The sequence below is a fragment of the Aotus nancymaae genome, unplaced genomic scaffold (genome assembly GCF_030222135.1).
Source record: "Aotus nancymaae isolate 86718 unplaced genomic scaffold, 86718_ANA_hifiasm-v0.15.2.pri h1tg000006l, whole genome shotgun sequence".
Classification (NCBI taxonomy): Eukaryota; Metazoa; Chordata; class Mammalia; order Primates; family Aotidae; genus Aotus; species Aotus nancymaae.
In genome coordinates this window covers 6,460,687-6,563,957 of record NW_026988417.1, presented here as the reverse complement: position 1 = coordinate 6,563,957, position 103,271 = coordinate 6,460,687, and the positions used below count along the sequence as shown (strand labels likewise).

General features: G+C 42.3%; 1 protein-coding gene across 3 annotated transcripts; it reads left to right on the top strand.

Moving 5' to 3' along the window:
* The first annotated feature begins 8,569 nt into the window (after nucleotides 1–8,569).
* On the top strand, nucleotides 8,570–102,809 carry KIAA0232 (KIAA0232 ortholog). Of its 3 annotated transcripts, XM_012434979.2 has the most exons (10): nucleotides 8,573–8,645; nucleotides 41,863–42,362; nucleotides 61,487–61,624; nucleotides 76,807–76,873; nucleotides 78,020–78,101; nucleotides 80,439–83,721; nucleotides 85,429–85,500; nucleotides 91,546–91,654; nucleotides 96,618–96,715; nucleotides 100,090–102,809. In XM_012434979.2, the coding sequence occupies exons 2-10, from the start codon at nucleotides 42,132–42,134 to the stop codon at nucleotides 100,267–100,269; spliced, it is 4,260 nt and encodes a 1,419-aa protein (XP_012290402.2). In that variant the 5' UTR covers nucleotides 8,573–8,645; nucleotides 41,863–42,131; the 3' UTR covers nucleotides 100,270–102,809. The 3 variants fall into 3 exon arrangements, with proteins under 3 accessions (XP_012290404.2, XP_012290402.2, XP_064221657.1); XM_012434981.3 differs by lacking the exon at nucleotides 96,618–96,715 and having other exon boundaries at nucleotides 8,570–8,645; nucleotides 100,090–100,190; XM_064365587.1 differs by lacking the exons at nucleotides 8,573–8,645; nucleotides 85,429–85,500.
* Nucleotides 102,810–103,271: the final 462 nt, after the last annotated feature.

Genomic DNA, 103,271 nt, shown 5'->3' with positions numbered 1-103,271 from the left:
AGGATGGGAGAGGGGAGGTGAGGGGAGGGGAGAGGGGAGGGGAGGGGAGGGGAGAGGAGAGGGTAGAGGAGGGGAGAGGGGAGGGGAGAGGAGGGGAGAGGGGAGGGGTGGGGAGGGGAGAGGAGAGGGGAGAGGAGGGGAGAGGGGAGAGGGGAGAGGGGAGGGTAGAGGAGGGGAGAGGGGAGGGGAAGGGAGAGAGGAGGGGAGGGGAGGGGAGAGGAGAGGGGAGAAGAGGGGAGAGGGGAGAGAGGAGGGGAGGGGAGGGGAGAGGAGAGGGGAGAAGAGGGGAGAGGGGAGAGGGGAGAGAGGAGGGGAGGGGAGAGGAGAGGGGAGGGGAGAGGAGCGGAGAGATGAACCATAACAACAATATGCCTAATAGTCAAAAGGCGGAAGCAATTGGTGTCCATTGACGGATGAATGTATAAACAAAATGCGGTCTATCCTGCAATGGAATATTATTCAGCTTTGACAAGGAAGGAAAGCCTGGCATATGCTGCAACATGGATGATCTCTGAGGACATTGTGCTAAGTGACACAAGCCCGTCACAAAAGGACAAAGACTGCGTGATTCCGCTTACACAAGGTCCTTAGAGGAGTCAAATTCATAGAAACAGAAAGTAGAACAGTGGTGGCCAGGGACGGGGGAGGGGATGGGGAGTTAATGTTTTTGCCAGGGACAGGGGAGGGGATGGGGAGTTAATGTTTGACAGGGATAGAGTTTCGGTTTTGCAAGATGAAAGTCCTGGAGATGGACAGCGGTGATGGCCGCACAACGATGTGACTGTACCTGACACTGGACTGTACACTTAGAAATGGTAGAGATGGTAAATTTTATGTTATGTGTATTTCACCACAATTAACAATTTAAAAGAAATGAACAACTTGGCAGGGCAAAGTGGCACACGCCCGTAATACGAGCACTTTGGGAGGCCAAGGTGGGTGGATCATTTGAGGTCAGGAGTTTAAGAACAGCCTGTTGAACGTGGTGAAACCCCGTCTCTACAAAATATACAGAAATTAGCCATGTGTGGTGGCACGTGCTTGTGATTCCAGCTACTTGGGAGGCTGAGGCAGGAGAATTGCTTGAACCTGGGTAGCAGAGGTTGCAGTGAGCCAAGATCTGACTCCATTTCAAAAAGAAAAGGAACGAACCAACTTGCCCAGGTCCCGCTTCTGGGACGTATGAAAAGCAGAATTTAGACCCAAGTCTGAGTGACTGCCCAACATGAAACCCCTTGCCTTCTATCTATTGGATAGGTAAAGTTTAGCAGAAGAGAGTGGCTTCAGGAAAGAAAATACTTTACCAAGGGAAGACAAGAGGAGACAGAAAGAGATGAGAGATCAGTAGTCATGAAGACAGGAGAATGGGTGTCAGGCTGCTTCTGCTGTGTGACTTTGGCACACCACTCACCCTCTCTGGGCTTTGGGTCTCCCTTCTTCTATAAAGGTTATGTTGGGAGGGCATCCAGGGCATTTCAGCTCTAAGGTCTAGGGTGGGGTGAGATGGGATGCCCAGGTATGTTGTGAGAGCTCCAATAGGCATGAGTACTCACCCCACCCCAGGATCCCTGGAGAGCCCACAGTCGAACGGTAGGGATAAGTCACAGACAAACAGCAATTGGCGAATCTACCACGTACCAAGCTCTGTCCTAGCTAGGCTCCTGCTCTGGGGCTGCCATCCTGTCGGGGAGGAAAGGCAATAGACAAGTAAGCAAACAGAAATAGATCGAAAATAGAGAAACAAAGATGGGTAACAAGGTGCAGGTGCTCAGGGGTGGGGCAGCAAGAGCTCCTGGTGGAGGAGAAGGCTGTACCCTGATTAGGGCCCCCCAGAAGGCACCCTGGAAGAGGTGGCATCTGGTTCCCCAAGGCTTTACTGAGCACAGGTGCTGGAGATAGAGAATTCGTCATTGTGGGGAAGACAGACACGGCAGCAGACACATCACAGCGCAGCCCAGGACTCGCCACCACAGGAGTCTGTGTAAGCCATGGGGCAGGAGAGACGGAGACAGCGGGGCATCTCATGGGAGATCTTCCTGTTGAAAAGAACATATGAGCGGGGTTTTGGAGGATGAGTAAGTTTCTCAGAGCCAGGAAGTGTGCTCCAGGCTTGGGGAATAGCAAGTGTGAAGGCATGAGGGTGTGCGGTAGAGCTTGGGACGACAGGGCTTTGGAGCTGGCTGACAGGTGTCTGTGCTAGTTGACTCTGGATGAAGTGGTTAGCTTCTCTGAAGGTCAGTTTCCCAATTTTCTCAATGAAGGAGAGTACTAATGCCACCTGGTGAAAGGTGTTATTTTTTGTGAGTACTTTTGAGTGTTAAGTGGTGTAGGGACTCTTTCTTTTTTTGAGACGGAGTCTTGCTCTGTCGCCCAGGCTGGAGTGCAGTGGCATGATCTCGGCTCACTGCAACCTCCACCTCCCAGGTTCAAGTGATTCTCCTGCCTCAGCCTCCTGAGTAGCTGGGATTATAGGCGCCCACCACACGCCCAGCTAATTTTTTTGTATTTTAGTAGAGACAGGTTTTCAGTGTGTTAGCCAGGATGGTCTCGACCTCCTGACCTCATGATCTGCCCACCTGGGCCTCACAAAGTGCTGGGATTATAGGCATGAACCACCGTGGCCAGACTGGTGTAGGGACTCTCGTTCCTCCCCGGTTCTGCATTGCTGGACACGGAGGTGGGGAGTGAAGGGGAACGGGCTCCCACGTGTCCTGGGAATGGCCCTCCGCTGTAAGTTGGCTGCCCACCGCTCTTAGTAGAGAATCCCCCTCTGGGACCTCAGTACTCCACAGGGAGCCCACCAGTCCCAAACCTCTAACCATCTCAACCCAATCCATCAAAAGCGCCCCGTCCTGAATGTCATATTTTGAGGGACCTTCCATTTGTGAATTTGGTGGCCAAGGATGAATGAAATTCCTACCCAAGGCTAGAGACCTCGAAGGGCTGCTGTGTTACAGAGATCCCAAACCCTGGTGGTGGCAAAGCTGCCTCTCGTCAGGAGAGGTGAGGCAGGTAGACGTTCCTGCCACCAGGGTCTCCCAGTGTGAGCTGAAGGGGCCTCAGTGATCTGCCACCCTGTCCAACTTTTCCGTGCAAGAAATGGAGGCTCTGAGAAGCAAATTGCCTGCCTTTGACCTGGTGCTTGCTCTAGGCAGGCTCCATGCCAGGAGCTTTCCCTGAGGGGTCTTCTCATAGTCACTTCTTTCTGGAAGACGCCAGCTTCCTGCCATTGTCATCAGACTATGAAATAATTATGGCATGCCAACATAAACATAATATCCATTTTAATAGCTGTCATTTACATCCGTTTCCCCCATAAACACTATAGCATCATCAGCTTTACTAGCAATCCTGTGTTTTAGGAATGACCCAAATAGGGCTGTAAATCTTCAGCCCTGTCTGATCTTTACTTATTCATTCAGCATATATGAATTTTGAGTGCCTGCTCTGTGGGAGGCCCTGTTCTAGGGACTGAGGCAGCAGTGAACAAAGTAGACACAGCCCTGCCTGTCTTCCTCGAACTTACAGTTAGAAGCGGGAGAAACGCCATAGGTAAATAAATATACAACGAAGTGTGTGATGATCAGTGCTAAGAAGAAAAAAATCAGGTGGGCATGGGGTGCATACCAGCAATTCCAGCGCTTTGGGAGGCCAAAGTGGAAGGACTGCTTGAGGCCAGGAGTTCAAGAGTACCCTGGGCAACGGAGGGAGACCACGCTCCCGGCGCCTCCAACCCCCCACTTTTAAAAATCCTCTAAAAGGATTTTTAAAAATTAGCTGGGTGTGGTGGCACACTTAGAGTCCCAGCTACTCTGGAGGCTGAGGCAGGAAGATTACTTGAACCCAGGAATATAAGGCTTCAGTGAGCTATGATTGTACCACTGCACTCCAACCTGGGTGACAGAGTGAGGCCCTGCCAAAGAAAAAGAGAGAGAGAGAGACTAAGGAAAAAAAGCATAAAGGAAGGAAGGAAGGAAGGGAGGGAGGGAAGGGAGGGAGGGAAGGAAAGAGTGGGGAGGAGGGAAGGGGAGGGGGAGGAAGGGGAAAGGAGGGAGGGGGAGAGGGAGGAAGGGGAAGGGGGAAGGGAGGGAGGGAGGGGGAAGGAGGGAAGGGGAGGGAAGAAGGGGGAGAGAGGGAGGGAAGAAGGGGGAGAGAAGGAGGGATGGGGAGGGAAGGAGGGAGGAGGAGGGAGAAAGGGGGAGGGAAGGAGGGAGGAGGAGGGAGAAAGGGGGAGGGGAGGAGGGAGAAAGGGGGAGGGAAGGAGGGAGGAGGAGGGAGAAAGGGGGAGGGAAGGAGGGAGGAGGAGGGAGAAAGGGGAAGGGAGGGAGGAAGGTGGAGGGAGGGAGGAAGGCAGAGGGAGGGAGGGAGGGAAAAAAGGAAGGAAAAAAAAGGTGACACAGAGAGGGTGGGTGTTGTGCTATTTTATTACCACAGAAGATTTTTAAGTATAGTCAGTTGAATGTTGGCTGACAAAACATACGTCCATATATTAATTTAAAAAACCACTCCCAGCTGGGTACAGTGGCTCACACCTATAAATAAATCATCATTCCCAACTCCTTCACATGCTAATTGTCCAGATGCAGGGTCCTTCTGGGTGATGCAGAGGAAGCCTCGTGAACGGGTTGTGTGGTTCTAATGATGGCAGTACGTCAGAGGCTGGGAGGGAGGTCTGGTCCGGGTCTGGCCTTCAGGCTCAGTGGAGGGAAGCCTTCTTTGCTTGGGTGAATCCCACAAGGGACGGGGATTCACCAAACATGGATCAACAAATGAGCGTTCACTGCTGGAGGGTGCTCCCGTTGTGTCTCGGAGAGAGGCATTAACTTGTTCAAGGTTTCACTGTGCCACGTGGCTCCGCTGGACTCACACCTCGGTCTGTCTGAGCTCAGAGTCTGACTGCAAGGCGGTTTCTGAAACAAATTCACCAGGTCAGTGCACGAGGACTCTAGCTCAGGCAGCCAGGGAGAGGGCGGTGTTGTGAAACAGAGCGATGAGGGAAAGGGCACCTGTGCCGGAAGGCAGTGAGTCAGCCACGAACATGTGGGGGGCTGAGGCGGGCCCCACCAGCAAGGCAGACAAGCCCAGGAGGCAGTTCTGGGCCTCAGAGAAAGGGCTGGGGAGAAAGATTAGGTGTCCTTCCATTTTCATGCTACTCAATGGCTGCTGGAGTGGGAGAAACTGCCCTAGTAATATGCAGAGTGATAAGAAAGGAAGAAATGGGAGGGACAGAGGAAGAGGGGATCTGGAGATGAGGCAGTCAGAGCTAAGTAGGGGGGCTTCAAGGAGGGATGGTCACAGGTGCTGGTGTTTATTGAGTGTTAACCGTGTGCCAGGTACCCTCAGCGTGAGGCAGACACTGTTATTACTATGCCCACTTTACAGATGAGGAAACTGAGAGGCTAAGGAATTTACCCACGTCAGTGAGCTAAGACGTGGTAGATTCTGGGTTCCACCCAGTGGCCCAGCCAGTGTGCTTAATCACTATGCTACCCTACTTCTGGGATGGAAGGTTGCTGATGACACTGTTGACTTCACCCATGGCTTGGGTGGAGGGATAGAAGTGAGGAACAAGTTTGGAACACCGACGACAAGACTTGACATTGAATGGCATCGTAGAGTCTGCAGGAGACCACACCTGTGACCTGGTCTGCCCTGCAATGGACGGGCAAGCAGTCATCTCTCTGTCCTTCAATGCACTAGGAAGCCGAAGCCCTCGGAAGGGAATGGCTCAAGGTCACACCATGAGGCTGTGCCAGAGGCTTGAACTCAACTCTTTAGGCCTGGAATGGTGTTTACTCCCCCGAAGAGGAACGGAGAGCCACTGAGAGGAGAGACTGTCCAGATGCGGGTGCCGGCCTGGGGCGATTCAGAGAGAGGGCCATGACATGGGCCACCCTGACAGCATCTGAGCTGTGATGCCCAGTTAGCATCCCGAGTGAGGGTCTTGGTCCCATGGGGAGGCAAATGGTTTTATCTTGGCCTCACTCATTTAAAAGTCATCTCATGATGGGTGTTAATGATACTGTATGGCCCGTAGCATGCACAGGGCTGGAACGAAATCCTGGCACTGCCTCTTAGTAGCAGGTGGCCGGGGCAAGCTGTCTAATGTCTCCAGAGAAGATTTGGCTTATCTGACTGCAAACTAGGGACCGTCTCTCCCCTGCCTGGTATTGTGGGAGTTAAGGACAATGTGAGTAAAGCACTTGGCATGCACCTGCGGGTCAGTAAACAGGAGCTGGCATTGTTCGTGTCAGGTGACAGGTGAGGGTTTGCACATCTTTTATCGAAGTGTAGCTTCATTGAAATTTTGTTTCTAAATCTCTCTCTCACACACACATGCACGCACGGACGCACACACGCACAGAACAGAGGAGACTTTTGAAATCTTCCTGCCCAAGGACCTTGTGCAGATGGTGAAACTGAGGCCCAGAGATGGAGATTATACACCCAAGATCACAGAGTCAAAGGGGCCTGGTCCCTGCCTGCCGTCAGTCTGAGTGCTGCATGACATCACAAATCGTCCCGGACCCAGCTTCATCCCTGCTGTTCACTAAGCAGGCACTTTACACAATCACTGCCCCACATGGCAGCCACCAGAATCCTTGCTGGCATCAAACATCCAAGTCAGAGGGCACTCAGAGTAGTCAGCTTCCTCCGGCATTGCCTCACCTGGTTGTAGGGGTTAAAAAGCCATGGTAGGTGCTCCTGAGACTGGAGAAATACAATGAATGATCTCAGACTTACACAGGAGACCACAATGGGTTCTTCTTAGAAAATGCTGAAGGGGGAGCCCACTGCCTCCACACCATCCACACCAGCCCTGCCTTAACACAGGAGTCCTCTGGCCTCATTTGCATTCCCTAGGGATCTTAGCCCACAAGAGGGAGAAAGCTACTGTTCTCCTGAGTTTAAGTTGGCTGATCTCTACCCAAGAGCTTTAAGGAAGGTCATGGGGAGCATGGCACACTGCAGGGGGTGAGGGGCTCATGCAGAAGAGCCCTGTTCCTGATTGCTTAAGGGAAGGTGGGATTGTTTTCTCCCTGACATCCACTCTGACTACATCACAGATGATTGTTCAGTCCTTCCCTACAACCTGGCAGGCCTCATGCTGGGCTCTGGGCATACGAAAACAAACACCACAGGCAAGATGCCTACTTTTGTGAGACACAGGTCTTGAGTGAGGAGGCTGAGATGAATGAGGACACAAACATACAAACAAGATAATCTCAGCTACTGCTCAGAGCTGTGAATAAAGAAACAAAACAGAGCAGCGGTATCACGACTGGGAAAGCTGGCTACTCCACACTGGCATCCAGAAGATGTCTCTGGGCAGGTGACATTGCAGCTGGGCCTTTAACAAGAAGGCACCAGCCACGTGGAGGTCTGGGGAGGGAGTTCCTCAAAGAAATCAGCAGATGCAAAGGCCCTAAGGCTGGAGTCAGCTGAGACTTCTAGGACTCCTGTCAAAAGAATTTGGAGGCCAGGGGGCTATTTTGTTAAGTAAATAAAGTAAACAAGACCCTTTCTTTCCCTAATTTGTCATCTTTCCCCACCAGCTCCAAATCCTATTAATCCTAGATAATTCCCACTTAATTTTAACACCTCTTCTTCTAAGAAGCCTTCGGGTTCTACTAGTTCATGGTAGAACTAGTATAAAAACTGGTCTGTGGTAAAATAATAATAATAAAAAAAGTCAATAAACGCTGTGTGTGTGTGTGTGTGTCAGTCACTATGCAGGTGCCAACTGTGTTTCTTTTCTTCCAAGACTGTGATATACTGTTACCACTTTTCAAAAAAATTTTACTGTTAATACTCTTTTGTAAAATATGATGTAGATGACAGATATGTCACAAATGTAGCAGAAATCAAAAGCTGACCGTGGCTTTGCAAATCCCGAATACTTTGGTCTGTGAAATCCCAGACGCTGCGGGCACCTACAAACTAGGCTCTGAAGCTCTATTCCCCTCCCCTCCTTTACTCCCAGATGGCCCTAGATTTCCCACACCCTTTCCATTCTCCTCCCTGTTTTTAGAGTTTGAATTCCAAGAGCACAAGGACTGTCCGTTCCTGGCACTGAGCCAGGCCCACAACAAGCACTCAGAAGATACTGGCTGAACCAACACATTGTGATTTATGATGAGATATACTCACCTGAGAGAATGCTGAAAATAAAATCAGGAGCAAACTGGTGAAGGGAGACAGCAGTGTACAGGAAACGAGCCTGTATGTCAGAGCCAGGAGCCTGGGTTCACATCGTGTGTCCTGCAACAGGTGGTGTAGCCGGGTCAGAAGGCCCTGCCCGCTCTGTAGCAGTCAGACTTGGGTGAAACCACTTTCTCTGAGCCTCAGCTTCCTTACCAGTTAAATGGGGATGGCAAAGCTCTGTCCCACGCTTCTTGTAAAGAACAAAAGACATGTTTGCAGAAAAACACTCTGCAGATAGTATGTAAGTGACACTTCTTCAGTCTGTCCTTCCAGCCCCTCCTGCATGGAGTATCCAGCCAACTCAGCAGATGACCTCTTTCCAGTTTCAGTTTCTGCTTCTCCCACAAGCCCGTAAGCTGGTGCAGGAAATTCTCCTACAGGTTCTGAACAGAAAAGCAAAGTGCCTGGCACCCACTCCATAAATGAACAAATGACCCCAGGTAAGTCAATCCTCCTACCGGACCTGTTTCCTCTAAGTAATCTCCCTTCCTTTTCCAGATCCGTGATACTTATTAGCTTTTTTAGAACAGGCCTAGGAGTCACATTTAGGGAAGGTGGGTGGGTGTGAAGAGACTTTGATTAAAAGGTTAAGCACATTTTTGGTTTCCACTTTCGAATCTTCCAGAATTTATTTTTGCCTACTTAATTAAAAAAAGAGCCATGTCACGTTTCTTTAGCTTGTTTTCTGGGTTCCTTAACAACAACAACAAAACATTAAAGTCTTTATTTTAAACCGCCTACTCCAGCTATCCCAGGACGCGGCGAGGAGGGGGCGCAGACAGGTGGCGCGCGTGCCCGGGAAGGCGGGGGCTGCACCGCGCCGCGGGCGGGGCCGTGCACGCCGAGCCCCACTTCCCCAGCCCCACTTCCGCAGCGCGGGCCGGGGGCGGGGCGCGGCTGCGGAGGTCGGGGGCTTCTGCCGAGGGCAGTCCCACGTGCCCCTCCGCGGAAGGCGTCTCTCCTCCGATGCCCAGCACACGGGTGGGCTCCCGCTCCCTGCCTGCCCTCTCACCTCACAGCGGCTTCCGCCGCCCTCGCCGGGCTGCACTGCGCGCCCCGGGCCCTAGACCCCCGCCCCCCAGGCCCCAGCACCGGCCTGTCCCCCGGCGCCCTCAGCCTGTGGCCCACCGCCCGCGCGCGCCCGCGGCCCAGCCGGAGGGAGGGGCAGGGGCGGGGCCCGGCCGGCGCTGATGTAATCCCGGCACCCGGGCGGAAGGATATGGAGCGCGCCCCTGGTTGGCAGGGCGCTGAGGCCAGTTGCCGGGTAACGGAGCGGAGCAGCTCCCGGCGCGCAGCCTCCCGCCCTCCGCCGAGTGGCGCTGGGGCCGCCGCCGCCGCTTTACGTAAGGCGCAGGCCAGGGCCGCCCGGCGCTCGGCAGCCGCCCGCAGCCCCTCGGAGCCAGAGGAGAGGCGCCCCCGCCGGCCGCCGCGCCGCCCGGCAGCCTCGGCAGGTACTGCGAGCAGGCGGCGGGGAGGGAGGGCGCGGGGCGGCCCCTCGGCCGGGTGGGCGCCGGCCTGGGCAGTCCGGCCGCTGGCCGCCGGCCGCCGTGGGGCTCCGGGGCCAGCCTGAGGGAGGCCGGGCCGCCGCCGATGGCTTCGGGGCCAGACCGAGGGAGACCGGACCGCCGCCGGGGGCTCCGGGGCCAGACCGAGGGAGGCCGGGCCGCCGCCGATGGCTCCGGGGCCAGACCGAGGGAGGCCGGGCCGCCGCCGATGGCTCCGGGGCCAGACCGAGGGAGACCGGGCCGCCGCCGATGGCTCCGGGGCCAGGCCGAGTGAGGCCGGGCCGCCGCTGATGGCTCCGGGGCCAGACGAGGGATGCCAGGCCTCCTCAGACCCTGGTGGCGCCCGGACGTGCGGGTGAGCTGCGGGCCCTGGACCCCCGCCTAGACCCCAGGACGCCGGACCCCGGCTTGCCGCTCGTGCGCCCGGGTGGGCAGCGGACGATGAGTCCGCACAATGGGTTGCCGTCAGTCTCCTGCCTGGGGCAGGTGTCGCCGCGCCGGGGAGGCTCTTTTGGGGGAGGTGAGGCGGGGGTGCTTAGACGTGAGGCTGAGGCGCGGAGCCCCGAAAGCGGGCTCAGGAGGAAGGCTTCGACCGGCGGGAGGCGCCCGATGTCCCCGGCAGTGGGGTCAGGCCGGCAGGCTGGGCCGCTCTCTCGCGTCCCCTCCGTTCCCCTCTCCTCCAGCATTGTCCTTTTGGGGCCCGGGGAAGGGAAAACCGCGGGGCGGGGGAGGAGGGCCGCAGGCGGGCGGGGCCGGGAGGCCGGCTGAGTGACGGGCGCACCGGCCTATGGTGCCGAGCGCGGCGCGATGGGCGGGCCTGGAGGGCGGGGCCGGTGTGGCGCAAGGTTTGGCGAAGGTTACAGCTGGAGCTAGGAGTGACAGGCCCACAGTCACCCGCGCGCCGCCGGGCAGACCCCGGCGCAAGGGGCGCCTCGAGATGCTGCGGAGCGTCTTCCTGCTCCTTTCCAAGAATACGCCTCTCCAGCAGGCATTTCTAGAGCTCTCTGCTTTTTCCCGCTGGAGGAAAACCAGTTGGAAATGCTTCGTGTTGCCCTAGAATTCAGTTTGCATCTTGTGCGCACGTGACAGGACCTGCCGAGCTCTTGGTACAGACCCCTAAATCATGCAGAAATGTTTTGATTTCTTTTTTGCCACCTTTCTGTTTTTGTCCTATATAGGCAAGCTATAAAGACTTAACCCAGTTAAAAACAGGAAGATTCATTGGAGAGGAGGCATGCGATTCTTGGAAAAATTTATATAAATGTAGTTCTTGCTAATAATTACCTGAGTTGGATACTTTGACTTATTGCCCAAGTTCCTAAGAAGGGGTTTTACATTTCTGGGTCTTGTTTTTAAAACAGTGTTAGAAAGCTCGTGAGGGGGTAGGGACAAGCAGTTTTGATAATAGGCGATGCTGTGGGTAAAACTGTACAGGAATCCCCAAGATAGATTCCTCCTGTACAAAATAAGACCCATTCCAGAACACTTTGACCATTTCGTGGACTTCGAATTTAAAGGGGGGTCGGGGGAGTGGAATCTATCATTCTGCATTTTCAAGGTCATTTATTCTTCCATCAGTTATTTTGGATTGAACCATTCTTAAATAGGTCTCAGAGTCTCTCTGTCGTTTCCTTATGACAGAACCTATTTCTGAGATTGTGCCTTTGCATACCTGTAGAAGCTCCTTTCAATTAATACATCTTATAACTCAGATCCAATTGCTGTACTTGCTAAATAATGAATTTTTAATAATTTAAAAAGTAGTTTACTGCTTCCATTTTGGGTATAATGGTTTTTATGTAAGCCCGTTACATGAGTGAAATGCCAGTTTTAAACATTGAAGGGAGGGGAGAATATTCTTACTTAGTTCCATAGGAAGTAGAATTCAAAGTGCAGGTGCTTTTTTGTTTGCTGTGGAGAAAAAGTATAGGTCTTTGACATGACGTTAACATAAGTCAAATTTAACTATTTTATTTATTTATTTATTTTTTGAGACGGAGTTTCGCTCTCGTTACCCAGGCTGGAGTGCAATGGCGCGATCTCGGCTCACCGCAACCTCCGCCTCCTGGGTTCAGGCAATTCTCCTGCCTCAGCCTCCTGAGTAGCTGGGATTACAGGCACGCGCCGCCATGCCCAGCTAATTTTTTTGTATTAGTAGAGACAGGGTTTCATAATGTTGACCAGGTTGGTCTCGATCTCTCGACCTCGTGATCGACCCGCCTCGGCCTCCCAAAGTGCTGGGATTACAGGCTTGAGCCACCGCGCCCGGCCTAAATTTAACTATTTTAAAGATAATTAGCTTGTTGCACAAGTTGCAAATATTTAGGAAGATAGATTAATTTTTAACACTGCCAGTGGTAATACAGGGTAATGTAGCTAGCTCACTCTGTGCTTTATTGTATGGTAGCACTCTTCAAAAGAAATTAATTGTTCTTTATTTTTCATTATGTGGAAAAGTACTGAGCCTGGGCTTTGTCCTTGTTTTCGTAGCATTTGACTTGGCAGTTAATGGCTTGTTAGCTAGTTTCCTCATCTGTAAAATGGAAAGAATGATGACACCTGCTTCATAGAGTGTTTGGGATGATCACGTGAGAGAAGATGTGCAATAATAATAATTTCATCAAACCCTTTTAAAATACTCGACTAGTGTAATTGTTAAAACCTCAGATTGCTTGCTTGGCTTAAAGCTTTTAGCTTTGTCTTCAGGCTCTTCCCCACCCCTTTTTATCCATACTTTGCCTGGTTGCCAGAGTCCTTTTTCCTGAACACAGATCTTACCAGCCTCTGGCTCAGCAAGCTTCTAAGACTGCATGTGGTTTGGAGCTTAGAATTCAGAGATACCAGCATCACAATGCAGGCCCCTTGCAGTCTGGCCCCCAGTCATCTCTGTACTTTATCTTGTCATCTTTGTCCCCTTTCCACACGTCCAGCTAAATAAGACTGCTCTTAGTTCTCTCAACATCCCAAGCTATTTCAAACCTTTTTTGCTTATATTCTTTTCTCTGATTGGAATGTCCTGTCTCAGTCCCATTCCCTCCACTTCTTAAAAGTTCATATCAAATATTCTGTTCCCTTTGGAGTACTTTGGAAGTCTTTTTAAAATGAATTATTCCTTTCTGCAATCATAGTTCTCTATTTTTCCTTCATCATTATATCATACTGTATTATAAATTGTTCATAGTAAACTCTGACTGTGGTGTCTATGTCATCATTTTGTCCCAATACCTTGCTCAGGCGTTTAAACATAAAGTGCTTAAATGTTGGTTAAAGTCAAAGTCTGTAATCCACCTTATAGAATATGTTAATGTTATAAAGTATATTTATTTATTTTTTTCTGACCCTGGCTTTAAGTCTCCAAATAAAAATTTTTTTTTTTCTTTTTTAAAGACAGGGTCTTGCTCTGTCACCCAGGCTAGAGTGCAGTGGTGCTATCACAGCTACCTCCCAGGCTCAAGTGATCTTCCCACCTCAGCCCCCTGAGTAGCTGGGACCACAGGCATGCACCACCATGCCCAGCTACTTAAAACGATTTTTTTTTTTTTTTTTTTTTTGTAGAAACAGGGGTCTCCCTGTGTTGCCCAGGCTGATCTTGAACTCCTGGGCTCAAGCAGTCCTCCCACCTCAGCCTTCCAAAGTGCTGGGTTTACAAGTGTGAGCCACCACACAAGACCCAGATGAAGTATTTTTGATAAACATCAGTGCCAACCACAGCATTAGAAATGCAGTTTTACTATGTTGAATATAGTTACTATTTAGAATATTTCTTTACAGTTATTTTTGGCCTTTCACATAATCACATAGTAAGTGGTATTTTTATACAAAGTAAAAACTGTCATCTTTCCCATCTGTATCTAAACTTTTAGGGTCTAATGAAATAGATGCAGCACCTGCATTGCTGACTATAAATCATTGACCCATTTTTTGCGTAGAGGGAACCGGAGCACAAGTTTAAAAATATTCCTTATATTTGAAGTATAATTTAATTCCCAAGAGATTACATGTTTTTTCTTTAAGAGTTTTCTTTTTTGGAAATTTATTATATGCATCAAAAGCAATTGTTTTTGAGGGGGCTTCTTAGAAGAATGATAGAACTGGATTTGAAAGACTCAGGTTTGCTTCTTGTCTGTGGACAAGTTTGTTAAATCTCTCTTGGAAGTCATCAGTATTTGTGAACTGAGAGCAGTTACTCTTTTTGCTTTGTAGTACATTTAAAGTGGCTATACTTGGTATACTGCACATCCCTGCCCACATATAAGGTAATAAGATGTTTTGCTTTATAGCATTTTTGTCCCGCTCACTACCCAGCCTGGAAACTCTTAGAGACTTCCTTTGTTGACCAGATTTTTACCAAGTTTGCCTCCATGAGTCTTTTCCATCCGTCTTTTCCTCTTTTCTTTCATGTTTCCTCTGCCCCTCCCCTCCCTGAAGCTGTTACTCCTTTTGAAGATAGTTGCTGTAGTCCTCCAACTGGCCTCTTTTCGGGTCTCTCGTCCTTCTCTGTTCTGTTGCCAGGATTATTTAATATGCAAATCAAATCCTATCATGCCCCCTCTCCCAAGTATACATCAGAGGTTCTCAACTGTCATATCCCTGTTCCATCACACCTGAGGGATGTGACAGTTTTGGTGGTAAGATCATGGGCTTTCTCCTCTGAAGATTTTTACCTTGGAAGTACTACCACCCTCCTCCCCTGGTTGAGAATTAGTGTTAAAGAGTTAGGAAGTCACTCTAAGATCTTTGCTATCTGGCCTAGTTCTTACTTTTAGCTTGGTCTTTTACTGGATCTCTTCTTTTTTGTTTTTGTTTCTGTTTTTTTGAGACAGGGTCTTGCTCTGTCACTCATGCTGGAAGTGCAGTGGTGTCGTCTCAGCTCACTGGAACTTCCACCTCCCTTCCTCCTCCTGCCTTGGCCTCCTAAGTAGCTAGGACTACAGGCATGTACCACCATGCCTGGCTAATGTTTGTATTTTTTGTAGAGATGGAGTTTTGCTATGTTGCCTAGACTGGCATCAAACTCCTGGGCTCAAGCAATCTGTCCAGCTTGGCCTCCTAAAGTGTGGAGATTACAGGCATGAGCCACCTCGCCCAACCTACATCTCTTCTTGTCACCTTTTATTTCAACACAAGACCTCTGGCCACTTCCATTATTGGCAGACTACTCTGAAATATCCTTTCCACCTTTTTCTCCCTTTCAGAATCTTGGAGACTTGTCTTAAATGCTGCTACTTCTACTTCTGTAACCTGATTTTCACAATTAACTCTGCATTATTTTTCTTCTGCACAGTGCTAGCCTGATGTCTCCACTCATCTGTTTTTTCCTTATGACCTTTTAGTTTATATCCATGGAGGGCTTTCCTGGATTATAAGCTCCTTGAGAGAGAGAGAGAGGAAAATCTTAATCATTGCTAATTTCCTCTAGTGTGCGATATAGTCTTTTACAAATAGTACTCGTTTGTTAAATGTTTGACTGAATTAGCTTAGAATATATAGTCTCTGATTTCAGGAGAAAGGGGATAGAGTTGGAATGACTTTGTATGAGAATGTTGTATATCCACGTGACTCAGAACAGGCCCAGCATATAGTAAGTGGTCAGTAAGTGGCAGCTTTTTAGCTACTAAGTTGAACAGGTGGAGATAACACTAGTGGTTGGGTAACTTGGTTGATTGTATATGCTAGTTTATTTTGACAGTGTCCACATATTTATTTCTGGTGTGTGTGTAAAGAAAAAAATCATCTTATTTTCTTTCTTTCTTTTTCTTTTCTTTTTTTTGACAGAGTCTTGCTCTGTTGCCCAGCCTGGAGTGCAGTGGCGTGATCTCAGCTCACTGCAGCCTCCATGAGTTCAAGCGATTGTCCTGCCTCAGCCTCCCCAGTAGCTGGGATTGCAGACATGCACCAACATGCCCGGCTAATTTTTGTATTTTTTAGTAGAGACGGGGTTTCACCATGTTGGCCAGGCTGCTCTTGAACTTCTCACCTCATGATCTGCCCGCCTTGGCCTCCCAAAGTGCTGGGATTATAGGTGTGAGCCACTGCGCCCATCCACTCATCTCATTTTCACTTGTATCTACGTGCTTTTGTTAGTTTTGCAAGTAAGTTGGAGAGGACTTTTGCATAAACAGATTTGTGACGGTGGTCCTAAATTGTTCTGAAGACAGGCAAAGCTGTCTGTAGATGAGCAGGTTTCTTGCATATGGTTTAAGAAAGTCTGGAAAATTGGCCAGGCACTCTGGCTTATGCCTGTAATTCTAGCACTTTGGGAAGCTGAGGTGGGAGGATTGCTTGAGCCCAGGAGTTCGAGGTGTGCCTGGGAAAATGGTGAATCCTGTTTCTACAAAAAAATTTTAAACATTAGCCAGGTGTGGTGACACATGCCTGTAGTCCCAGCTACTTAGGAGGCTGAGGCAGGAGGATCTCTTGAGCCTAGGATATGGAGGCTGCAGTGAGCCGTGCTTGCACCACTGTACTCTAGCCTGGGTGACTGAGTGAGACCCTGTTTCCAAAAATATATATATATATATATGAGTGGAATAGAAATGGTCAAATTTTACACTATACAATATGTTATTTTCAGGAAAATGAATGTTTTCACTTTAATCTTGCATCTTGCTACTAGTATACATTAAGCAGTAGAAACCCCATGCTTGGTATTTGGAATGACTGTTGAAATTCTGTTTCTGACATCTTCCCCAAGTGCTTCCCTGTTGCTAGGCTTTCTCCATATCTCTCTGTCTCTTCTGCAGTGTTGCCCCTGGTTGAATAGGGAGAAGATAAGGAAAACCAGTTATAATTATTTCAAAATTGTTTGCCCAGTTTGGAGATTTTTTTCAAGCCCTTTCCTTTTTTTTACTTAAAATTTTTTTGGAATTAAAAAGGTTTTTTTTTTTTTTGAGACAGGGTCTCACTCTGTCACCCAGGCTGGAGTGCAGTGGCACGATTACAGCTCACTGCAGCCAGGACCTCCTGTGCTCAAGTGATCCTCCTGCCTCAGCCTTCTGAGCAGCTGGGACTGCAGGCTCATGCCACCACTGCTAGCTGATTTTTGTTATTTTTTTTGTAGAGACAGGGTTTTTCCATGTTGTCCAGGCTGATCTCAAACTCCTGGCCTCAAGCAATCCTCACACCTTGGCCTCTCAAAGTGCTGGGACTATGGGTATAAGCAAACATGCACAGCCAAGCCCTTTATTTTCTTAGATGTCTGATCAGTATGTTGCTTCTTGCTAGCATTTTCCCTGAATATTTTAATGGAGAGAAAGTTGAAATAGAGTAGACACATTTTTAATTATTTCTTTGGTTGTTTTCCTTGCCACTGCTTTTTTTCTCAGTAGATAATTGAGTCCTGATTGTATTTTTCTTAATCTTTTGCCAGTACCTGTCTGAAGGAGTTTCTTGTTTTTATATACTTTTTTATTTTTTTAAGGGAGTCTTGCTCTGTCACCCAGACTGGAGTCTAGTGGCACAATCTTGGCTCACTGCAACCTCTGCCTCCTGAGTTCAAGTGATTCTCGTGCCTCAGCCTCCTGAATACCTGGGACTGTAGATGTGCATCACCATGCCCGAATACTTTTTTACTCTTTTGTATTTTTAATAGAGAAAGGGTTTCATCATGTCACCCAGGCTGGTCTAGAACTCCTGAGCTCAGGCAGTCCAACCTTTGCCTCCCAAAGTGTTAGGATTACAGGTGTGAGCCACTGTGCCTGGCCTGTTTTTATATACTTTAAAGTTTAAATTAAATTTGTTAAAGTATATTTTGTATGATTTGCCAAAACATTGTTTGGAATATAAGTAGCTGTTATAAAGCCTTTTTTTTTTTTGAGACAGGGTCTCATTCTGTTGCCCAGACTGGAGTGTAGTGGCACAGTAATTGCTCGCTGTAGCCTTGACCTTCCAGGCTCAATTGATCCTCCCACCTCAGCCTCCTGAGTAACTGAGACTAGAGTTTTGTGCCACCACACCCAGCTAATTTTTAAATTTTTTGTAGAGATGCGATTTTACCACATTACCCAGGCTATTCTGGAACTCCTGAGCTCAAGTGATGCTCCTGCCTCTGCCTCCCCAAAATGCTGGGATTACAGGCATAAACAACTATGCCTGGAGTCAAGCTGATTTTTTTTGTTATACTTTAAGTTCTGGGGTACATGTGCAGAACTTGCAGGTTTGTTATATAGGTATACATGTGCCGTGATGGTTTGCTGCATCCATCATCACCCTGTCATCTACGTTAGATATTCCTCCTAAAGCTATCCCTCCCCTAGCCCCCCACCCCACCCGACAGGCCCTGGTGTGTGATATTCCCCTTTCTGTGTCTATGTGTTCTCATTGTTCAGCACCCACTTATGAGTGAGAACATGTGGTGTTGCCATTTTCTGTTCTTGTGTCAGTTTGCTGAAAATGATGGTCTCTAGCTTCATCCACGTCCCTGCAAAGGACGATAACTCATCCTTTTTATGGCTGCATAGTATTCCATGGTGTATATGTGCCACATTTCTTGATGTCTCTTTCTTCATCTCCCTTCCCACCCTGTACTCATCTTCCCTTGAAGACCACAGATAAATTTCTTAGATATCATAGGAAAAAATGATGCCTGTACATTAAAAAAAAATGGAATCATGGTAAAGAGTGTTTCTATGTCATTATTTAAACAAACACTGAACTTTGTATCTTGGAATGCTTTCTGTATCAGACATACAGATTGATATGGTCTGGCCCTATCCTCACCCAATTCTCATTCTGAATTCTCACACGTTGTGGGAGGGACCCGGTGGGAGGTAATTGAATCACAGGGGGCAGGTCTGTCCTGTGCCGTTCTTGTGGTAGTGAGTAAATCTCACTAGATTTGATGGTTTTATGAAGGGGAGTTTCCCTGCATAAGCTCTCCTCTTTTGACTGCCACCATCCATGTAAGCTGGGACTTTGCTCCTCCTTGCCTTCTGCCATGATTGTGAGGCCTCCCCAGCTTTGTGGAACTGTAAGTCAATTAAACCTCTTTCTTTTCTAAATTACCCAGTCTTGGATATGTCTTTATCAGCAGTGTGAAAATGAACTAGTACACAGTTCTACTTTAGGTACACATTTGCTTTACCATGTTCTTTTTTAAATGTGCCTTTTGTGAAGGTGCCAGATTTTATTTAACTAGTTGATAGGAAGAGTTTCCAGGTTTTTGTTATGTATAACACAGTGCTACAGTAAACATTTTTGTACATATGTCTTAGTGAACTTTCATGAGTAACCGCCTTATTCTCTGCAGCCTTAAAAAAATGAATGACTTTCGAACTACTCTGAATAATGATTTATCACGTTAAAAATTTTCTTGGTTGCTATATTAGTTTTAATACTTTCATTAAGGCTGGATGTTTTGTATTCTGATGTAGTCTTGTGATATAATTTCATACAATTAAGGAAGCACAGATTTTTAATATTGCACATAGAATATTAGGATCATAAAGTTTATAAAGGCAAAGGTTTGGCTTTATAAGCCTGTAACTGTATAGTTCCATGGGGCCCTTGCTTGGTTCGATCATCTGCTGTTGTAGTCTTGATATTCTTATTATTTTTGAACTCAGAACCCACATTATCATTCTGCACTGGGTGTCACAAATTATGTAGCCAGTCCTATAAAGACTTTATAAAAATTCATAGTAAGAACCCCTCATCCTCTCACCTCCTAACCCCATTCCCTGTGAGTGACTACCATCAATAGTTGATCCACTTGGGGACTTTTTATAATGTGTATATAAACAACATTGCATATTATGGTTGAGCTGTTAAAAAAAAAAAAACACTATTTATTTGAAATCCACACAGAGTCAATGTGTATTTTCTTGAAAACTTCATAATGGATCAGGAATGCTACAGACGTTAAGAATAAGAAAATAGAGGCTCTAAAAAACTTAGCCTTAAGAAGCTGGTACTGAACTGTAGTTTTAGATGTTGTATTGGTTTTTTTGTTTTTGAAAAAGTATACTTAACTTGAAGCTTCAGTGAAACAGCCTAAGTTTCAGTGTTAAGATAGCTGTCTCTGAGATTTCACCTTCTAAAATGAAGTAAAACCTTAAAACTCATCTTAGGTGGTCAGGAATGAAAATAAAGTTTATTCATCCATCAGGTTCAATTGAATAAGGGATTCACTAGGATTATTTGGTGCTTTCTGTACCTAAAAAGTGGTCAGAATTCTTGGTGAAGTAAAAGGGCTAAGAATTCTTAGAAGTAGCTACAGAAAATGGGTAAGGGGAGAGTGAGCTAACACTGGTTAACAGTTCTAATCTGTTTGGGCACTGCGTTTGGAACCTTAGGTAAACCATTTCATTTAAGCCTCATAACAACTCTGAGAGAGATGGGTTGATTGTTCTTTACAAATGAGGAAGCTACAACTCAAGAGACCCCAAAAAACTTGCCTGTGGTCACAGGTGATACATGGCAAAGCAGGAGCCCAGACTTCCATCCTTACAACCTAAAGTTCATGTTCTTTCCACTGCCCTACTCTACCTAGAGACTTATTCATTCTCAAAATGTTTGTTGACTGCCTCCAGTGGGCTAAGTACAGATGCCAGGAAGGATTAGACATGCGGGAAGTTCATTGGGGGAATAAACGTAGAGAGAGAGGAGGCAGGAGTAGTATATAGGAAAAGCCTTTTGACTTCTGCTCGGTCTGATTCCTGTGAAACGGGAGAAGAGAAGAAGGCTGGGTAGGAACAGCCTTAGATCACTGTAGAGTTCTGAGAAAGTCTTGACCAAGCTGATAGGGAATTCCCATGCTGAAGCCGTGCATCCTGCATCTGCAGAAAGACCCGAGTCTGTTATCCCTTTCCAATTAAAACATTAGTTGGGGGCAGCCTGATGGAAGCATGGCTTGGTGTCAGTGCTGTTGTGGCTCTGAATATGCAGCAACTTGAGGCTCTCAGCTTGATTTCCTGTAGCAGCTTCTCTTGAAGGGTGATCTGAGCAGGTCACCCTCACAGTGGCTGCACACTGTCCTGTCCTGGTGAGGGTGAGTAGAAAGACCAATAATAGAAATAAGCAAGTAGATGCATATGTGAAGTGAAAATTAGTGCTAAGGGGAAAAACAGAGCAGAAGATGGGGCATTGCATTGTATGTGGTGAACAGGGAAAGTCTCTGTTGACACTTGAGCAGAGACCTGAAGAGTAAGAGAGAAAGATGGGGAGATAGCTGAGGAGCAAGGCATTTCAAGGGGTAGGGGAGAGCAAGTGAAAGACTCTGGATCTGCATCCATGATGAAGTTAGACCTAGGAGGGTTTGCTGATGGACTGGATGTGTGGGATGTGAGAGGAGGAGCCATAGTGGTGTGGAGTTGCCCTTGACTGACACAGGGAAGGTCATGGCAAGGGTAATAGTGGTGAGAATTCAGGGTTGTGTTTTTTTGCTTTAGACATGTTTTAAATTTGAGTTGCCAGTTAGAAACCTCATTGTCTAGTAGCTTGATAGTGTTAGAATTCTGGAATTAAGGAGGAAGAAGCAGGGTAGAGGGAAGAAAGTGTGGAGCAGTCTCTGCATAGGTGGTATTTATAGTCATGGGACTAGAATAGGTAAGCCACGATTTTGCTGTTAAATAAGCCAGCCACAAGACACATGTGGCTTTTGAACTTTGCATGTGGCTAATCTGGATTGAGATGTGCTGTGTCAAATACATGCCAGATGTCAAAGACTTAATGTGAAAAATTAAAATGTAAAATATGTCATTAATCTTTTACCTTCATTATATTTGGAGTGGTATTATTTTGAGTGTATTGGGTTAAATCAAACATATTGTTAAAGTTAATTTCACCTGTTTCTTTTTTAATATGGCTTCTAGAAAAGTTATTTATTTTTGAGCTAGGGTATCACTCTGTCACCTAAGCTGGAGTGCAGTGGTGCATTCACAGCTTATTGCAGCCTTGATCTCCCAGGCTTAAGTAGTCCTCCCACTTCAGCCTCCTGAGTAGCTGGGACTATAGGTGCGCTGCTGCATCTGGCTGATTTACTTTTTTTGTAGAAACTGGGTCTCACTATATTGCCCAGGCTGAGCTCAAACTCCTGGTCTCATGCAGTCCGCCTGCCTTGGCCTCCCCGAGTGCCGGGATTACAGGAATGAGCCACTGCACTTGGCCTAGAAAATTTTAATTACATATGTGACTGGCGTTATTTTGCTCTTGGAGGCACTGATGGAGGAAGTGAATGGAAATAGAGAAGTCCAAGGACTGAGCCTGGAAAGCTGGGAAGAGGTGGAAGAGCCAGCAGAGGAGCCAGAGAGGGTGTGGACTAGGTGAGGAGAGGGTGGTGAGAGGTGTGGTTTGTGTGCAAGTGAGCTTCACTAAAATTTCTTTAGAACTTGAGTGAAAGGATAGTATCAGAAACTAGGTCGAATTAATATGTAACATGTGGAATTGATTATTCGTAGAAGTGAGCTAGTCCTGAGATGGTCTGTAGGATCGGAATCTTTCCCTATATTGTTCCTGTTCTTGTTCTTTTTTTTTTTTTTTTTTTTTTTGAGACAGAGTCTTGCTCTGTCACCCAGGCTGGAGTGCAGTGGCATGGTTTTAGCTCACTGTAGCTTCTGCCTCCTGGGTTCAAGAGATTCTTATGTCTCAGTCCCCCTAGTCACTGGGACTACAGATGTTTGCTACCACCCCTGGCTAGTTTTTGTGTTTTTAGTAGAGACAGGATTTTGCCATGTTGGCCAGGCTGGTCTCAAACTTCTAACCTCAGGTGATCTGCCTGCCTTGGCCTCCCAAAGTGCTGGGATTACAGGTGTGAGCCACCACACCATGCCCAGACATAGTGTTCTTTTTTTTTTCTTGGGACAGAGTTTTGCTTTTGTTGCCCAGACTGGAGTGCAATGGTGCGATCTCGGTTCACTGCAACCTCCGCCTCCCAGGCTCAAGCGATTCTCCTGCCTCAGCCTCCTGAGTAGCTGGGATTATAGGCATGCACCACCACGCCCAGCTAATTTTTTGTATTTTTAGTAGAGGTGGAGTTTCACCACATTGGTCAGGCTGGTCTTGCACTCCTGACCTCATGATCCACCCACCTCTGCCTCCCAGAGTGCTGGGATTACAGGCATGAGCCACTGCACCTGGCCTGTTCTTTTTTGTTGTTGTTTTTTTAAACAGAGTCTTGTTCTGTCATCCAGGCTGGAGGGCAGTGGTGCAATCTCTGCTCACTGCAACCTCCGCCTCCTGGGTTTAAGCAATTCTCCTGCCTCAGCCTCCTGAGTAGCTGGGATTATAGGCCCACACCGCCACACACAGCTAATTTTTGTATTTTTAGTAAAAACAGAGTTTCACCATCTTTGTCAGGCTGGTCTCAAACTTTTGACCTTGTGATTCACCTGCCTCGGCCTCCTAAAGTGCTGAGATTACAGGCATGAGCCACTGCACCTGGCCCATATTGTTCTTTTTAAGTGAGTTTCATGCCACCTGTTTAAAGAAAGCTCTAATATAACCTATCTGAGGAATTAATTATGATAGTAGAAAAGAAACCACACATTTATAAGATTTGACACAGTTAATGCAAGAAGGTAATTCTTATCGCCCTTAAAACTTTCTTTTATCTTGTAATCTTCACTTAGTAAAACTACCATAAGAATATCTTACCTTCCTTTTGCTATTTCTAAGCTCTTTAGGGTACCTTTGAGAATGTTCAGGTAGGCTTCTTGAGTGTACTTAGCTACCATGACTGGAGGGCTTTGTTTCTATTCTTGGTTTTCTGGTTTACATGTTGGTCACCTCGTTGTGTTAGTCATCATCCTTTGGCACTGCCTTCTGTCCTGATCGTCTCATAGAGTTGAGGAACAGACTGTGGGACATTAACTGACAGCAGTCAGTTGGAGAGCCATCCTCATGCAGCATATAGGCTTCTTTTTAATATGTTGGTAGCTATATCAGTGTAGTATCAGCAGATATTTTTTCTCTTTAGACATTATAGTTTTTTTCTCCATATTTTATTATTCCATTTCCCAAAGAACACACTTGTATATTTAAGAGCAGTGTTTCTAACAGTTTTTTCCCAAGCCATGTGATAGAAACTGTCATGGAAACTGAAACTCCTCTGGGAGTGGAACTTGCTTGGGCCTTGTCAGGGTGGGCAGAAGATGATGTCGAAAAGAATCAGGTGGCATCTGGCATTTTGCCATTGGCTAAAGTGGGGTCAGAGCTGGTTGCCATTTTCTGTCTTGAGGTTCATGCCTGTCATCTTCTCAGAATACCTCCAGGCCTGTAGGGACAGTGAACAGTAATGACCAAACTAAAAACTTTAAGAAGGATATGATAAACTGGGGAATGCAGTGAAAAAAGGTGGCTCACATCTGTAATCCCAGCACTTTGGGAGGCCAAGGCAGGAGGATCACTTGCAACCAGGAGTTTGAGACCAGCCTGGGCAACATAGCAAGATCTCATCTCTTAAAAACAAAAAACAAAAAACAAAAAACTTAGCTGGGTATAGTGGTGTATGCCTGTAGTCCTAGCTACTTGGGAGGCTGAGGCGGGAGGATTGCTTGAGTCCAGGAATTCTAGGCTACAGTGAGCCATGATTGCACCACTGTGCTCCAGCTAGCCTGGGTGACAAGAGCCAGACTGTGTCTCTACAAAAAAAGTAGAAAGAAAAAGAAAAATGTATGAAGGAAAGGCTACAATGTTAGATGAGGAGTGAATAGTATGATAGAAAGGGCACCAGCTTTGCAGGTAGGGCACATACATGGTGGCCATGGTTTTGACTCTTTGTGGGACCCTAAATACGTGTCTAAATTTCTTAATCCATGAAATGGGAGGTTTGGCTTAGCTCATGCTTTTTCATGTTGTGAAAGCAATGTTTGATGCTGAGTAGGTGCACAGATGTTGATTAAATGAGCAAGGAATAAAATAATTATAGAGAGCCTAGGTAATTAAGGCATGAGCCAGGGGTTAAGGTGAAGGGAAGATGGGAATTGGCCATCTCCTACTTCTCACCTGTACCACCTTCACCTGTGTAGCATAGTATTGGCTTCTACTACTTTGAGAAGTATTTGAACAACACTAGGCTAGATGATCCCTCTCTGAGCTTAAATATGTCATGCTTCTGATGCTGACACCAACCCATTTCTTTCTTCTCACTTAACGTGCTTTATTTTTGAGACAGGGTCTTGATGTTGCCCAGGCTGGAGTGTGGGGGCGTGATCACAGCTCACTGTACCCTTGACCTTCAGGGCTCAAATGAGCCTCCCACCTTAACCTCCTGAGTCTCTAGGACTACAAGCATGTGACATTATGCCCAGCTAATTTTTTATTTTTTGTAGAGATGGAGTCTTTATATGTTGTCCAGGCTGGTCTTGAACTCCTGGGCTCAAGCCATCCTCCTGCCTCAGCCTCCCAAAGTGCCAGGATTACAGGCATGAGCCACCATTCCCAGCTGCTGTATACTTTTTACTAAGATGAAAGTTGCACAAGAATAAATACAGTTTCGTCAGATGTAGGGGAGGAAGTCAGAGGTGCTGTGTTTGTTTCCTAGGGATGCTATAACAAGGTACCACAAACTTTAATGGATGGCTTATAACAACAGAAAGTTCTAGAGGTCAGAAGTCCAAAATCCAAGTGTTAGCAGGGTTAGTTCCTTCTGGAGGTTCTGAGGGAGAAGTTGGTCTATGCCCCTCTCTTAGCTTCTGGTGGTTATTGGCAATACTTGGTATTTTGGCTTGCAGGTCCATTACTGCAGTCTCTGCATCTGTCTTCACATGACATTCTCCCCTGCATTTCTCTGTCCAAATTTCTCTTTTATAAGGACATCAGATCATTGAATTAGAGTCTCTAATCCATTTTAGGTGGCTCCTAATCTAATACGACCTCATTTTAACTTGATTACATTTTCACAGACCCTATTTTCAAGTAAGATAATGTTCACAGGTAATGGAGTAAGGAACATATACTTTTTGAGGTACAGTTCAGTTCACAGCAGGTATTAAAGTTGGGGGTAAGCAATTGCTTTAAAATTGTGATTCATTTCCCTGAATTCATCTCTTTTCATTAGAGCTAGGTCTGTCAGAGGAATTGGGATATAACAAACAAAAAATTCGTATCTGCTAGAGTGTATCTACTTAGCCTCAAGTCAAAATGGTGGATGGCATAGCCTTAGACTATATAACTATTAGAAAGACTCTTATAGAGACTAAGAATTCTGTTTTTTTACACATATGGTCTTTGCTTTGAGATTAGTTGTTTGGCCTTTTTTTAAATTTTTTTATTCTGATGGAGCTTTTAGTTCCTTTATGAATGTCACAAGCTGGGTTCTCTGAGAAAGTGGGTGCTTTGGGAAGCAGATACAGACAATTCAGCATGCAGAATGTTGATTAGGGCTTGCCCAAAGGGTCCAGACTCAGGGGATGGAGAAGTTGAGCTACTTTGCAGGCCCAATTATAGCATAGTCTTGGCCAACCCCATTGGAATAGCCCTTTGGAGCCATCCTGGGTTGGGCTGGGTAGCCAGGCCTGTACACCTTCAGTTGGTCAGGATGACTTGCCGGGAAAAGGGCAAGATGTTGGTGAGGCAGTTTTCTGTGGCCACGGGAGGACTCGAAGGGCTGGCAGATCACTCCGAGTAGCTGGGGCTGCATGCCCTTCAGTTGAGGCTCTGGGTTGTACATCAGAGTGTGCCACAGCTGGACAATATTTTTCTTAGAAATTTTTTTTACTTCATTTGACTCATTGGTTGGCCTTCTGGAGAAGTATGGGGTAAGTCTCTTCTTCTTTCTCTGTGACTCTTCTCACCCCATTCCCCACCCACTCCCCTTACTGAATAATCATGTGTGTGATATGTGTGTGTGTCTGTGTACGAAGAGCGTTACAGTGCACAATTAACCTTTTGTTCTTGTGGAAGCTGACTCCAACCAGAATGCTTCATTTTCACCTTTTCCCAAAGGACATAAAGACAGAAAGGGGATTTTGCTGTAACTTAGAATACAGAGTGGTGATTCAGGTATAGAGCAAGGTGTGGTAGGTTGGTGGTGTAAGGAGCACAGAATAATGAAATTAATTGGTATGAGGTTCTCTCCAGGAAGGAAAGAATGACAGACGGTTGAAAGAAGGGTAATAATAAAAAATGAGTGCCTATAGCTGGGAGCAGTGGCTCATGCTTATAATCCCAACACTTTAGGTGGCTGAGATGGGAGGATCACTTGAGGCCAAGAGTTCAAGACCAGCCTGGGCAACATGCTGAGACTCCATCTCTACAAAAAAAAAAAAAAAAAAAAATTAGCCAGATGTGGTGGGTGCATGCCTGTAGTCCCAGCTACTGTGGAGGATGAGGTAGGAGGATCACTTGAGCCTAGGAGTTCTAGGCTGTAGATACCTATGATTGTACCACTGCACCTCCAGCCTGGATGACAGAAGAAGGTCTTATCTCTTGAAAAAAAATAAAAATGACTTTCTTACATAAATTGAAGCCCAGCTCCCTTAAGTTCAAATGGAAATATTCTGTGAGTAGTTGGAAATAGAGACTGAGAAGACAAGGAAGGAGAACGATTTGTAGGGGGTGACTCGTATCCGTTACACAAATCTTTGAGATTGTCCAACATGAATGCCTGACACGGAAGCATGAATGTTCAAGGGTCTGTAACACAGCTGTCAAGTTGTATAGTTACTGGTAGTTAGGTAATAGTTGGGAGAGTCTAGTAGTTATTTAGTTACTGGTAGTTAGAAAATGCTTGATTCATTTGAATAAGATTACCCTGATTAAAATTTCAAGTATAATAACTTCTTTCTTTCTAGAGTTGTCTAATTTCATATTCACTTAAAGAGAATACTTGTTACTAACCTCAAAATCCAGAATTTATAAAAAAGGAATAACCAATTTTATATTTAACATGAGTCATTTGGAAGTTGATTTTTATGTTTAATGTTTGGATTGTTAGCTATTTTTCTTCCATGTTTGTTTTTGCTTTTTAGAGCCATACAATGTATATTTTTACTGCCTGTTTTCTTCCTTTACATTTACCTTGTAACATAATATTTGTGACTTGAACATATCTGAAGTTTTAAGGAAATATCCTTATAGGGCTCTACAGATAGTCATTTTTGAGGGGAAAGGTTTTAATTAACATAAAATTCGTGTCCAAGATGTTTCACCATTGTTAAGTATGATACTTTGCTGAGTATTTAAAATGTATTTTTGAGAATGTTACTGTCTTTAAAGTATTTGTATTTGAGGTTTTGAGAAGTATATCTAGTGCTCGCTTCAGCAGCACATATACTAAAATTGGAATGAGAAATAAATCTATTTCATTAATTTAGGGAGAGTTCCATAAGATAGATAAACATTAATGCTAGCTTTGGCTTAAAAGCTAGTAGGAATTCTCAGTGTGTTTCCCAGATTCAAGGATGCCTCAAAGTATAATTAAATTTGGTAGCATTTCTAACGTTTTTAGCAACTGTGCCCAACACTTAGCAAATGTTCGTTAAATACAGATATTCCTGCTCTAGTTGGCCTTCCTCCACCAGCTCCTGGAGTGCTCCCTCTTGTTCTGGTCCATGAACACTAGTGTGCTATACAGTGCCATCTGCAGTTTTAGAGCCACCAATCAGTTGAGTTCATTGCCTAGTAGAAGCTCTGCCATTAACATCCCATTCTAAGACGACTGTCTTTTGGTCCACTAAAAACTGATTGCTTTGTAAAGTGTAAAGAAACCTAAGATCATCTTAATGATGGTAAGTACATCTTTGATATTAAATTGGCTGTGTAGGTAGTGTGCACCGATGTAGGCAGGGCGTGGTGGATTCTGCCCTTGTAACTGTTCCAGAGAATGCACTGAGAATGAAGACAACCAGCAAGTCCCTAAGTATAGTGGGAAATGGGAGAATGTGGAAGTTTCTGATACCATATAAAAGGGAATACTAATTGATTTACTGTATAGAATAGTGCAATTTGTACAAGTTATTTAAAGGAAAGAAAAGTAGAGGATATAATTAATTATCTTATTCCTAAATTACATCTTCAGTTTAATTTTTTAATCCTGGGAATTCAGTATGTAAAGACCTCAGGTCAAGTGATCTGTGCCTTTATATTAATAACTTGGACCTTGGGGAAAATTCTTCCTGATTAGAACGTCTCCTATATCCCGAGCTGTGTTCCAGGGAAGCAAAAGGGGTCAAGGAATGAATGAATGAATGTCGTCTACTACTTTGTTTCCTTCTTGGAGGTTCCAGATGCATATTAGCATATTAAAAGTTTCAAGATGTCCTGAAATAAACCTGCCCTTGTTTCAGTTTTGGTATTTCCCTAATTTATGCAGAATGAAGAAGTTTATAGCAAAGGAATATATTTTTATATCACCCAGAATATACTTTGGAGAAACTGTTTAGCAGGTTATCCTTTAAGTGATGATACTGTTTATTTAAATATCTTCCTAGGGTCAGAAGAATTACTATAGTTATCTTAAGAACCATATCTAGGGCTAGGCCTGTAGAGTGGTTCACACCTGTAATCCCAGCAGTTTGGGAGAGGTGGGTGGATCATGAGGTCAAGAGATTGAGACCATCCTGGCTAACATGGTGAAACCCTATCTCTACTAAAAATACAAAAATCAGCTGGGCCTGGTGGTGAGTGCCTGTAGTCCCAGCTACTTGGGAGGCTGAGGCAGGAGAATTGCTTGAACCCAGGAGGTGGAGGTTGTAGTGAGCCGAGATCGCACCACTGCACTCCAGCCTGGCGGCAGAGTGAGACTCTGTCTCAAAAACAAAACAAAACAAAACAAAACAAACAAAAAGAACCCTATCTAAAGGCTTGATTTAATGTTGGAAGCATATAATTAATGGATGAGAAATGAACACATATACTACTTTGATCCTATTCTGAGTTCTCCAGTATATACCTTTTTGCATAATCAAACAAAATTTTATTTGGACTCTTTAGAATTTTTAAGCGTTGGAATATGAATCAGATAATCCATATAAAATTTTCATACAGAATTTCATATAGAATTGAAAGATATAAACCCATTATTGAAGTATTGCTTGTTACCTAAGTCCATTTTGGAGAACTGTAATTTGTATTATTTGGCTATGGCTTTTGTAGTAATTTAATAGAAGTTAACTCACTGTCTTACCAATGAGTTACAGAATTTCATGTTACCTTTCCCTCACTCATTGAAACTCAGACTATAGATCACTTTGTGGTTTTGAGTTGAGTAGTTGAAAGCTGTAGAATTTATATGCCCAGACATTTTTAAGGAGCAACAGTATCACTTTGAAAAATTGTTTTGGTATACTATGATCTAGTATTTTATATGATAAAATGTTTCAGTGTTGACTTAAGTGGGTTTCATCATGTTGGAGCTTTTTGCATTTTCAAAAAGTGTAAAAATTATTTTAATTTTTTTCCAAGTAAACTTAGGGTTTTGAAATTTGCATTTCTTAATGTGTAGATGTTTCAGTTTCTCCTAGTTGAAATTTTTAAATTTCAAAAATTTAGTTGTTTCATCCCTTTTCCAACAATTTTTTTAAAAGCATTCAGAATTTCATAATAATTATTTTGTTTTATCTTGTTTTTGTATTTTGTTTGGTAACTATTTTGTTGTCTTTTGCAAGGAAGGAGGAGTATTTGTTTCAGTTGTAAATGTATACATTTCCCCCTTCCATTTGGGCCCAAATGTTTTATGCTTCCTGTCTTGTAAACTATCTGAGGTGAGCTTTACCCCTGCTAGGTAAAAAAGGCATTCTGAAGTCAAATTATATCCCTGTTTGCCAATGATATGCTCTTACATCTAGAAAAACCTAAAGACGCCACCAAAAAACCTTCTAGATTTAATAAATAAATTTAATAAAGTTGCAGGATACAAAATCAGTGTACAAAAATCAGTAATGTTTCTGTATACCAGTAAAGATCTAGCTGAGAAAGAAGTCAAGAAGTCAGTCCCATTTATAATAGCTATAAAAAAAATAAGGTACCTAGTAATACATTTAACCAAGGAGGTGAAAATCTCTACAAGGAAGACTACAAAACACTGATGAAAGAAAGTGTAGATGGCAAATAAATGGAAAAACATCCCATGGTCATGGATTGGAAGAATTAATATTAAAGTGGCCATACCACCCAAAGCAATCTGCAGATTCAATGTAACCCCTATCAAAATACCAATGTCATATTTTACAGAATTAAAAAAAAAAATCCTAAAATTCATATGAAATCAAACAAGAGCCCTAATAGCCAAAGCAATCCTGAGCAAAAATAACAAAGCTGGGGGTATCACATTACCTGACTTCGAATTATGTTACAAGGCTATAGTAACCAAAACAGCATGGTACTGGTGTAAAAATGGATGTATAGACCAATGGAACAGGATAGAGAACCCAGAAATTAAGCCACATATTTACAGCAAACTGATCTTTGACAAAGCCAGTAACAGTATACACCAGAGAAAGGACACTCTTAAATAAATGGTGCTGGAAAAATTGGATTACCCTATGCATGAGAATGAAATGGGACCCCAGTCTTTCACCATATACAAAAAATCAGCTCAAGATGGATTAAAGACCTAAACTTTAGACCCAAAACTATAAATATACTAGAAGAAAACCTAGGGAAAACTCTTCTGGACGTTGATAATAGGCAAAGAATCTATGACTAAGACCTCAAAAACACAGACAGCTAAAACAGAAATAGACAAATGAGACTTAATGAAATTGAAAAGCTTCTGCAGAGCAAAAGAAATAATCAGCAAATTGAAGAGACAGCCTGTAGAATGAGAGAAAGTATTTGCAAGCTATTTATCCCATAGGGAACTAATATCCAGAATATACAAGAAATTCAAGCACTTTAACAACAAAAACAACAAGTTCCCATTAAAAAGTGGTCAAAGGACATGTCTCCTTTTTTAAAAGGAAGACATACACATGGCCTACACATATATGAAGAAAAGCTCAGTGTCGCCAATCAGAGAAATGCAAACCAAAACCAGAATGAGATATCATCTTATCCCAGTCAGAATGGCTGTATTAAAAGACCAAAAAAAAAAAAAACCCCAAAAATAGATATTTGCACAGATGCAGAGAAAAGGGAACTCTTAAACATTTTTGGTGGGAATGTAAATTAGTATAGCTTCTATGGAAAAGAGTATGGAGATTTCTCAAAGAACTAACAATAGTATGACCATTCAGTTCATCAGTCCTACTGTTGGGTATCTACCCAAAGTAGATACTCAAAGGAAAAGGACATGTCAGAAAGATACCTGTACTCATATGTTTATTGCAGCATTGTTCACAATAGCAAAGATATAGAATCAACCTAAGTGTCCATCAGTGAATAAATGGGTAAAGAAAATGTGGTATACACACTCAGTAAAATGCTATTCAAACATTAAAAAAAGAGTGAAATCATATCTTTTGCAGCAACACTGATGGAACTAGAAGTCATTATCTTAAGTGATAAGTACAAGCTGAACATAGAGAGCCAGATATTGCATAAACCCTGACTTGCTCTGCAGTCTATGCAGGTAACAAGATTGAACATGTACCCTGTAAATTTTTCTTTTTCTTTCTGAGACGGGATCTCGCTCTGTCACCCAGGCTGGAGTGCTTTGCTCAGCTCACTGCAACCTCTGCCTTTCGGGCTCCATTGATTCTCCCACCTCAGCCTCCCAAGTAGCTGGGACTACGGGTGCGAGCTAATATTTTATTTTTTGGTAGAGATGGGGTTTCACCGTGTTCCCAGGCTGGTCTTGAACTCCTGAGTTCAAGCAGTCTGCCTGCCTCAGCCACCCATAGTGCTGTGATTATAGGAGTGAGGCATCACACCTGGCCTATTTCTTTTTTTTTTTTTTTTTTTTAAGATATAAACCTTTGTGTTAGGCTACTGCAATTTGGGAGTTGTTTCTGCAGAATACCCTATTTTAACCTTTTCTTTCACTTTGTTCTTGACCACTTGTCCTAATTATTCTCAGTTCTCTCTTTGTTTTGTCAATAAGCTTTAGTTTTCTTGTTATTCCACACAGTCTGACTTTGTCATTGAACCTTCCACGATTATATTGAAATAAATTTGAGAACTATCAAACATAAAGTAGATGTTTTCCAGTTCTCTCAAACAGTTCTTTCTGGGTAGATTGCTTTATTTCAGCGTAGCTATGATTAGTAGCCTGTCTTTTGGATAGTGTTTGGACAATCTGCTGGAACATGGGGAGGGGCATGTGAACTCTATTGAAAGAGTTAATGAGTCTTTGTTAAGCTCAATGTAGTCATTTGTTAGAGAGGAGAGAGTCAAAACCAGTGGTGTCTAGTAGAACTGTGACTATGGAAATGTCCTATATTTGCACACTAGCTACTAGTGGTTATTGAGCATTTGAACTGTAGCTAGTGTGACTGAGGAACTGACTTTTAGTTTAAAATAGCCACATGTGACTAGTGGCTACCATATTGGACAGTGCAGTAAAGGTCTTAGAACACCATGGGGATGACATAATGCTAGGTGAAAAAAAAATACAAAAGTATATGTATGGTATTATTTAATATGTAGAAATAATAATAAATTTGCCAGGCATGGTGGCTCACACCTGTAATCTCAGCACTTTGGGAGGCTGCGGCGAGTGGATCACCTGAAGTCGGGAGTTCAAGACCAACCTGACTAACATGGAGAAACCCCATCTCTACTAAAAATACAAAGTTAGCCGGGCGTGATGGCACATGCCTCTAATCCCAAGTACTCAGGAGGTGGAGGCAGGAGAATTGCTTAAACCTGGGAGGCGGAGGTTGCAGTAAGCCGAGATCACGCCATTGCACTCCAACCTGGGAAACAAGAGCGAAGCTCTGTCTCAAATAATAATCGTAATAATAAATTAAAGTCCTATGCAAAGGAAAAAGCACTAGTAATAAGCACACCAAAATACAGTGAGTATTAGATGCTGAAATTATGTTTGAGTGTGTACTTCTATTTTTATATTTTAAAAATACTTTAAAATTTGATAGTGAAGGTATATATGATATAAAAGAGAAGAAAGAAATAAGTGCTGTGGTGCTAATAACGACCATTTCAGCAAGGGAGTATATCAGTTGAATAGAGCTGCCTAGATTTTTCTCCACAAAGGCCACATTTTACATTTTGCCCAGAGAAGCCCAATTTGTGACTATTTACTGTCTGGTGTTCTTTTTGATGAGTTGTACTGTAACAAAAGTAATTTGAGAAAACAGTCCACAAATAGTATTTATGCAGCCATGTCAGAAAGAATATGCTTTTTGAAATAATTTTCACATGTTGTAATCACACCTAAAATTATTTACAGCGTATTACAGAAAAGGGAAATAACAATATTTAAATTAACTTGGCCACATGTCTGCTGTACTGGAACACTAGAGAAACTGAACTATAGATAGTATGGCTCTTATAGCTTATAAGAAATGCTGTTAATATACTCTAACTGTTTAGGAACACTAATGGGAGTTGTAATTTGAATTATTTTTAGTAATATATGTCATAAAGAGTATAAAGAGATGGTACCATGTTTCTCACAACACTGTTACATAGGGATGAGATTTTGGGAAGATTTGTGAACTTCTTCAAAACAACTCCTCACTGCTCCTGAAAACCCTTCATTATTAAATCACTCGTATGAAGTGCGGCATTATGTTTTGTCTACTTGTTGGGAAAGTATTATATAATAATTTAAGTGCTTACATCTGTTGGTTTTTTTCCCCCTTAATGGACAAACCATTTGGGGTTTATTATATCACCCTGAAAACAGGTAGACTAGATAAAGAATTAAATGCTTTCATTTTAAAAATTTGGTTTAGTCCCTGGGCTGGTTATAAACTCCCATGCCTAGGGCTCTGACTCCTGGAGACCCAGAGTGGCGTGTATATAAACTTAGTACAGGGTTTCCTGGGGGCTGCCGTAGGAGTGAGCCTGGCTTAACAGCTGTTCTTGCGTCACTCCACCATGCTGTCACTGCCGTGCGGAACAATGCAATGTTAATATTGACCCCAAAGCCTGCATAGACTTGTTCTAGCCTTTGGGGGATAATTTTCATTGGACCAGGGCTATTGTTAATCCTAAAGTCCTTAAAATGGCTTACAGTTGTATACTAGGCATACAACTGCAGGAATATGTATGTACTGAGCTCTGTCTCTGGACTGCTTGGGGATAATGTAGTTTAAATGTATGGAGACTGCTCTGCAGATGTCTATGTTCTAAAACAAGCAGAAAACTGGACAGCAAAGAGAGGTCATTGTATTTCCATATTCCTCCTCCTTTGCACTTAACCACCTTGGGTTCTTTGCACTGTTGCCAGGCTGGAGTGCAGTGGTGCAATTTTGTATCACTGCAACCTCAGCCTCCTGAGTAGCTGGGACTACAGGTGCATGCCACCATGCCCAGCTAATTTTTGTATTTTTAGTAGAGAAGGGGCTTTACCATGTTGGCCAGGATGGTCTCAATCTCTTGACCTGGTGATCTGTCTGCCTCAGCCTCCCAAAGTGCTGGGATTACAGGTGTGAGCCACTGTGCTCAGCCCTATCCTTTTACTTTTAACCTATTTGTGTCTTTATATTTAAAGTGGAAGTGGATTTTATATACATAATGTTCAGACCAAGAACCAAATCAAGTGTCAGCTGGACTGACACTAGCTCAGCGGTTTCTTCAGAGAACACTCCCATTTGTAACACACACATTCACACACACACACACACACACACACCCCCTAGGAATACATCTAACCAAGGATGTGAAAGATCTCTGCAAGAAGAACTATAAAATAATAGATAACAGGGCTGGGCACTGTGGCTCATGCCTGTAATCCCAGCACTTTGGGAGGCCAAGGTGGGCGGATCATCTGAGATCAGGAGTTCGAGACCAGCTGACCAACATGGAGAAACCCCGTCTCTACTAAATATAGAAAATTATCCAGGCGTGGTGGCACACGCCTGTAATCCCAGCTACTTGGGAGCCTGAGGCAGGAGAATCACTTGAACCTGGGAGGCAGAGGTTGCAGTGAGTCAAGATTGCGCCACTGCACTCCAACCTGGGCAACAGGGGCAAAACTCTGTCTCAAAAAAAAAAAATTGTAGATAACACAAACAAATGATGAAATATTTCATGCTCATGGATTGGAAGAATTGATATCGTTACAATGGCCATACAGCCCAAAGCAGTCTACAGATTCAACACGGTTCCTATCAAACTACTAATGTCATTTTTCACAGAATTGGGGGAAAAAAAACCTATTCTAAAATTCATATGGAACCAAAAAACAACCTGAATAGACAAAGCAATCCTAAGCAAAAACAAAACAAAACAAAACACCAAAACCAGAGGTTTCATGTTACCTGACTTAGAACTATATATAAGGCTACAATAACGAAAACAACATGGTATTGGTACAAAAATAGGTACGTAGACCAATGGAACAGAATAGAAAACCCAGAAATAAAGGCCTACCTACACCTGTGGCCATTGAATCTGCAACCAAGTTGACAAAAATAAGCAACGGGGAAAGGACTCCCTATTCCATAAATGGTGCTGGAATAGCTGACTAGCCGTATACAAAAGAATGAAAATAGACCTCTGCCTTTCAGCATATATAAAAATTGACCCAAGATGGATTATAGATGTTTAAATGTAAGACCTCAAACTATAAAAACCCTAGGAAAAAACCTTGGGAACACCATTCTGGACATGGGCCTTGGGAAAGAATTTGTGACTAAGTCCTCAAAAGCAATTGCAGCAAAAACAAACATTGACAGATGATATCTAATTAAACTGAAGCACTTATGTACAGCAAAGAAGTTATCAACAGAGTAAACAGTGTACAGTATTAATAGATATGCCTTTTCATATACAGACCACCTATAAAATAGGAGAAAATATTTGCAAACTATGCATCTGACATAAGTCTAATATCCAAAATCTATAGGAAACTTAAACAATACAACAAGAAAAAACTCCACTAAAAAGTGGGCAAAAGACATGAACAGACATTTCTCAAACGATGACATACAACGGCCAAAAAACATATGAAAAAAATGTTCCATATCACTAATTTTCAGACAAATGCAAATCAAAACCATAGTGAGTTACCATCTCACATCAGTCAGAATGACTGTTATTAGATGTTAAAAAACAGATGCTGGTGAGGAAGCAGAGAAAAGGTAACCCTGTGTACTGTTGGTGGGAATGTAAATTAGTTCAGCCACTGGGTGGAAAGCAGTTTGGAGATTTCTCGAAGAACTTCAAACAGAACTACCATTTGACTCAGCAATCCCATTATTGGGTACATCTCAAAAAGAAAAGAAATTGTTTTACCAAAAAGACACATGTACTCATATGTTCATCATGGCACTATTCACACTAACAAAAATATGGAATCAACCTAGGTGCCCATCAACAGTGGATTGCATAAATAAAATGTGGTACATATTTGCCGTGGAATACTATGCAGCCATAAAAAAGGAATGAATTAATGTCCTTTGCAGTAACATGGATGCAGCTAGAGGATAATATCCTAAGTGAATTAATGTAGGAACAGAAAATCAAATACTGAATATTCTCACAAGTGGGAATTAAACGTCAGTTACTCATGGATGTAAAGATGACAACAGTAGACGCTGAAGACTGCTATACTGATGAGGGAGGGAGGCGGTAGGTGTTGAAAAACTAACTGTTGGGTATCGTACTCAGCACCTGGGCAGTGGAATAATTCATACCGCAAACCTCAGCAGCATGGAACATACCCAGGTAACAAACTTGCACATGTACTCCCTGAATCTTAAATAAAAGTTAAAAAGAAAAAGAAAAGCCATATCTTACTTGGGTAGAGCAGGTAGAGAAATTTGGGGGAAAGCTTGCACATTTAGGCTACATCTACCAGATTGACATTTAGGAAAATAAATTTGAATTCTGTGGAAAAAATTAGGTGGAAGGTTTTTTAATAGGCAGAATATAATTAGGTCTTGCTGTTTTAAAATTCAGTGTATCTCTGCCTTTTAATTGATGTGTTTAGGTCATTTACATTCATTATTGTTAACAGCTATGTTCTCAAAGTTTGTCTTCAGGTGATAGTAGATATACCATTTCATACAAGAACCTTATAATAGTATTCTTAACATTTCTCCACTCCTGGCCTTTATACTACTGTTGGTTTACGTTTTACTTATATTTATGTTATTAAATACAAGCTCCATAATGTTTTATATTGTTTTTGTTTAAACAGTCAATTATCTTTTAAAGATGTTTAAATAATAAGACAGATGTTGTTATTTTTGGTGCTCTTTGTTCCCTTGAATCCATATTTTGTTCTTAGTCTGTTTTCTGTTGCTATAACTGAAATGACACAGATTTTGTATTTATAAAGAATAGAAGTTTATTGGGCTCACAGTTCTGGAGGCTGGGAAGTCCAAAAGCATGGCACTGGCATCTAGTGAGGGTCATGCCGTGGCAGGAAGCATCACATGATGATCAGGGTAAGAGTAGGTGAGAGTGCTTGAGACAGAGAGAAATGGGGCTGAACTTACGCTTTTATCGGGAACCCACCACTGTGATATGAGATTGGATCCCTTGTAACCTAATCACCTCTTAAAGATCTTACCTCTTAATACCATCACAATTGCAGTTAAATTCCAATATGAGACTTGGAGGGGATATTTAAATGATAGCATTTGCTGGTGATAAATACTTTCAGTTTTTGCATATCAGAAAAAGCATTTGTTTCACTTTCATTTTTGAAAGCTTTTTAAAAAATTTTTTTGCTTTTTATTATTTTTTATTTCCATAGGTTTTGGGGGGAACAGGTTGTGTTTGGTTACATGAATATGTTCCTTAGTGGTGATTTCTGAGATTTTGGTGTACCCATCACCTCAACAGTGTATACTCTACCCAGTTCGTAGTGTTTTATTCCTTACCCCTCTCCCACCCTTTCCTCCGAGTCCCTGAAGTCCATTGGTATCATTCTTATGCCTTTGGATCCTCATAGCTTAGCTCCCACTTGGGAGTGAAAACATACGAAGCTTGGTTATATTACTTCACTTAGAATAATGGTCTCTGGTTCTATCCAGGTCTCTGGTTCTATCCAGGTCGCTGCATTATTTTGTTCCTTTTTGTGGATGAGTAGTAGTCCATGGTGTATATATACATATCCCACAATTTCTTTTCCCCTCATTGATTGATGGGCATTGGGCTGGTCCATTTTTTTGCAATAGCAAATTGTGCTGTAAATATGCATGTGTAATATCTTTTTGAAAGACATTTTTAATGAGTGTAGAATTCTAAGTTAAGTTTTTTTCTTTTAATACTTTAAAGTTTTTGCTCCATTTTCTGCTCACTTGCATTGTTTCCAACAAGAAATCTGATGTCATACTTATCTTTCGTTTGTTATATTCAATGTTTCTTTTTTCTCTGAGTGCTTTAAAATTTTTCTGTTGATCACAAGTTTGAGTACTTTTATTATAGTGTTCTAGGAGTCATTTTCTTCATATTTCTTACACTTGGAGTTCATTAAGCTTCTTGGTTCTGTAGGCTTTAGTTTGATCGATTAATTTTGGAATTTTTTCAGCTGTCATTGCTTCACATTTTTTTTCTTTCTCCTCTCAAGACATCGATTACATGTATATTAAGTTTCTTAAAGTTGTCATAGCTCACTGATGTGCCGTTCGTTTTTTAACAGTTCTTCTATTTCATTTATATAGTTTATTTTGTAGTTTAAAATTTAGTAATTTTTTCTTCCAAAATGTCTAATTTGCCATCAGTTTCATGCTGTGTATTGTTTTATCTCAAACATTATAGTTTTCATCTCTAATACTATCTAGAGATGATAGGGTTTATCTTTCATATTCTACTTAGCTTTTCAAACAGATAAAATATTATTGTAATAACTGTTCAACTCTAACTTCAGTGTCAACTCTGGTCTATTTCAGTTAATTTATTTTTCTTCAAATTTCTACTACCTTTCTGTTTTGCTTCTTTTCATGCCTGCTAATTTTTGAATCAATGTCAGATATTGTAAATTTTACCTTCTCAGGTGTTCCTATAAACACCCTTGAGTGGCTGGGCGTGGTGGCTCATGCTTGTAATTCCCAGCACTTTGGGAGGCTGAGGCAGGCAGATCACAAGGTCAGGAGTTCGAGATCAGCCTGGCCAACATAGTGAAACCCTGTCTTTACTAAAAATACAAAAATTAGCTGGGTGTGGTGGCACACACCGGTAGTCTCAGCTGCTTGGGAGGCTGAGGTGGGAGAATCGCTTGAACCTAGGAGGCGGAGGTTGCAGTGAGCCTAGACCACGCCATTGCACTGCAGCCTGGGTGACACAGTGAGACTCTGTCTCTAAATAAATAAATAAATATCTTTGAGGTTTGTTCTGGGACCACAGGGAAATTAGTTTGAAACAATTTGGTCTTTTGGGGTCTTGATTTTAAGATTTCTTAGGCAGAACCAGAGCAGTGTTTAGTGTAGACCTATTTATTCCTCCATTTAACTAAGACAAGACCTTTCTGACTACCCAGTGTCCTCTGAATTGTGAGGTTTTCCAGCCTGGCTGGTGGGAAATAGCCACTTTTTCTAGCCCTGTTGAGCATCAGATGCTGTTTGCTCCTATTCTTTTGGGTGATCCTTTCCTGTATCTTGGCTAGTTCCTCGCATGCACCAGTTTCTACTCTGCTAAATGCTTGAGGGCAACCCTTTGCAGATCTCTGGTGTTTTTTTCTATGCAGCTCTCTCATATTTTTTTCCGTGAATTCAGGCTGCCTTAGATTCTCTCACTTGGTTCCTTCAACCATTGCTTCAAGTCTTCACACCATCTTAGTTAATCTTCACTGAATGATAACCAGCTTGTCAATTTGCTTCATGTGACATCTCCAGAATTGAGTGTATTATTTAATTGATGATCTCTCTGGCATCCTGAGATCCAAATGTTAAATGACTTATGGAAAATGTTTTGAAAGTCAGCTGGAAAAGTTCAGCTGGTGAAAGTTACAGAAAATCTCTGCTTTAATTTATCTAGTTTTCATAATTCAGAAAAGATAGTATAGTAGAGAGGATTTTTTAAAATTAGCGAAATATGTATTAGTGACCCATTGATTTAGTAACTTAGTCCTGCGGTGAACTTAAAACTGTTTTCTTTATATTTAATGTGTGTAAAATTTACTACATGGTGATAGATAAAATGCAAGAAACTTAGTCTTAAATCTTTGGATAATAGCACTTGTCGTTCTGACTAGATGCTTTTACTAACATTTATTAACAATACTTTGAAAGTAATTTTTGGTAGCCTTCTTATTGTCTGTTAAAATTCATCTAACAGTTTTCATTTTCTAGTGGTTTGTAAATTAGCCAGAACTCTAATATAAAGAATATTGTGATGTAATAAAGCCACTGTTAGATTACTTTCACATATTGAAAGTATGTTAATTTAGGGAGGAAAGCTGTTAAGCTCAAAGTGTGTCATCTATTGTAAAAACTAAGAAACTCAGCCTACATATATAAGAAGAAAAGTTTCGACAGATACAACAGTATAGCCTGTCTGTAAAACAAACTGGTGCTCCACCTTAATTTGTATGAAATCAGAGATGACCAGTCCTAAAGTTTGGAGCTTTACAAAGTAATTAATTACCTGTATAAAACTTAAAGAACTATTTTTTTACCCCAGTGTTTCAAAGAAATTACTCTTTACTTATTTCTGTTATACTTAGATATGAGCTAGTGATTTGCTAGTTGATAAGTTCTTTCAGCATTACAGAAACAAAATTTTACTAGTACAATTTCGAGATAACAAAAAAAATGGGTGAAATTGAGCAGAAGCAGAGCATCAACTTCTGAATTTTCATTTATTTTAAATGATACTAAGCTTTTAAAAGTTCACAATGTTGTTTTAAGTTTTTTAAAAATTAATTATAGAGACAAGGTCTTGATATGTTGCCCACACTGGAGTGCAGGGGTATTCACAGGCATAATCATGGTTTCAGGACAGCCTGGAACACCTGTGTTCAAGCATTCTTCCTGTTTCAACCTTCCGAGTTGCCTGGTATACAGGGAGGTACCGCAGTGCCTGGCTTCATTTTAGAAGTATAAAATGTCAAAGATTGTAGGGCAAAAAAATTCAATGTTCTAAGATACCAAAAATATTTTAATAAAGGACAGTTCATTTGATTTTTTTTCCTGAAAAGGTCAATAATTTATTATTATCTATATATAATGCATACTTTTTTCTCCTCTCATTTTTGTAGGTTCTGCCGGAGACTTCCATTTGGCCTCAATGTGAAATTAAAGTAGAAAATCCCATCTACATGTCTGTTGCTATCAGGATGTTGATTGATTGGTCATGCCCGAAGAGGGAAAGTCTGTTTTAGGTGGCTGACTACCAGCAAAAATAAATGCTTCTCCTACATGTCAAGCATCTGTCCTTTTTACTGGAGTGAAAATCCCCTCCAGATACCAACAGAATATCAACTGCAGAAAATGCTTCACATTTTAAGGATGTCGGCAACCTAAATTCATGTACCCTGTCTGTACAGTTGTTGTGGATGGTTTGTCATCTGAAAGCTCCTCAAGTTCTTATCCAGGCCCTGTGTCTGTTTCTGAAATGTCTCTGCTTCATGCTTTGGGTCCAGTGCAGACCTGGCTGGGACAAGAGCTCGAGAAATGTGGCATCGATGCCATGATTTACACTCGGTATGTCCTCAGCCTTCTGCTGCATGACAGCTACGACTACGACCTGCAGGAACAGGTATTGACAGATTTTCAGTGTTTTGTGAAAACCGATGATATCTGTATACATTCCTCTTAAACAAGCTCTCTCATACTTTAGAACTGGGCTATTCATGTGTTGTGTGCAAACTTTTCACGTGTCAGTGACAAGATGGTAAGATTGCCTTGGAATGTCAGTCAACCTGCGTCACTAAGCACCCTGTTCAGTGCAGTTATTTTTTTCATAGTTAGACTTTCTCAGTGTTGATGACATTTTGGCCTAGACTCCAGATCTTGTCATGAGATAGTCATAGTTTGATGACCTGCTACTTTTAAGTAGCAGTGCTCTACAAATGTTGATTTCTACCATTTAGAAAACTCACACATTGTCAGTAGATATTTAAACATTGTGTCTATTATGCTTACCATTTCAAATTTAATATTTTATCTGTGAGAATGATGCTTAACTGCTTTGTTAGTCAGTGTGTATGACAAATCAATAGACTTAAAGTTCAATAAAACATACAATTTTACCATAAGTCACTGTGTGACACCTTGTAAGGCAGTCATTACACATTTTATTTGACTTCGCTGCTAAGTTTATAGTGAGAAATTTGCCTGGGCATGGTGGTTCACACCTGTAATCCCAACACTTTGGGAGGCCGAGGCAGGAGGATCTCCGAGTTTGAGACTAGCCTTGGCAACATAGAACCCAATCTTTACAAAAAGTACCAAAAAATTAGCCAGGTGTGGCATGTGCCTATAGTCCCTAGCTACTCAGGAGGCTGAGGTGGGAGCATCACTTGAGCCCAGGAAGTCAAGGCTTCAGTGAGCCGTGATTGCGCCACTGCCCTCCAGCCTTGGCAACAGAGCAAGACCCTGTCTGTCTCTCACATGCACACACACGCATACATGAGAGAGAGAGAGGGAGACACACACACACACAGAGAGAGAGAGAGAGAGAGAGAGAGAGAGAGAGAGAGAGAGAAACCAAATATAGGTTCTTGAAAAAAAATCTTAACCTCAGTCTCATTCTTAAGAGGAGCTACTGAAAGTGAGGCCTGTCTGAGGGAAGCACAGTCATCAGTAGTGAATAAATGGGCCTTGGGTGACTTCTGTGTACAAATTTCACATAAAACCTTTTGGTTTTTATAGACAGTAAACAGAAGGAGGTGTCTTGTGGGCAGTTTGTTTTTTTTTTTTTGCTGTTTTAAACCATTGTTGCTCACATTGAAAGCAGGAACAGAGTTTCATTGACAGAAGAAATTGGTTTTGCCCCTCCAAACCACACAAAAAAACCTCAAAGTCCTAGAAATAATACATACAGAGGATTTCACCAAGATGATTAATTTTTGTTTGTTTGTTTGTTTGTTTGTTTTGAGACGGGGTCACTCTGTCACCCAGGCTGGAGTGCAGTGATGTGATCGTAGCTCACTGATGCCTTGAACTCCTGGGTTCAAGCAGTCCTCCCACCTCAGCCTCCCAAAGTGCTGGCATTACAGATGGGAGCTACTCTTTCCAGCCAGCTTAATGTTTTTTATACCTCAGTTATACAGAGCATGTTTGATGAGAGGGGTTTGTCATGTCTAGATGGACACAGCTGCATTTTTCTTGCTTTCAGATTGCTTGCTGCCTTCCTTGGCTGACATTAGGTCAGGTAAGGTTTTGAAGGGATTGACTTATACCCTAATAATCAGCAAATGTATAATTTCCTTACCAAAGCTCTGTTATTTGCCATCATCTTTCTGGTAAATGTCAAATATACTCCTTTACAGGCAAGTAAGATGTTAAATCTACAAACATGGAAGAGCTTTCACTTCCAGAAATGAGGAAAATATTTCTTATCATTCAAAAATTACATACTTCATTGTAAGCATGTACTCATAGAGAACTTTTTTTTTTTTTTTTTTTTTTTTTTTTTTTTTTTGCGACAGGGTCTTGCTTTGTTGCCCAGGCTAGAGTACAGTGGCATGATTATGATTCACTGCAGTCTTGATCTCCTGGGCTCAAGCAGTCTTCCTGCCTCTGTCTCCTGGCACCCAGCTAATTAAAAAATATATATACATGTCTCTCTCTGTTGACTAGGCTGGAATGAATAGTTTTTAGTAGGACTTTAACTTCCCATTTTCTTTCTCTCTTTCTTTATTTTTTTGAGAATGGGGTCTCGCTATATTGCCCAGGAAGGTCTCGAACTCCTGGGCTCAAGGTATCCTCCCGCCTCTGCCTCCCTAAGAGCTGGGATTACAGGCATGAGCCACAGCGCCCGGCTTAACCTCCCATTTCTTAGAGTTGTATGTTAGCAGCATCAGCCTAGAATATTTAATCAACACACATAAATTTACTAGCACAAAGTATGTGCTAGGTGCTATAGGACATATAGGATAAAACAGGCCAGATGTTAATAAGATTATAGTCAGTCACATGTCTGATCAGGCTTGTGAATCCTCTGGTTTCTTTATGAACTATCAGTATCTGCAGTTGTGTTTGATCCTCCCTCCAGAGTTCTGATTTGTTCCTCAGGACACAGGACAGATAAAAGTTAGGGAAAGCAGGCCGGGCGCGGTGGCTCAAGCCTGTAGTCCCAGCACTTTGGGAGGCCGAGGTGGGTGGATCACGAGGTCAAGAGATCGAGACCATCATGGTCAACGTGGTGAAACCCCGTCTCTACTAAAAATACAAAAAAATTAGCTGGGCATAGTGGCACGTGCCTTTAATCAGGAGGCTGAGGCAGGAGAATTGCCTGAACCCAGGAGGCGGAGGTTGCAGTGAGCCAAGATCGCGCCATTGCACTCCAGCCCGGGTAACAAGAGCGAAACTCCGTCTCAAAAAAAAAAAAAAAAAAAAAGTTAGGAAAAGCATAACATGTCTGGAGTTACAAGGAGAATCCATAGGAAAATAAAAGGCCCTAAAATACTTTTCTACTTGGTCCAAAGTAACAGCAGAGTGTGCCAAGTCCCATGCTGATGAAGAAGATCAAATTAAAAATGATACCTGTTTTAATAAGACATGACTTGAGGATCCTTTATCCCCTACATTACTTTTCCCTGAAGGTATAGTCCCTCATTAAAGGTGGCAAAAGCCAGATGTCTGACTCAAAGGGAGGATGTGCTTACTGTCTCCCCAGGCAGAGAGGATATAGAGCCAAGGATGGTTCTCTTCTAGCACGAGTAAGGAGAATGGAAGGGGCCTTAGCTTCTGTCATTGAGAACTCCAGCTAACAGCAAGGCTGACATACCTGGGTAAAGATGTATGCCACCTTTCCTGATCTCTGGTTCATGCTTGTGGTAACACAGCCCCTCAGGTGGAGGCCAAACCACTCTATTGCTGGGTGTTCATTTCCTCACATCTTTGCTCACCCCTTAGTCCTTGAGTTAAGTCAAGCCCTGAACGGCCAGTTTTAAGACCCATCATTTTTCCTGGTTTTGGCTAAAACAAACACATAGAGCTCTTGAGTCTGAAACAGATTTTATGCATCAGTTTGGTCTCAGCTATGCAAGATGTTAAGGTAGGAAGTAAAGCTGATCAGATCCTAGTCTTGTTTGAAGATGAATCAACTATAAACCTCTAATTTGGACAGGTTTATAAACACAGTTAGGGTGGTAGGCCGGTTACAGTGTAGTTCCAGAGAACAACTGCCTTCTAATATGGAGATATCATCACTGTGCCAGTAGTTTTAGTTTTATTTCCACAAATATTTCTTTCTTTCCCTCCCTCCCTCCCTCTCTCTCTCTTTTCTTTCTTTCCTTTCTTTCTTTTTCTTTCTTGCTTTCTTTCTTTTCTTTCTTTCTCTCTCTCTCTTTCTTTCTTCCTTTCGTCATGATTACTCTGGGAAGTATATTCTCAGATAATCAGGAAATTACTCTGTATCACTTTTATATGATATAAACTGCTTTTCTTCCCCGTCTTTCAAAGCCCAGATCATCTCTGTCTCTGAAACTTTGATAATTCCTAATGAATGTCTTCTACCAAACTTGATAATATTCTACTGTAAAGCTTTTCATTATATTTACTGAAATGTATTCTGTTTCTCAGTAGATTACAGCATCCTTATGGGCAGAAATCATATTAATCTTTCTTAAAAATTTTAACCAGCCTGGGCAACATAGTGAGACCCCATCTCAAAAAAAATTAGCTGGACGTTGTGGGGTTTACCTGTAGTCCCAGCAACTTGGGAGGCTGAGGTGGGAGGATCACTTCAGTCTGGGAGGTGGTGGTGGCAGTGAGCAGTGGTCATTTGCTGCACTCCAGCCTGGGCAACAGAACGAGACCCTGTCTCTTAAAAAGTAAATAAATTTAACTTTTTTAAATGAAATAATTTCAGACCTCAGAAGAACAGCTTGGATAGTACAGAGAATGTATGCTCTCTTCAGTCCCCAGTTTGCATTTTCACACATTTGCTTTCTTTTTATTCATATACAATAGTTGTACGTATTTGTGGGGGTATTGTGATATTTTGATACATGTATATAAGATGTTATGATCAAATCAGGGTATTTGAGTTATCTATCTCCTTAAACATTTATCTTTTCTTTGTGTTGGAAATATTCGAATTGTTTTCTAGCTATTTTGAAATGTACAGTAAATCTTGTTAGCTATAGAATCCCTACTACACTGTTGAATATTAGAGCTGACTTCTGTTGAACTGTATGTTTGTACCCCTTAACCCATTTCTCTTCATCTTCCACTTTTGCTTTATTTCTGTCTTCTCTTCATGCTGACTTCTCTGAGTAAATTAGCATGTACTTGTTAAGATCAAAGACTTTCCCTTAGTCATTATTACAATCACAAAATTCAGGGAAATTAGCATTGATAAAACTTTATTGTCAGATATACAGTCAATATTCAGTTTTTGTCCCTTGTCCCGATGTTGTTTCTCATTGCAGTTTTTTTCCCCTCATCTAGTATCTAATTTGAGATTATCCATTGACTTTACTGGTCACATCTCCTTAATCTCCTTTTATCTGGAGTCATTCCTTGTTCTTCCTTTGCATCTCATGACATTGACACTTCTGGAGAGTCCAGGCCAGTTTTGCAAAACATCCCTTAATTTGTTTTTTTCAGATATTTCCTTGTGTTTAGAGTTGGCTTGTGCATTTGTGGTAGTAGCATTCTCTTATTCTTGGAGATGCAGACTTGGTTCAGATGGTGTCCGCCAGGTTTCTCCTTGTAATTAATAAGCGATCTGTGCAGGGAGACTTTGACACTTTCACCATCCATTCATGTTCCTTGCCTGAATCAATTATTAGTTGGGTAGTTGAAAAATGGTGATTTTTCTACCTCAGTTATTCCCTCTACATTTAGTAGTTGATATTCTGCTACAGTGCCTTCCAGCTTTTAAAAATCAGTAGCCTAGTCACACAAGGAACATTACAGCAGGTAAGATGCAGCGCCAGCCACTTCATTTGTAAGGATTGCCTTATTCAGTCTGCAAGCCAAACCTCGAAAGTAAGTATTAAGCTCCTACAGCCTGAAAGTGAATGGTATGGCAAGGTGCATTGACTGGTGACCTGGAGCGCTAAGCCTAGTTTCTATACATCTTACAACACATTTGTCACATTAGTTTAGAACATTTTACATTCTTGCTCAGAAATGACTAAAAGAACTTCAGTAACATTATGACTTAAAGTGGGAGTTAACTTTTCTTGCTTAGAGTTCGTGCTAGATTGATAGTCAACAGCAGATCTCCCCATGATCTGTCATAGGTAGGAAGGGATACACTAGCAGATGAGGCTGTCTTTAGTATTTAGAAAGCATTCTTTTCCTTTGTAGCTAAACTACCAATTGAGAGTTTATTAAAACTTTTCTTGTATTGTTAGACATTGATGTTCTCGACTTAATGCATTCTTTATTCTTCTTTGTTTTTTTTTTTTTTTGAGACAACGTTTTTCTCTTGTTGCCCAGGCTGGAGTGCAATGGCGTGATCTTGGCTCACCGCAACTTCTGCTTCCAGGGTTCAAGTGATTCTCCTGCCTCAGCCTCCCAAGTAGCTGGGATTACAGGCATGCGCCACCACGCCCAGCTAATTTTTTGTATTTTTAGTAGAGATGGGGTTTCTCTGTGTTGGTCAGGCTGGTCTTGAACTCCTGACCTCAGGTGATCTTTGTCTTGGCCTACCAATGTATATTATTCTTATTAGGAGTCTTTGATGGTAACAGAAAACCCAGCTCAATGTGGCTTAAATAGAAGTAATAGTAAAAGCAAACACATGTATATCATGTGCTGTGTGCCAGCCACTGCTGCAAGCACTTGCTTTCCATTCACAGTAACTCATTTAATCCTCCTTACACCATCCTGTTGTTATTCATATTTCGTAGGTGGAGATACTGACAGTGGTTAAATAACTTGCTCAAGGTCACACAGCTAGTAAATTTTGGAGCATTTACTGGTTTAGAAAACTTGAAATATCTGAGAATTAGGGCTGACCCCAGTGGCAACTTGATCCAGGGCCTGCAGTAAAATCAGTGCTGTGTCTTTAAGCTTGCCTTCTCTGTTGTCTTTTAAGATGGAACGCTCACTCTGTTGCCCAGGCTGGAGTGTAGTGGGGCAATCTTGGCTCACTGCATCACTGCAGCTTCTGCCTCCCAGGTTCAAGTGATTCTCTGGTCTCAGTCTTCTGAGTAACTGGGTTATAGGCATGCATTACCACACCCAGCTAATTTTTGTATTTTTAGTAGAGACGGGATTTTACCATGTTGGCCAGGCTGAGCTCGAACTCCTGGCCTCATGTGATCCACCCACCTTGGCCTCCCAAAATGCTGGAATTACAGGGCATGAGCCACCATGCCCAGCTTGTTTTCTTTATTCTTAAGCTTCATCTCTATTCTGCTCACTGTAAGCTCAGACTCATACCCGTGTGTGTGTGTGTGTGTGTGTGTGTGTGTGTCCCCAGCAGAAAGAGCAGGGTGTGTGTGTGTGTGTGTGTGTGTGTGTGTCCCCAGCAGAAAGAGCAGGCTTCTCATCCTAATAGGTCAGCTTTGTTATGAATCTCTTCCTGACCTGACCACTGCAGTGACAAGACTTGGGTGGCTAGAGTACAAGCACCTGGAACGGCAAGGACTAAGAATTGGAGAGGATGATTCTCCAAAGGAAATATGGAATGAGTAGGGTGCTGAACCACCCAAAAAAGTCCTGTCTAAATACTTTGTACAAAGTAGTGCTTTGTTTCTTTCTCTCTCTTTTTTTTTTTTAAGACAGGGTCTCACTCTGTTGCCCAGGCTGGAATGCAGTGGCACAAGCATAGCTCACCACAGCCTCAGATTCCAGGGCTCAAGCCTCCTGAGTAGCTGGGAGTACAGGTGTGCACCCCATGCCCAGCTAATTTATTTTTTTTGTAGAGATGAGGTCTTGCTTTGCTGCCCAGGTTAGTGGTGCTTGCTTTTTCTAATCTATTATCAGTTTGTAAGTTTTAGGATGTATTCCCTGATTGTACTACATTCTAAGATAAGATCTTCAAATAAATAAACTATTTGCTAGTGTTATGCATTCTAATGATTTTGTTCTCTTTCTCTAGGAGTTTTATCTTTGCACACCTCCTCCAAAATTATCCTTTCATGATAGTTCCTCAATCTGTGTGATAGCTTTAAGTGTTGTTGGACTGTTAGAGTTCTTTTTTAGATCTTAGGACTCGCAGAACTTTATTAACTGTTCCAGATATAGATTCTGCAACAATGGGTTCTGTATAATAATAAGAGGGTTTTTTTCCCTAAACTTTTTATTTTATTTTTATTTATTTATTTATTTATTTTTTTTTCTTGGTTAGTGAAACTAAAGATTTACTAATTTTGTTTATCTTTCCAAAGAGACAACTTTTGATTTCATTAATTTTCTTCATTGCTTTTCTATTTCATTAACTGCTTCTCTAATAGTTATTGTTTTCTTCCTTCTTTTTGCTTTATGTTTTGTTTTTGCTTTTCTTGTTCCAATGTCTTAGGTAAAATACTAGGTTATTGATTTGACTATTTCTTTTTTATATGGATTTTATAGCCATCATTTTTTCTTTAGCAATTTCTGAAAATTGCTTTATTTTCATCTCATAATTTTGTGTTGTGTTATTCATCTCAAAGTGTTTTCTAAGTTTACTTGTAACTCTTTCTTTGACTTTATGGTAATTTAAGACTTTGCTATTTAATTTGCAAATATTTGTGAAGTTCTAACATTTCTTTCTGTTATTAATTTCTGATTTCATTTTATTGTAGTCAAAGAAAATATTTTGTGCCATTTGAATTTTTTTAAATTGATTGTCTTGTTCTATGGTCTTTTCTATTGTCTTTTCTGGAGAATGTTCTATGTGTACCAGAAAAAAATAGTATATCTACTGGTGTTGGAAATACGTGACCTATAGATGTCTATTAACTCTAGTTGGTTTTTAATGCTGTTCAAAGATTCTGTTTCACTGTTGAATTTCTATCAGTTTTTCTCTTCATTATTTAAGGTGAAGCATTGAAGTCCCATTTGTCATTTTTCCCTTTATCAGTGCTTTTTATTTTATTACATGAATTTGAATTATTGTCTTGGTTCATTTGCTTTCAGCCTTTAATATTTCTTTTTTTTTTTTTTTTTAAAAGAGAAAGAGAGAGAATAGGAAGGAGCAAAGAGGAAGAGAAAGAGAGAGAGAGAATGGGGAGGAGGGAGAAGGAAAAGAAAGAGGGAGAGAGAATGGAAGTATTGCTTTCTTGCCCAGGCTAGAATGCAATTTAGTAATGGGTATTGAAAACCTCTTTTATACTGATAATTATACTTAATGATGTAGTCAGGAAGGAATAAGGGAAGAAGATAACAAACAAACAGTCAACCAATATTTAATTTAAACCTATGAAATGCTATGCGATTACTGAGGAGTGATTTACTTCCAATTATATAGTCACCTTTGGAATAGGTGTGAGGTGGTAATGTATGTTTTGTGTATTTGAAGTGGAGAGTTCTATAAATGTTTATTAAGTTTACTTGTTCCGGGTCCGAGTTCAAGTTCTGAATATCCTTGTTAATTTTCTATGTTGTTGATCTATAGAATCGTTAGCTCTTCTTGTTGCATTGATCCTTTTGCCATTATGTAATGTCATTCCTCACCTCTTTTGATCTTTGTTGCTTTAAAGTCTACTTTATCAGAGGTGAGAATTGCATCTCCTGCTTTTTGTTTATTAGTTTATTTTTAATCTCTGTTTGATTGGTAAATCTTCCTCCTTCTCTCTGAGTCTTTGTGTATTGTTGCATGTAAGATGGGCCTGGATGCAGCATACCGATGGGTTTTGGCTTTTTATCCAATTAAAATATATATAAGTTTAATACCGGTGTTTGATGCTAGCTGGCTGTTTTGCGCATTAGTTGATGTAAATTTTTTATTGTGTTAAAGTTCTTTGCTTTTTGATATATTTTTGGAAAGGCTGATATTGGTTGTTCCTTTATATGTATAGTGCTTCTTTCAGAAGCTCTTGTAAAGCAGGCCTGGTGGTGGTGAACTCTCTAAGTACTTGTTTGTTCGCAAAAGATTTAATTTTTCCTTCACTCATAAAGCTTAGTTTGGCTGGATAGGAAATTCTGGGTTGAAAGTTCTTTTCTTTAAGGATGTTAAATATTGGTCCCCACTCTTTTCTGGCTTGTAGGGTTTCTGCTGAGAGATCTGCTGTAAGTCTGATAGGTTTCCCTTTATGGGTAACCTGACCTTTCTCTCTGGCTGCCCTTAGTATTTTCTCCTTCATTTCAACCCTAATAAATCTGGCGATTATGTGCCTTGGGGTTGGTCTTCTTGAAGAATATCTTTGTGGTATTCTCTGTATTACCTGGAGTTGAATATTACCCTGCCTTGCCAGGTTGGGAAAATTTTCCTGAATGATATCCTGAAGAGTATTTTCCAACTTGGATTCATTCTCTTCATCACATTCAGGTACACCTATCAAACGTAAATTAGGTCTTTTCACATAGTCCCATATTTCCTGGAGACTTTGCTCATTCCTTTTCATCCTTTTTTCTGCATTCTTGTCTTCTCGTTTCATTTCACTGAGCTGGTCCTCGACTTCTGATATCCTTCCTTCTGCTTGATCAATTCGACTGTTTAAACTTGTGCATGCTTTGCGAAGTTCTCGTGTTGTGTTTTTCAGCTCCATCAATTCACTTATATTCTTCTCTAAATTGTCCATTCTCATTAACATTTCGTCAAACCTTTTTTCAAGGTTCTTAGTTTCTTTGCATTGGGTTAGAATAAGTTCTTTTAATTCACAGAAGTTTCTTATCACCCACGTTTGGAAACCTGCTTCTGTTATTGGAACACCCGTGTAATCTATTAAGCCTTGTTCCGTTACTGATGAGGAATTGCAATCCCCTGTAGAGGGAGAGGCATTCTGATTTTGAGTATTCTCTACCTTTTTACGCTGGTTTCTTCCCTTCATTATATATTTGTCCGTCTGTCGTCTTTATAATTACCGACTTTCTAACTGGGTCTCTGACGTCCAACTTGTTGATTCCCTGTGCGGAAATCTGAGCAATCCACTGAGCCGGCCAAAACAGCGGTGTTAAGATTGATGGTGTTTTTCTGCCCGGGAATCTCCGGACTCTGCACCAAGAACTGGCGTGCTAAGGCACCAGCAAAACCGCCACGCCGGCCACAAGAGTCGCCCTGGCGACCCGTGGTGCTCCTCCACTGGGAATCTCCTGGTCCATGAGCAACTAATATTCGTCTGAAAGTGTGGCGTCCTCTCGTTCTTTGCGCTTTCACTGGGAGGTACGTGCCCGAGCTGCTAATCATCAGCCATCTTGGATCTCTCTCCCCCTAAACTTTTTATTAAGGCATAAAGTGCATACAGAAAAATGTACAACTTGATGAATTTCCACAAAGGTCATATCCCTGTAACTATAACCACACACAGAAATAGAAGATTACTGGCAACCCAGAAGCACCCCCCCCCCCCGCCATGTCCCACACAGCTTCAGAATTCTTCAGATGTTCGGAGGGGAGTCCAACAGAGTGGCCTCTGCTTCCGACCCCTTCCTCTTCCTTGGATCCTGGCATCTGTATCCCAGGTGTTCTCCCTCTGGCCCTGAGAGTTCACTCCAAGCTCTGCTGCTTTCTTTGCCTCTTTAAAGGGCCACCTTTTCTCAGCCTCTTACCCCGGACCTAAGTCAGCACATTTCCCCAGGAAGGAAGCAGCTGCAGATGTCAGTGCCCTGTGCCCAAACCTACCCTTCCCTTGGCGTTCACTGTCTTCTCGAGGCCTGGCACCTCAGCACAGCTCTGATGCCCTGGAGCGGGTGATGTAGGTTTGGTGTGGTTTTGTGTTGTTGCTGGTTTTTCTAGTTAATTTGGGCAAGAGAGTTGTACTGCCACCAGTTACTTTTTAAAAGAGTATTTATTTGTTTAATGGCATAGTTTGGTTTTGATATCTATTTCGTCTTATCTTCAGTCCTCCCCTGACCCACTGTATTTAAAATAGAAGCCTCCCATTCTCAGTCCTCTTAGCTGCTTTATTTTTCTTCATAATAGTTGTTATTACCTGAAATTATATGATTACTTGTGATTTCATTGTGTCTCCCCTACTGGCGTAATTCATGAAGTTGGAGACTTTTTTTTTTTTTTTTTTTAAGAGAGAGAGTCTTGCTTTGTTGCCCAGGCTGGAGTGTAGTGCCATGATCTCAGCTCACTGCAACTTCCAGGTTCAAGTGATTCTCCTGCCTCAGCCTCCCCAGTAGCTGGCATTACAGGCGCCCACCACCATGCCTGGCTAATTTTTGTATTTTTAGTAGAGAACGGGGTTTCACCCTGTTGGCCAGTCTGATCTCAAACTCCTGACCTCAAGTGGTCCGCCTGCCTTGGCTTCCCAAAGTGCTGGGATTACAGAAGTGAGCCACTGTGCCCAGCCAAAGTTGGGGACCTTTTCTCCCATGTTTTTTTGTTGGATTTGCCGCCCTTAAAAGAGTTCCTGGAATATAGAAGAGGCTCAGATGTGTATAGACAAATGGACAGACACATGCTTCTTTCTCAGGCCTGTGACTTGTATGTAGGAGGGAAGCATGCTAGGAGTGGGTGTAGACCCCATAATTACATACTGGGGCCTACCCTGCAGAGAAGTTACTGTTGTTTGTTTTAAATCCCCTAGTCAAACTGTATCTTCTAGCTCAAAGTCCATCCTTCTAGAAATGTAGCTTGTTACATAATCTGTATTTGCCCACATGTTATATAATAATAATCCCAGTCCTGCTTGCTAGGTGAGACTCATCACTTCTACATTCAGCAAAGCTCATTTCCTCTTTCAGCCTATTTGTGATATACTCCTGTAGCATGTCCTGTTCAGCATTTTGCTTCTTGGAAAGCTAGCACTTGTGATGTTTCCTGTTACTGTTTATTAGAATCTTTAACAATAGGAACTATAAAAGTCTGACCATAAAGTGTTGCTTATATGTGTCACTGCATACACTGTATCATAACAAACATTTACTCAGCAGACATTAATTAAATACCTTCTACGTCGCAAGCATTGTTATTTGCATTTAAACAACACTTCATATTTTTATTCTCTTATTTAAAATCAGCATTTCAGAGCTCCAGGAAGGAAGCCAAGAGTGTCTTTCTAGAACCTTCCCTATCCCTGAAACCTTCCTAAGAATTATTCCATGCTATTGCTTGAGCCCAGAAGTTTGAAACCAGCCTGGGCAACATGGAGAAACTGTCTCTACAAATAATACCAAAATTAACCAGGCATAGTAGTGTGTGCCTGTAGTCCCAGCTACTCAGGAGCCTGAGGTGGGAGGATCACCTGAACCCAGGGAGGTCAAGGCTGCAGGCTACAGTGAGCCATAATTGTGCCACTGCACTCCAGCCTAGGCAACAGAGTGAGACCCCATCTCAAAGAAAAAAAGAAAAAAAAGAAAAAGAGTGTGTCCATGCTACTGATGGAAGAATGTATACATGCCAGTATTCACTTTGACTACCATATTGACAAAAACCATTCTGGGTAGTGGGGATGAAATAGCATATACATCACTGGATAATTCATGAAGAATTAAGCAGGATATAGGCCGAGCACGATAGCTCATGCCTGTAATCCTAGCACTTTGAGAGGCCGACGCAGGTGGATTGCCTGAACTCAGGAGTTCGAGACCAGCCTGGGGAACATGGTGAAACCCCGTCTCTACTAAAAATAGAAAAAATCAGCCGGGCGTGGTGGCTGCGTCTGTAATCCCAGCTACTTGGGAGGCTGCGCCTGTAATCTCAGCTACTTGGGAGGCTGAGACAGGAAAATCACTTGAACCTGAGAGCTGGAGGTTGCAGTGAGCCGAGATCACATCATGGCTCTCCAGCCTGGGTGACAGAGTAAGACTCAGTCTCAAAAAATAAAATAAAGTGAATCAGGAGGTATCAGAAGGGTTTTAGGATGAAAAAACTTGTACCACTGACCAAAATTTCCTTTAATAGCACCTTGACTTTTATCCCAAGTGACCGTCAGACCCTCAGCCTCCTGTTCTCTCTTTCCCTGTTGAGATTTTCCCCTCTTACTGTAATTCAGTATCACATTATTAAGAGCATAGGCCATGGATTCTGAAGACCTGGGTTCTAACCCCACCTTCTTTACTTTCCAACTTAGACCACTGCCTTGAACAAATTAACATCTCTGTGCCTGACCCTCCATTTCTTTATTATTTCATTTTATTTTTTCACCCAGGCTGGAGTGCAGTATCTCTCAGAACCCAAGGTGAACTCTTGGGTTCGAGGGTCCACCTGTCTCAGCCTTCCAAGTAGCTAATGCTAGAGCTGTCTCTTCATTTATCAATTATACAAATTATGTGCACATCTGATATCATTACTGAGGATTGAAGGAGATTCATTTATTGACCATATAGATGCCAGGCATCATTTAGGTACTGATAATTATAGTTAGAGCAATATCAGACACAAAGTAAATATTGGCTCAGTAAATATTGACAGCTATTGCTACTATTATTGCTATTCATACTATTTATACAAACCTTTCCTTCAAATAGTTATTTCCCTACTAACTACTACTTTTCTAGCAGGTAGACTAATGTGTTTATTAGAGACAAAGATAAGCTGCTGATACAATATTTCCAACATTTACCATAAAAATCTCAATTTGAAATATTTGGCCCCGCCATATATCCTAATTATGCATTCAGCAAACATGGTCACTATAATATTTCTGGATATAATTACCACCTTTGACACAGTTGGGTCTCTTGAAAAGGAGTTTTTTAAGACTGGCAAATTCTAGTGGCAATTACTATTATCTTTTGTGACATGATGATGAGTTTAAAAAAATACTCAATTTTAGGAGACCAAAGTAAAAATCTTTTGGTGGTACATATAGATAAAGTGAACCTGGATTTGTTCACTATAAAAAGTGTAATGGGAGGGGTGGTTCTCGAGTTTAAAAGAGAGTTGTTTAGTACAAAAGAAATACTTTTATTTGTGGTAAGAGTGTTGTTGCCTAAGAAACTACCCAAAATAGTTGCATTAAAAAAAAAAAAAAAACACTGTTATATGACAGCTTCTGTAAGTAAGGAATTTGGGCAGGGCTCAATTGGGTGATTCACCCAAAGTCACTCATTTGTACTCAGCTGACAGATGGCTGAGCTGGAGAGCCTCAGATAGCTTTACTGACATGTCTGTCACCTTGGCAGGTGTGCTGCGAGGCTGGACTCAGCTGGGATTGTTGACCAGAGCCTCTTCGTGTGGGTCGGAAGGTAGCCAGGTTTATGTGGTTGGCTGGGTCCCTCAAAGCAAGCAGCCCAAGAAATCAGGTCTTTTACCACCTGATTTTACCACCTCAAGGCCTTTCACCACCCAGCCTTGAAAGTCACATAGATCATTTCCACTGTACTCAGTTAGTTGAGCTGACTGGAGCCCACACAGGTTCAAGGGGAAGAAGCATCATTCTCTTGATGGTAGAACCACTCTGGCAAAGTGCTTGGTTTTGAAATTTTAGACCACCAAGGACAAAGAAGCAGCTAAGATTTTCCAAAGAAGAAACAAACCTTACCCAAAGAATTGGGATTTCTAACTTACAGTGTTGCATTTGATAGTATATGGAGCAATACCCTTCATATTCTGAGGAAAATTATCTCCATTCTAAAAGATCTTAACCAAACTTGTAAGTATGAAAGTATGAGGATAACAAAGATAGCTTTTTTTTTTCTTTTTTTTTTCTGAGACAGGGTCTTACTCTGTCACCCAGACTGGAGTGCAGTCGTGTGATCTCTGCTCACTGAAGCCTTCACCTTCCAGACTCAAGCAGTCCTCCCACCTCAGCCTCCCAAGTAGCTGGGACTACAGGTGGGCACCACCATACCTGGCTAATTTTTTTATTTTTTGTAGAAACAGAGTTTTGCTATGTTGGCCAGGCTTGTCTCAAACTCCTGGGCTCAAGTGATCTGCCTGCCTCTGCCTCCCAGATTGCCAGGATTATAGGCATGAGCCACCGTGCCCAGACTAAAGATAGTTTTTGACAGATGAGGCTTCTGAGGTTACTGGGAGTATTCTAGATCTGACTGTTACCTGATAGGTATATTATTATTCTTAAAACTGTACATTTACATTGTATATACTCTGGTATGTGGGATAAATTCCACATTTAAAAGAAATCTGGTAAGATAGATGCCAGCTGTTGATAGTAGTTACCTCAGGGGATTTATGTTGCGGTGGAACTGACTTGTACTTTCAAAAGCAGCTTCTTACAAAGGTTGCTTGAAACTAATACATGTTTTTGATAGTTTATGAATTGATATATTTAAAATAAATAAAGCTGGCCAGGTGAGGTGGCTCATGCCTGTAATCCCAGCACTTTGGGAGGCCAAGGCAGGTGGATCAGTTGAGGCCAGTAGTTTGAGACCAGCTTGGCCAACATGGCAAAACCCCATCTCTACTGAAAATACAGAAACTAGCCAGGTGTGGTTGTGCACGCCTGCAATCCCAGCTCCTCAAGCTGAGGCATGAGAATCTCTTGAACCTAGGAGGCAGAGGTTGGAATTAGCCCAAGATCACGCCACCGCATTCTAGTCTGGGTTACAGAGTAAGACTCTGTCTCAAAAATAAAATAAAATAAGTAAAGCTAAGGATTCTCCTTCTCAAGCTTCAGGAATGACCTTGACTAACGAGATTAATTTTAGTTCTTACGATTAAATTTTTTCCATCACCATCAGGTTTAGATTTTGCGTTAGCATTTATGTTAGGCAGAAGAAAATACATAAAATTTTACACATAACCAATATGAAAATAATGTCAGAGTGAGAGTTAGTGCTAACGATAGGTATACAAATTCATATACTTCCCAGGGTACCATTAACATTTTTTGTAGGTGTAAAATGTTTTCATGGAATAGAGAAGTTTTGAATATAAATATTCCATGTTTTAAAACTGACATTTCTGCTTTTATGTTCAAATGTGAATGCATCAATACAGAGAAAACTAGGGATATGCCCTGAGTGACAACTGCCAGTTTAGGAATCATCTTGAAGGAAGAATAAAGGAATAGTGTGTACAAAGACAGAAATAGGAGGGGCCTAATGTTGTAAGATTGGAAAAGAATATGGTGAGGAGGGGGTAGTCGGAGATCAGAGTGGAACAGGCCGGCAGGAAACAGACCCTGAAGAGACTGATGTGCTGTGCTAGGGCTTCTACATTTATTTATATCCTAGAGACAAAAGACCTTTAGATCTAGTTAGCCAGCAGGACTTAATGGCATGGCAGTGGGCAGACGGGCTTGGGCCACTAAAGGCAGGGGGGTCAGTGAGGATGTCACCACTGTGGGCCGAAGAACTAGTAGGAAAAACAGGAATATAGTTAACCTGAAATTATGCTTGTTTGATTGGAACGGCTCATTTCTTAGGGACAAATAGGGGTTCTTTTGAGCAGTAGATCGGTGGGTTTATTACTGAATGCTGTCCTCAGATTCTGACTGTATCTCATTCACAAGCAACCAAAAGTTTGGCCTATATTGGCTTAAGGGGGGAAAAAGACTCAAATAACTAAAAGTCCAGAAGTTGGGCTGGCCCCTACTAGGTGTGATTCGGAGCCTCACAGTGTCATTCAGGTTTCTCTGCCTCTCTGCCGGCCTCTTCTTGTCAGCTTGGTTTTGAAGCCAGCCTCTTACAGGGTAGAGGGAGTGACGGTGAGCGTGCTTCTGGGATCATATTCTCACACACTGTCCAGAGGTCATGTTCCCTCCCTACATTCCCAGCGAGAACCATGAAATCTGCATTTCTGATTGGTCCCATGCCTCTCTCTGAGCTAATCTTTGTGGCCAAATGAATGATGGGGGTGGCATTAATCCCATGCAGACACATTGTGGTTCTGGTCATTTAGGCACTGTTAACAAGAAGGTGTGGATGGCAGGGGCGAGTGCTCAGCGGCTCACGGAGCCTGCAGTGACTCCTGATGTATTTCCAAGTGGCGTGTGCTTCTTCTCCCCTAGTTTCCAGTCTCCCTTTTGATAAAGGGAGCACGGGAAAGTCAACCAGACCTCTAGCCTTATGTGACCTCACTGTAGTGTCTAGAAAAGTACCTGCTAATAGACTATCATGCTGGGGAGTTCCTTAGTTATATCTGCTTTTGGTACTTGATAAATATGTTCTTTCTTTAAGATTGGGACTTTCTGAGTAACTATTTGACACATCTAATATTTTATGTTTATGTATAAGTAGACTTTTAATAGTACAGGATAGGAGACTAGAAGGATAACAATAAGTGAAATAGAAATATGTTGGCTCTTTGTATACTCGTTCCTTTAAAATGTGATTAACAGTTTAATGGTGTTAAATTTTGGTTAAGTTATGATACATTAACAGAATACATTAAGCCATAAAAAAATAGCATGAGGGACCTCCCAAATATAAATAAAATGAACAGAATGCAAACAAGTGTGTGCAGTATACTATTGTTTATGTAGCTTTTACTACAGATTTGATGTTTCTTTTTTTGAGACGCAGTCTTGCTCTGTCACCAGGCTGGAGTACAGTGGTGTAGTCTTCGCTCACTGCAACCTCCGCCTCCTGGGTTCAACGAAATCCCGAGTAGCACCACAGGCGTGTGCTACCACGCCTGGCTAATTTTTGTATTTTTAGTAGAGACGGAGTTTCACCATGTTGGCCAGGTTGGTCTCGATCTCTTGACCTCGTGATCTGCCCACCTCAGAGATTTGATGTTTCTTAATGAATTCAAGCTAAAATTACAAGGCAAAAGAGAACTTGTATACAAAATTTATAATGTGATAAAGTCACTCTAACAACATTGTTGAATCATAAATAATGTCAAACTGATTTATACATTTTTTATTCTGTCAAAAGTTAAAAAAAGAAGCGAAATCTCCATCCCCACAAATTTACCGTGGATAAGTTGTCCAGGCTCAAACTGCTGTTCCAGCAGCATTTTTCATACCTTGATGCACAGTGCAAAGGAAATTTCGTTATCTCAAAATCTATTTGTGTACTGAGGTTAGTGAGGAGCTTTCAGTAACTTACATTCCTCAGTATTAATCTGCAATATACTGACATGCTAGAAGGCAAATATCAAGATACAAATTTAACAGAATTCTATAAATGCCTTCTAACCAAATAATATATTCAGTTAAACTCATGCTTGTGGATTAATACCAGCATTTGGCAGTTTCCATTTGTATGAAGACATTTTCAAAGATGAAATACGTCGGCTTTTATTATAAATCAGCATTAACAGGGAATTAGGTAAGAAAAAGAAAAGACGTCTAGATGGGAAAGGAAGAAGTAAGTCCATCTCTAGTCACCAATGACATGATCTCGTGTAAAATATAGAGAAAATCCAAGGAATGAAATTAAGAAAACAACTCCATTTGCAGTAGTATCAAAAAGAATACAATACTTAAGAAAAAATTTGACAAAAGTGCAAGACTTGTGCACCAAAAACTATAAAGCATCATTGAAAGAAATCAAAGAAGACCTAAATAAATAGAAAACATCCCACGTTTGTGATCAGACTATTAAGATGGCAGTACACTCCAAGTTGTTTTACAGAATCAGTACAGTTCCTATTGGAATCCCAGCTGTCTTCATCACAGAAATAGACAAGCTGATCCTAAAATGTGTATGGAAATGCAAGGGGCCTTTTTGTGACTGAATATGTGGGGTAGGTGGAGCACAGTAGTGTCCAAGTTAGCCTTGGTCGTTTAACTTGGTGCAATTTCATTTCAGGAGAATGACATCTTCCTGGGCTGGGAAAAAGGAGCTTATAAGAAATGGGGAAAGAGTAAGAAAAAATGTTCAGATCTAACTCTAGAAGAAATGAAAAAACAGGCTGCTGTCCAGTGTCTTCGATCTGCTTCTGATGAAGTAAGTTTACCTTTTATTTCTAACACTTAAGAGAATAAAAGGGGTGTTTTAACTTTACACATATGACAACCTGACCTCCAAAAATTGGGAAAACAAACTACTTGTTTATCTTACCAAGTAACATGAACCATGTCACTTTTCCTTTAAGGTATTTTTCCATATTTTCTGAAGTTTTATAAGCTTTTATATATGTGCTACTCTTAAGAATATACACAAAAATTAATATCCTTTTTTCAATTTGACTAGTTCATCCTGTTATTACATTGTCTTTTTTCTTTTTAGTGGCTAAGTTACATTTCATCAAATAATATTTCAACAGCAGTAAAATATTATGATCTTTATTACTGGATGTTTACCTTGCTCTTGATTTTTTTTTAAAAAAAAGACAGTGTCTCTGTTGCCCAGGCTGGAGTGCAGTGTTGCAATCTTAGCTCATTGCAACCTACGCTTTCCAGATTCAAGCAATTCTTGTGCCTCAGCCTCCCGAGTAGCCAGAATTACAGGTGCGTGCCACCACGCCTGGCTAATGTTTTTGTATTTTTTAGAAAAGACGAGGTTTTCACCATGTTGGCCAGGCTGGTCTCAAACTCCTGATCTCAGGTGATCTGCCCACCTTGGCCTCCCAAAGTGCTGAGATTACAAGCATGAGCCACCTGGCCCAGCCCGCTTTTGATTTTTTTCTTATGCTATCTAGAATATTTTATGTGTGGTTTCTCCAGGGTCTGTATTACTACATTTGAATACGTTCCTAGAAGGGAATAGCAGTTCAAACACTTCAAAAGCACTATATTGGTATATGATTTATATATTTTTATTTTTAGAAAAATTGTAAGATTATTTTATTCTTTTAGCATTTCATGTGTTTCTCATGTCTTTCAGTTTCCTGAAATAAAAAAATAATTTTACAATATCTTTTCAGTTAATATTATGAATTCTTATTTTATTATTCACTGTAAGATGTAATCTTTGAGATCATAACTACTTAAAGAATTATTTTGCTTTGACTCTGCTGTTTGAGACAGTATGGTTTAAGTACCTTTATGATGCAAGGCCAAACTGAGGGAATTCTGACCTCCAGAAGCTAATTTCCTGAACTAATTGTTGAATGGTCTAGTGTTGGGATAATTGGCTTTCTTATCTTTGACAATCTGCAGAAGTTTATTCTGTCTAGGCTGCCACTGATGCAAACGGTTTTTAATGTTTGTTTGTTTAGTGTTTCCCACAGTTATCTCTGAGGCCAGGAACGTGGCTCACGCCTATAATCCTGACACTTTGGGAGGCCAAGGCGGGCGGATCACCTGAGGTCAGGTGTTCAAGATCAGCCTGGTCTAACATAGTAAAACTCTATCTCTACTAAAAATACAAAAATTAGCTGGTCGTGGTGGTGTATGCTTGTAATCCCAGCTACTCGGGAGGCTGAGGTAGGAAAATCACTTGAACCTGGGAGGTGGAGGTTGCAGTGAGTCAGGATTGTGCCATTGCACTCCAGTCTGGGTGACAGAGCCAACCCCTGACCAAGAAAAAAAAAAAATTGTCTCTGGAAGCCTGACTCCCCTGGCCATGTACTCATGATACATTGTGTATACCTCAAATAACATGGCCCTCACATCCTAAATTGCAGTTAATCATTTGACTGTGCTCACTGGGCACAAGGACTGTGAGTTACCCATCTTTTTTAATCTTCTGTTTCATAGCACAGTGAGTGCTTATCACATAAAAGATACTGATTTTTTTTTTAAATGAATCTAACATTCATTTTTTAAAAGGCCTACTCTTTTATCCAGTTCTTTTTTCTCTTCCCAGCTGTTTTCTTCTCCCTCACCTCTGATTTTTTAACTTCTTAATTTCTTTTTTTTTTTTTTGAGATGGAGTCTCACTCTCTCATCCAGGCTGGAGTGCAGTGGCACAATCTCAGCTCACTGCACCCTCTGCCTCCCAGGTTCAAGCGATTCTCCTGCTTCTGCCTCCTGAGTAGCTGGAATTACAGGTGCCCGCCACCATGCCCAGCTAATTTTTAAATTTTTAGTAGAGATGGGGTTTCACCATGTTGGCCAGGCTGGTCTCAAACTCCTGACCTCAGGTGATCCATCTGCTTTAAAAGTGTTGGGATTATAGATGTGAGCCACTGGACCCCACCAACTTCTTAATTTCTGAAGCTGCTGCTTCATACAGCATGGGATAGGAGTTTGGAAGTTACCCCTTATATATACAGCTATCTTCGGCACCATTTCATTACAACAATTAGGAACATAATTAACCTAGTTTAAGAAAAAATAGAAATATATGTAAAGGATACAGGGATATCTCACTGAAGCCAAGTGCTAGAAATATAGCAGCCTCAAGAGAGAGCTGACTGGGAATTATGTGATAGACAAAGTCACTTTCTGTAATAACCAATGTACAATCTTTCATTTGCTTCTGTATCTGAGGCGGGTCATTCCCTCTCTGTCTGAACTCTGGCTTTCTCTGCTTTAGCGCATGGTAAAGAATGGCCATTCTAGCCTCCAGCCCAGCATGACTATGGAACTGTACTGCCCAACACCATTCATCTAGAGAGAGAATCTGATTGGCTGGGCTTGAGCCAGGTGTCCACCCATGATTTGATAAGCTGTGGTAAGGAAGCAGGGCTGCCTGGAGGTTCATCACTTCAGCAGGGGTGATGTGCCCAGAGAGAACTCTGCAGAGAAAACTGTGTGGTTAAAATAGTGGATTTTTTGGTTTTTTGTTTTGTTTTAATTTAAAAAATAGGAACAGGGTCTTCCTATGTTGCCCAGGCTGGTCTTGAACTCCTGGGCTCAAGCCACCCTCCCACCTCAGCCTCTCAAACTGCAGGGATTACAGGCCTGAACCACCATGCCTGGCCAAAACGGTGTTTTCTTTATGACACTGAAGGGATTAAATTGATAATGTAATTTGTAGATGGATAAAGTAATTTAGAGCTTTTAAAGGAATTCAGAATGCAATTTTTTTTTTAACAAGTGAGAAGTTAATTCAAGTCAGTTATTTGAGCAAAATCCAAAGAAGCTGCTGAGTTACGGTCAGAAAGAAAATATGGGTAGTGCATTTCAAACTGGGAAAGGATCTTATTTCTCTTTTGGACCAAAGTTGCTGAGAAATGAGCCTAGCCTTTGACTCACGGTTGAGCTGAGGAAATGACAGGGCAGCTGAAGTCAACTGTGAAAAAAATGAAGAATATATGAGTAATGCAAGACCCTTCTCCTGTAGCTTGTTAATTTGCGTCTAATTCAAACTAGCTGAGTATGTTGTGTAATGTGAAGAACTTAGTACGCGATAGAAACAGAGTGAGGGAATGGTTGTGGCTTAAAAAGATCTTTGATTCTTTAGGTTATTGCTTTGGAAAAATGCTTTCCTTTGCCTGGCTTTCATAGGCGGGATTTTTATTTTCGACTCCAATAAAGCATATTTGTACTTTCTTGCTCTTTCCTTCTCATTTTATATAAAAACAAAATTGTTGGATTACTTTTTCCAAACAATGATTTTTAAAATTTTAACAAATTAAAATTAGTTGAGGAAGTGAATGTGCCAGGCATGACCAGATGCTCAGTCATTACTTATGGAATGAATGAAGAGAGTCTTCAAGTCTCAGTCCCTGCTCCAGAGCCACGTGCTGTTGTTTGTGCATCAATCTATAGATCCCTTAAATCAGGTGTCCCCAAGCCCCTGGCCATGGACAGGACCGGTCCATGGCTTGTTAGGAACTGGGCTGCACAACAGGAGACGAGCAGTGAGCAAGCATTCCTGCCTGAGCTCCGCCTCTTGTCAGATCCGCGGTAACATTAGATTCTCGAAGGAGCACAAACCCTGTTGTGGACTGAAGATGTGACGGATCTAGGGTGAATGCTCCTTATGAGACTCTAATGCCTGAGGTGGAAGTTTCATCCCAAACCCCATACCTGTCTGCTGGGTCTGTGGAAGAATTGTCTTCCATGAAACCAGTCCCTGGTGCCCAAAAGGTTGGGGACCACTGCCTTCAACCAGCTCACTGGCCTCTTGGGGAGTCAGTGAAAAGAACCCTCTTTAATGATTGCCTGCTGCAATAAAAAGAATCAATGTGTGGTAGTTTATGAATGGTAGGCCATCTGTGTGTCCCCTGAGTTTCTTTTTATAATCTGTCTATTGGCTTCAATGGAAAGAAAGGAGCAAAGAGGACCTACATCGAAAATTATAATGCAAAATTTTATTTTATGTTTTTGTCATGAGTGTTTGCATATAAGTATGCTCATTTCCTGAGGATCGTCATGTTGGTGGTACTGTGTGTGCTATGTTTTCCCATCTAGTCCAAACGCCCTCTTAAAAGCGCTTCTCAGTACAGCTCTTTAGACAGTCACTACCAATTGGTCACAATTAAAAACTTAACAATTCAACTTTATAATCTAGTAGGTTTATAATCTACTAGATTAAAATGCTAATGGCAATTACAAGACAATAATATAGGTTATATTATTATATTAGATAAAAGTGTAGGTAGGAAGTAGTGGTGTTACGCATTACATGTGAGATGAATTAGTTTCTCATTATGTCCATGTGTGTATGTGACTGTTACAGTTAACAATGTGAATTGTTTCTATAAAAGCATCCGTGGTTATCAGACTATTCACTGGTGTCATGGTATGAGGACAATGGCTTCTTCTCTGACTTCACTTAGGTATTTGTGATACTCCACGGTACCTCCACTTTATCCTGTAACAATTTGTACCCCACATTATAGCATACCTCTTGGCCTGCTCAGCTCATTATTTTATCTGAGCGACATTGCCAAAAGAGAAGGGCAATTCACTTGTGTCAGAATTTAATTTTTATACATTGATTAAAGTTTGGCTGTCCCCATGCAAAAGTTGGCTGAGCAGTTGGTGAATATTTCTCCAGGGAATCATGACCTTTGATGGGCTTTATTGATTGTTAGGTCCCAGCTGGAAACTGCCCTGGCTAATTCCCTTTCATTTACATATGCAAATAATATGCAAGTCTCTGGGTGTTCATTTTTGATAAAATATTTTGCATTTGCTCTGATTGCAGTTAGTAATGGGGTCTGTAAAGAGGAATGGTATTGTGAATCAATCATAGGTAATTCAACCCTCCCCCAGATGCATATATTTTAGGTGATTATTATCCTAAGCTGTCTGTTTATTCCTGTTATCAGTGGACATGGCATATACCTGATATTTGTTAAATATATGCAAACCACTCTTCCTTTCACCCTTTAAAGAAATATGAAAGAGGACTGGATGCAGTGGCTCACGCCTGTAATCCCAGCACTTTGGGAAGCTGAGGCGGGTGGATTGCCTGAGGTCAGGAGTTCAAGACCAGCCTGGCCAACATGGTGAAACCCCATCTCTCCAAAAAAAATACAAAAATTAGCTGGGTGTGATGGCACATGCCTGTAATCCCAGCTACTCAGAAGGCCCACCAGAAGAATCACTTGAACCCAGGAGGCAGAAGTTGTAGTGAGCCAAGATCACAGCACTGCACTCCAGCCTGGGCAACAGAGCTAGACTCTATCTCAGAATATTTATTTATATTTCTATATATTTCTATATATAACTATATATATACATACATATATATGAAAGAGAATTTTGAACCATGCCCCAATTATTGTTTTTTTGAATCCTCAAGTTTATACTTGGTTCTTTTTTCTCCATCCCCAAAGTAAGGACTTTTTTATATTGTTTGGTTCTAATAATTATATTTGTTTTATTTTTATTGAGCCACTTAAAACTGAATCAAAGCTAGTACTTTATCTCCCACTTTGAGGGTGGTTAGAAGATCAGTAACTTAATGAGGCCCTGTTTGGGGAGTAAATAAAGTTAAAATGCAATGATAACTCTTCGTAATACCACCCTTTGGGAGTTATTAGTTTTGAAAGTAACAGCACTGCAGCTTACCCTGGGTGACTGGCCAGACCTATTGTTATTTACAGAGCCTTAGAGAGGACTTATGTCCTAATTAGAGTGGAGTCTTAAATTCACTTGCTTATATTCTCACATTCAGCTAAGTCTACCAGTAAAATTGTTTTGCCAGTAAAAGTACAGAGTACATCTTAGTATTTTGTATATGCATTATTTATATGCTGTACAGGGATATATGTACAAAAAAACATGTAAAGTATTTCATGGCAGTGTTTACCTTCAATGTTAATTTTGAATGTATACAGTTGGCCCTTCATACCCATGAGTTGTATATCTGTGGATTTAACCAATGGTGTATCAAAAATATTTGGGAAAAATGGATGGTTGTGTCTGTGCCGAACATGTATAGACTTTTTTCCTGTCATTATTCTCTAAAAAATACAGTATAACAACTGCATACATAGCACTTACATTGTATTAGGTATTACCTGTAATGTAGAAATAATTTAAAATATACAGGAGGATATGTGTAGGTTATATGCAAATATTATGCCATTTTATATAAGGAACTTGAACATCCACAGATTTTGGTATCCTTAGGGGGTTCTGGAACCAATCCAATATAGGGATGAGTAAATACTGTGTCTTGACACGTGGACTGTTGAACCTCACTTTTTCTGGGTAGTACTAAGAGAATCAATACAATGATAACATTTACTGAGCACTTAAAATGTGTGAGGTGCCTATCTGAATGCATTATGTGCATTGCAAGAAGTGATGCTGTGCTCTCTCTACAGGCCAGAACCCCCTGAGAAGAAGCCAGTGGTTACTAAAGCTGAGAATGCTCACAGTTGTGTTATCACAGGCAGTCCTGCCTGAGGAAGCCTAGGTCCTATCTCTGTGTGTATACAGGTGGCGCTGGAGCTGGAGCATTTGAGGAAACTTACCGGCCATACTAGGAACTTGGGCTTTTCCCCTGAGCAGCCGTGAAGTGTTAGGGTTTGGAGAGGATTAATGCAACCTGGCTTAAGTGCCAAACAGATGCTGATCAGACCACACTGGTTGCTGCACTGAGACTAACTAAACAGGGTGAGTGAGCTGTGCTGGAGGGAGGGCAGACCAAGCACCCAGTGAAGATGCAGTTGTGGGGGGTCGAGAGGGCAGATGGCTGGGGGATTCTGCATCTGTTTCTGAAGGTGGAGCTGACAGGATTGGATATGGGGTAGAGATAAGGGGAGGAGATAAAGAAGACAGCCAAGGGTTTTGATCTGAGCAACTGCAAGAATGTAATTCCCAGCCGGGTGCGGTGGCCCATGCCTATAATTCTAGCACTTTGGGAGGTGGACCTCAAGATCACTTGAGGTCAGGAGTTTGAGACCAGTCTAGCCAACATGGCAAAACCTTGTCTCCAGTAAAAATACAAAAATTAGCTGGACATGGTGGCACGCGCCTGTAATCCCAGCTACTCGGGAGGCTAAGACAGGAGAATCGCTTGAACCCAGGAGGCAGAGGTTGTGGTGAGCTGAGATCGCATCATGGCACTCCAGCCTGGGCAACAGAGCAAGACTCTGTCTCAAAACAAACAAACAAAAAATTGGCTGGGTGTGGTGGTGCATGCTTGTAGTCTCAGCTACTTGGGAGGCTGAGGTGGGAGAATCGCTTGAACCCAGGAGGTGGAGCTAAGATCATGCCACTGCACTCCAGCCCAGGTGACAGAGTGAGACTCTGTCTCCAAAAAAAAAAAAGTAATTTTCATTTACTAAGGAAAAAGAACCCAGGGAAGGAACATCTTTGTGTTATGAATAAAGATTAACATATGAGATGCCTCCTAGGGAAAGCTAAGTGAAGATTTTTGAACAGGCAACTGAATAAACAATATGCATATCTAGGTTTGGTGAGGCAGAGTGGTTTGTGAGGAGTGGGCATGAAATGGACTATTTTATTTTTGTTTATCTAGCCCAGATCTTCTGTTCTCTTTTTAGAAAAGGTAGAAAATTGGAAGTTTTTGTACAGGAAATTTTCAGATCTTTCAAATATTGAAAAGTGAGAATATGAGAACAGACACAGAAGTGGAAGGGGCTGCTGCAAAAATTTGAGAGTGAGGCACTGTAAAATAGGCACGCGTGGCGTCAGGGGCCGGGGTATGAAAACAGTTTGAGAGTTTGAGGAGCAAAAAGGACTAAAGAATGACACAGTGAATCCCCATGTGTCCGTTGAAGCTGAGGAAGCCGGGTGTTTGGAGCACAGCTGGAGACCCATGTGCTGACTTTCCTCCTGACTTTCCTCGTCATCCCTGTCAGGTTACCACTATACCCAGCTTCGTGTTTGTCTTTCCCATGCTTATTTTCATATATTTACTAAATATTGTTTGAAGGTGTATACAATACACCTAGCATGATTTTTCATGTTCTTAAACTTTCTATAAATTTTACCATACTGTATATATTTTTATAACTTCTTTCAGTTAAAAGTTTTAAATTTTTATCTATATTGATAACATGATTTATAATGTCTTCATTCCTAAACAGTTGTCCATTGTGAACTATATAACACTTTATTAATATTCTCCTGGTAATGGGCCTTTCAATTGCTTCCCATTTTGAGCTGTTATAAAGAATGTAGAAAGGAGGCCTGGTGCAGTGGCTCACGCTTGTAATCCCAGCACTTTGGGAAGCCAAGGCAGGTGGATCACGAAGTCAGGAGTTCAAGACCAGCCTAGGCCAACATGGTGAAACCCTGTCTCTACTAAAAATACAAAAAAATTAGCCGGGTGTGGTGGTGGGCACCTGTAATCCCAGTTACTTGGGAGGCTGAGGCAGGAGAATTGCTTGAACCCGGGAGGCGAAGTTGCAGTGAAATCGCGCCATCGCACTCCAGTCTGGGCAACAAGACTGAAACTCCGTCTCAAAAAAAAAAGAATGTAGAAAGGAATATTCTTATACACTTATCCTTGTGCTTTTCTTGCATGTATGCTTAGGCATCACATTACTAGATCAAAGTCATTGTTTTTTTTAACTGTTACAGCTTTACAGACTGGAGTATTTGATGAAAGCTATGGACCTTAACCAGATGTTCTGTTTAAACTTTTCTTATATGAATTACTTTGTTACATGTTTATTAGTGGCCTCCTTAAGAGTTCATGCTTCCTAGATTAAAAATACTTAGTCTAAGTTCTGACTGTTCTTAATTGAACCATGAGGTAAAACAAATAGTATCCAGACATCAACTAATAGCCTTCTGAGCGTCTGTACTCAAATCTTCAGAAAGTTTATTTGTTAGCTATCTAAAGAGAAAAGAAACTACCATTTCCATATGAAAGTAAGAAACAGGACTTTTTTTTTTTTTCGCATATAATAAAAAATAGTCTGCCTGGGCACTATGGCTCATGCCTGTAATTCCAGCACTTTGAGGGCCTGAGGCAGGTAGATTGCTTGAGCCTGGGAGTTTGAGACCAGTTTGAGATGGGGTTTTGCAGAAACCATATTTCTATTGGGAAAAAAAAAGAGAGAGAAAGGAAGAGAAAAGGAAAGAAAGAAAGAAGAAAAGAAAAGGTATGGTGGCACATGCCTGAGTCCCAGCTACTTGGGAGGCTGAGAAAGTGGGAGCATCACATGAGCCCAGGAGGTCAAGGATGCGGTGAGCTGTGATTGCACCACTGCACTCCAACCTGGGTGACAGAGCAAAATCCTATCTCAAAAATTAAAAAAAAAAAAGGCAGGGAGGGGTGTGCCTAAATCAGTAAGATGCTGTAATGAACTGGGAAAATTGAAAGACTTAATTCAAGTTGAAGTATTTTCCTTTTTTTGTAAAATGATGAAATAGAGGCTCAGAGAAGTTAAATAACTTGTCCAGCTTCACACAGCACAGCAGGTCTCATGAGTCCAGATCATGTTCCCTTTATGTTACATCAGTCTGCTAAAGAGTAGGGTTACCTTTTTCTAAGCCTTGATTGATCATGTTGTTAAATCATTATTTATGACAGGTTGTATTCTTTTTGTTGCAAATTTTAACTTTCTTTTCTCCAGCATTCTGAAGAATACATAATCTGTGCCCTAGATCATTTTTGAAGATATTTATCCATTGGATACTTCTCTCCTACTCTGCATCATTTTCTAGAGAGCATATGTGCTTGAGAGCTAGAGGCAGACCAATTTTTGTAGACCAATTTTCAGTGTTCAAGCATGGGAATCACAGCTCACATACAAGGGCCTTGGCAGAAACAACTTTTTATTTGGGGAAGTTTTCTTTTTTTTTTTTAACTTTGTATTACTTCTGTGGCTATTGAAGGCACGAGTCTGTGAACCCTGGTATATATATTCAGTCATCTCACTTGTTACTGTTTTGTTTATTTGCTTAACATTAACTTAGTTCTAAATTTTAAAAGGATTTTTAAAACTTTAGTTATTAAAGTGTGGAATTGATCCTTTGCTTTCCAGTAACACTGTTTACTATGATGGCCAGTAGTCAGTCTGTCAGTATCTAGTTGGGTTTCTTACCACTGATCTTCCAACTCTGCTTTAAAACTAAAAACTAAGATCTAAAAACTGTAAAAGAGCTCCGTGTGCAGGGTTGGGCTGAAAATAGTGTTTGAAAGCCTTTGCTTCAGTTACTGCTGCATGACTAAGTATCCCGAAACTTAGTGGCTTGTAACAACTATTTTATTTACTCACAATTCTGTGAGTTAGGTGGGGCTCCACTGGGAGGTTCTTCTGCTGTTCTTGCTTGGAGTCTGTGCAGCTTCAATCAGATAGCAGGCGGAACTGAAACATCCAGGATTGCTCTTCTTATGTGACTGGTGCTTCAGCAAGCATGGCTGGGAGCTGTGACCTCTCCCCACATGGCAGATGGAGAACACTCAGAAGGTAGCATTCCAAGAGGGCATCTGTCACACTCGGCAACATCTTACTGTGAAACCTGGTCACTGTGGGAGGGGCAAACCTAGGAGCACTTGCTGGGATGCACAGTTCATTGGGGGCACCAGAGTAACAGCCTTTCCTCTGACAGTTACTTTCTGGAGAGATTAAGTATACAGGTTCTGGACTTTGGGATACCGGGCATCCCTGCGGGAAAGCATGAGACACCATAATGAAAACTGGGGACTGATTCCCCCTTCCCTTTCTGCTGCCTGGCTGACAAATAGGTTTATATTCCAAAGATAGAAGTTGGAGGAGTAGCCGGGTGCTGTGGCTCACACTTGTAATCCCAGCACTTTGGGAGGCTGAGGCAGGTGGATTACGAGGTCAGGAGTTCAAGACCAGCCTGGTCAACATAGTGAAACCTCATCTCTCCTACAAATACAAAAATTAGCTGGGTGTGGTGGTGGGTGCCTGTAATCCCAGCTACTCGGGAGGCTGAGGCAGGAGAATCGCTTGAACCCGGGAGGTGGATGTTGCAGTGAGCTGAGATTGCACCACTGCACTCAAGCCTGGGTGACAGAGCTAGACTCTGTCTCAAAATAAAAAAGTGTGGAGAATTTCTTGATGAAGAAGTTGCTGTAAAGAAGAAAGATTTGAGGGATGAGATGATATCTTAAAAATTATAACCATGATAATAGAAATAAAAAACTCATTAGACTGTTTGGAAGACAGAAATCTTCCAGAAAGTAGAACAAAAGATGAATAAATAGGAGACAAAAGAAATTAGGGGACCAGTACAGAAAATTCAGTAGCTAGCTATTAGGATATGTGTCTATAATACTAGCACCCTTTTCCGGATGTTGAAACTGAGGCTTTGATAGATAAATGATTTACGTAGGGTCATGTAGTTAACCCTAGGGTGAAATTTAGAACCAGACCTTTTTGACTCCATTGAGCTATGTGCAAATAGAACAGGCAGTTAGTTAACTGACACTGAGTATCATGTAGGTTAGTAATCACACTATGGCAGCACCTGTTTGGCATTTAGGGAATATCCAATCTAAATGAACTCTCCATAAAAGATAAGCCTGCAAGATGATTAATATGCCACAGAAAGCTTTGAGTATGGAAAGGAGAGATGAGGCAGAATCAGTCAGATTGCCCTTGTTTACTTTATACTTAATAGCAAAGGTCCAAGTTGAAAAAGATGGGAAGTATGGAGACAATGGAGAAATACTGGAAATGTCATAGGGATGGGAAGTGATTGGAATTTGTCAGGGAACAAGGCTCAGTCTCCATCATCATGTAACTCTTCAGCCCCACCCCACAGCCAGGAGCAGAGAGTGTAGCAGTGGCAAGAACCTAGTATTGGTCAGAGTGAGAAGGAGCAGGCTGTGAAGTCCAGGAAGAATCCACAAGGGTTCTGGTGGTATGCATCAGTTTATCTTTTTACTCCTGCAACCTCAAAATCAAGTCAGAGCAAAAATCCATTTTTAAAGTGATGAATCAAAAAACGAGATTGTAGAAAATTAAAGACGTACAAAATCTAGAAATAACACCAACGTTTACGTGAGTAAAGTGACAGGGACTCTGGGTGCCTCACATGTGCCATGTTAGTTTATCTTGCTGAATCTTGGGAAGGAAGTGGTGGCGTTCTTGGGTTTGGAGAGAGGAAGTGGCACATACACCCTTTGCTGTCCAGTGAATGTAACAGGGCAAGAATTCAGACCCAGGCCCGCATGACTCCAAACCCAAATACATTCCACTCAGTCCTCTTCTCAGAGAAATTAGAGTGATTATCATGTAAATCTCGGGAGGGCAGGGGTCCTCATAACCATTTGTTCACTGGGTAAGTGAATGGTAAACCAGTGACTGGCTGGCCATGTATTCTGAAGGTTGCTCACTGAGCGCGTCCTGAAACTTGCCAGTGTCTGTGTGTGGCTCACCACTTTGCAGATTTGGAGTACATAATTTGGATTTCAGAGTGCTCTTAGGTTTGCAGAGTGTTTTTACATGTGTTGGATACTGGAAGGCAGGTGGGTATTATCCATTTTACAGTTAGGAAAAGCAATTTGTGAGTTCAGTGGTGGAGTGGTAGCATTTTTTTTCACCTATAGCTTGTGTTCTCTTAGAGTTGTTAGTAAGATGTAACTTAATCTTTCTTTGTTTTTAAAGATACTGTAGGCTCTCAAAATATTATTGAATGGCCTTATGGATATGATACACTACTGAAATTTGATTATTAGTATTTTCTGATGGTTTATATAATAATTAGGAAAGTGAATAAAAATTTCTCATTAAAGCTGTAAATTAACACTTTGAAACACCTGCCAGGAGACAACAAAGGGTGATGACAGCTTCTGCTGTGCCTCTATGCTTCCCACCTTGCTGTGATGGTGACCCAGGGTTCTCATGGTTTTTTTTTTTAAGATGGAGTCTTGCTCTGTCCCCCAGGCTGGAGTGCAGTGGTGCAATCTCAGGTCACTGCAACCTCCACCTCCTGGGTTCAAGCAAGTCTCCTGCCTCAGCCTCCCAAGTAGCTGGGATTACAGGTGTCTGCCACCACACCCAGCTAGTTTTTTGTATTTTTAGTTGAGGTGGGGTTTTACTATGTTTGCCAGGCTAGTCCTTAACTCCTGACCTCAAGTGATCCACTTGCCTTGACCTCCCAAAGTGCTGGGATTACAGGCATGAGCCACTGCACCTGGACGATTTTTAAAAAAATATATAAGATGCTACAGGTAGTTAAGAAAGTAACACAAAAATCTGGTTGGTAGAGCTTGCTTTTGCACACAGAGTAAGGAGTAGGATCTTAGTTTATTTTGCTGTTTACACATGAAAGCAAAAAAAATATATGTTTATATATGACAGCAAATATATATATCACATATATAGTATACATATTTACTCATATATTAATAAATGTATAAGTATATATGTAAATAATTTCTAAGACAAAGCATGAAAAAATATGTAGTCACTAGGTTGTAATGACCATTCTGATTAAATAGGACCCCATGTTAGAGCATTGGAAGATGTTTAATAAGCGATCCCTAGAGGTTCAGTGTTCTTCTGCATTAGAGACTAGCCCTGAGTTTAAAAACCTAGTGACATAGGCTTGCTGTACAGAACAGTATGCAGTGTGTCAGCTGACACTGGTGTTGGTTTCACGATCTGAAAGAAATGGAATATAATTGCCGTCCTTGTCACACCTTGAGCATGATGGTAAGCAGATGCTTTCTGGTGGAACTGTGTGTGGTTGAACAGTGTTATGACTATTATCTGCCATGGTTTTTAAGAGTGTTTTTAAAGGTAAGGGCAGCTCTTGTCTGGCCTATTTTTCTATCTTCCTTTTAAAAGCTGTGGTATGATGTGGACAGAATGTAACTCTGGATGTTTGTAATTAACTGTTTTCATTGTAATCTGTTTCTTGCTACTCAAACTGTGTAACTGGGGGATTTCTTATTTAGGATATCTTTAATATTTGTGCTGAGTCATTCTGAGTTAAGTGAATGGGGTAAAGTTCTATTTTTAGCCCGTAAAGGCCTAGTGAGGACACTGGCTTAGCAGAACTCTCTGTCATGTGCATCAGTTTGGGTTATGTCCACCAAAAAAGACTTGATTCCAGTTAAATAGGACTTTGGTCACTGAATAAATCAGTGAGAAATGCATTCACTTTTTTGTCCATTGTAAAAAAAAAATTATTCCTGTGACAAATTGAGAATCTTAAAGTCTACATAGGAGATTATTTGCTTGTGCCTGTTTTCAACATTGATTTTTCTTTAAAGGTTGACTCTTATTTTTACCCTCCCAATTCCAGACTCTTCTATGCACTCTCCTTAAATTTTGAAGTCCCAGGCTTTGTATAGAAGTTGATAATCTGGTCCAGATGCTGAAAGGAAGACAAAGCTTTCACACTCGCAACATTGGCTTAGTTTTCTGGACTTTTGTTGTTCTTGGAATCATGAGGGTTCATGTTTCTTTAAAACAGAAAAAAAAAATCATCTTGTTTTTTTCAGAGTCTGAGCTCCTAGAGAACTAAGATGAAGTTTTGTGATTTTCCTTCAAGTCTCGTACAAGACCTTGCTCATATAAATATTTAATATTCATTTTGATGGGACTGACTTTTGGTCATATGATGGACATTTAGGCCCTTAAATCTGCCTCGTGAACAAGATGACACACCTTTGGAAAACAAGCTATTCTGGGAAGGACATGAATATGTTCGCATTTTATTACTGAGTTTTATTTAATATGCTTTATTAGTAACAAGCATGTATACTAATTTTATCTCCAAACCTATAATTTTTAAACTCTAGTATACATTTAAATATTGGTAATGTATTTATTTTGGAACATGGATGATTTGTAAAACCTATGTATTAAAACAAAAATATGCAAATCCCTGCTTTACATACCTGACTGTAACCTAATGTGTCTTTTTGTTGTCATGCAGAGCTCTGGTATCGAGACTTTAGTGGAGGAGCTTTGCTCCAGACTGAAAGACCTTCAGAGTAAGCAAGGTGAGGTCAAAAGCACTGTGTGCACACATGCCAGGATTAGATCCCTGAGGAATCTGGATTGGGGAAAATCTTAGAATTGATCAGAAGAGAAAACAACAAGAACAAAGTGTTTGTGTTCAGTATGTGTCACTAGGCCAGCATCATGCTCCATCTGCAGCTCTGTTAGTGGCTTGTGTGAGTCCCAGCAGTCACTCACAGAGATTCCTGCGACCAAGGGAGGGACTTAGTCCACAGGGGCCCTCAGAGATAGGAAACACTTCGTGGGTTTTTGTTGTTGTTTTTCTTTTTTTCTTTTTTTTTGTCTTCAAGTTGAAGCTCAGAGATCAGGAACAATATTTTCTCTTTCCTTGCCTATTAATGTTAAGACTGCTAAAGATGTTGACACGAATTACTTCAGGTTTGGAAGGGACTTAGTTTTGACTCAACTTTTTTGGAAACACAGACTTGGCAAGCTTATTTAGTCATTTTGATATATGAACCCTCCTCATACTTTTTCTAACTTTTCTGCAGTCCCTAAAAATGAGACCTTCATATTAAGAATAAGGATCTTTGTTTCCTTGCCCTCTTCGTGGTACTTTTGCTGTGCACCAAGCCTTGAGCCTGCCTCTTAAAGGGCACAGTTTATTTGTAAACAAAGGCAGTATCGTAGGCTAACCTAAAGGGATAGCCCTTTTTCCTATGTTAGTTGAAATAGCTCTTGCTCACCTGCATGTTAAGTAATAGAGCAAATTGTAATAAAGAATATTCTTTGCAGATTAGTTTTAGTCAAGATGAGTCAATATAAAGTTTATGAGTATAGAATTTTGTGGGAAAATATTTTTGGAATCTAAACAGATGTTCTGTCCTTCTGGTCTAATTAATAAGTACACAGGGGACTTCAGTCTCTTAATTAAGTGCCTCTAGAGCACTGCATCAGTGACGAGATGAACAACTCTCACCTCTTGGCCTAATGCTAATGTGGTTTAATCAGAGAATTCCCTCTGGCACACTGAAAAAATAGATTTTTATTAAAAAGACAGACTGGTATAGCGTCTGCCTTTTAAGCACGAGTATTCTTATTAAAATTAGTTGAGAAACTTTGAAAAAACATGGGCATTTATTAACTAGTTATAAGACAAATTTCTCTGACTTTTTGTTTCATAACAGAAGAGAAGATTCACAAAAAGTTAGAGGGATCTCCCTCTCCAGAGGCAGAATTATCCCCTCCAGCAAAGGATCAAGTGGAAATGTATGTAAGATTGTATTTAGTAATAAAGTGTGCATTTGTTAAAATCGAATGAATAACTGCTACGTGGTTTCCATTTTTTTGTTTGTCATCTTGTTTAGTTTCATTGTGTATAATTTAAGAAACATTTATCCAGCGCTTATTTGCTTGACACTGAGAATTCAAAAGTAAGTAAGATGGTTCTGTCCTTGGTGCATACTCAGTAAATATTTGTGAAATGAATGAGTAAAACAAAGAAGGTTATGATTTGCTAAGTCTATGCATGTACAGCCCTTTGAGACAGCTGTAAGAAATTATGATTATCGGCCCGGTGCAGTGGCTCATGCCTGTAATCCCAACACTTTGGGAGGCCAGGGTGGGTGGATCACCTGAGGTCAGGAGTTTGAGACCAGCCTGGTCAACATGGTGAAACCCTGTCTCAAAAATGCAAAAATTAGCCGAGCGTGATGGTGTGTGCCTGTAATCCCAGCTACTCAGGAGGCTGAGGCAGGAGAATTGCTGGAACCTGGGAGGCAGAGGTTGCAGTGAGCTGAGATCGTGCCATTGCACTCCAGCGTGGGTGACAGAGCGAGAGTGTCTTACTTAAAAAAAAAAAAAAAAAGAAAAGAAATAAATGATTATCCATGTTTGCAAGCAAGAACACTGAGTTCCCACTGTTTACTGCAAAGAGAACATAGGCAAATCCTTGACCTGCCAAACCTGCTCTTAAAATAATCTGCATTACAAGCAGACTTCCTTATTATACATTTTATTTTAATTTTCTGAACCTCTGAAACCTAAGAAAAAACAGCATTTCATTGGTTTGCATAGACCTGTATCGTCCAGCACAGTAGCTGCAAGCCATGTATGAGTACTGAGCACTTGAAATGTGGCTGGCTCAAACTGTGATGTGCTGTCAGTGTAAATTCTCATTGGATTTCAAAGGCTTAATATAAAAAAGAATGTAAAGGATTAAACATGTTAAAATATTGATTACATGTTGAAATGACAATATCAGGGGTTAAATAAAATATATTACTGGAGTGGATGTCACCCATTTCTTCTTAGGTTTTTAATGTGACTGCTAGAACACTTAAAATTATATATGAAGCTCAAAATATATTTCTGTTGGTCAACTCTGACATAGACTGAGGAAGAGAATCAAGTTCAGGCCCTTGGAAAACATGGCCTTTTACCACTTCATTTGTGACCTTGAACATTGTCTCTGAAACAGCAGTCCCCTCCATAGCCAGTGTGAGTTTAGATTCTTCCTTTCGCAATCTGTTCTGCTCTGAAATCATCAGTGGCTCCCAGTTTCCTAGAAAATCAAAACCACTTTCTCGTTTTCAACCCACTGAAACCAGCCTCCCTGGTTTTCCTACCCCACATTTCTCGTAATCACTTTCCATGAGCATAACATGTGTGTCTTCATGTCCTCACACGGGGTCTCAGGCCTTACAAGTAGTACTTACCAAACTTGTGGAATTTTACTAAACTTGTGAAATAAATCTGGAATTTCAAGGCTCAGTTGTGGCCCATTTTATCTCATTGTTCTAGGCCTCACCAGCATCCTCTTTTTGAATACTTGAGGGCCTGCTTAAATGCCAGGCAGTATGCTAGCGGTTACTTAAGAAGGTGCTGTTCTAACTCATTTTGCACATTAATTCCTTTGCTCCTCCCAACTCTGTGAGGTAAATATTACTAGCTCTATTTTGTAGGTGAGGACACTGAGCTCTGGAGAGTTTAAGTAACATGCCTGAGGTCACACAGCTAGGAAGTAGGCAGAGCCAGGATTTGACCTCAGAGAACGTGGCTTTAGAGCTCATACTGTTGACTGATTTGCTGTCGAGCTTTACAACTACATATATTTTCAGTGCTCACAACAACTTTGGGAGATAAGTCATATGATCACCATTTTGCAGTTGAGGAAATAGTCCAGAGCAGCCAATAATGAGCTTCAAGTCACAAGCAGGAGTGACTTAGCTGAGACTCCACTTCAGACTCTGCTGACTGAAGAGACTACATTCCTTCTACTACACTTTGCCCTTTTTCGCTTCTTAATTACAATGCAAACTTTGAAGATAAAAACTGGCATCTTACATATTTTCTCAGTATTCTTACAGTGCTTATCACAGTGCTGAGCAAAATGGTGCTTGATGCATGGGACTAATGGGACTAGTTTTGTACTTTACTGTACAAAAGTATATGCTTTGTAATTACTGCAATGTGAATGATTCTTGGATGATGTGACTGTTGACACTACTAAAATGAAATAGCCCATTCTTCTGGTTGGTAATGTTGTTTTACTGTATCTAAAAAATCTGCATACTCATTTTTTGAACTCTTTACTCTGTTTTTCAGGTACTATGAAGCATTTCCACCACTTTCTGAGAAACCAGTTTGCCTGCAAGAAATCATGACTGTGTGGAACAAGTCTAAAGTTTGTTCTTACTCTAGCTCCTCATCATCATCCACAGCCCCACCAGCTAGCACAGATACTTCCTCTCCTAAGGACTGCAACAGTGAAAGTGAAGTCACCAAGGAAAGAAGCAGTGAAGTACCCACCACTGTGCATGAGAAAACCCAGAGCAAAAGCAAAAATGAGAAAGAAAACAAATTTAGTAATGGCACAATTGAAGAAAAGCCTGCTTTATACAAAAAACAGATCCGACATAAACCTGAAGGAAAGATTCGCCCTCGCTCATGGTCTTCTGGCTCCAGTGAAGCAGGCTCAAGTTCCAGTGGGAATCAGGGAGAATTAAAAGCATCCATGAAGTATGTTAAAGTAAGACACAAGGCACGAGAGATTCGAAACAAAAAAGGGCGGAATGGGCAAAGCAGGCTTTCACTGAAGCATGGTGAAAAGGCTGAAAGAAACGTTCATACCGGAAGCAGTAGCAGTAGTAGCAGTGGTTCTGTCAAACAGCTGTGCAAGCGGGGTAAGAGACCTTTGAAAGAAATAGGGAGAAGAGATCCTGGGAGCACTGAAGGGAAAGACCTATACATGGAGAACAGAAATGACACAGAATACAAAGAGGAGCCCTTGTGGTACACCGAGCCCATTGCTGAATATTTTGTTCCTCTGAGCAGAAAAAGTAAACTAGAGACCACATACCGAAACAGACAAGATACAAGTGATCTGACATCAGAGGCAGTGGAAGAATTGTCTGAATCAGTACATGGTCTTTGTATCAGCAACAATAATCTTCATAAAACATACCTCGCAGCAGGTACTTTCATTGATGGTCATTTTGTAGAAATGCCTGCAGTTATAAATGAGGATATTGACCTCACTGGGACCTCATTATGTTCTCTACCAGAGGACAATAAATACCTGGATGATATTCATCTATCAGAATTAACGCACTTCTATGAAGTGGATATTGATCAATCCATGTTGGATCCTGGTGCCTCAGAAACAATGCAAGGAGAAAGTCGGATTTTGAATATGATTCGACAAAAAAGCAAAGAGAACACAGATTTTGAGGCAGAATGTTGCATAGTGTTAGATGGTATGGAGTTGCAAGGGGAACGTGCAATATGGACAGATTCTACCAGCTCTGTGGGTGCTGAGGGCTTATTCCTGCAGGACCTTGGCAATCTGGCTCAGTTTTGGGAGTGCTGTTCATCCAGTTCCGGCGATGCTGATGGGGAGAGTTTTGGAGGAGACTCTCCAGTTAGACTGTCTCCCATCTTAGACAGCACAGTGCTCAATTCACACCTGCTTGCTGGCAATCAAGAGCTCTTTTCAGATATTAATGAAGGATCTGGTATAAACTCTTGTTTTTCAGTGTTTGAAGTGCAATGCAGTAATTCTGTTTTACCATTTTCTTTTGAAACACTCAACTTAGGAAATGAAAATACAGATTCTAGTGCTAATATGCTTGGGAAAACACAGTCTAGATTGCTAATATGGACCAAAAATAGTGCCTTTGAAGAAAATGAACACTGTTCTAATCTTTCAACAAGAACTTGTAGTCCATGGTCCCATTCAGAAGAAACACGTTCAGACAATGAAACATTAAATATTCAATTTGAAGAATCCACACAGTTTAATGCTGAAGATATTAATTATGTAGTTCCTAGAGTCTCGTCAAATTATGTAGATGAAGAACTTCTAGATTTTTTGCAAGATGAATCTTGCCAGCAAAACAATAGAACTTTAGGTGAAATTCCTACATTAGTCTTCAAAAAAACATCTAAACTAGAATCTGTCTGTGGTATTCAGCTAGAACAAAAAACAGAAAACAAAAACTTTGAAACTACACAAGTATGTAATGAAAATCCACATGGAGATGGCTACAGCTCAGGGGTTATTAAAGACATTTGGACAAAGATGGCAGACACAAATTCTGTGGCTACAGTAGAAATAGAAAGAACTGATGCCGAGTTGTTTTCGGCAGATGTAAATAACTACTGCTGCTGTCTAGATGCTGAAGCTGAACTGGAGACCCTTCAGGAGCCTGATAAGGCTGTGCGAAGGTCAGAGTACCATCTGTGGGAGGGACAGAAAGAAAGCCTGGAGAAAAGAGCATTTGCTTCTAGTGAGCTATCAAACGTGGATGGTGGTGATTATACAACACCCTCTAAACCCTGGGATGTAGCCCAAGATAAAGAGAACACATTCATTCTTGGAGGAGTTTATGGAGAACTCAAAACCTTTAATAGTGATGGGGAATGGGCAGTCGTACCACCTAGTCACACAAAAGGAAGCCTGTTACAGTGTGCAGCTTCTGATGTAGTGACAATAGCTGGTACAGATGTCTTTATGACCCCAGGAAACAGTTTTGCCCCTGGGCACAGGCAGTTATGGAAACCCTTCGTATCATTTGAACAGAATGATCAACCGAAGAGTGGGGAAAATGGATTAAATAAGGGATTTTCTTTTATCTTCCATGAAGACTTACTAGGAGCTTGTGGCAACTTTCAAGTCGAAGATCCTGGACTTGAATACTCATTTTCTTCCTTTGACTTAAGCAATCCATTTTCACAAGTTCTTCATGTAGAATGCTCATTTGAACCTGAAGGGATTGCATCTTTCAGCCCCAGTTTTAAACCGAAATCAATTCTCTGTTCTGATTCAGACAGTGAAGTGTTTCACCCCAGGATATGCGGTGTTGACAGAACACAATACAGGGCTATTCGGATCTCTCCTAGGACTCACTTTCGCCCAATTTCTGCATCCGAACTGTCCCCAGGAGGAGGAAGTGAGTCAGAATTTGAATCTGAGAAAGATGAAGCAAATATTCCCATTCCTTCTCAAGTTGATATATTTGAAGATCCGCAAGCAGATCTCAAACCTCTGGAGGAAGATGCAGAGAAAGAAGGCCATTACTATGGAAAATCAGAGCTTGAGTCTGGAAAATTCCTTCCCAGGTTAAAAAAATCTGGGATGGAAAAGAGTGCTCAGACATCACTGGATTCCCAGGAGGAATCAACTGGGATTCTGTCAGTAGGAAAGCAAAATCAGTGTTTGGAATGTAGCATGAATGAGTCCCTGGAAATAGATTTAGAAAGCTCAGAAGCAAATTGTAAAATAATGGCACAATGCGAGGAAGAAATTAATAATTTTTGTGGTTGCAAAGCAGGTTGTCAGTTTCCTGCTTATGAAGATAATCCAGTTTCTTCAGGACAGCTGGAAGAGGTATGTGTCTACATGTTGGTGTTTGACAGAAGTTGGTATTTGATCAGAGTTTAACCCAAGAACAGCCACGTCAGGCAATGAAAGAGTTAAATTATTGGGAAATTAGCTTAAATGTCTTAAAACTTAAATTGTTCTAATTTTACGTGTAAGGACTTAAAATTGATTTGATATTTATAAGTTTGAACTAGGCAGTTGGCTTTTTCTGCAGAGAAAAAGCTTTTTAAAAATCACAGGATGTAAGATTCCTATGTGTTGTCTCAATATGCATGTATTACGCTTAAAGCATAAACCTAACATGCAAGTGTTCCAACATTCAAAGATGATGAATCAGGAAGTGGCTGCTATTAAAGTGTAGCAAGCCTGTCTAAGTGACTCTTAGAAGTTGATCAATTTATCAAAACTTGTGTTTTACATATAAAGCAAATTACATCTGTGTGGAATTCTCAAAAATACATTGTGGTACATGTAGAAATTCACCCACAGCCCAAATGCAACACAGTTGCTTCTACAGAACCTATATAGATGTATCTTGCTTTATGCAAAGTATACATTCCAGAAGCTGTGTGGATTATATGCTAAGGCTATGGAATGAGGATAATATTAAGTTTTGTTAATGAGAGTCATTGTACCCCTCCATTGTATTGCCAAGAAGTGGTTTGAGGTTAAATGGATTGTACAAGAACCAACACTTAAGACATAACCTGTTGCACAAAAAAAGCATAGCAGTCTGCCTGCTTTTCAATAGTTTTCGAAATATGAGTGCCTGGCCTTTCTCCAGAAACAGCTTATTTAATTTTTTGTTTGTTTGTTTTTGGTTTTGTTTTGTTTTGGGGACGGATTCTCCCTCTGTTGCTCAGGTTGTAATTCAGTGGCGTGATCTCAGCTCACTGCAACCTCCACCTCCTGGGTTCAAGTGATTCTCCTCCCTCAGCCTCCCAAGTAGCTGGGATTAAAGGCACACACCACCACGCCCAGCTAATAATTTGTATTGTTTGGACAGGTGGGGTTTCACCATGTTGGCCAGGCTGGTCTCGAACTCCTGACTTCAAGTGATCCACCTGCCTTTGCCTCCCAAAGTGTTGGGATTAAAGTCCTTAGCTACCACACCCAGCCCAGCTTATTTAAAAAAAAAAGAGTTGGAGGTGTTTGGAAGTCATGCCACCTGTGGCCAGAGAGCGATGAGTATTGCCCTTCCTCCCAATTGTCCTGTATACCCTACCCACCATTGCACATATAAATCCTACCCATACCGTGAGACTCATTTCATATGCCACCTCCTTCACTGACACTTTCCCTAATTCCCTCTCTCCCCGGCTTTAGCCCCACTCTGCATCAGAATTAATCTCTCCCCTCTCTTAATTTTCATGCACTTTATGCCTCTTTTTGATTTCATTTTCCATTTCTCATGAGTTATTTATATCCTGGACGATAAGCTCCTTGTGGCCGTGGACCATGCCTTACTCATTGGTCGCATCAGAGTGCCCAGGTGTGGGGCTGCTTGCCTGTGATTATAGGAAGCCCCCAAGTGACTTGAGAGTCATTGCTCTAATCAGCTGCCCTAGAGATCCATAGAGGACGAATTTAATCCCACTGAAACACTGCTAAGAAAAGACCCAATAATGTTGTTAGCCTTTATTTGTTTGTTTATTGCCCCATTTTTCATCCTTAAATATTCCTTTATGTACTTTGTATTTCACCTGGTTCCAGATTGGGAAGAAAGAAAAAGAGGAAAGAAGCAAGATTCTACATCATACCACTACCATATTCCTTCGCTTTCTAGTATGTTGATGTATTTATGTGTTATCAGAATTCTGGGTTTCCTTGAAAGGTCTTAGCTGCCAAAAAAATTCCCAGAGGACATTTTGGGATTGTCTGATAGTTTAGATGTTGTCGGCATTGCTCTCTGGGCAGCTTTCTGGGCGGCGTTGTTATAGTTTAGAAGCTGGGTTCAAGCTTACTTCATTGGTTAGATCTGAGATACGGAAGACACTGAGAGAGTGACCTGAAGGGACAGTTTGGGGCCAGCCTGGCACTAGAACTTGTATCTTTCTGTTCCGTCACATTGCTTGGTCAAGGTCGTAAGGTGCTTTTAAAAGGGTGTTCTTCCAACCCTTTTCCTGAGTCAGTCCAGTCTTTTCAGAAAGCAATCTGGGAGGCCTGTTTAAAGATCAGTAGAACCCCATCTATTTGAGACCAAGATGATGAAAATGTAGGACTTTTAATAGAACTGGTGTCTAAGAGCATGAAAAGAATATGATTATTTTTAAAAGTTTAGTTCAGCTCAGCATTTATTGAATACCTGTTTACATGAGTATTGCTAAAGTAGGTGTCTTGGATGAGTAAGACTGTCCTTGCCCACACAGAATTCAGTATAATGAAGATGACCAACTTGTAGCATGTTACTCCTTTTAATTGAAATAGGTAGTTTATTCATACGGTTCAGAAGTTGCAAGTGTATACCTGCATACACGATGAAAGCCTCCCTCCCCAGCAGTAACCACTAGTGTGAGTCCTGATGTATTCTCCAACAAATGCATACATACACACACAGTGAAAGGCTCCCTCCCCAGCAGCAGTCACTAGTGTGAGTCCTGATGTATTCTCCAACAAGTGTATACATACACACACAGTGAAAGGCTCCCTCCCCAGCAGCAACCACTAGTGTGAGTCCTGATGTATTCTCCAACAAGTGTATACATAGACACAGAGTGAAAGGCTCCCTCCCCAGCAGCAACCACTAGTGTGAGTCCTGATGTATTCTCCAACAAGTGTATACATAGACACAGAGTGAAAGGCTCCCTCCCCAGCAGCAGCCACTAGTGTGAGTCCTGATGTATTCTCCAACAAGTGTATACATACACACACAGTGAAAGGCTCCCTCCCCAGCAGCAGCCACTAGTGTGAGTCCTGATGTATTCTCCAACAAGTGTATACATACACACAGAGTGAAAGGCTCCCTCCCCAGCAGCAGCCACTAGTGTGAGTCCTGATGTATTCTCCAACAAGCATATACATAGACACAGAGTGAAAGGCTCCCTCCCCAGCAGCAGCCACTAGTGTGAGTCCTGATGTATTCTCCAAGGACATTTTTTGCACATATAAACAAATAAATATTCACATGTATGTCTTCCTATTTTGTCTTTTTACTGAAATGATGCTTTATTGTAATCACCCTTCCTTTTTTTATTTTCTGTATACTATTCCATTGATTGGATATACCGTAATCTACCTAGTTGATTCTTTATCTTTTAGGGCATTTGACCAATGCAGTTTTAGGTAATGTAGGTAGAATGGTGGAGGGGAGCACAGAATGCTGTGGGATACTGCAGGAGAACCCTCCCAGTCTGTGAAGGTTGAGGAAGGCTTCTTGAGCATACCTGAGTGTCAGGGATAGAAGGAAGGAGGCAGGACAATCCAGGCAGAAGGAACAGCAGAAACAAGAGTAAAGAGATTTGAAACTGCTGATGTACGCAGGGTGGCTGTGAAGAGTTATCTCACTGTCTGTGGAGGATAAACCGTAAGGTTGAGAGCAGCACAGATGAAGCACAGTGGGTCTTGTGTCTGTACATACATTTGTGGTGAAAATGTTCTTGTCGTTTCCTTGGTTGTCAACTTAGTACCAAGTAGCTTGAGGCACAGAAAATAAGCAGAAGGCTTACTTGCTGTCTTCAAGGAATTTCAGTCCACTCAGGGGAGGAGGTCACTGTGCTGTGGAGGTCGGCAGGTCTGGAGGGACAGGAACGCTGTGACGAGTAGAGAAGGAGCGGGGTCCGGGGTCATCCTGGTGATGTGGCACCTGTCACATCTATGCTGGAGCTTTTGTCACTACTGTCCTACTGGATGTCCATGAAAACCTCATGCAGTAGGTGATTTTCCCCACTTCTGAGGACATATAGGCTTTAAGAGGTGACACAGCTGCCCCAGATCCCAGTGTGAGGGGCAGGCAAAGCATTTTCCACCAGTCTGCACCTCTGTGAACAAAGGAAAACTTAAACCAGCAGATCTGTGTCTCTTGTTTGTCTCTTTTGCATTCAGTATCTCTTCATTGACAGTTCATTTCTTCCATTCCAAAGAACAAGATATGTGGAAGGCTTGCTTTTCCTGGCGTGGCCCAAATGAGAGCTGACTGTGGCAGAGGGGCAGGATTCCCAGAATCAAACTAAAGCCAAGCACCTTTCTCTTTACCCAAAGTAGGAGTATTTTGTGAGAATGTAAAGCCGTGAAGCTTTTGTTTCCTTCTCCTAACTTCCACCTTCTAAAGAATTTATGAGTTCTACATCTGTTGCTAAAAACATTTCTGGTTAGGCTTTTTGGATTAAGTTTATGTCTTCTTTTCACTGTTTCATTCATTCATCAAATATTTCTTATGTACCTGCTCAGACAGGTATAACTCTTGGTGCTGGGAATAAGTAGCAAAGCTCTCGGCGCTGGTGGAGTCACATCTTGTGCTTGGGAGCTGACAATGAACAGGTTAAGTTACACAGTGTGTTACAGTATCAGTGCTGTTGGAAAGGAGGAGAGCTGGACGAGGGGAGTTGGGGTTGGGAGTGATTGCAGGAGTTTGCTGGGTTATGGATGGTGTGAGAGCAGGCTTCCTTGCCAAGGTGCAATTTGAGGAAATACTTAAGAGTAAGAGAGTGAGCCAAGAGGACGCCTGGCAGGAGAGGAAGTGCAGTGCTGAGGCAGCTGCTGCACCTGCCCATCCATGACAGTGACACTCTGATCTGCTTTCAGTTTCCTCCATTCTGTCTTCATTCTTTTCATTCCCAGCTAAACCAGAGGTTGAATTAATACATTAGATGATGTATTAGATGATCATAGCATGATCCAGCCTAGAAGTTACAAACTGAGTGGAGAGATGTCATAACAGGATCCGCATTCCTTGAATATGTTTACTGTAGCATAACAGACAAATAAGTCCCTGCCATAGGAATTGACATTCAAATGGAGGATGAAGAAAAAAGACTCCTAAAGTTATGGTAGAAACTGGTGTGCTCTTCACAGTGGTTTCAGCAAGAGACAGAGAAGTAATGATGCATGAGATAGTCAGAGACTGTTGGCCTGGTGGAAACTTTTCTTCAGGTCAGCAGACACTGAGTGTCTACTTTGTGTGGGGCCCTGTACTTGGAGATGCAAAGATAAAGAAGACGTGGTCCCGCCCCTTAGGAAGCTTCCATTCTGGTTCTGCTGGGATCTAAACTCCTCTTGGTTCATGCTGCCCCTGTTTCCCAGGTGCCTGGCCCCTCCATCCTGCTTTCCCTGACCTTTCCCATCCCCCACCATGAACTCACTCACTTTCTTGATTTTAATCCTCAAGAAAGAATGAAAAGATAAGCAGTGTATTTAAACTGATCATTCCTGCAGAGCATTTTCCCTCTCAAATAAGAACCTGTTAACCTCTAAATCCGTATCTCTTCAAGAGCACCTTAAGGAGGTGATGGAGAGAGTTCTGGCTGGGACACCTTCCCTGCTCCCCCTGAGTAGCACTAAGTAATCTCACAGGCCAGGCAAGGGCTTTCTGAAGAGGTCTTAGAGTGCAGGAGTTGCACGCCACGTGCTGTTCGCCGCCTTGGAAGGACCGCAGACCTCGCATGGTGCTGCTTTGTTTGCAGGAAGCCCAGCCCTGTTGGTTCCTCTGGCCCTAGCATCTGTTTATCTAATAGCGGTACCAGTTCATATTGTTAGGATAAGTGATAGGAGAAAATAGCAAAGGTTAACTGACAGTACGATTCTCCTTCAGTTTCTAAATTAGGAGTATTTCTGAAAAGTTATGTGAAGTGAAAACAAATTTGAAGAAGTGTTTCCCTTTTAGTTACATAATAAACACACATTACTGAATTGAACAGTTTTAGACCCATAAATAATTAAGTTAAAAGCATAACGAAATCCTGTTAGGAAATTGATGATCAATTTGTTTCTAAAACACTTCAGATTTTAAACTTGAACATGTAATGAAATGTCTTTTAAACCAATGAAGATGCGTGCAGTTTTCACAGGCCTCTCCACTGAACAGATGTCTAATGAGAACACAGAATTAGGGGGTGTGGGAAGTAGAAAGATGCATTGGCCAAGCCACACCCTGGGTGAGCTGGTGGCAGGTCACCCTCTCAGGCATAGTGAGGAAGGCATACAGAAGGGGGTTGCCCTGGCTGCCAGACTGCCAGGTACACATGGTGACTGAAGCTGCCACAAGTGTTCTGTTGACCACACTACAAGGACTCTCCTTGGTCACTGATGACAGCTGATGTCTGTCTACCTTGGCCACACTGTCCAGTCCTCACTGGCCAAGCAGGTGGTGGGGCCCAGCCAGGACTTGAGAATCTCACGGAGAAAGGATGGAGCCTGGGTTCAGGCTGAGTCCCTCTTGTGGGCCTGGGCAACTTCCAGATGCGAAGGATGTGAGTGAGTCTCTCCTCCTGTCAGGAATCATTCTCTCATCTCATTTGGATGGCTATTTCCTATTTTAAATCTGAATCACGGAATTTGAATTTGTAATTTGATTTTAACCTTCGTTTCCTTGTGGTTCACACCTAAGCAAGATAATAAGAATAATTAAATTCTTCCTATAAGAATTTCTTTTGGGCCAGGCACAGTGGCTCACGCCTATAATCCCAGCACTTTGGGAGGCTGACGTGGGCAGATCACCTGAAGTCACAAGTTCGAGACCAGCCTGGCCAACATGGCAAAACCCTGTCTCTACTAAAAATATAAAAATTAGCCAGGGGTGGTGGTACATGCCTGTAATCCCAGTTACTTGAGAGCTAAGGCACGAGAATCGTTTCAACATGGGAGGCCGAAGTTGCAGTGAGCCGAGATCACGCCACTGCGCTCCAGCCTGGGTGACAGTGTGAGACTCTGTTTCAAAAAAAAAAAAAAACGAATTTTCTTTGATTAAATTTCTTCTTTTACTTACTTCTGCCTGAGTATATGAGGGAGAAGAGGGTTCCCCCTGTTCTCCTTAGAGCACCTCGTGCCAGCAGAGGCGCAGGGCTGCCCGTTACCTCTCTGCACTTGTGAGATCTAGAAGTTTGCCTTACCTGGGAGCATTTTGTATTACATTAAATTTTTGACTTGTAAGAGTTTTTTTCCTTAAGACTTTCATGTTGCTTCCCATGTAAGCACTGCTTTTTTTTCCTCTCTTTTTGAGATGGAGTCTTGCTCAGTTGCCCAGGCTGGAGTGCAGTGGTACAATCTCGGCTTACTGCACTCTGCCTGCCAGGTTCAAGTGATTCTCCTGCCTCAGCCTCCTGAGTAGCTGGGACTACAGATGCACACCACCAAGCCCAGCTAATTTTTGTATTTTTTTAGTAGAGACAGTGTTTCACCGTAAGTGCTTCCTAAGAAACACTTGCTTTATACACTATGAACACACTGGCTTTTAAAATGCACCTTTTTAAGAACAGTATAAAAACTCACCAGTTGGCTGGGCAGGCTCATGCCTGTAATCACAGCACTTTGGGAGGCCAAGCTGGGCAGATTGCTTGAGCTCTGGAGTTCAAGACCAGCCTGGCCAACATGGTGAAATCCCATTTCTACAAAAAATTAGCTGGGCATGGTGGTGCACGCCTCTGGTCTCAGCTACTCACAAGGCTGAGGTAGGAGGATTACTTGAGCCCTGGAGGTGGAGGTTGCAGTGAGCCGAGATTGTGCCACTACACTTCAGCCTGGGTGACAGAGCCAGACCCTATCTCAAAAAGAAAAAACAAAAAAACCTCACCAATTTAAAAATCCTGGGTTTATAATCCATAGTTAATAATGCTTGAATTTTTTTCCTCTAACCTGAAAGTTTATAAACCTTTTCTATATTTGATTTAATCTAAACAGTTCCCGGTATTGAACACTGATATACAAGGAATGAATAGAAGCCAAGAAAAGCAGACCTGGTGGGAAAAAGCCTTGTACTCTCCTCTTTTTCCTGCATCAGAGTGTGAAGGTAAGGAGACCTCTCTTAGTTCATTTTTTCATTCCAATTTCTAATTTATTAATACGTTTCTTTTTCTATGAGTATCAGTCCAAGAAACACTTATTAAGAGGTTTCTGTGTAGGTAGCATTTTGTCATGCACTGGGGGACACAGAGAGGAATGAGAATTGAAACAGCCACAGCCTGATGGAGGGCAAGGCATGGAAACACATAAGAGCATCACTGACCTTGGGCGAGATATGGATAAGCCACCACTGAGTCACAGAGGAGGAAGGATCGGCTGCCCCTGTGAAAAGAGCTGCCTGCTCCTGGGTCACAGCCAGGGGAAAGCACAGGGCCCCATGGCTCAGCTGGGTCATAGCTGAGGCCAGAGAGACAGACAGGGAAGGAGCTTGTCAGAAGGTTTGGGGGCTTGGCTAAGTTAGGTAGTGTTGAACACACAGGACGGGAATGCCATTCACAGGATTTCAAGTTGGAAGTTGTCAGGGTGAGATGTTGTTTAGAACAATTCTAGTAACAGAGTGGAAATGAAATTGAAAAACTTAAGGGCACTGGCCAGGGTCTTAGGCTCTGGCAGTAGTTTGGGAGCCATAAGCTAAAGGCTTGGACTAAGGCAGTAATAGTGGGGACAGAGAAAAGGAAACAGGACCGAGAGATTTTGTAGAGGAGGAGTTGAATTACTTTCTGTGAGTAGTTCTGGGAGTCTGGGTAGAGAGGGAGACAGGAGTGGGCGCTGATATGGTGAGGAAGATTTTAGTTTAGGGTATTTTTTGAATGAGCAGTCTGTGAGCCTTCCAGGTAGACACCCAGAAGCTGTTAAAAAATCCTGACTTGAAATTTTTGGAGAAGTAGGAACTACGGATGCAGCCAGAATGCATTAGCTCAGGAAGTTGAGCTTGTCCAGATTGTGGTCTCCTGGGTTTCTGTCGGCTACCACATTTATGTAACAACAGTCTCCTGTCAGAGCCCTGAAAGGGTTATGCAGATCTCTTCTTGGTATTTACGGGTTCACGTGTTTGTCACGTCCCCTCAGCTAATTCATAGTTAGTGTGGAGCCAAGTGACTTCTCTCACCAGCCGCAATGCCCTGCACCCACCTGTGCTGTCCTTGGAAAGCCTCACTGGCCTTCCCTGGCAGCATGGGCTGTGGCTGATGGGATGGAAGGCCAGGTTGGCCAGCTTGACTCTTTAGGAGTGGAGCCTTTGCTTTTCTCTGGTCTGTAGTCACAGACAGCTTCCCAAGACCCTGCCTTCCTCTTTCCTAGAGCTTCAGCTGGGTCATAAGGAGCGTGTAAGGCTGAGTCTTCCCTGTTAGTATCTTTGTTTATTAAAAGCCTGCTGCTGCATTTGCTTATACCTGGACACCCTTTATGACTTGCAGGGTACTCAGGCTTTTCTTTTTTTATGTAATCCCCACAAGAACCTTATGAGTTGTCCCCCTGAGTTTTCAGATGTGGAAGCTGAGTCTCAAGTTTAGTACTATAATTTGCCTGAAATCATGCAGTTAACTATTAAGCATGAGCCAGAATCCAGGTTGTGACTCTTGTGGTCCAGAATTTTTGCCCCCTACAGCAGCTGCCTGCACTTGGTACCAAGGTAGATGCCAGGGCAGTGGGAGCACAGACCTGCCTTCATGTGTGTCCAGTCTGGTAAACTGGGCAAGTGGAAGATACAGACAGTTAATGGAATGCAGGTGACGCCACCAGAGCTGTGCCACAGAGGACCTCTCAGGAAAAGCTAGAAGGGAGAGGAGGATGCCACCTTGTGGCAAAGAACCAGTTCCTTGCAGTGGCGTAGGATGATTTTCAGACATACTGAGTTCATGTTTCTTTAGTAAAGGGCAATCTTGGCACCCTTAGTCCAGTTTTCTGCCATTAGTTAGTGAGGAATCCAGTTCCAACTCTTACCTGGTTCCTGGTTATCTGTACAGTCTCTTGGTAGATACTGGTGTTTGTACATAATACTTTTCTTTTTACTGTGAAGTGGTATATAGAGAAACTCTCAGTGGATAAACACTGGTAATTATTTCTTTTGAATGACCTTTAACTCACACTGTGAGTGAAATTCCTGCATATTTGCCTTGTAGCATCACGAAGCATCCTTCTGTAGCTTATGTGGGTTGGGGTATGTAGTCTCAGGAGGTTAGCCAAGAAAACAGATAGTCACTTACCCACTCGCAGAAGTGGCTGAGGACTCCTGATGCTTCTGATGTTGTAAATGATTAGTCACAAGCAGGTGCTGCTTTGAGCCAGGGGCTGACCTGGGAGCTCACAGCATCTCTGGAAAGGAAGAGTAGTATTGTCCACTTTACAGTAAGGCAAGGAGACAGGCTCAGAAGAGAGGCAGCTTGTTCAGGCACCCATGTGATAAAAGAACCCAAGCTTTTTGCAGTCTGCCACCTGCTGGCCTTGCTGTGTATTCATATGTACATACATTCAGCACTTGTGTACCTACTTTGCGTTGAGCACTGTTCTAGGCTCCGGGAATGCGTAGGCAAACAGAACGTGTCCCTGTCCTCCTCCTGATCAGGTGCCTTCTCAACAGGGACTTGAGGAAATAGGGCACAGACCATGTGATGTGACAGCTGGGGCTGCCTGCAGGGAGAGGTACCAGGCAGCAGTGGCTTGTGCAGGGGCAGGAATGCATTTGGTATGCCCCAGCATGACTGGCAAAGAGAGGATGGCATGGGAGTGTGGCAGGGATGAGGCCAGCCAGGCACCAGGGAGCCAGACCACAGAGGGCCTTGTAGACTGTGTACATCGAGAGTGCTGTCCCAAACAGCAGTCTCCACAGCTCTCGCCCCTGGATTTTCAGTGCTTTCAAGACTCAGGTAATGTAAGCATCTGGATAAGTTTAGCCCTAAAGACAGAGAGTCCTACAGGGAAGCAGTATAAACAGGCAGTGAAGGGCTCAGGATTGAGAGACAAAACCGTATTGGAATCCAGGGCCTCTGTCCCCAGCTATTAGGCTTTGGGTGGTGACTGAACCTTTCTGTGCCTCTGTAGTCTGTATGTATAAAAGGAGGCTAAAGGAATGCCTTCATTATAGGGTAAAGTGCTAGAACAGTGCCTGGCGTGTCATCATAACCTGAAACGGGGTAGCGGTCAACTTGAGCATCATAAAAACTATCAACAGCAGGTCAGCATCACCTTTTCCAAATGCCCTGTGGCACAACAGAACTCCCTTTTACATACAGAATTCCTAAAACAGGAAGAGAAAATCAAGGAGTGGGGTGTGGAGATGGACCTGCCTGCCTCTGAGCATATCCTCGTCAAGGAAACCATCCCCCTCCCCACTGCTTGCCCCTCAGCCAGTCTTAAGTGGTGACCAAACGGAGTGGGCCATGGAGTGAGTGGGAGCTTGCTGAGGTCAGCCAAGGAAAAGATGCCTCCTTAGGAGGAATGAAGCAAGGATTTCTCCCAGCCTCGGCAGAGGGCACATGGCATCCTTCCCAGCTGCCCTAGGGTGACCATACCTCTAAGCGTATGGCTTTGGTCAGCAGCAGTCATGGGTGCATTGTGTGTGCCAGGCACTGTGCTTGTGGCTTCTTCTCTTTGAATTTGCACAGAAATGTAGGAGGGAAAATGGTGATGTTCTCATGTTAGAGATGAAGGAACTAGGGCTCAAAGAGGTTAAATAATTTGTCCAAAGTTATATCACAGGTAAACAGCATAAGCTGGAATTGACCAAAGTCTGTCTAATTCCAGAGCTGGGGTTATTCTCATGAACCTCAACTAGTAACTTGGAGTTCTTGGAGCCATCAGAGAGAACAGAAGGTTATGGAGAGTCTTCCATGTGGCCAGTGCAGCTGTAGGAAACAGCCCAGCAGGGCCCAGATGGCCTTACCCTTGGCACAGCCTCGCCACCTTGTGCCAAGGTAGAAGGGCACAGCAGTCACTTGTGCCTGCCTTGTCCTTTGGGATTTTGTGCCAGGGGTAGGCATGTCATCTCGTCGAACTACCTTGTGGTAACTCTATGGCAAGGGATCGGGGAGGTGACCTGGTTTTGAGAAAGTAGATGCTCGAGGGTGTTAAAGGACTTAACGCACTGTGAACGTCAGAGCCGGAGTCCAGAACCCTGGCCAGGTTCCTCCTCCTCCGCACTGTGCCTCTGCCCCAGCTGCATTCCTCATGGAGTTAAGGGGAAGAAGAGGCTGTTCTGGATGAAGACCAGCAGTTCTCAGTGCATTAGAATTGCTTGGGAGCCATTCTGCTTTTCAGAAAATGCCCAGCCCTTGCCCACAATAGGTCATTTGGAATCTCTGGCAGGAGTCTAAGCCTCTCTAAAGCCCTCTGCTCCCCCGCCCCAGTCCCGGATGATGAGCATATGCAGCCAGGGTTGAGAACCACTGGGCTCATTGGATTTGTTTGATTTCTTCTCATCCCGGTTTCCTTCCCATTTTGTGGGCCATTTGCCTGATGGAATCACTAGCGCCATTTCTTTTCCCTGTTCCATAGACATGATACGTAGTTGAGTATGTTGTTGAGTTGAGGAAGAACACACAAGGACGTGCCCCTGTGTTGTTTCTCAGTTGCGTTTCCTCCTGTCTGAACTTCCTCTGTCCTCCGTTCTGTGAACATGTTGCAGTGCACCATCTGTCTCCTCCACTCATTTGTTGTGGATAGCAGGGGCCCTCTTGGTCTCTCCTGTGTTCCCATGGCCAGTCACATTCTAGGTGTGAATATAAGCTTCTCCGCTGAATGTCTCATGGTAGAATAACAGGATGTATGGTTATGCTGGCCTATTTCTTTTTTAACTCACTAAACTAATAATTTTTTGTCAGCGTAGCATTTTTTTCTCTTATGCACCTGCCTGGCTGTGCTTTTAGTGACGACTTAAAATCTCCGAAGGGTTGGGAGACCTAACTGATCGAACTTTTTAGTGAAAAGTGAAACAAGAATGTATGTTTCATAACTGTGTCTTAATGGAATTTCCCCCTTTCCCTCTTTTCCCTTCTCCATTCAAAATGATTAAGAATGTTATACAAATGCCAAGGGAGAGAATGGTATAGAAGAATATCCAGATGTTAAAGAAATACCCAGTAATGAAGAACGTCTGTTAGATTTTAATAGGGTAAGTGGACTGTCCTCCTCCTTATTATTAACTTAAAAACGGCCACTACCTCCACTTGTCACTCTAGTCAGAAACCTGGGAGTCATGTGAGGGGACCCACCTCTCCCAGGAACCAGCCAGGTCTGTGGGTGCAGACTTCCTCTTCTCTGGCCTTTGGTTTGGGTCTGCACCAGCCCCCCAGCCCCCTTGACTGTTGACCGACAGTGCTCCCTGAAGAATCCCCAGCCCTCTCCCCAGTCCTGGCTCCACTCTCCTGCCAGAGGGCATTCTGTTATAAATGCAGAGCTGACCCTGTTGCTCCTCGGGTGGGCACTCTTCATTTTTTTGTTTGTTTACCTATTAAGTGAGAAACCTAACCTTTTCATCTTTTAAAGTGCACCATGAGGCAGCCTTTCCAGTGTGCTTTTTGCCACTGTCCTGGCTTCTGCAAAATGACTGCGCCCCTCCTGTGTCCTCGCTGCACTCTGTGTACAGCTCTTCTTGTTGGCAGCCAGAGCCTTGAGCTGCTTTGGATTTCTGCATTTCTTCCTCTTCCACAAGCCTGTGGGCACCGTGAAGGCGGGTGCAGGGCTTGTGCCTGATTTAGTCTAGCCTCAGACCCTCCCCAGTTCAGCAGGACGGCAGGCAAATGAACCTAAGGAGAATTCTTTCTCTCTAGTGTGGATTGTCAGTGTATTAGAGTTCTGCAGAGGGACAGAATTAATAGGATAGATAGATATATAAAGGGGAGCTTATTAAGTGTTAACTCACACGATCACAAGGTCCCACAATAGGCCATCTGCAAGCTGGGGAGTGAGGAGAGCCAGTCTGAGTCCCAAAACTGAAGAACTTGGAGTTCGACGTTCGAGGGTAGGTACCATCCAGCACGGGAGAAAGATGTAGGCTGCAAGGCTAGGCCCGTCTCGACTTTCTATGTTCTCTGCCTGCTTTTTCTAGCCGAGCTGGCAGCTGATAAGATTGTACCCACCCAGATTAAGGGTGGGTCTACCTTTATCTGCCCACTGACTCAAATGTTAATCTCCTTGGGCAACACCCTCACAGATGCACCCAGGATCAATACTTTGCATCCTTCAACCCAATCAAGCTAACACTCAATATTAACCATCACAATTGTCAACTTGAACCCATACACATCTCCTGAGAATATACATAATCTTCAAATAAAGACAATAATGTCATAATTATACCTAACATAATACAACTATCCTTCATTATTGAAACAAATCAATCCCCAACCCAAATACTATTCCATAAAGTTAACAGTACTTAAATGCTGATATGAAGTCAATAAATCTTATGTCAGCCGGCTGCAGTGACTCATGCCTGTAATCTCAATACTTTGGGAGGCTGAGATGGGCAGATTACCTGAGGTCAGGGGTTCGAGACCAGCCTGGCCAACATGATGAAACCCCGTCTCTACTAAAAATACAAAAATTAGCCTGGCGTGGTGTTGCACACCTGTAATCCCAGCTACTCAGGAGGCTGAGGCAGGAGAATTACTTGAACCTGGGAGGCAGAGGTTGCAGTGAGCTGAGATTGCACCACTGCACTCCAGCCTGGGTGACAGAGCAAGACTCCATCTTAAATAAATAAATAAATAAATCTTATGTCACATGATAAAGGAAAAAAAAATGAGATTTTCTTAGTATAAATGTATACATGCACAAACATGTTTTTAACAAAAGGAGGAGGAAATACTCATGACAATTATAGTCCTCATTTCTACAGTTGATCATGTGGTTGTAGCTGGTATTGCTGATGACCTTCTTCTCCCACCCATTCTGTATTGCCTTTGCCTTCAGCAAGTACCTCAGCAGGTTGTGTTGTTTTTTTTTTTTTTTTATTTCCCCAGTGGAGTGACCCAAACCTTCTTTCCTGAAGGGTCTGGGCCACTTGTAGTCCTGCCTGGATTGGGCTGCTGTGGTTTCTCATTGACGTTAATCACAGGGCATGTGATGAAGTTGACACCCAGTGTTAACTGTCACAGTTACGTTCTTTCGAGTCCTGTGAGAACTGTCTTAAGTACCCTGTAGCATCATTGTCCACGTCCTGCTGCCCAGTGACCTGTCCGGCTCCACACATTGAGGCAGACGTTTGAGGCCCCCACCAGCTCTCTCCTCAGTGAATAGTTCACATCATCCTCCCAGCCTCGAACCCCAAACTGAGAAGTTCCTCAGTTCCCCTCTCATCTTCCACACACAGTCCGCCTGCCAGTCCTATTCCGCCTCCCAGCCACTTCACATCCTCACACTTCTCTTCCTCCATCATTACCACTGTTCAAACTACTGTCCCTGCTCCTGAGTAGCGCCATGGTCTTTTCATTTTCCTTCCTGCTTCTGCCATCCTTCTCCAGCCTTCTGTCCATGCAGCAGACAGAATGACCTCACCAGCAGTCTCTTGCTTAGTCCTCACAACTACCCGGTGAGCTAGGAATAGGAAACTGAAGCACAAAAAGGTCAAGTGCCGAGCATCTAAGGTCAAAGAGCCACATATTAATTGTGGACCTGAACTCTGAACCTCAGCAGTCTGGCTCTAGGATCCATACTCCTAACCATGATGTCGCTTTGCTATTGCATTTGAGACAGATTCAGACTCCCTGCCACGCCTCTACGACCCTGTATTTTTGCCCCTATCTGCCTTTGATCTCATCTGCCTCTGCTCTCCCCTTACCAACTGTGTGGCTTTTCTGTGCTCCTGCCTCAAGGGTTCTCAACCAGGGACAATGCTGCCATTTGGAAATAGGGTGGGAGTGCCGCTGGTTACTATGCCAGGGGCGAGGTGAGCTTTGGTAATGACAGTGACTGGGGACGAGCTACCACTGCATCTAGTGTCCTGGGGTCCAGAGTTGCTGACCATCTGGTGTAGGGGCACAGTCCCACACAGCAGTGTTGGCACCTCTGTATGGCTGTCTTCTCAGCTGAGCAGGTCTCTTCGCAAAAGAACCACCTTCCCAACCACCGTCTGCAGTGCTCCCTCCCCATCTGTGCTGTATCACTACAAGCCAGAGCATGTTGGTTTGCTCACTCCTCTCCCCAGTGGGCACAGCATGGCCCTTCCACTGCTGGAGTGCCTGTGCCCAGTTCCTGGTGTGTAGCAGGTACTCAGAGACTTTTGAAAATGAAAAAGTTCTTTCTCCTACCCTAACATAACTAACATTTTGTCCAAGTGGCTGAACATGTGGAATTAGGATTTTGGATCCTTAATGGATCAGAGAGGAGAGGCCGTTTTGCTCTCAAACAGTGGAACTCTGCATTTCTGTAACTCTACAGGAAAACACCAATGATTTATTTCTTCTCTGCATATAAATAAAGAATATCTCAGCCTTTTAAAAAAAAAAGATATTTTTGATCTGTTCAAAATTGTTTTAATCTTAGGTGTCTTCTGTTTATGAAGCAAGATGTACAGGAGAGAGAAACTCTGGAGCAAAGTCAGATGGCTTCCGCAGAAAGATGTGCTCCAGCGCCAGCTCCACCTCGGAAGAGACAGGCTCAGAAGGCGGAGGCGAGTGGGTGGGCCCTAGTGAAGAGGAGCTCTTTTCTCGAACTCATCTCTAAACCTGCAAAGTAGTACAAATTACTGTTTAAAAATGATATGTGATGGAAAATTACTCTTCTGTGAGACCTGTTAATCTAAAACAACAACTTAGGTTTCCTCTTCAATTAACTGATTCAGATTGGTAATCATTATCTTTCTCTTCTTGCTTATTTTAGAGTTGAGGACAGCTATCCTGTTAAAGATTTTTTTTTCCCAGCTGTTAAATTCTTGGCTATTTGAAATAGACTAGATTGTGTTGTCAAATCAAGAATGGGTGTGCATGTGCTTGTCTTAGAAGTATCACTGCTTTTTGCATCTTAACTGCAGTTAATTTTCCTTCTGACTGCAGTTATATCACTATGACCTTATTAGCATTGCAGTGTCAACAACCACTTCTGCTCTTCAGAGACTTTAGCTTTGGAGCATTTAGGCTTTGTTCTCTAAGAACTGGGATATCCACTCTTACCCTGCAGTGGCTCAGTGCCTTTCTGAAGGCGAGAGGGAAGCGTGGGTGACTCAGCTGTGGTCTCCATTCAGTCAAATCTCATGTACATTTGAAGTAGGAACCACAAGGGTGTGCTTTTAGAGACTTACAAAATACTGTGTTTTCTATCTTAGGATTTTTTTTTCCCTTAAAGTATCATGGAAGATACTATGGCTTGTGACTTTCTTGCTAACTGAAGAAGCCAAGGATTCGGGGTGTGGGATCGTATGTGAGGCACAGTGGGGTAAGGGTGTATACTCTTACCTGTATGACTGTTCTCATACTGCAGTTTCATTTCCACCAAAGTCCCGTGCAGGGTTCTTTGTGGTGAGTGTTACATATGCGGTAAGGACCTTAGTTGCATATTGTTATTTTCTGGTGACCTGTGTTGAACTGAAGCCCCCAAAACTTGAAATTGTGAATATTTGACATGCAATAAAGGCCACCTCGTCACCCAGAGAAATCTTGGGCTGCTGCAGCTAGCTGCTCCTTGGCTGTGATGTAGTATAGCTTCAATCTCATTTTGTGTTTGAGAGAATGTTCTGGGCAAGTTCTGTGTGTGGTGGGTTGGGGTGGGTAGAGTCATGAGTTTTCCACATCCCTGTGTGGTTGCTGTGCTGATCGTCCTCCATGTGACTGGCTTCCAGCTCTCCTCGGTGAGCCTGGGAGAGCTGGCACATCTTGTGAGTGGACTGCCACTCCATGGGACTGACTTCCCGCTCTCCTCGGTGAGCCTGGGAGAGATGGCACATCTTGTGAGTGGACTGCCACTCCATGGGACTGGCTTCCAGCTCTCCTCGGTGAGCCGGGGAGCCGGTGCATCTTGAGTCGTGTCTGGGCGTGATGATCCGCTCCTCCAGCTCTCATGGCATTGTGCAGCAGGCTGAAGCCAGGAGGAGCAATATTTGCAAAACCTAAACAGTTTAAATTGTTTTTTTTTTTCTTTTTTAACCAACTCATTATTTGAAAAACAAAAAGCAAAACAACACCACCACCACCACCACCACCTAATCTGTGAAATCAGTGTAGCAAGGCTGGAACATCAGGAGTGGCAGGCAAGTCTGATACGGTCTAGACGGCTTCACCAGTAATTTTGGCAGACAATAAACACACATATGTTTTATTAGCTGGGAGCTGAACTGGCTGTGGAATCTATGATTTACTTTGAACATTTGGGTTTTGTTGCCTTTTTCTTAGTTGATAACACAGAAAGTACCATCAAAGACTGTGGAGTGGCTGAGGTTCTGTGTGTCCTCACTGAGAGAGACCTGGGGTGCCCGCCGGGTTGATCTTACCACGTTAGGGTTTATTTTTATACAAATCTTTTGACACTTTAAGGTGGGTTTGTGTGTGTGTGTGTGTGTGTGTGTGTGTGTATGCATGTGTAAGGTTTTATGTTGCTGTTATTTATTTATGAACTTCAGATACGTTTTTATGTATTTTTCATTCTTCTGGAGCTTCCTAAAAATTGATAAGCATCTGCACTGAAATTTAACAGCAAAGGTAAAAAAGGATCGAAAGTTGCAAATTCCTCATATCACTACAGTGAGGATTATTCTAGAAATCGTTGCTTATGTAGCAAAGACCAAATAAATAGATTTCAGACACCACCTTGAGCACAGTTGATTTTGGACAGCTGCTGTTGATTAGGAAAGGGCTCCAGGTGGCACAGGTGCAGACCTCCTCAGACACGGGTGAGGAGACGCAGCACCTTCCACAGGGGAATGGGACGGATTCGAAGTGAGCAAAGGGATTCGCAAATTGTGTATTTATTTGTTTTCATAGTTAAGTAGCTGAAGCTCAGAGGCTTTCAGCAACAAAGATGAAAGTGTGGGGTTTTTTTAGTTTTGTGAATGGATGATCACAAAGAAAAAGCATCTTTAAAAAGTTGGCAAACGCTGAAACGCACTGTGGTATGAAGCGCATTGCATATCCATAGCACTGAAGTATCCGTTTCCATTCCTGGGCTGAGATTGTTTCCCCGTGGTTGGATTGTTCTGATTTCACGTACACCAGAGTCACTGATTTTTTTTGTTTTCTTGTGGAGTTAACACCGAATAAAAATTTTAAAAAAGAGTTTGTTGTTTTTATTTCTCATAGCAAAGATTCTTTTGTAAAGAACTCCAGCTTCCTTTTACTCATGAGCATCAGTGGAAGAGCAAGTGCACGGGTTACTGTGTTACATTTGTTCTAGATGGAAGTCCTTTAGCTCTCCCTGCAGGCACTGCTGAAAATGTGCAGCTTTGCTAATGAAGAGAGTGGATGGGGCCTGCTGAGAAATGAGTGGGCCTTCCCCATCTCACCCCCAGCATACACGGGGGCTACTACCTGAGTCTGCAAAACACATAGCATTTTTGTCCATAGATGGTAGACAAAGCTCAATCGTTTTGTTTCCTTCTGGGGAAAAAATTAAATCTTTATATATGTTAATATGATTGATAGTCACTGTGGGGAAAAAAATCGGTGTGTTTTTAAAGAAGTATAAGGGAAAAGGAAAACTCATGTACTTACGTCACTGTGAGACATTAACTGCTAACG

Excerpts from the sequence above, each read along its gene's own strand:
- KIAA0232 (XM_012434979.2), top strand. The coding sequence starts at position 42,132 with ATGTACCCTGTCTGTACAGTTGTTGTGGATGGTTTGTCATCTGAAAGC. Across the intron at positions 85,501-91,545 it reads CCATATTCCTTCGCTTTCTA|TTCCCGGTATTGAACACTGA; the intron begins GTATGTTGATGT and ends TAATCTAAACAG. Across the intron at positions 91,655-96,617 it reads TCCTGCATCAGAGTGTGAAG|AATGTTATACAAATGCCAAG; the intron begins GTAAGGAGACCT and ends AAAATGATTAAG.